The sequence below is a fragment of the Phascolarctos cinereus genome, unplaced genomic scaffold (assembly GCF_003287225.1).
Source record: "Phascolarctos cinereus isolate Bilbo 61053 unplaced genomic scaffold, phaCin_HiC Scaffold_2;HRSCAF=192, whole genome shotgun sequence".
NCBI classification, from domain to species: domain Eukaryota; kingdom Metazoa; phylum Chordata; class Mammalia; order Diprotodontia; family Phascolarctidae; genus Phascolarctos; species Phascolarctos cinereus.
The window spans coordinates 262,341,285-262,484,099 of NW_027555625.1; the positions used below are offsets into that span (position 1 = coordinate 262,341,285).

The window sequence follows — 142,815 nt, forward strand, 5'->3', positions numbered from 1 at the left end:
TACAAAGACCATACATATGTGTGTGTCTGGGATGGGGGGGGATGTAGAATAACCATCCATAACAATACTTCTCTCCCCCACTAGCCAAGTCCTGTGCTCTGTACTGGAGAGAGGAAGTGGGGTGGGGGTGGGGGGTGGGGTTGCTGCAGAGATGTATAAGGCCACTTTCTTGCTCTCTAGGGGCTCACTGTCTAGTTAGGGAGAAGGGCTGTACAACAAAAATAACGCCCCACAAGGCAGGCTGGGGTGTTCAGGGGTCAGGCCAGGCTGGTCCTGGCTGGGAATGGGAGGACAGGGATCATTGGGAGGAATCCAAATAAGCTTCCGCTTAACGAGGGCATCCACGACAGCCACCCTATCATATCCCACCTGACAGCATTCCTCTGGACTGAAAGTTTACATCAACCTGAGGGTTGCTTCTCCCAGATCCACCATTTAAGGAAGGTGCGTGGGGAGGCCATCTCTTCCATCTCCCACCTTCCTCTGGGCTTCATCATGATCCGGGGCTGGGACTGTTTTGCTTTTTTTTTTTTAATTTCCAGCACTTAGCCTAGTGCCAGATACATAGTAGATGCTTCATAAATGTTTATGAGGGAGGCAAGGGGGAGCTTAGAAAGGCTTAGTCTTTCTCCCTCGTTTTTCTCCTTCACCTTCTTGAAGTGGGGCTGGGGCTACAGTTTGTAGGGTTGGAAGGAGAAAGACTGGAGTCAGCAGGAGAACCTGATTGGCCACAGCACAATCTCAGAGAAGAGGGTCTGAGGGAAACCAGACCTTCAACTCTACACTGTCCTCTCTTGAATGAATCCCTAGTCCCCTCACTTATCTTATCACCGATTACACCAGCCAAGCCTCAGACTTGGATCACTCCCACCATTTGTTGACTTCCAGCTACTGAACAAAAGAGGAGAAAATCACCCAATGGTGGTGACTAGGTCCTCTACAAATTTGTGTTATCCAATCTCAATTGGGCCCTCACTACTTCTAGGCAATCCTGCTATCCCTCCCTCATCAACTCACTATCCCAGCCTCCACAGCAGCTCTTCCAAACCTTTCCACCCCTCCTCCAACCTTCCATGGCTCCCTCTCTCCTTACTCTCAGCTGAGAACCTTGCCTCATATTTTGCAGAAAAAAAATTGAGGTCATTTGTCATGACTTCTCTCTTTCCCCCACTCCCTCATATCACATCACTCTAGGGCATTCTGCCTCTATCTCCTCCTTCACAAGCTGTTTCACATGATGAAGAGGTTAATCCCTCTACCTGTTCAAATGATCACATTCCATTTCATTTCCTCCAACAGATTATCCTTCTATCATTTCCACTTTTTCACTGATTCTGTCTTCCCCCTCTAATTTCCTTCAAACAAGCCCATCTCCCCCATCCTCAAAAAATTCTCACTTGATCCTTCCAACCTTGCTAACTATCTATCCTATATCTCTTCTGCCCCCTTGCAGACATGTATGTGACATGATGTGACCTGTGTGTGACATGGCATGACATTATGGCACAGGATGAAACAGGCATGACCTCAACATCGTGACATTGGTGTGACACACATGATCTGTGTCATAGCAGGATATGGGATGAGGCATGGTATGCCGTGATATTGCATGACATTGCATGATACACGTGTGGCATTGGGCATGGCACATAGTTACATGACGTGTCACTGGTGTGTGCAACATGATGTGACATTGGTGTGGCATGACATGCATGGTATATGTAGCATGTGTGTGACGTGACATGATAAATAAGTGTAATACTGCTTATCCCATTACTTTTTTTTTCTTTTGGCTAGGCAATGGGGTTAAGTGACTTGCCCAGGGTCACACAGCTAGTAAGTGTTATGATGTGTCTGAGGCTGGATTTGAACTCAGGTCCTCCTGAATCCAGGGCCGGTGCTCTATCCACTGCGCCATCTAGCTGCCCCTGCTTATCCCATTACTTAACAGTATAATGTATAACACAGAGACAGAGAGATGCAGAGGGAGTATAATACCTCTTTGAAAAACCTCTCCTATAGATGCTGTAGAAACTGTTACAATCTCTTTAAGAGAGTGACTGGTACAACTGTCATTCTCTTCTGTCAGGGCCTCTATGTGAGTTTAACTTGGCTCTAAGGAGACAGTAGAATAACAAAGACAGAGAAAAGAAACTTCTTCCTTGTTAAACCCAACTTAACTGTTTCTCTGCTGTAATACCGTAAAGAATTTGTCATGAGAGACCTTCAGCCTGATTGATGCCTTGAAAAAAGCTCTTTTCCTATCACCTCTGGAGAAAGCCTGAGAGATACTGAAAAACAATGGAGATGTTTTCTTTATGAAATTATTGCAACCTTTATCTTACCAAGAGAATGAGGAAGATCCTTTCAAAGAAATTCTGTTCACCTGTGTGAATTCGATAGTGGGGTATGACGTTCTCAGAAGCAAGGTATTCTCCACTTAGAGGAAGGGTATAAAATAACTCTGGTTCTGATGGTTAGGCTAGCTAAAATAATAGCTATAATTAGCTATGGCTTTGTTTTATTATTTCTTTTATTGTTAATGAATTTTTCAGTATCTTTAATATTTATTCAATCCTAAGAAATTAAGGGAATTTATACATATGGAGCTAGGAATAACTGCTAATGAGAAAGGGAGTTTTTCTAATTTATTAAATAAATAATATTTAACAAAATGAGGAGGGAGTTCTGAGTTTACAGCAGGCGGTATCTCAGGTTTGAGATGGGAATGAAATGAGACACTCGGAGTCAGGGTTCACTGTAGCCAGTTCCAACTGACTTGAGAGAATGAGCTTTGATACCTTGGAAATCAGCAAATGCTACAGATCAGGGCTTGGTTTTGTTGATTTAGGAAAGTGCCAGAGAAACTGTAAATAATGCAGATTAAACTTAAAAGTGTGCTGTATGTATTCCTCCCCTCCCCCCACCTCAAGCTGGTTGTCAAACATTTCGGATAGACCCCTACTCTTAGAAGTAGCTGGTAGCACAGTGCTGGGTCTGGAGTCAGAGAGACCTGAGTTCAAATCCAGCCTTAGATACTTACTAGCTCTGTGACCCTGCCTTAAGTTATGTCAACTGGACTGAACTGGCCTCTAACCTGTGGAAGGCTGGAACCAAACAAAGCAGGCTAGAGATGGGAGTCAGTAATCAAACAGAATCAAACAGAAGTTTAATTTCAAAGTCAGGGAAATGGCTTGCAAGCAAGGAGGCTAACTAGACACTTGCTGGGGCCCCACCCCTAGTGGGGGGACAGGCTTTAGTGTGACCAAATCTCAGAGCAAGGAAAGGATATTCACTGAGATTAAAGCTTCAATTCATTTGAGTATTGCATGTTGTAGTTCAGTCACATCCAACTCTCCATGACCCGACTTGGGGTTTTCTTGACAAATACTGGAGTGGTTTGCCATTTCCTTCTCCAGCTCAATACTTACAGATGAAAAAAAAAAAGAGGCAAACAGGGTTAAGTGACTTACCCAAGGTCACAGCTTGTAAATATTTCTGAAGCCAGATTTGAATTCATAAACAGAAGTCTTCCTCATTCCAACTGGTCTGCCTACTGTGCCACACCAAGCTACCCTTGAGTATAGCTTCCCATTTTTTGTTTAGCCTTTGATGGTCTGGCATTTCAAGGCATAGGTGAAGAGCCTCTGACCTCATCTGATGGCTTTTCTCTACTCAGGTGACCAGGAAGCTTCATTCACGGCCCAAATTTTCAATCCCTTGGGACAATAAAGTCTCAAGAATATTTTCAATGCCTTCTAAGGAATAACTAACTCTACTTTCTCTCCTCTAACTCTCTTCTTAATTTAACCCCTTTCAATCTGGCTTCCAAACTTCTCATTCCACCAAAAATGCCTTATCCAAAGTTACTAATGATCTCTTAGTTGCCAAGTCCAATGCCCTTTTCTCAATCCTCCTTCTACATGACCTCTGCAGCCTTTGACACTGGCGATTATTCTCTTCTTGATATTTCTTCTCTCTAGGTTTTTGGTACACTCGTCTGTCCTGGTTTTCTTCCTCCCTATCTGATCTCTCCTCTGTCTCTTTAGCTAGATCCTCTTCCAGCTCTCGCCTTCTAATTTTTGGCTCTTTTATATCCCCAGTGCTTAGCACAGTGCCTGGCACACAGTACGTACTTAATAAGTGTTTATGGATTGATTGAGGGACCAAACCCTTCTCCTCTTTTCTAAGGAAGCCGCAGGAGACCAAGCTTCTAGATGTCAGCATGTTTTTACAAAAGTCTTGATTCAGGACAGGGAAAGAAGTGCTGCTGATATTTCAGTTTCAGTCACAGGAAGATCACAGGAGAGTAACTTAGTCCTGGTATATGGCAAGTCACCCAAAGGGCTAGAAACTTATTCCAATGAATAAGCAGAAGAGCAGATTCTTTCCTGACCACAACTTTTTCTTCCCACAAGAAAACCCCAGAGCATATGCCCTTCCCTTGACCCACATCTTAACTCCACTTCACCTACCTCAGGTAAAGTTGAGATCTGAGTCACACTAGCCTGGTTAAAATAGCTTGCTTTCTAGCCTAGGGCAAAGGAAATCCCCAGACCCAATTTAGTTCTGCTTTTTGGAGGAAATGTATTTTTACAAAATCAGTAACAAAAAAAAATTGTGAACACGAGATCCTCACACACATGCAGCTCATGAACCCCTCAATTAGGATGAAACTTCAGTGTTTTCAAATGGAGATTTTAATCTCTGACCTATTTAAATTCTACGTGTTCCCAGCTAGTCACTGGAATCTTCCATCCTACTCTTAGTGGCATTGAATTAACAAACATGCATGCATCACAAAGCAGTTAGGATCAATCATAAATATTTGAATATGAACAAAATTCAGGAAATAGAAACAGCTTAGAAAGATAGTTGGGGGTGGGGGATCATATGGAATGCCTGCTAGAAACAGGCACCTTGGAGGGGGAGGACATCCATCTGGAATCTTTGTCCCAGAAGGCTGTGAAAAGAGATCACATTATTTAGATAATCATAGATTTAGAGCCAGAAAAGACCTTAGCAATTATCTAATCCAACCTCCTCATTTAACAGGTTGAAAGGGTGCCCCTAACACTGTTCTGGAGCCTCAACTTCCCTTCCCCTTCAATCACAGAAGATTTTGTTGTGCTATTAATGGTACCTCCTTAACCAGACTTTAGCTTCCAGAGGTCAAGCTAAATTTTTGCTAAGATGAGGAATCCCTAACTGCCTCTCCTCAAAACACACACAGACACACACACACACACACACACACATTGTAGCCCTGTGTTCTCCCCTTGCCTTTCTAACATCACACTATGGTGGACTGATTCCCAGGTAGTTTGCACACCTGGGACTTGCACCCTTGGACTTGACCTTTTAAAGGGAGGCTGGAAGGCCTGGCCAAGAGTCAACAAATAACAAAATTTGAGAGTTGGAAGGAATTCCAGTGGCCAACTCATAGCCCTAAATAATTCCCATTGCACCATCACTTCCAAGTGGCCATTTAGCCTCAACTTGAAGGCCTGCAGGGAGGGGGAATCCAGCACCTCTTGAGATAGCCCATTCCACTGTTGGACAATGCTAATTGTCAGGAAGTTTTTTCATGATGTCAAGACTGAATGTAGCTCTTTGTAATTTCTACCAGATGCTTTCACTTCTGATTTCTGGGGCCAGACAGAACAAGTGGAATCCCTGTCCCACAGGGTAGCCTTTCAAATACTTAGAAACAATGATGATGACCCCTGGGAGCCTTCTCTTCCACAGGTTAAACATTCCCCTTTCCTTCATCTGACCCTCTCACAGCATGCACTTAAGGCCCTTCACCATCCTGGTTACCTTGCTCTGGACACATCAGCTGATCAATGTCCTCCATAAGCTGTGATGTCAGAGTTAAATATAACACCAGAGCTGTGGTCTGACCAGGGCTGAACACTGTGGTCCTGGCCCTGTCACTTCCCCATTCCTAGAAGCTGGGCTTGCCAAAAGCAGCTCAAATTTACACTGGCTTTTTGGGCTGCCATATCCCACTGCAGACTCACATTGAATCTGCAGTCCACTAAAACTTTCAGATCTTTTTCAGAAAAAAACTGTTGGCTAACTATTTGTCGTTGTTCAATCAAGTCCCACACTTCATTATCCTATTTCTGGTTTTCTTGGCAGAGATACTGGAGTGGTTTGCCATTTCCTTCTCCTGTTCATTTTACAGATGAGGAAATTGAGGCAAAGGGGGTTAAGTGACTTGCCCAGGGTCACACAGCTAGTAAGTGTCTAAGGCCAAATTTGAACTCAGGTCTTTCTGACTCCAGTCCCAGTACTTTATACATTGTGCCACCTAGATGTCTTACCATGGTTTCTGCTATATTGTATTTGTGAAATCTATTTTTGAACCTAAGTGTAAGACATTCTATTTATCCCTATTAAATTTCATGTTATTACATTTACTCCAATGCTCTAGCCTGCTAAGCCCTTTAGATCTTGACTATGCCATCATAGCTGTCCCTTCCATCTTTACATCATCTGTATATTTGATAAAACTATCCATTTATGCCTTTATCCAGGTCAATAATAGTGATAGGAAAAGAGACTGTACCTGTGATTTTCTTGGTATAAAACACTCCCGGATGAGCACATTCCCTCCACCAATGCTTCTCTAACAGTTATGGTCTCAGAGAGTTGCCAAGAGTACTAGAAGTTAATCAATTTGCCCAAAGTCACATATCCTATTAAATATAAGAGACAGGACTTGAACTCAGGTCTTCCTAGTGCCAAGCCAATTCTCTATCAGCACAGATCCCTGGGGCACTTCACTATAAACCCTCATTCCAAGTTGATATCACTTCTATCACTTCCCTATCACTTGACTTTCAGAGCCCTTCCTAACCTAGCCTCCTCTGACTTTTCCTATGCCTTACTCCCCACCTTGTACTCTGTGATCCATAACATTGACTTCCTTGCTGACACTCCATTTCCTAATTCCCTGCATTTTAGCTAGCTATGCCCCGTTCCCAGGGAACTCTCCTTCTTCATTTCTATTTCCTGGCTTCACTGGCTTCCTTCAAGTTCCAGCTAAAGCCTCACCTTCTGAAAGAAGATTTCCCCAATCCTCCTCAATGCTAGTAGCTCCCACTTAGCTCTCAGCCATCACCAGTCATCTTGACCTAGGTCGTGCCTGGACTCTGATGATTCTAGAGGAGATGACTTTGCTCAGCTCTGCCTCACTTAAATCCAATTCACTTGCAAGTCAAGATATCGCCCTCCCTATGTTGTTGGTCCTCTATGAGAACAAAGGATGAACAGCCTGCGTGTCTCTAATTTATCTTGTCTAGATCTTATTTGAACATAGTTATTTTCATGGTGGTTAGACATGGGTACAAATTCATTAGGAAAAGTGATTTTTCTTTAAGTCTGGGTAAGACCCTGACATGGAGGCAATGAAAGTACAGGGTATGTTAGAGGAGCAGTCTAACGTGTAGAGGTACAGGAGAATAAGGTGAGAGAAGAGTACTAAGGTACGGCATCCCCAGAATAAAAAGACCTTCAGACCTGGGTATACCTCATGCCAGGCAGGAAGCTTGAATTTTACTTGGGAGGTCATAGGAGTCATCAAAGCATTTTGAGCAGGAAAGTGGTATGATTTGTACAAAGTACAGCATGTAAGCAGTGAGGGATGATGGAAAGAAGCCTGAACCTGTCTCTTGTACCTTGATACCGTGCCTGCCACAAATTTACTAGATGACCCTGACTAAATCATTCCTCTCTTGGGGGTTAGTCTCACCATCTGTAAAGGAAGGTGGGGTAGGATGAAGTAGACTAATTTCCTTTCAGCTCATACAGAGGCTGAGTCCGTGTGAAATAAAAATAGAAAATGTGTGTGTGTGTGTGTGTGTGTGTGTGTGTGTGACATTATGCCAAATGGGAGGAGGTCTTAGATACATCCCTAAGCTGGGAAACTCCCCCAACCCCACCTAGCCAGCCCGCCCTGCCAAGGAACATCAGAACAGGTTCTGTCCCTCCTCATTGGTGCTGACTGAGCAGCACAGTGTTCCTAGGCAGCCAATCAGAGCCCAGGATTGGCCAGCCCAGAATGAAGAAGGAGAGAGGGGAGGGGCTGAGACAGATGGAGAAGCTCTTGTCCATCCCAGGAGCCCAGCCACCCTGAATCTAGCTAGGGGACCTAGTGTGCTGGGGGTGGGGGGTGGGGGGCTGGGTGTGGCCTGCAGATAGTGATTTCTTCCTCCTCCAACTCTTTCCTACAAAGGAACGGCTCCCTGCCCACTTCCTCATTTGGGGGCAGTTTAATGACAGAGTTCTCCCTTCCTCCAGTCTCCCAGGACACAGATTTACCCCTATCAGAACCTGCCTTCTAAGGGCCTCTGGGTCACTCAAAAGGCCGCAGTATCTCAGGGAGCCGTCACCAAGGATATTGCCAGGGTCTGGCAGTTGGATTCTGGACCCCATCACTATGGAGCAACCCCTTTTAGGAAGTGAGACACCAGACTATGAGACTTTCCCGGAGAGGCCAGACCAGCAACAAGAACAGAATTATATCAGGTAAGAGATGGGAGTTCGCGGGGGTTGGGAGAGCACAGAAATTGAGTTGCTACTGCTTTCTCTTTAGGAGAAGGCTAGATTCTTGATTCCTGTCCTCACATCAGGGAAATCTAAATCCCCCCTCTCTTCCCCCACACCCTCCCCACCCTCCTGCCCTCTAGGACAAGAGGCAAGGACCGGCCACTTAGTCTGGATGCCCCAGGCCCCCTGTATGATCTGATAGTGTCGATGCTGCTGGCTGGCTTGCAGGGCTTGGCAGCTCTGGGCCAAACCTAGGAAGGCCTGATGCTTCCTGTCTGGAGGTGGTTCAGGCGCTGTCTAGTGAGACAGGGCAAATAGAAAAAAAAAATCTGTTAACATTTGTATCCAGACATGATGCCTTTCATCCAAACGACGATCAAAAAGACATTTATTTGAATTTGCTTTTCTAATATTGAGAGTGGAGTGCATGGAGCTATTCACGTGCTCTCACATAAGGACAGGATGACAGAGTTAGGGCCAGTGAAGAGAAAGTGAAGCTTGCCGTCTCATGGGGGAGAACAGAGCCCATGATGTAACCTCACTGAAGCATAGACTCAGTGGCCGAGGGTTGGGGGAATTTGTTAAATTGTTAATTATGTTCGTTGTTAATTTATTACATTGTTCATTGTTAAAAAGAGGCAGCTAGGCTGTCAAGTGGATAGGCCTAGAGTCAGGAAGACCTGTGTTCAACTCCAGCCTCAGACATTTACTAGTTGTATGACCCTGGGAAAGTCACTTAACTCTATTTGCTTCAGTTTCCTCATCTGTAAAATGAGCTGGAGAAGGAAATGGCAAACCACTCCAGTATCTTTGCCAAAAAAACCCCATTTGGCATCACAAATAGTCAGACACAACTGAACGACAATTATTATTTGTACAATTGGGATTCGTTTGTGTTGGCTTATATTAAGACTGAAAACAACTGAACAACAAATTGTTAAGGAGTACTTCCTTACACTGAACATTGAAATCTGCCTCTCTGCCCCACAGTCAGGGTGTGCTGACATATAACCAGCTATTAAAAAAATTTTCTTAAAGTATATGCAACACACTTTTAAAGTTTAATCTACACCAACAACATTTTTCTCAGGGCAGCTAGGTGGTGCAGTGGATAGAGCTCCAGCCTTGGAGTCAGGAGGACCTGAGTTCAAATCCAGACTTAGACACTTGACACTTACTAGCTGTATGACCCTGGGCAAGTCCCTTAACCCCAATTGCCTCACCAAAAAGCAAAAATACTCCATCGCTTCTTTTTGGTGAGGCAATTGGGGTTAGGTGACTTGATGTCCAGTAGAATTTTTTTTTTTAGTGAGGCAACTTTATCACTTTCTTAAGCCTAGTCTAGGCAACAAATAAAATAATAACAGCATTTGCCAGTTTCCAAGGCGTAAATATTTGCTCATGCTGAAAATTTAACAATCAGCTCTCAGTAGGCAGTAAAAGCTGGTGCTAGCTCATCCTGACAACAGTCCCAGCTCTGTTTGTACTGAGATGGTCAGCTTCCTCTTCCATAGGACAACCCTTCCGATAGCTGCAGACAGTGTCTCTTGCCCTGAACACCAAGCCTTCTCTTCTCAAAACTAAACATCCCCGATTCCTTCCTGTGGTCTTTACACAAATCATTAGGCCAAGAAGCAGTAACTCTGATCACCTTTCTTCCTCTGGACTCATTCCAATTTATTAAGCACTCTGTTAAGCTGTGGTGGCTAGAACTGAAGCTGTGTGACTTTGTCCCAGTCATTGACTTCTCTGAACCTCCACTTCTCCATCTACAAAATGAGGGGATTGAACCAGAAGTTTTCCAAGATGCCTTCTGGCTCTACCCTTCTGTGCATATGTGAGCTTCTGAGATGTTCAGAACAGAGTGGGACAGGTAATGGGCATGAACCGGAAGAGCAGGAAGCAGTGAGCTGGGGGCTTTACAGGCAGCCCTGCCTTGTCCCCTTCCCCCCGCCACTTTCTTCTTAACCTAGAACCCTGAAGAATAAGAGGCTGTTCCTGGCTACCTTCGCGGCAGTGCTGGGAAACTTCAGCTTTGGCTATGCCCTGGTCTATACATCCCCAGTCATCCCAGCTCTTGAGAGATCCCCCAACCCAGCTTTACGAATGAGCAAGATGGAGTCATCCTGGTTCGGGGTAAGGATCCTGGATCCCTGGACTCAGGAATTCACAAGATAACCTTCTTTTACCCCCAGCCCCTGGTTAACTGGAATGCTGAGGCAGGCCCTACCTTTTACTCTTCAACACCTCTTTCTCCTGGAGAAGCCCCTGGGATACTTTTCTTTTGATTCCCCAACTTCTGTGGGTTTTCCAGGACCTCTTTGCATCCCACCCCTCCAGCCCCAACATATCTTTTGGGAAAATGCTGCAAAGAAATGAAAATAAAAAGTGAAAATGATCTGAGCTACTGGAAGGAACTGGTACCATGCAAGGTCATGATCTAAATTTACTCCATTCCCACCCCCTGGAGGCTGGAGCCTAGGACAGAGCAGACACCCCACCCTGGTTAAACAGGAGGCCTCTGGGGCACCCATAGAGGCCTTCCAAATTAGGACTTGCCTAGCTACTATTCAGGTATATATGCCTGGCACATTTTGGGGAAAGGAGCACTAGGTACCCCAGCACCTCTGTCCAGTGGCTGCATCCCCTAGCAGGGAAGAGCATCTCCAGGGTCCTACCCAAGGGAACCAGGTCTGGACGTGGTCACCCTAGCAGGTCCCCTTTCTCCACAGTCCGTGTTCACCTTGGGAGCGGCCGCTGGTGGCCTCAGTGCCATGGTGCTCAATGACCTCCTGGGCAGGAAGCTCAGCATCATGTTCTCTGCCGTGCCCTCGGCTATTGGCTACGCTTTCATGGCTGGAGCTCAGGGTCTGTGGATGCTCCTGCTGGGAAGGATTCTGACCGGCTTCGCGGGAGGTCTCACGGCTGCCTGTATCCCAGTAAGGACAATCCCCAGAGCTGCCCTTCCATCCCAGAAAGGACATCTCCCAGGGACAGTTGGGGAAGACTAATCAGCAGCTCAATGACTTGCGGTTCAATCTCCCCCTTGGTTGTCAAAGCCAATTCCTGGTGTGTTTTAAATGAGATGTTCCACTTCCTAGCCATTCGTATAAGTAAATAGCAGCTCTGCTTTTCCATTAACTTCTTGCCATGCCTTTGGATAAGCTTTTTCCTCTCTGGGCCTCAGTTTCTCCATTCATAAAATGAGTGACTTGAATTAGAGCACCAAAATTGGATTCAGAGGATGTAGATTCAAAACCTGTTGCTCTCACTTTTTATAGCTAATGACCTTAACTTACGCAAGCCACAGAATGGGTCTAGGCTTTTGTTCTCTGGTCTACAAAAATGAAAGGGTTAGAATAAGTGATCTCTAGAGTGCTTCCCAGCTCCAACATTCCATGACTCTACAGATTTCTCATGAGGATGTTTCATGTGCACAGAGAGTCGTGACTGACCCTGAGCCTAGGAGACCTGTTTCTGAATGAGACTTCTCTCCATCCTCTTTCCTAGCCTGGCCAGTTTTCAACCAAAAATTGCTTCCGACCTCAAGGGTATTGCTCAATCAAAGAAAGTCCGCATTAAGCAAGGGGAGGAAGCAGAGAAAGGCCCTTCCCTCTTCCCATACCCCAACCCTCCACTTACTCTAATCGCTTCCCATGACTGTAACTGTTCTGTTTGTTCATTCTGGGGATGCCTTACCTTATCTGTCACTCAGCACCTCCTGGCAGATGACAAAGGGACCCCGAAAGGGGCAAAGCAAAGGCCAAAGAGGAAAGCAGCGTCAGGAGAATGGGCACTCGATGTCCGGGCAGCCAAAAGGAGCTGCTAAGCAGGTGTCTTTCATAGTGTTTGCAGCCTTTCGCCATGTGGGTGGCCCCTGACAAGTCTGAGACAGGCCACAGTCACCCTCCGCGTAGGAAAAACTGAGGCTCAGAGGAGGTAGGCGAGTTGTCCATAGTGATGTAGAGTGAGGTCAAGTCAATTCAATTCAACAAACGTTTATTTGGAAGGTAGGATGGTATTATGGATTGATCCCTGGATTTGGAGTCAGGGAGAACCGGGTTCAAATCCTATATGAGACACCAGCTGTGTGAGCCTGGGTAAGTCCCCCAACCTCTCTGGGACTTGGTTTCCTCATCTGTAAAATGAAAGGATTATGTCCAATGACCTCAAAGGTCCTTTCTAGTTCTCTAAATCTACAATCCCATCTGGTTTGAGCCGTAGGATAAAGGGCCCAGTCTCTTGCCTCTCACAGACTAGAACCCCCACCCTAGCAGCCCTTTCTTGTTTCCTGAGTGGTACTCATGACAGCTGGGCCTCTCTCAAGCTGGGAATGAAGAGCTGCTCTCACTTGGGGCCTGGACCAGTTGTGAACTTAGAACAACAGCACTAGAGACTCTTACAGCTGGAAGGGATTTGAGAAACCATAGAACAACCTCCTCCCCCTTTACTGACAAGGAAAGAGAAGGCCCAGATGAAGGTAGTGCTTAGCCCGATGTCATAACAGCCAATTAGTGGCAGGTCCAAGATCCCAGGGGTCCTGACTCATCCTTCTTTCCCCTGCAGCATGATTTGTCTTACAGGTTTATGTGTCTGAGATCTCCCACCCAGGAGTTCGAGGGGCTCTGGGGGCCACCCCCCAGATCATGGCTGTCTTCGGGTCCCTCTTGCTCTATGCTCTGGGCAAGTATCTTTTCTCTGATGGGGGAGGGGAGGGACTACAAATCAGTCAAACAACAAACAAACATTTGTCTAAGTACATACTAGTTCAAAGCCCTGATCACCATCAGGCTATTCCCTGAGGAGGGATCTCTAGCTTAATAGAACAAAGTTGCTGCTCTCAGGGAGCTCACAGTTTAGTTGGGCAGATGGGAAACATGAAAAGATAATTCATAATGCGGACTTAGACCCAGAGTTCCCAATCTGGGGTTAAATTGTACCCCCAGGGGGCAGGAGAAAGATGAAGTCACTGAGGCTCGATCTTCCAAGTGTATTGATTTATTAAGCAATGCATGTAAGTTGCCCAATAAACCAGGACCAGACCTCCTCAGCTTAGGCACTGGACCCCACATACAGGAGGCAAGGAGACAGAGTTTTATGCATTAAAAAACAATTAATTAAATAAGGCCAATTAATTAAAAGGAAACAATACAACATTAGGTAATCTGACTTCTAATTAGATAAAAGATTAGGGACTTTCTAAATTGGAAGGGGAGAGTGAACAGGTACAATTCCCTGAAATCAGAAAAGGAGGCGTCCCACTCCCCAAAGTGTCTGTAAAGCAATCAAAGTAACATGGAAACAATAACTGATTGATCATGACAGGGTGGGTTCTCAGGTAAGACGTAAGGGTTGCTTGAGATGTACAAGCGGAAGAAAACTCTTTGCATCACCCTTTGGATCTGACTGGGTTTCTGGTCAGCATAATCAAGGTCCTTGGTAAAGGGTGTCTAAACATGAAGGAGAAGTTGTCTAGTTTCCCAGCCACACAGGCCTAGGTTCAAACAATCCAATAAGGTTTTCTGCCAATGCCCACAACTGAATAAACTTTTCTCACAAGACAGAATTTGGACTAGACCCGTAATTGAATAGAAATGGAACTGAGGTAGGGCGGTAGCCCCAGAATCAGTCACAAAATAGAGTCAGTGTGATTCACTCAGTTCCCACAATTAACCACTCACTGTCCTAATACCAATTCACTCAAGGAAGTCCTAAGTTCAAATTCTGTCTCAGATACTTACTAGCTGTGTGGGCCTGGGCAAGTCACCTAACCTCCCCTAGTCTCAGTTTTCTCATAATAATAGTACCTACCTCATAGAGTTGTGAGGATTAAAAGGAGATAATATATGTAAGGCGCTTTGCAAACTTTAAGATGCTGTAGAAATGTTAGCTATTATTATTATCAAGGGGTATAGGAATAGTTGGTCAATAGCTATATTACTCTGCTGAAATTTAGTAGCATTTTTTTACTTTCAGATTAAATGGGGGTAAAGAAAATTATACTGAAAACCAAGGGTACGGGGACCAAAAAAAAAATGGTTGAGAACCTCTGATATAAACAGTGTATAACTAGGGCCATCTGAGGTACAGAAGCTGCAAGTACCATAGGAGGAGAGGCCTCTGTGGGCCAAAGTGGTCAAAGAAGGCTTCCTGGAGAAGGTCCTGGCTGGGCCTTGAAGGATTGGGAGGATTCCATCTTGGATCCCCAGCCCGGTGATCCTGGGGACGCAGGGAGGTGTGTAGAGGGGTAATATCCTGTGACTGATGCCCCTTCCCCCTTCTCTGACTTTCTTCTGCTCTCTCTACCCCCCCTCCCGTCCCACTCCTCAGGCTTGAAAATGCCCTGGCGCTGGCTGGCGGTGGCTGGAGAGGTGCCTGTATTTGTCATGATGGTACTTCTGTGCTTTATGCCCAACTCCCCTCGCTTCCTCCTCTCCCAGGGCAAGGAGGAGGAAGCCCTGAAAGCCCTGGCCTGGCTCCGAGGGAATGACACAGACTTCCAAAGGGAATTCCAGCAGATCCAGAACAGTGTCCAGAAACAGGTAAGCAAGGCAGACATTACCAGATGAAACTGAGTTGCAATGGGAGTGTCACATGATAAAGACTCGGTCCAGAGTTCTTAACCTAGAGTCCATGTGCTTTTAAAAGTTTGATAACTATATTTCAATATAATTGGCTTCCCTTGTAGTCCTATGCATTTTATTCATTTAAAAACATTCGGAGAAGGGTTCTATAATTTCACCAGGCTGATGAAGGGGTCCAGGATACAACCAAGGTTAAGAATCCCTAGGATAGAAGAGCCAGGGCCTCCTGCCTCAGTGGAAGCCACTGGGTGACCCAGACAGGGCTCCTCTTCCTAGGCCTTCTTTCAATGGGTTCCCCTAAATTTGTACCTCAAGCAGTATTTCAGGTACCTCTTCTTCATCCTCCTTAGGGGAGGAAGACTAGAGCTGTAACTCACAATTGTTTTGGGTAGGGAGAGGAGGGGGAGGGGAGAAAAGGACAAAGACGTGAGACACAGAGAGTCTGGGACACCCCAAGCGTGTTGCTGTGGAGGATGCTATTGGGGGAGGAAGCCCCAAAAGGCTGTCCCGTGTGCCTCAGCCCCTGCCCCATGTCTCCAGAGCAGTCGACTGTCGTGGACTGAGTTACGGGACCCTTTCATCTACAAGCCCATCGCCATCGCTGTTCTGATGAGATTCCTGCAGCAGCTCACAGGTGTCACGCCCATCCTGGTCTACCTGCAATCTATCTTCCACAGCACCGCTGTCCTGCTGGTGAGAACGGTACCCAATCCTGCCCCATGCCACCTGCCCAGGGACCTGATCAGCATCTGTCTTCCCCATAAGGAGAGCATGACACTACCTGTCACTAGAGGATTGGGGGTGGGCCATGCTTGAAGAGGATACCATGTGCCTACTACTTGCACCAGTACCTGAAATCTCCCCCCATTAAAGTGGTTCCTTTGGGCTAAGACTTCTGTTTCCAGAAGGCCCCTGGGAGAATGTATGGCTATTTCTTGAAAGGCAGACACAATCATACCCCAAAACAAGCAGCATGGATTGAACTGTCTGATTACCTAGCAGAGAATTCTGGGGGAATTGGACATGGAATAGGTGCGTTTTGATGGGGAGGGGTCAGGAAAAGTCTAGCACAACTTCTTTCTTCATAATTTTTCTGGGGTTCCTCAAATGCCCAAGCTCCATCCCTGGGCCAGTCCATTGAAGCTGGACATGGCACTAAACCCTGAGACAGAGTGAGCTCTCCTCCCCAACCCCTGCATTCCTTCACCTCATCATGAGACACTGAAAGCCAAAGGCAGACTGATAGGACCCCCTAAATCCTGGGAAGCCCCAGCTGGTCCTGCCCTTCCAGGATAGGAGGGAGGCCAGGCTCATAAACACTGGTATCTCCCATGTATCTTAGCCCCCAGAAGAGGATGCAGCCATCGTGGGGGCCATGAGGCTCGTCTCTGTGCTAATCGCAGCTGTCACCATGGACAGAGCAGGTCGGAAGATTCTTCTCTTCGTCTCAGGTATGGCCACAACCCTGTTCCCTCCTCACTGCCCAGAGATGACAGCATTTCCTCTTCCCTCCCATGCTCATCCCTGGTTTTGAGACTTCCTTGTCCTCATTTCACAGCATCTATTATGTTTGTGGCAAACCTGGCCCTGGGACTCTACATCCACTTGGGTCCACAGCTTCCAGCCTCCAACACCACCATGGATCTGACCAACGTGGCCTTCGAGGGTTCAGGGTCAGGAAACTACCTTATGCTGGTGCCCCTCTTTGCCACCATGCTCTTCATCATGGGTAAGCGCTGCCTGAGTTTCCATCCCCCAGGGTGTGGGAAGGGATGAAGGGTTGAGAAGGTGGAAGAAGCTAATTTATCAGCACATCCCTGGGGGGGCCTGGGTCACTTCTGTAGCCAAAGCCTTGCCTGGAACCCAAAAGAGTAATTGGGATTCTGGGGGCAGCTAGGTGGTGCAGTGGATAGAGCACCGGCCCTGGAGTCAGGAGGACCTGAGTTCAAATCTGGCCTCAGACACATAACACTTACTAGCTGTGTGACCTTGGGCAAGTCACTTAACCCCATTGCCTAGCAACAAAAACAAAAGAATAAACCAAAAAAAAGAGTAATTGGGATTCTGGAATGAAACCCATATTTTATGGGTACCTATGTATTTGTGACTGGTGTGCGTCTGTAGTGTGTATGAGCTTGTGAGTGGGGAGATGGTCAGTGATTTATGTGGAGTGGTGGACTGGGTCTATGTGAATCTGAGGATATGTATGTGGTGGAGGCCTGGACTGTGGTGCATGTATAACTGTGTGTGGGGAGGGCGGCGAATCTGACTAAGACGCCCTCTGAGCTGGCATTATCAAAGGCATAGCAGCCAAGGGTAGCTAGTGTAGGGACGTAGAGTGGACAGATGCCCCAACACGGATAGTCTCAGGAAGCTATCTGATTAGAGGGTTCCCAAGACAGAACAGTAGATACTGCGCTGGGCCTAGAGTCAGAAAGATCTGGGTTCAAATTTGGCTTCAGACACTTACTAGCTATGTGACCCTGGGCAAGTCACTTAACCCTGTATCAGTTTCCTCATCTGTAAAGAGCTGGAGAAAGAAATGGCAAACCACTCCAGTATCTCTGCCAAGAAAATGGGGTCGTGAAGAATTGAAACGACCGAACAAGATAGAGCAGAACTTCCCTGCGATGGGGTTGGCAGGGGTAGGCTGTGGGGGGGTAGTCACTCCCTTTCTCTTTTCACAGAGCCATTCTCACCCTCTACCACCCACCTTGGGTCTTACTCTCTTTCCATCAGGCTATGCTATGGGCTGGGGCCCTATCACATGGCTTCTCATGTCTGAGATCCTCCCACTGAAGGCCCGAGGTGTGGCCTCAGGGCTTTGTGTGCTGGTCAGCTGGCTCACAGCCTTCGTGCTCACTAAGTCCTTCCTGCTGGTGGAGGTGAGTCCCATTGCATATCACAAGGCCCAGACATAGGGAACAGAGATGGGAGGGAAAGGGCTAAGAAGGTGGGTTTCTTTCAAAATGACCCCATCCAGTTCTAATGTCAGCGGCTCCAGCTACCTGCTGCTCCATCCCTGGACTTGGTCATTCATTCATTCATTCATTCCTTTATTAGTTCATTTGTTCAAATAGCATTTGTTTGACATACGTAATGCACCATGCTGGGTGTCAGAGGTACTGTCTGCTCTCCTAGACTTTATAGTGTCATAGCAGGGAGAAAAGATTTCAACGGATATAAGGCAAAATGTGATGTGGTGAAAGTACAAGTGTAAGGAGGGCAGCCATTTAGGGAATGCAGGACAAAGGTCACTCACTAGGCTCTCTCTGCTAGCTCCCCGGGCATGACATGAGCTGAAAGGAATTCACTCACCTCAACCCAAATGTTGAATAAGTCTAACTTGGCCCTCCTTACACCTGTCGTTTGTCAAGAAGGAAAGAGTCCCTGGTAGGCAGCACATGTCAGAGAGGCTGTCTTGGAGGAAGCAGCATTTAAGACCTAAGATTTCAAAGGTCAAGGCGAAGACATTACGTTCTACACAGACGAAGTGTCATGAGCAGTCAGAAGGGCTTGTGTAGATAGGTATTTAAAAGGGTTTATTCAATTTATGGAGTGAAAACATGCAGCCTATCTTGTGAACCGTATCACTGGTGCAGAGGCTCCAAGTAGAGGAGAGTAGTGCGAGATAAGGTTAGAAGGGTAGCCTGGGCCTTGAAGGGTCAGGCTGAGGAGCTTAGGTCTGGTCTTGGAGGCAAGGGGGAGCCAGGGAAGGTTTCTGAGTGAGGCAAGGATGTAACGAAAACAGCCGAGGTTGCTTGTCAACAACTGCTGAGTAGTTTCAAGACTCAGCTGCTTCCTGCGGCTTTTGAGCCAGGGGTCTGCCTCTCCACGCGATACATTGATACTAACTGGGCTGTTCTCATCCCTCCCCTTTTCTGTTCCCTATATTCTACAGAACGCCTTTGGCCTTCAAGTCCCATTTTACTTCTTTGCTGCCGTCTGCCTGGTGAATCTGGTCTTCACAGCCTGTTGCGTGCCAGAAACCAGGCGCCGGACCTTGGAACAAATTGAATCGTTCTTCAGAACAGGGAGAAGGTCCTTCCTGAGATAGTAAGGTGCCTCAGCCTCCCGGGCCAGGAGGAGAGATCAGACTTTGGGGGACTGGGGGGTCCTCAGAGGCAGGGTTCAGGAGGTGACATCAACACCAGATGGAATTGGGAAGAACTGACATTACCTTCTGATTGAGAAGTGGTGCCCAGGTCTGTCTCCAGAGATTCCTGGTCTCAGTCTCTGCTATACATAAGGCAGGTTTGAATATGGCCCTCCAACTCCACCTGCAAACCTCTAGAGTCACATTGCCCCCAGACTGCTAGATTCTGTGGGCCAAGCAAGCAGAGCCCAGGGAGAAGGCCAGAGACAAGGGGCTAGTTCTCATTAATCAACTGAGATCAAAGAATCAAGATCCAAGAGTGCTGGAGAAGGAGTGAGAAGAGCCAGCTCCAAATTCTGGCTCTGCCACCAACCTCTCTCTCACCCTGTTATCATCCCTGTTCAGTGGGCATCATAATTCCTACCCTGCCCGCTTTGCAGCAGAGTGATCATGAGGAACAAACAAAATAATGAATTTGACAGTATTTTGGTAACCAGGAAACCCTGCAATGACATGAGAAATCCTTGTTACTGGTTGTTATGTACCTCTAGTGGTACATGGTGGGATATGGCTTCTGTGGACTGGTGAGGCAAGGACCTACTCACCCATAACTGGATGTTGCCTGGGACATTTGTCAAAGACCCCAGAGACCTGAAGGGGAGGCAGAACATGTTCAGTACCCCATCCATAAACAGGTCATAGGAACTTAACAGTGGAACTGTTGAAATCAAGCCCCAGGTTGGGTGGAAAGCTTGTCACCTAGCTCTGAGGTTTTCCTCCCCTGACCTCACACTGCCTTTTCCCCTTAGGGGAGAAGAAAGGAGAGTACGGGAGCTGGCCAGTCCACAACCTCCTTAGAGAGGAGAAAGAGAATGAAAACACCCTCCTGCTGCTCACATTTCACACAAATACCCCAGTAAGTCCATGTCTAAAGCCCTTTGTAAATGAAGATAATACTTTATGCATTGTTTCCAGGGGGGGTGGGTTGTAGTGGGATTGAGTTGTCCCAAACCATCCACATTCACTTGCCCAGCTGCCTCATGACTAATAAATTTTCAAGATAATTGGCTGGGATCAGGGTCCAGTCTGTACTGACAGAACAGAGCAAATCTCCTTTGACTCCTAAGTAATCTTTTCCACACCTTGGGGTTTAATCGTCACCTCTGTAAAATGGAGTTGGACTAGATAATCCCTAAGGTCACTTCCAGTCCTGACATGCTGTGATTGTGGGAGAGCAAAGCTCTCCACAAAGGAGACTAAATCCAGAACTTGATCTCTCTTTGTACAGAATTCTATAACTAGCTGGGTTGCCCATTTTCCATGAAATAAAAAACCAAATAGAACTTTTCAGAGGGCACAGGACAAATCACTGGCGAAATCTGGGTTCCTCAAAAACATCCTCACCCCAGCTTGGTTCACAGCATTTGTCAGGCTTGGAAGTACAACAATTGGCTGTCTCCTTCCATCCAGCCATGGCCTAACCAACTTTGCCCTGATAACATAAGAGTGCTCTAATTTGGAAACCTTTCCTCATCTAGCCTTAATATCACTGTCAGAGATAGTCAGCTCCTCACCGTTGCCCCAGGTTTTGGCAAAACTGTGAAACTTCCTCAGTAGCCTAGAAAAGGTTTGAGGGGGTTGAGGAGGGGTGATGGAGGTACAGAATGCAACCACTGGTTTAAATATCTGAAGAGGGATTAGATTTGTTATAATTGGTTCCAGAGGTCACAGCTAGGTTGAATTACCAGGAGATAGGTTTCAGCTCAATATAAGAATGAACTTTTGCAGTCATCCAACATAGAGTGACCTCAAAATTTAGTGAGGTCCCTGTCAGTAGAAGTATTCAAAGCCAGATTAGTCACCTGTCAAATTCGCTATAGAAGTGATTCCTGCATGGGACAGGAAGTTGAACAGATAGCCACTAAGTTTCCACCCAACTTTGAAATTCTGTAACCTCTGAGCCCTAAGATTCTAAAGTTCTGTAGGTGCCCAAGGCCCTAGGATTGCTCCTAAGCACCTCCTACCACCAGGAAAGAAATGATTAACACATTAGTGTAGAAGCTAATATAGCTCACACTCAAGCACTCATGCTCTCTCTCTGTATACACACACACACACACACACACACACAGAGCTTTGACAGCTGCACACAGCAAGTGGACCCTTTATCTGAAAGTTCTGCCTCCCACACCTAACCTATTGACCTAATGGGGAAGAACTCCGTGCTCTAATACCTGCTTTATCCAAAAGCTTCTAGAGGCTTTATAGGGAATTTTACTCAAACTTTTTTATGCCTTATCCTTGTAGTCATCCCCAATGGCAACAATTTTGGTGGTCCCTATGATATGACTAATGTAGGTATTCCTGCCCCAAACTTCAGTCTGGTAACCAACCCACCTCACTTGTTTTCAAGTTCACACATTCAGAGAAAAGCTTTAAAAAAAAAAAAGTCACACTGACAAATGCCACATTTTATTGCCCAAAATGCAAATGACACTGTAAAGCTAAACAAGGAAAATCTAGATAAATAGAGAAAATTCGGGAAAAGGAAATAAATATTCAAGTCTACAGCAAACCCCCCCATGGCTCAGGATAGACAGATCTTCCTCAGACTCCCTTTGCCCTTTATTTTGGATATCATATAGCACAATGGGAAGAACGCTGGCCTGTGAAGCAGGAAACCTGGGTACTGGTCTTGGCTCATCATAAACTCTATATGACAGCTCTCCTCTCTGGGTCTCCATCTCATCTGTAAAAAGAGTTCTACTAGATGACCTTGAAAATTTCTTCCAATCTTATCACTCTTATTCAAAGCACCAAAGCACCAAAATCCTCACGTCTGAAAAACAAACACCCTCCCTTCTTGGTTTAGGTTGGACACACTCAGCAACCCCCGAGGATGATGTCTGCCCACCTTATGAAGCTGCTTCTCAGGGATTTCGTATCGACTAGCAAACCTAAACAGAGCACAGGAATAAGGCATCACTAACACTCAACCTAAATGTCACCTGAATTCCCTGAGTAACTGCCTGAGCTACAGTAGTAAATATATAGGTAGGCAGAAAGGCAAAAGGAGGCCTGCCAGGAGAATCATTCCGATCCACTACCAGACTCCTCTGTATACTGCAACCCCTCTGTGGTGGGATCTCTGCTGCTTAGTTTTTGCTTGATCTTTTAAAAAAAAGACAGAAATCTCCACACTCTATAAGGAGGTAAAATGGTCTTCACTGCATACACAAAAAGATGGGATCATCCTGCAAGCATAGGAGAGTACTTGCTGCCTTCTCCAACAATGCTTTCAATACAATGCTCTTCAGATCCTGTTTGGGCCACTTATGGCTGAGAGTCACTGTAGTGATCCATGAACTAAAAAATAATGTCTCCAAAGAGAAATGGGCTACCTCCTTGAAGACATATATGCCTTTCTCCAGAGAGCCAGATCCCATTTTATCCTTAAATAGCTTGCTGAGACTAAGCTTGGTCTGGCTCTGTGGACAGTATGGTTCCATACTAATACGCTTACCTGCTTCCACAAAGTCAACCATATTATAACTGTGACGATGGGGAGAGCTAACATTTTCTAGAAAAGGTTTAATGCCTCACTTATCTAGTTCTGCATTTCTAGTGACACTGTCCAGGATGCCCACAGCTCCTAATAAGAGTGTTTAACATCCAACCACTGCTCAGCCCTTCCTGGTCACATGGCTCCTGTAAGATTTTGGCTAGTGTTATATCTAAGACCTTATTATGACTCTTTCTTGCTTGAGATGTACCGGCTCTGTAGTGTTTTTACTTGTACAATAGTTGGGCCTCTGATAGCCGATATAAAATATTATATAGGGATCAACCAATCCCTTTGCACCCAGAAAGGAATAAGGCCTGGCCCACTATAAGGGCCTACATTAGTTCTTCTGAAAATTTTAACAGTGACAGGTCCTTACATCCCGTAGGGATTAATAAATGCTGATTGTTGCCATCAGTGGCCTGGATGTCAGTTAAGGATACTAATTAGTGATAGGAAGGAGCCAACTAGGCCACAGGATGCAAACAGGCAGAGGTCAGTTAGATCACTGCCTTAAAAAACACAAAACAGCAACATCAGCAGCAAACCCCCAAAGGTTTCACCTGGTCAAAAACTCACAGGTCAGAGTGAATTCAAGTGAGCAACGACCATGCCAGTGGGGAAGTCTGGGGTATAAATTCTCCTAGAGACACACACAATGGCTCAGTTTGGGAATCCAGCTCCCAAACAGTCTGTACTCTCACAAGCTAAGTTCAAAGCCCTTGAGGGATGGAAGGTGGCAGAGAGTCTGTTCTCCATACCTAACTCCCAGATCTACTAAGTAATTAAAATTGCAGCAAGAAGAAAGGAAGATGTGAAACACCTTCCCACAAGGTAAAATCTTCTGAAATATTAGCAGAGGACTCAATAAAGAGCCCACATCCCCAGCCTCTCCCCTCCCCCAAGCCAATCTGGGCTGTCCTCTACTACTCCCCATTCAGCAGCAACCCTGGAAGTCCTTCAGGGCCAGTGACCAAAGGAACTCCACAGAGGGTCAGTCTTGGCGCAGCATAAGATACAATCAAGTGAAACTTTTACACCAGCTCAGATCAGACCACTGCATAAAGACTGAATGACTACTGTGGTCATGTGTAAGTCTGAAGTCACAGGCACTGCAGGAGATAAAGTCTGAAAAGGAAAGGTGGCAAATGAGATTAGTGAGCAGTCCAGGAAGCAAACAGCTTGCGGTGGAAGAAGAAATGTTTCTAATGTGAGCTTCCTCTCCATGCCCAGATCCCAATCTTGGACGTTAATGCCACAACGTAGAGAAGCCTCAGGCCAAAACCACCATTCCTGCCTTTAATTTGGGGTAGTATGCCAACCACTGGGCTACCTCACCCTGGATTCATCACCAGACACCTGCATCTCTACTGTAGCTAATACAAGATGATTCACTGGGCTTGAGGGCTTGGAGGAAGAAAAGGTATAATGGGGGGAATATATCTCAATATGGGAAAGAATAGCAAGTACAGACATTTGAGAATGAAGGGTAGATGTAGGGACTTTGGGCTTTGAAATCAGCTGGTGTGATTTCTTCCCACATCCCCATGGATCCATCTTCACAGATAATGAACCCAAAACTACAGTCCAACAGGACATGGAGAAAGGTTCTATTTTGGTCAGTTCTAAAATGACTTGAGCTATTGCCCACACATGTGGGACCTGGGTCACTGAAGACGACCTGCATCAGAGCCCCTGCTCTGGGCTCACCTAGAGGAAGGCTCAGGAGCACTCCTCTGTACACCTTAGCACCAAGCACCTCCTGCTGATAGCAGGGCTTGGCTACCCCTTGGTCCTGGGAGGCCAATGGGGAATCACCAAACGACAGGTAGGATGGCATGTAGATTGATTTGCATGAACTCCCATGGAAATTCAGAGGGAAGTGCAGAGAATATCACTGGGACTGATCTTCCCCTATCACTTCCCATGGTTTCAGGTTATTCTCCCTCTTGTGGAAACCAGTCAAGAACCTTCCTGGGCCTGTAGCGTGGTGAGGGGAACACAATAGCCAGTTGTCCTAGCCCTGAGCTCCAGCTGACCTCAGCACTTTGACCCCAGGGTAGGGTCAAAGGAACTACTGGGAGGAGAGACATCTCACATGTTAATAAGCTCAAGTCTATCTTTTCACTCCAAAGCCTTTTGCATCCCAAGTGAGATATAAAGAAGAGGTGATCAGAGAAACTGGAAGATCCTTTACAGATAGCTTATAAGGATCCAGAGCTTTCAATGTCCATAACTTAATGTAGCAAGTGGGGAAACGGAGGGACAAAAGGCAAAGAGGAAGAAACAGGAGGCTCAGCTAGGCCCAAGATCAAGACGATGCCTCAAGCCCACAGACAGCTCTGGCCCTGACCTGCTGGACCTGACTCCTAGTGAAGGCAGATCGCATACCAGACTCTGGCCTCTTGAAATGCAGCCCCTGCCATCACTGAACCATATCTTGCCCCTGAGTGAGAAATGGCCTTGAATGTCAGTTTGATGTAACAGATGTAAATGGGGATGTTTTGCCCTGTCCTGTACAGCAAGGCCAGAATCCCAGGTATCTTCTACCTCTGAAGAACAGGGATGAAAGATTGTTTCAGTTAGTTTCAGGTAGTGGAAATGGGGAAGCAGTGTTTACTCCCACATCTCTATTGGGCCATCAGATAATTTTCAAAATATATTAAGTATGAAAGTCAATCTGGCAGCCAGTTACAAACCAGTCTATAGGGGCAGCAAATGTGAAAGAGGTTGCTTGCTCTGCTCGATTTCCAACTGAAGAACTCATGGCCCCAGGAAGCTGGGCAGCCGAACTTCCTCCAAAGGACTCTTGTCTTCCAGACCTGTCTTGTGACTCATGATTTCTGCTCCTATTTTCTGTTGTGCCTGCCACAGACCTTGTTAATTTCATCCCTGGCTGACCTGAAGTCAATAAGCAGATCCAGCCCAAAAGCAGCAAGTCTGGTGAAGGATGCAAGTGTGTCTTCAAGTGATAGGGTGAGAAAGATGGAGAGGCAGGATCACCTGAGTTAGTGTTTCCCAAGCACTCACTATATGCCAGGCACTGTCCAAGAGCTGCTAATTAAATGCTTTTCTCAAAGTTGCCATGTGCTGACAACACGGTCTTTGTCCTCTCCACTCCACTCTGACCAAATGTCTGTCCTCCCACAGAAAGGGAAGGTGTGAGGGCCAGCAAACTGGAACTAGAGAAGAAAGGCTCATCTTAAGGCCCCAGAGGAAGGCCCTGAGCCTGGGCCAGATGCTCACAGCTCCCCTTCAAGGGTCCCTGTCAGTTTCTCCTCATCTGCCTGCTGCTTCTGCAGCTTCTGCTGCTGGATCCTTGCATAGGAAATTGCGTCACCCCTACAAGGAAAAAAGGAGTCATGACACGGTCAGACAGAGCAATGAGTAAGAAGCAAAAAGTAAACCATAGTTTTCCTCCTATAGGTTGAGGCTCAATTTAGGGTGGATTAAGCTATACCAAAACTCTATAAACATTCGTTACAGGTTCCGAGGAACTTGGTGTCTTGTGTTAATTTTGTTAGGAGAAACGTAGGGAGATGCTAAGTTTTGTGAGCATAGAGGGTTTTACTTGGTGAGGTTTAAACCAGAAATAGTTTGACCGACCCTGTCCCCAACTTGTCATATGCACAGTCCTATTGTGGGATGGGCTATTCTGATGTCAATTGTTCTGCCTCGCAGCTGACTCAGATTACTGTCCTCTGGCACCAATTCTTCCCAAAGACTAACCACACTCCATTCTGATTTCCCACTTATAGGGAATCATAGAGCAGGAAGGGACTTTAGAGATGGTCTAGTCCAGGGGTGGGGAACATGCAGCCTCAAGGTCACATGTGGCCTTCTAGGTCCTTGGGTGCAGCCTTTTGACTAAGTCCAAGATTTACAGAATAAATCCTTTTATTAAGGGGATTTGTTCTGTGAAGTTTGAATTCAGTCAAAAGGCCACACTTGAGGACCAGAGGACCACATTTGGCCTCAAAGCTGCAGGTTCCCCAATCCTGACTAGTATAACTCCCTTGTTTTAAAGATGGGGAAACTGAGGCCCAGAAAAGGGAAGCAATTTGCTAAGGTCCCACAGGTGGTTAATGGTAAACTCAGGTCTCCTGACTCCAAGTTTGGTACTGTATCCGCTATGCTGGAGCTCTGGGTTCTCATCTCGCCTCCAGCTAAACTCCAGGAGTTGGTAAGAAATAACCTGCTAGGGAGTCAGAAAGTGTCACTGATGCCCCATCTCCTATTCATACCTACTCTTCGTTTCTACAATATAATATTCTTCAACTCCATGACTCTTTGCATTTGACCCCCAACTGATCTGGTGACTGTCTCTGCTCAGCCCTTTGGTTTTCCTGAAAGAGTAAACTGTAGACTGTTAGAGAAGCCCAGTGGAACTCTCCAGCCAGAGGATGCCATGCCAGGAGTGGTGGGCACGTTTATCCTGCCTTTCTCCGTAACGTGCTCCCTGGGGACCTTAAAGGGGGTATTAAGCCATCAGAAAAGCTGAACTGATGATCTTGCTCAGCCGCTGCGTTACTACATGATCTCAACTACAAAATGGAAAGAACCTCCAGATCAGCCTTAGTTACAGGTGTCAGGACAGTCAACAACAACAAATGACTTGGCCACATCAAAATTAGCTGAAGAAACAGACATACTTTTTGCCAAGTGCTGAAAGTCCATAAAGCACGCCTGTGGAGAAGGCAATAGCATTTCCCAGAAGGGTGGTCAGAGTCAGGCTGATGAAAATGGGGAAAATTGCCATCCTGTGGAGAAACAGACAAGAAAACCAGAGATTATGGGGGATCCTTAGAGGCAGACTCCTCGACACTACTTGTAAGTGCAGCTGCCCCCCTTTATTTCCATACCAACTCCACCTCACTCTGATCTTCCACTTGGAGATCATCTAGTCCAGAGATTCTCAAACTTATTTGGCCTACTGCCCCCTTTAAAAAAAAATTACCCAGCATCCCCCTGGAAATCTACTTTCTTTAACCCTTTAGCAGTTTTTTAAAAAAATTTTGCATCACCCAAGGCTACTACTGCCCCCCTGGATCATTCCAGAGCCCCCCAGGAGGAGTTATCATCCATTTAGGGAACCTATGATTCTAATCCAACTCTCTCCTCTTAAAGATGGGGAGCCCAAGGCCCAGAGAGAGACTATGACTTGTCTAAAGTCACACAGCAAAATAATGGCAAAGCTAGGCCTAGAACCTGGGTCTCAACTCCCTGGTCAGTCCTCTTTTTACAGTGGAGGATCTACTCCTGTTACATCTTATATCTGAGCTATAGGGAGAATTTCAGGGTTTCATACTTTTCTGTATCACCACAGCACTTAGCACACAGACAAGCAACCAAAATTCCCACATCTGATACGCAATGGAGCTATTGTCTCAGTACTGAGGCACTACTCTGATTCTGTGTTTGGCCACAGTGTGTCTCCACCATTCTGTTTCATGGATATATATGTCTTACATTTCTACCATGACTGTAAGCTTGCGTGTAAGGACAATGTCTTCTGTCTCTCTGACTCTCCATCTTCACAGAGTAGCTAATATAGGCTGACTTGAGTGCTCAGTAAATACTTAGAGAAGTAACTTCAGCAGAGCATCTAACAAGCAAGTGAGAAGCTAAGCTCTGCACAGAATTATGGTAAATACTGTTATGAAGCCACCCTTCAATCTTCTCCTCTATACTTGCTCAAGCTCAGTTCCTGTTCTCCTAGCAGGTGATGTTTAAGTGGGAAAACAATGGATTTGAAAAGGGAAAACCATTTGGGATAGTCGCACCTAGCAGTCCTTGCCACTGTGCTCCAGGCCAGGAAGCCAACAAACAGTTAATGCTATGAAGTTTCTCTGACAGCTGTTCAGGCCTCCTTACCCGCAGTAGAAGACAGCCTTCTGCCAAGGCCTCAGCCGGTCAGCCTTGTCAGCAATTGTGTTTGCAAACTCAATGAACTGGCAACAGAAAGGTGCCTCACACAAAAATAAAATGAAGGCATTTAACCTGCAGGAGGCAGAAGAGAAATGGTGAAAGTCAAATGGCTGGCCAATTGCACAGGGCAAACCAAACCCCACTCAATGACTGTCCCGAGCATGCTAATCTGTCGTTCATATTGTTAATGACAAGAACTCTAAGAAGGATATAACATGCTCGCCCAAGCTTCCCAGCCACGGATCTTAATCCTAACCATCCCGCAAGGGATATTTCAAGCTGTGCTTCCTCCTGGAAGCTGTCCTTGGCCCCAAGGCCACAGGCCTCGCCCTTCTTGGAATGCTACTGCACACAGCACCATCACAATGTAGCACTTCTTCCGTGTTTTCTAGATGTTCATTTTATTTTTCCAACTGCCATGTAAACTCCTTGAGGGGAGATTCTGGGTCTCATACTTCTCCTATGCTCTTCTTATTGCCTATCACAGAAGTAAGTGTTTTCATAAATTATCTGATTTTTAAGAATGTGCCCACTGGCCAAATTATAGCTGCGGGGGAAAAAAATCTCTGCTTAGGAGAAAAATAATTTAAAAACAAGCTGGATTCAGGACCCTTGGAGCTGGAGGGACCCCAAATGATCACATTACCCAGCCCAGTCTCAGCTGGACAGGGCGTTCTACTATTAACTCACCACGTAATCCTGGACAAGGCACTGCCTTTCTGGGCTTCAGCTGTCCTCCTCTTAAAAACATGGGTTTGAATTACAGTTTCTAACCTCTCCTACAGCTGTTATAATTCTGCCATTCTATGAATATATAAGCCAGTAGGAACAAATAGACAGCTATCTTTAAAATTCTCTGGACATAAACTACTACTCCCCATCCCTCTTCAGTTTTTAATTCTTTGGCTTTGTAACCTATGAAAGGCAAGTTTTTTCTGTTTAACCAAACTCCCTTTACATACAATTTTTAAAACTACCTGATACATTTAGTTAGCAACTCCCTGTTTTCTCTTGTTTGGTCCTCAGTGGAACTGCTCAGCTTATTCTTTGCAACTAACTTTTCAGTCTTATAAGGAATACTGACCTTTTCTTCTCTACCAACTCTTGAAAAATGGCCTATTTTCTATCTCTTTGGGAACTCCTCTCTGGACCTTCTTCCACGTCTGTATCTAGCTTTACCCAATACCTCTGCCTCCCCCTGCCAGCCAGATGCTATCACTGACCTGCTTCTCTCACCCATGACCTCAGACCATCTATGTGAAGGAACTAGTTTCCACTCCAGCAGGAAGCATGTAACAGTGGGAGACAGGAGAGTGGGAGGTAGGAAAAAAGCCCAATTCCTCAATACTCCCCTCAAAAATAGGCACAAAAACACCAAAAAGAAAAGTAACTATTAGAAACTCTCAAAAAATTGTTTTTAAGGGGGAAAAAACCCCTCAAAAACAAATAAAGAAGAGTTCCAATACAATAAAAGACTATGAATTAATAGAAACAGAGGCAGAAACACCAGAAAGAAATAACTAAAAATCATATGATTGAAGTAGACCTTGACTCATTATCAGGCTAATCTCAGTGTATTCTGATAGTTGGTACCTTGTACAGAATCCCCAGTCTTCTTACCCCAAGTTTATTAATGCCACTGGTACCCTTTACTACAGTCTGGTTCTCACAGTCCTGGCATCTACCTGATATTCCCAGTTCTGCTACTGCTCAGGGTCCCAACAAGATATTCAGTTTTTCCAAAATCTTTTTACAATGTGGAAACCCATGCATAATGCTCCAATAAGAGTCTGAGTATGAGACTCCCTATCTGATCTAGGTAAGAAAGGAGCGAGGGAGGGAGAGGGGGAGGAAGGAAGAAGGAGAGAAAGAGAGGGAGGGAGAGAGGAAGGAAGGAAGGAAGGAAGGAAGGAAGGAAGGAAGGAAGGAAGGAAGGAAGGAAGGAAGGAAGGAAGGAAGGAAGGAAGGAAAGGTTTATTAAGCACTTAGTAGGTGCCAGACACTATGCTAAGCACTTTACAAATATCTCATTTGATCCTCACAAGAACCTTGGGAGGTAAGTACTATTATTCTCCCCATTTTACAGCTGAAGAAACTGAGACAAAGAGGGGTTAAGTGATTTGCCCATGGTCAAATAGTATCTAAAGTCATATTTGAATCCAGGTCTTCCTGACTCCAGGCCCACTGCTTCCATTGGCCAGATGCTTCAAAAAGAGGGGTAGAACATATGTATGAAGGTTTAAAAAAAAAAAAAAGAGCCCTAACCTGGAAATCACATCCACCCAACAAAGACAAGATCAATGGTGTTACTTACATCATCCACACACCGGCTGCAATGTTGAGTGGGTTAATGGTGATACAATTGAAGAGGCCAGAAATTGCACAAGCTTGAAAATAAGAGATATTGACTAGAATTAGCAGCAAAAAAGGAACAATACCAAGCAGGAATCCTGGCTGGAAATCTGCATTATTAAATAACTAAAATCCCTTAGGTTTGTCTAACAACTTAAACTTTACAAAGTACTTTTATACACATTTACTTATTTGAGAAACAAGCTCAGAGACGCAAAGTCACACAGGAAATCAGAGGACAAGGTCAAGTTCAGTTCTCTTTACCCAACTCCATGCTGACACTACTACAGTCCAAGAAATCTAACTCTATGGCAGACAGGAACACAGTCTTCTCTAGTATTCTCCCTGGAGTCTAGAACAGGGCTCTGAAAGCAGTGAGCTCTCAACAAAGAGTTATACCAGACAATGAGGATGGGACAAGAGGAAATCAATCAATAAGCATTTATTAAATCTATTGCATGCTGGACCTTGGCCACTACGTCCTAGGGATTTTTACCCTCATTCTATTGAGGGATACAGGGAGAAGAAATCTGTCTACCAGCAAACATAAGGGACAAAAAAGAAACCATCCATTGTCCTAAGAAGCTTTCATGCTATAGGGAAAGATAATATATATCCAGATAAGTATATACAAACTAAGGTAAAGGCGAGGTTGGGGAGGAAGAAGGGAAGATTAGCAGCATGGGGATCAGGAAAGACTTCACACAGAAGATGATGCGTAGGCTTAGCCTGGAAAGAAACCAGAGATCTAAGAGCTGGAGGAGAGGAGAGTGGGCATTCCAGGTCTGGGGGACAAAGACATGGGGCCAGGTGATAGGGTGCTCTATGTGAGGAACAGCAAAGAAGACCAGTCTGGCTGGACCACTGTGTGTGTAAAGGGAAGTAATGCATCAAAAGGCTGGAAAGGTAGGTTGGAGCCAGGCTGGGTATTGCTTTAAACCCCCAAAAGAGGAGCCAGTACTTTACTCTAGCAGCAGAAGAAAGCCACTGGGATTTATTGAGCAAGTGATGTGACCAGAACCTGTGCTTTGGGAAGGATGTGGTTAAGGAGGATGAGTGAAACTGAGTCAAACTTGTTTAAGCACGAGGGAACTGGTGCCTGTTCCAGGCACAGAGAAGCTCACTAGGAAGAGAGGAAGGTAGATCCTAAGCTCAAATATGACATCTCAGCAAGGAAAAGAAGCCTGAGGCCTCACAGCAGGGTGGGGCAGTCATCAAACAGTTCATTAAACTTGCACCAGCTTTTCTGCACCTGATCTGGCTAACATGGACTGGATTTCTCCAGTGAAATTTTATCTGGGTTACAGGAGATAGGGGAAGGAAATGAACAAGCCAAACCCAAAGCCAGCCACCTACTCTCCCTCAAGAAGACGCCCGGGCTATTCTTCCTTCTGGTGCCGATAACGCTTGCTACCTAAGTTCTGGATTAATTCAATTCAAAGAACATTTATTATATTAGCACCTCTTACACACAAGGGATTGTGCTAGATGTAGAGACACAAAGATTAAAAAATAATAATAATAACAGGATTCTAGCCCTCACAGAAGCTGACATTCTATGCAGAGCATGAAACGTGGTAATTTGAGGAAGGGGAATAACTAACAACCGGGGAGGGGAGTGGTCACAGAATCATAAAACTCTAGATTTAGAAAGGCCCTCCGTGAATATTTAGTCCAGACTCCTCATTTTACAGATGGGGAGGCTAGGCAGTGACTTCACTCCAGGTTAACACAGGATGATGGCCCAAATGGTGACAAAAACTAAATTTCTGGGCCCCCCCCACTACCAACACTGTTCTTCACCAGCTGAGGATTTATTTGCTCACACAAGTCAGTCAGGGTGGGGAGTACAGACAGAATGGAAAGTTTAGGAGAAGGGGTTCTATTGGGAACTTGCAGGAAGAAAAATAGCTCTTTTCTCTAATGTTTTCTTTCCTTGTGAAAACATTAAAAATGCTTTGTTTGTTTTGTATTCTTTAACTGGGTTATATGGTAAAGAAAACAGAAGGCTGAAGGCTTTGGGCTTCACAGGATTCCTTTAACAGTTAGGTCCCCAACATAACAACAGCAATATTGTTTTAAGAACACTCTGAGCGACCAAGTCATTCTGACTATTATAAATCCCCATATTAACTACAAAGGTCCTGTGAAGGAAGATGCTATCTGCATCCAAAGAAAGAACTGAGAGATATATACTATTTGTGTCTAATGGTAGCCATCTCCAAGGTAAGGAGGAGTGGGAGGGAGGAGGAAAAAAAGAAAGTCACATGATAACTTTAGTTGTATATTTAAAATGAATAGCAAGTGGATTTGCAGTTTCTTTTTTTCTATTCCACTTACGTTATGAAAATGCTTGTTTTAATTAAGTTCAGAATTTTTAAAAACAAATTTTTTTAAAAGGACCCCAACATACCTATTTAATCTTTCAATTTCTAGATTACTTTGACAAGTCAGGGCTCTTTAATTAAAGGGAGACGAGAAGAAGCCTAATACTTTACAGACCTCATATGTCTCCATAATTTTACTACTCTTCCCTGTTTCCTCATCCATCTCTCCTATTGAAACCCTACTGACCCCTATTAAAATGGGAGCTCCTTAGGGCAGGGAGCCTGTTTTTGCCTTTTTTGTATCCCCAGTATTCAGCACAGAGCCTGGCACAAAGCAAGCATTTAATGAATGCTTGTTGACTGACTCAAGGACTAGCAACTTCTTTACCAAGAAGTCTTTGCTAAATCTTCCCGGTCAAAAATCAATTCCTTCCTCTTCCAAAGTCCCCTAGCACTCTTTTAAATGCCTCTGGCATTATATGTCTAGGTGTATGTTTGGTCTCCCCTATTAAACTGTGAGTTTTATGAGGATAGTAACTGTGTCTTAACGACCTTTGCGGCCTTAGAGTTTATTGACCTTAGCCTGAGCTCCTTGGCAGAGATCTAGAAGAGCATTGGTTCTGCAGTCAGAGAAAACAGCTTAATATTCTGCCTCTGAAACTTAACTATCCCAATGACTGTGGACAAGCTGATTAACCAACTTGAGCCTCATTTTCCTCAAATGTAAAATGAGAAGGTTGAACAAGGTCACCATTAAGGCCCTGAAGATCTATGATCCTGAGAGAAATGATTATTTTGCTCTCATATTAATAATAAATTACTGGATTAGGATCAGGATTTTTTCAGAAGCCTGTACCTCTTTCAGTCTTGGAAAGACACTGAGGATAATAAAACTGAATTAACTTTCCTAACAATCTTATTCAGAACCCATCTAAGTGGGGAAGCCCATGATGTTCTACCCAGGCCTGGGTGGAGGTAAATTCTTTGATTAAACTGCCCAAGACTGGGGCGACTTGGAAGTAAATGACATGATCAAGGTCATGGTCCCCTGACTCCTCATTAGACTAGGTCCACCTCTCATCATAATATTCATTCTCTCTCATCACTTGTTAACCAATCAGAGCTGATTCCGAGGGCATATAAGCGTTGACTGAGTACCATGAAAGGTCTTCGGCACTGGAGGGTATCACTGCCCATTTTAGTAATAGTATGCTAACATTATTAATAAAACGATCAATCATCCAGAAAATATATCTCTCAAACTTTTTAAATGTCACAATCCTATGACCACTGTTTAATAAAGTATTTAAAGAATTACATTGACTTCTAAGTCGCTTTGTTGTTTCAAGGCCAGGGATAAGCAGAAACATTGAAACTACAGCAGTACTACATTTAGCTGTCACTGAAGGAAAGAGCTATTGTCCACAAGTGAATATTCCAAATAACCAATGATTATTCCATAGTAATAATAATAACAATAATAATAATAACTAACATTTATGTAGCACTTACTATATGTCACTGTGCTAAGCACTTTACAGTGATTTCATTCAGTCTTCACAGCAACCCTGCAAGGTAGATGCTATTATATCCCTGTTTTACAGATAAGGAAATTGAGCCAAACAGAGGTTAAATGAGTCTCCCAGGGTCACACAACGAGTAAATGTATGAGATCACATTTGAATTTCAGCCTTCCTGTCTCCAGTCCCCGTGTACTTCTCCTCTAGTTTAACAGCCAGGCTCTAGTTCAGGACACCACCCTAATTCAGGCCTTCACCAATACCCCTGTCCCGCCTCACAGCAACAACCTCCTAATTGATCTCCCATATATTCAGTCTCTAATTCATCCTCCACTAGGTGCCAAAAGCACGTTCCCCTTCTCAAGAATATTTAGCGCTTCCCTTACGCCTCTAAGATAAAACACGAACTTCTCAACCTAGCATTTAAAGACCTTCAGTTTGGCTACAGCCTATCTTTCCAGGCTAATTTTGTATGACTCCCCTTTTCACGTACTCTACATTTCATCCAAACTGCCCTACATTCTGTTCCTTTAACTCAGCACTCTATCTCCTCTCTCAAGTTGTCCTGCATGCTTCAAATGTACCAGCCTCCCTCTTTTTTAAGCTTTAATAATTTGTTCTGTTATCTGAATTTTAGAAACACCGAGAAACAGGACCATTTTTATTGCAGTCAATCAACAAACATTTATTAAGTGTTCATTATATGCCAAACACTGTGTTAAGGGCTGAGATCCAAAGAAGGTAAAAACAAAAACTCTGAGCTTCTCAAGTAAGTCAAATTCTAATAGTAGAGAAGACATGCAAGAGACTATACACACACACACACACACACACACACACACATACACGTGATATATACACTGTATATGGAAAGTAATCTCAGAGGGAAGACACTAGTAGTGGGAAGGACCAGCAAGCCTACTGCAGAAGATGGATCGATCTTGAAGAAAGCCAGAGAAGTAAAGAAACAAAGATTATATGAGAAATCATAAATCTCTATTACATCACTTTTAAAAAATATATAATAGAGTATCAAAGCTGCCCTGCTTGTCTATGACTCCGCCTCTGAACTTCCTTCTGTTCTCTTTTGTGCATTTTTGTTTTTTTAAAAAATGCTTCAATGACCCTATTTTCTTTTTCTTTTTTTTTTGGGGGGGGCAGGAATCATTATTACTAGTCCCTTCTTACCAATTTTTTTTATAAAACCTTCCCTTGTAACAAATAAGCATTGTCAAACAATTGCACATACTGGCAATCATCAAAAATGTCTTGTTTCCTTCGTACTTCTAGTTCATCATTCATGAGGAATTGGGCACCATGCTTCAGCCTTGACTCTCTGGAGTCATGGCTAGTCAATGCATTGATCTGAGCTTAATGCATTCTCTCTTTATCTCCTCTCTTAGGATCTTTAGCTTTCTTGAAGATGTAACTTAGGTTCAGGCAGTTTTATAGAAAGAAATCCAAACTACCTAAGGCCAAATTACTAATAACTAGAGAAATGCAAAACAAATCAATGCAAGAGGTCCGTCTCACACCCATCAGATTGGCAAAGCGGACAAAAAAGGAAAAGGACAAACGTTGGAGGAGCTGAAGGAAAACAAGAACATCAAAGCATGGTTGGCAAAGCTGTAAACTGGTCCAACCGTTCTGGAAAGTAATTCAAATTATGTCCCCCAATTACTTAACTATGCATACCATTTGACCCATTAATAGCCAAAAAAAAATCAAAGAAAGAGTAAAAGGTCCTGTATGTACAAAAGTACTTATAGCAGTTCTTTTTGTAATGGCAAAGAACTGGAACCTAATGGGATGTCCATCTGGTGGGGAATAGTTGAACAAATTATGTATATGAATATAATGGAATACTACTATGCTATAAGAAAAATAAGCGATGTTTTCATAGAAATCTGAGACCTGTTGCAGAAGAAAGTGAATATAACCAGAAGAACAATGCATACCATAACATCCTCATTACAAAAACAAACAATTTTGAATTCTGACCAACATAATGTACAATCATGATTCTAAAGAAACAATGATGAAAAATGCTACCCATCTCCTTGACAGAGTTGAGAGACTAAAATGCAGAATGAGACATATTTTTAAACACTGCAAATATGGGAATTTGTATTATTTGACTATGCCTGTTATAAGGGGTTTTTTTTGGGGGGGGGACAATAAATGGTTGATAATTGGGAAAAAATAAGAAAAAGATAATTCAGATGCCACTTCCTACCAAGAGTTTTTCCTAATCTCCTTAGCCGAGTTCCCTGCTCAAATTATCTTGTTATTTATCTGTGTAAACGTCCTAACCCTTCAATAAAACAGGTAAGCTCCTTGAGAACAATGATTGTTTTTTCATTTTGGATGCCTAGCACAAGGTGCAAAACAAATGTTTGTTAAAATGAACTGAATGTATGACACGCTTTCCTTGACTTTTTAAAATGCAGACACAGGTAAAATTTTACTTAATGAAAGTTATCATTAAGAACATCCATTATTGGACTATAATGCCATCAGGGACTACTGAGGTATACAGGACTCTTCGCCTCTACCCTGATTCAACTGAGGTGGCTGGGCTTTTTCGTATGCTATATAACAACTATTTCAGATGCCCAGAGATCTCAGTCATTTTCCCAAATCCCCCCACCTCCACCCCATACCTTCCTCCTTTCTACCTCTCTAGCACACTCATGATGCTTAGTACTAGTGGGGAAAAAAGGGAGGCATGGCTAAGCAGATTATATACACATACATGTAAATATATATATATATAAAATATAACGTATGTATGTATATACACACATATGTGTAGGGGGGAAAACCTTTGGAATGCAATGGTTGCTCTTTCAAAAATTCATTTTCCTTCCTTTCTATACTTTCTCTCATATACCTCACTATTCACTGGTCTCCTTGGGGAAGTTAGAATACTACTTGCTCCTCATTTCTACTTCCAGACTTTCCCTCTAAACACCATCACTCAGCAACTTCTCTTCTTTTGAGGTTTACACTATTTAAATAACTAACATTTAAATCGCACTATCAACAAATCCAGGTCCTGGTGGCCTTTCTCTATCAACCTCTAGGCCATTCTCCTTTCCGCAATAAGTTCAATGCCTGGTTCACAGTCTTTCTGCCCCAAATCCTGCCTTCAAAATAGAAGGTTTCAGTACACAGACTGATACTTCAAATCCAGTTCCTCAATCTACTTCTGACCTATATTGGTAAAAGGGAATATCCTCATGTGGAGAGCTCCCTATACCAATAACATCACAGGTCCACATCCTATCCCTAACCCTAACCAAGCACACACGTGGATTGGTTAGCAGGAAGAGCCTCAACCTGAGACCAAGCATTTGTCAAAGCTGGGAGCTAAGCAAATCCTTTCCTTAATGTGCCAGTCTAAGCTGCCGAGGAGGAGAGACCCACTAGTCTCCTCTGCCCTATCTAACAATGAGTTTCACCTCCCTCCCACCTGACCAAGAATATGTTTATTATTTCTATAAATATCTGTTGTAACTGTATTCTGTGACATCAGATCACCAGCCATTTCCTTCCCATCCATATCTTAGGGCTCAGAACCCTTTCCATTAGTAGCTTAGCAACTGTCCCATTGCAAAGTTAAGCAAATGTTAGGAGCTCGACTGTCCCTACCCAAGGCTAATCCTCATTCTTTCATCTAGATCCTATCCAGTAATGCAGACCTATTGAGCCGACTGTCCCACATGCAGTGTGACCCTGGGCAAATCACTTCACCTCTGCCTCGGTTTCCTCATTTGTAAAATGGGGATAATAACAGTATCTACCTACCTCCCAGGCTTCTGGTAAGGATTAAATGAGATAACTGTAAAGCTCTTAGTTCAGTGCCTGGCACACAATACGCGACTATACAAGTGTTAGCTATTAGTTATTATTATTTCTAAGGTCTCTTCCAACTCTAAATCTATGCTCTCCAGTCTATGTGCTGACATCCCTGAGGGAAGGGTCAGTTCTTCAGTTCTTCGTTTGCACCAGACACAGAGCTTTGAACTTAGTAGGTATTTAACAACTACAATATCCCTCTAGGAAATTTTTCCTCGTCCTCTTCCTGTTGTGACATTCTGCTGTGTCAGGATAGATTTGCATGGGCTTTTTATTTATTTATTGGGGGAGTGGGGGGACAGAGAAGCCACGAGAAGGGGAACTGGTGATAAAGGATGAAGCCAAAGACTCGACTCTACAAAAAGACGTTTCCAACCAACTGCTGCCGTGAATAAGGATAACGCTGTTGGGAGATCGGCAGGAGGGCGATGTCGGGAAGGAAAAGATGGATGGGCTGCTTCATTCCCAGTCCTCCCCCTAAACAAAATGTGCTTTTCCACATAACACGTATGCAGAACCAGGATCCCAGACAGTCGGGAGGTGGGGAGGCAAAAGCCCGGGGGCTGGAGGTTCGGTCCAGCATTTCATCCGGGAGAGAGACTCCAGTAAGGGAGGGGGAGAGATAACCTACAGGAGGCGTGGAAAAGATGGGGATGGGGTAGCGTGGCAGGAGGACGGCTCCCGCAGGAGGCGCGCATGCGCGCGCGAACCTAGCCCAAGGGGCTGGGAAGAGGGGAGCGAGCCGACGGGTGGGGGCGGGGAATACTCACAGATGCCCCCCAGGACCCCGGCCAACCGGCACAGCCAACGGTACCACCACATCATGCCATCGTCCTGCGGGGGCGGAGAGGAGGCGTCGGACGACGAGGTCTCCCCACCCAGGGAGCTCATGGTGCCGTCCGGGCGGGAGGAATCCTCCCCCGGTGCCCCTAATCCCCTTCCTCGCCGGATCCCGTCACAATAGAGCAGCCCCTCCGCCAACCACCGGCAGCTCCACGTCGCCGAAGGCGCGCTGAATTGTGGGGGATGTGGCCCGGGGGTTGTGGGACTACACGTCTTATTAGCATATTGGGGTGTGGCTTGGGGGGGCAGCCTCCGCAGGTGCGAGCAGCTGCGGGATCCGCCCACCTAACAAACAAGGGGAGGAGCTTGTAGGAGGGGGCGGGGCCGGCACTGACTAGGTGCGGGAAGGGAGAGGCTGGTGCTTCCCTCTGAACTCAAAGGTGAGACTGAGGCTTTTGGAGATTCGAAGGGCACGTAGGCGTTACCGAAATTTAACAGATGGAAAAACCCACACTACGGTAAAGTGACTCCCCAAGATGACTCCGCAGGTTAGTGATGGAAAGAGCAAGGACATGTGGTTGGAACCCGCGCTCTGACTTTGAGCATAATCCAGCTCTAACGCTTTCTGCAAAGTGCCCCGCCCCAGGATAACCTGCAATCTTATCACCACGAAGAATGATTCAGGTTTTGATACTCAACACCTCGACTCACCCTCAATCATCCCTCCCCTCTAATTGGAGGGAAGAGCGTTCAACTCCTACAAAGCCTTCCATTATAGAAAGTTCACAACGTTCTGTTAACTCCATTTTCCACCGCAGCTCTGCTTGGTTTTTGTTGTTATTTGGTGTCGCATCTGACTCTTTGTGACCCCTTGGACCATAGCACACCATGTCCACTATCTCCTGATGTTTGTCCAAGCTCATGTTCAATGTTTCCATGACCATATCAATCCATCTCATCCTCTGCCTTCCCTTTCTCCTTTTGCCTTTAATGTTTCTCAACATCAGGGAATTCCAGTGAGTCCGGTCTTCTCATTATGTGGTAAAAGTATTTAAGCTTAAGTATTTGTCCTTCCAGTGAACAGTCTGAATTAATTTCTTTAAGTACTAATTGATTTGAGCTCCTTGATGTCCAATGAACTCTCCAAAAACTCTTCTCCATCACCTTAATTCCACTGATTCTTCAGTACTCAGCTTTCCTAATAATCCAGCTCTCAGAGCCATACGTTACTACTGGAAAAACCATAGCTTTAAATATACAAACCTTGGTTGGCAGCATGATGTCTCTGATTTTAAGTATGCTCTCCAGATTTGCCATAGTTTTCCTTCCAAGGAACAAGTCTCTTTTAATTTCATGGCTTCACTAACTGTCTGAAGTGATCATTCAGTCCAAATATAAAATCTGACACTGTTTCTGTTCCTTCTCCATCTATTTGCTAGGAGCCGATGGGACCTGATGCCATGATCTTGTTTTGCTGTTGTTGTTTTAAGTTAAGCGTCAAGCCAACTTTTATACTATATGCTTTCACCTCATCAATAGGCTTCTTAATTCTTCACTTTCTGCTTTCAGAGTAATATTGCCTGTGTGTCTGAGATTGCTGATATTTCTTCCAGCAACCTTAATTCCGACTTTTGATTCAACCTGTCTGGCATTTCTCATGATATGCTCTGCATAAAAGTTAAATAAGGTGAAAATATGCAGCCTTTTCATACTCCCTTCCAATCTTAAACTAATCACTTGTTCCATGTTCAGTTCTAACTATTGCTTCTTGACCCATATACAGATTACTTAGGAGACAAGTAAGATGATCTGGTACTCCCATCTCTTTGAGGATTTGCCATATTTTGTTGTGATCACATAGTCAAAGGCTAAATTTAGTATATAGTCAATGAAGCAGAAGTAGATGTTTTTCTGGAACTCCCTTGCTTTCTCTATAATCCAGTGAATATTGGCAGTCTGCTCTCTAGTTTCACTGCCTCTTCAAAAACCCCCTGCACTTCCCAGTTCAAATATTGCTGAAGCCTAGCTTGCAGAATCTTAAGCATAACCTTATTGGTGTGCAAAATAAGCTCAATTTTTTGGTAATTTGAACATTCTTTGGCATTGCCCTTCTTCAGGATTGAGACATAAACTGATCTTTTTCCAATCTAGGGGCCACTGTTTTCCAAATTTGCTGGCATATTGAGTGTAGCACTTTAACAGCATCATCTTTTAGGATTTTAAATAGCTCAGCTGGAATTCTGTCACCTCCACTAGATTTATTGTTAGCAATGCTTCCTAAGGCCCACTTGCCTTCATTCTCCAGGATGTATGGCTCTAGATCAGTAACCATACCATCATGGTTATCAGTCATGTTAAGATCTTTCTTGTATGGTTCTTCTGTATATTCTTGCCACCTATTCTTAATCTCTTCTACTTCTATTAAGTCTCTACCATTTTTTTCTTTTATCATGCCCATTTTTGCTTGAAATGTTCCATTGATATCTCTAATTTTCTTCTTGATTTCATGTTTTTCCCATTGCTTCCTTCTATTTCTTTGCATTTGAAAAGAAATACCTTTTAAATCAGTTACTATTGATTACTTTGATTTATTTTTAGTTTGATTGTGAGATTAAGCTTCCTTCTTTAGGAAAAGCTAGCCCTAACAGCTATGCCAAACATAGATATTCTATTAAGTCTAGATTACCTATTGATTTAGTGAATAGGTGGATTGATAAGACTTTTATCATTTAGCAGTAGATAATTTAGGGTAAGACATATATCTTTGTAGGAATAAAATGATCATAGGATTATAAGACTCTTTTTAAAGGTTTAAGTTAAGGGGGCTGACTAAAGGTTAATTTCATCTTTCCAGTCTTAGTAGATAAGCTCCTTTTTTTTTTTCCCCTTGAGCGAGAGGTTAGGTGTAAATTGAGGTTGGGTTTCCCTTCCTGGCAGCTGGAGGATGACTGCTAACTACAGACCACAAGTTCCTCTTTCCCAGTCTTAGTTCAAACTAGAGGCCCCTTTAAAGTAAGCTTTCTGATTATAAGAGGCATCAGCTGTAGGGCAAGAATTTTTGGCATGATCTCTCTTTGACAGCTGAATGTTGCCACAGTACAAATTTGGGTTAAAAAAGCCTATGAGAAGCAAATGAGTCAGATGACCTGTCTTGTCCAGTTGAATTATGTTCAAGACAAGTTTCCCCGTTGCTGTAATTTTTTTACTTCTCTTTTGTCTTATAAAAATAAGCTCTGTAAATCACTCCTTTGTCACTAATTACCAAGGAATTAGTTACCTGATTTAATAGTAACCTAGCGAACATTACTATTAAATCATTATTTACTCAGAAACTTTGTACCTCAAAATTATTTTATATTTCAGATAATTTTAATACATTGCTCATTTAAGAAAACTTTATCTCTCCTTGCTCTTCTCTGGAATTCTGCATTCAGTTGGGCATATCTTTCCCTTTCTCCTTTCCCTTCACTTTCCTTCTTTCTGTATGTATCCTTTCCCCTGATAAAGCCACATCAGAGAGCCATTTCCTTTCTTACTCGTTTTTCTTTGGGATGTTTTTTGTTGCTGCTTCCTGTACAATATTTCCAACCCCTGTTCTCATTTCTTCAGGAACTCTATCTACTTGATCTAATCCTTTAAATCTATTCATCACTTCCACTTCATATTAATAAGGAATGTTATTTAGGTCATGCCTTTATAATCTAATGGTTTTCTGTCTTCAAGTTAAGTCTAAATTATGCAATAAGAAGCTCATGACCTGATCCACAATCAGCTCCAGGTCTTGTTTTAACTGACTGTGTAGAGCTTTTCCTCTTTTGGTGGCAAAGTATATAATCAGTCTGATTTTGATATTCACCATCTGGTGATGTCCATGGATAGAGTCACCTTTTGGGTTGTTGAAAGAGTATCTGCTATGATCAGTGAATTATCTTTAAAAAACTCTATTTGTCTCTGGTCTGCTTCATTTTGTACTACAAGGCCAAACTTGTCTGTTATTCCCATTATCTTTTGATTTCCTACTTTAGCATTGAGCAACTCTGGCCTCTCTGGAATCAGTGGTTGGAGCATGGACTTGTATTACTGTGATATTGAATGGCTTGCCTTGAATTCGCAGAGATATCATTCTGTCATTTTTGAGATTATACCCCAGTACTGCTTTTCTCACCCTCTTATCAATTATGAGGGCTATTCTATTTCTTCTAAAGGATTCTTGCCCAAAGTAGTATATATAATGATCACCTGAATTAAATTTACCCATTCTCATCCATTTAAGTTCACTGACACCCAAGATATCAATGTTCAAACTTTCCATCTCCTGTGTGATCACCTCTAGCTTACCTTAATTCATAGATCTTAACATTCCAGGTTCTTATGCAATATTGATCTTTGCAGCAGTGGACTTTCCTTTTATCACCTGACATATCCACAGCTGAGCTTCCTTTTGGCTTTGGCCCAGTACTTCATTCTTTGTGGAGCTATAAGTAGTTGTCCTTAGCTCTTTCCCAGTGATGTAGACACCTTCTGACATGAGGGGCTTATTTTCCATATATTTTATCACTTTGATACTGTGCATGGGGTTTTCTTAGCAAAGATACTGGAGTGGTTTGCCATTTCCTTTTCCAGTGGATTGCCTTTTGTCTAAACTCTCCACTATGACTTGTTCATTGAGCTATGCAAGCCCTTCCACCTTGACAAAGCAGTGATCCAGGAGGGGGCTTGATTTTTACTCTTGGAATATCATGCCTCTCCCACCCCCCACCCTCCAGCCTTATGCTCCCTGGCCTCTTGGTACTCCCAGCCACTTTTCAGCTTCTTTTTGTATGCTGTCTTCCTTCGTTACATTGTAAGCTCCTGGAAGGCAGAAACTGTCTCTTCTTCTTGTTTGTATCCCCAGTACTAATTGTACTACTTATTTAACAGAACTTTTATGAGAAAAGCACTCAGTCAACTAAGTAATGCAACCATATGAGTTGTTATTAACAGTTCTTCGAGCTCCTTAGACTCTGCTTTTCTCCATAAAGAGAAAATACTTTAGTGTAGCCCTTTCTGAGAGTTAGTTTAGGTAGGACTAAATGAAGGACCCAAAACAGAAGCTGTTGCACATATTTATTGATATAGGTGGAGTTAGGTGGTGCCTTGTATCTGTGCAAAGTCCCTTTTTAATTACTCAGATATCTCCCTGACTCATACCCTTCTGGACACTATGAGAAAGTGCCCAAAGGACAACCCTAGAATGTCAGAGCTGAAATGGGACTTCAGAGTCCAATTCCCTCCTTTTACAGATTGGAAATCTGAGGCCCAGAGAGACCCAAGGTCACACAGTGAGTGGTAGAAGCAGGTCCTTTTGGTTTTCAATCTACTTCCCTCAGGAAAAGTGAGCCCCATCTACCCAAGGGCTCCAAGAATTAGAGAGCTTCCACCCCAAAACCACCAGTAAAAAGATCAGATTCTTAAAAGCAGTTTCTCCAGGCATTTCAGCCTTCCCCTCTAGGCATACAGTACAGGTGGGGAAGGAGATATGAGTGATACCACATAGTGGCAAAGATAGAAATAAATTTAAAAGTTGAGTAGCTTCTTCTGGCCCACAATCTCAAAAGCCCTCCTTATATTTAATTCCTTAATCCCTTTTAGGGGTTGGATTATTATCCCTGAAGGGCAGAGAGATGACTGAGCTAAGGCTCAGACATGGGATATGATTGGCAGAAAAGTCAATAGCAAAATTAAGAATAAGCTCTCAGAGACCTAAGGGGGTTGGCTTGTCCCACCCTAGGTCATTTCCAGATGAAGATTTTCCCTTCACTCTATTTAAGGATCCAGTATTGACCTCGAAAACTGATGTGGTCCTCTTGGAAGCTCTCACTGAACTCAATTTCAGCTTGGCTCCCCACTGACTCCCAGTAGAATAACTGCTGTCCATGGAATGTTACTATCTTCATGTTGTGCATGTCACGGATCTAGAAGGAAAAAGAATATGAGAGTGTCAGCCCACATGGAAATAGCTTTCAAGCAAGATCTTTTATTCTGTGTCCCAATTTTAAAAGACTGCTGTTACTGAGCTACTGTGGGGTTGACAGAAAACTCAAACCAGTTACTATAAAAATTAAAGGGTCTTTGCTTTGTTTTGTTTGCTTTTTCTCATTTAAATTGCTCATGTTTCTCATGTTTAGAAGGGAAATTATATTTGGTGTAGTGCAAGGGCAAGTGTTGTGTTATGGTTTGTCCTTCATTCTCAAAGAGGACTGTGACATCAGAAAGATGATGCCATGACAGGCAATTGAATTGGATTGAAGTGAAGGAGGGCTGTGCAAAGTTACCAGCCTCACTTTCTCCTCCAGAGCCAATCTGGGTCCAGTGGCCAGATATAAATCAGGACAACTGGAGATATGGTCCAGGATGCAGCGGGAGACCTTGACCTTTTTAAGCTAAGGTCTTTTCAGGTTCTCACTTTGAGTGAGGCAACGCCCATTCAGTGATTAGGCCTGTTTAAGAAGTGAGTCAAAGGAGGGCCCTAATCGGTACAGCAGATAGAGCAGAGTGTGCAGTTCAAATCTGGCCTCAGACACTTACTAGCTGTGTGACCCTGGGCAAGTCACTTAACCCTGTTTGCCTCAATTTCCTCATGTGTAAAATGAACTGGAGAAGAAAATGGCAAACTACTCCAGTGTCTTTGCCAAGAAAACCCCAAATGGGGTCACAAAGAGTCAGACATAACTGAAGAACTAAACAACAACACAGTGTAGTGCTTAAGAGCCAGCCTTAAAACTAGGAATACCTCAGTTAAGTCTTGCCTCAGACACACTGGCTACCAGACCCTAGAAAAGTTACTTAACTTTTTAGTACCCTAGGCCACCTCCAAGACTACAAGTTGCAAAGAAGCTGTCAGCCTGAGAGAGGATGTTTCCTCACCTGGAAAGTCCCTATAACAGTGAAATCACAGGTTCAATCCCTAGTCCTTTAAATGGTAACCTGAAAACATTAATATCCTAAAACATGAAGAGATGTCCCTCGTCCTAAGAGTAGCATCGCCAAGTGCTAACAAATTACTTCTTGATTAAGGACCGTGTGCATGGTTTATGATACACCGTGTTACAAAAAATTTCACAGTATTATGGGCATGGGTCAGATAATGTCCTTCCGAATATCCACATCTATCTCATAATAACAGAAAATCAAAAGTGTGTATGTTATACTCATCCACTAACAACAAAGTTAAACTAGGGTTCAAATGCATTTAAATTATGCTGTAAATTGATTCTGATAAAATGGGGGAAAGCCTTTTCTTTTAACTCCTATTTGAAATTCCTTTCTTTCACTGATGTCCCATTGACTAGAATCTGCCCAGCAGTATTGTGCACATAGTAGGCACTTTAATAAAATGTCTGTTGACTTACTAGCTGTGTGACCCTGGGCAAATCACTTAACTCCAATTGCCTCACGGAAAAAAAAAAAAGCAAAAAAAAATGTTTGTTGAATGAATGACATATATTCAGACAATTTTAATACTATAAGTAGCCTCAGAGATCATCTTCTCTAACCCTCTCATTCTGCAGTAAAAGAAAGTAAAATTACTATGGAGTGAGAGAACCAAAGGGAAATCTTACTGAGGGGGTGGGAGCTATTTCATTTTTTGTCTTTGTATCCTCAGTGCCTAGCACAGTGCCTGACACATAGGAGGCACTTAACAAACGCTTGTTGATTGACTGACTGCTCTAGTCCAGCTTCCTGTGTCTAAGACATAACAGTACCTAAAACATTGAGGAGGATCAGAATCTACCCAGTCCTACCCTTTTCCTGGTAGCCTCACCAAAATGTAGCTGTCAGAAGTCTGATTAGCTTCTGTCCCCAGATCAATGGTCAGGGCATGGATGGCTATCCGGGCTTCTGGAGCCACATTGATGAAGACTCGACATCCTCCTTGGTTTCTCACATTGTGCTTCCGTGGAGGACTCACTATTTCCCCTCTAGGACCGAAGAGTTGCACATCACATTCTGGGGAAGAAAAATGTGGGGGAAGGTAAACCAACTGTAGACAAATAAATGCTTTGAGAATATGAAAAACACAATAGAACACAACAATAGAGAGGGCTACAGTGGCCTGCAAAGCGGTGAAAGTTTTCTATATGACTTATTCTGGCCCAACCTAACGTCTAGAGCCAATCTTAAGAGGAAGGATCATCCATTTAGAGGACCAAAAAGTGTGAGAGAAAAGTCCATTAGTGGGCCTCCTATTTCCTTTCTGTGGGTAACAACCATTTCCCCCTTGGATCTCACATATCACTTTTTTTGTGTCTCTTTATGTGTATCATAAGAGGCTGTCTAGCATAGTAGATAAAAAGTTGGCATCGAAAAGAGGTTTGTTAAAGTCCCATCTCTGAAACATACTGGCTGTGTGACTTGGACAAGTCACAAATTCTTACTGCTCTGCATTGGTAAAGGAAGCTTCCTCACTGAGAAAACCCTACACAATGAAATCTCAAGTCTGGACCAAAATATATAGAAATGTCTCATCTCCCTTCTCTGCCTTGATGCCCTATTGTCTCCAGGTTTTCAGGACACTACTCTCTCCTAGTTTTCCTCCTACCTACCTGACTGCTTCTTCTCTGTCTGCTTTGCTGGATCCTTATCCAGGCTACAGCCCTCTAAATATAAATGTCCCTCAGTGTTGGGCTCTCTTCTCCCACTATACTACTACTCTTGGTGATCTCAGCAGCTCCCATGGATTTAATTACCATATCTGTGCTGATGATTCTCAAATCTGCCTTTCCTTCGCCATCCTCTCTGCTGACCTTCAAACTGGAATCTCCACGTACTTCCAGACATCTCAAGTTGGGTGTCCAGGAGACATTACTCAATATGTACAAAACAGAATTCATTATCTTTCCACCTAAACCTCCCCTGCTCCTAGCTTCCCTATTATTATAGATGGCACCACCATCCTCCCAGTCCCTCAGACTCACAACCTATGAGTCAGCCTGGATCCCTCACTCTCTCTCACACACACCCCACCTCATGCCCAATTTATTGCCAAGGCCTGCCAATTTCACCTTTGCAGCATCTCTCAAATACTCCCCCTTCTCTCTTCTGATACTGCCACCACTCTAGGCAAGCCCCTCATTTCCTCATGCCTCAATAGCCTCCTGGTGGGTCAGCCTGCCTCAACTCTGTCATCACTCCAATCCATCTTCCATTCAGTCACCAGAGTGATTTTCCTAAAGTGCATATCTGACCATGTCAAAACCCCTTCCCCCTACTCAATAAACTCCAGTGACTCCTTTATCTCTTCCAGCATCAAATGCAAAAACCTCTGTTTGCTATTCAAAGCCCTTTATAATCTAATCACCTCCTAACTTTTCATCCTTCTCACACCTTACACTTCGATCCCCTCACACTCTTTGATCCAGTGACACTGGCCTCCTGGTTGTTCCATGAATAAGGCGTTCCAGCTCTCAGTTCTAGGCATTTTCTCTGGATATCCACCATTCCTGGAACATTCTCCCTCAATACCACCTACTGACTTTCCTGGCTTCCTTTAAGTCCTAGCTAAAAATCTCATCTGTATTATTAATATTTTCTCCATCACTTACTTAAGTCTAGACCATCAACAAAACAATAAATCAGGCCCTAATTTGTAGTATTTGCCAATTTCTGACACATTGAAATTTTAACAACTGGCTCTCGAGACACTGAAGAGCTAGCTCCGATATGCCCCCGCTAATCTCCCCTCTTCCCCACCTCCCCTGATACCTTTGTGATAATTTTCTGTGGCTACTTGGCTCCAGTACTGTAGCACGACCCCATTTTCTGGGAATACCAGGCGCTGTCTCACCACCAGAGTGTTGGTTTTGGAGACGAATGTCACACCTGCCAAATTCTCACAGGTTTTCCTCCAGGTGAGCCGTCCCCAAAACAGCAGCATCTCCCCTAAAATAAGTCAGTGAAGCGTGGTTCAGACATTATTAAGCCCTCAGTTTAAGGCCTGATTGAGGGCTCATAAGTAAGAGATCACAGAGGTTCCAGCTCCAGCTTCTGGGCAACCTCTCAAGACCACAAGTACTTCAGTAATATTTAATTATATAGTAGTACAGCTCTGTTCCCCTTCTCGTCAGAGGATAGGGAAATAGCAGAGGCATTGGAAAGGGCTCCTCTGGCATCAAGATCAGGTCTGTCATTGCAGCATTCAGTGATGGGAAACAGAGCTGACAGAAAACAGTCTCCTTTTTGGGGGACCCTCAGCCAGCACAACCCAAGCACCCCAAGCTAGAACATGACTCCTTAAACAGTTAGACTTCAAGGACCCTAAATTCGTGTAGAGATGTCCATATGCACCCACAAGGAAAGACATGAAAGGAAGTTTCAGGGAGAGGGCATAAGACAAGCTAAATGCCACCCAAACAAACCAACACTACAGTTGAGGGAGCTCTCCAGGACTTGGAAGGCCACCACCTCCCCCAGAGGTCGACCGATGGACACTGCACACTTGGCCACCTGCATGCCAGTCATATTGATGGTCCCTATAGGCCCAAGGTATTGCTTTCCACAGGTACCTAAAGAGGGAGCAGAAACCCACAGTGATTATGTATGCAGCTGAGGGATGAGGAAGAAGGTGAGGAAACAGGGAAGCAAATGGTATTGGACTGTACTCAGAGCTCAAAGGAACAGTGTTGATGTATTCCCCAGTCCTGGAAGTTGTTTTTATTGTTTTTACAGGTATTGTGATAAAATGTTTTTTAATTGATATTCATTAATAACATTAATTTAAAATCTCCTTCTAGGCTTTATACTTTCCTGGTTTAGATATTAGAACTACATTTGTCTCATAAAATGAATCTACTCCTAAAATCATAAAAGAATGCTTTGCTTCTCCGTTTTTGAGAATAATTTGTGTATTTGTGCTAATTGTTCTTTAAAAGAATTCTTCTGTGAATCTATCAAGACCAGGAGTTTTTTCCTTTGGTAGTTTCTTTATAGCTGCTTCTAATTCCTTTCATGAGATCAGATTATTCAAGATATTATACTTTATATATTATATTTATATTTTGGAAGGTATTCCTCTATTTCTCTGGGTTCTCAATTTTGGTAGCATATATAACTGCATAGTGTATTCTGATAATCTTAAAAAATTCTTTCTGGTTTTGTTGTGATTGTTCAGTTGCTATTTTATTAATTTGATTTCTCTCCCCTCCTATTAATCAGCTTGGCCAAAGGTTTAACACTATTAATCTTTTCCAAGAACCAGCTTGTAATTTTATTTATCATTTCTATAATATTTTTGGTTTCCAGTTTTTCTCCCCTAATTTTTACTATCTCCTCTTTTGTACTTGTTTTAAATTTGCTTATTTGTTGGCTTTCTAATTTTTAAAATTGCATATTCAGTTCATTAATCTTCTCTTTTTCTATTTTGTTAATTCATGTTTTTAGGTGTATAATTTCTTAGCTGTATCCCCAAAATTTTGGTATATTATTTCATCATTATTATTATCTTTCACATAATTATTCATTGTTTCAATGACTTATTTTTTGACCCACTCATTATTTAGGATTTCATTAAGTCTCCATTTGGATTAGCATTATGAAGAAGGAAGAAAGGGAGGGAGGGAGCAAGGAAGACATTCATTGAACACCAGGCATTGTTAAAGGTCTTACAGGTATAACCTCACTGGATCATTACAACTCTGGAAACTAGTTGCTATTGTTATCTCCTTTTACAGTGAGGAAACTGAGCCAAAAGTTAAGTGACTTGCCCAGGGTCACACAGCCAGCAAGTATCTGAGGATGGATTTGAATTCAGGTCTTCCTGACTGCAGCCCAGGCTCTATGTATTGGCCCACCTAACTGATTCTTTAATGTCAATTAGAAGCACAACTTAAAGGTCTAGCCATAGACTAGGATCCACAGGATCATAGATCTAGAGCTGGGAAGGACCTTAGAAGTCATCTAGTCTGACGTCTTCATTGTAAACAAGAAGAAACAGAGGTCCAGCCAGATTCAGAGTGATTTGTCCAGGTTTACAACAGAACTGGAATTCCTTCTCAAGTCCTGCGAGCCCAGGTTCAACTCTCTCATGTACCATACTGTGGTATGACCACACTTCTCGATCCCCTGTCCAAGTATAATTAGGGGCATGGTTTGGGTTGGGAAGGTATTTGCTGCTGCCGCGTTGTCCTAATATTCCCCCTCTTCCCCTTTTCTCTCCTTTTCCCCTAGTTGACTCTTGGTTCTAAGAGAACCAGTTAAGAAAATAAGTGGCCTTCAGGCCTTCCCTTTAGCCACAGAGGAAGTAGTGACTGCCCCAAGTTTTTTCTGACTCCCTTATGAAGCCCATCATTCATCTGAATTGGTGGGCCAGACGAGATTCCATCTGATCAAAAAAGAAATCATGGCACAGTGGATGCAGCACCGGCCCTGAAGTCAGAAGGACCTGAGTTCAAATCCGGCCTCAGAGCAAACACTTGACACGTACTAGCTGTGTGTGACCCTGGGTAAGTCACTTAACCCCAATTGCCTAAAAAAAAAATAAAGAAATCAAACATAACTAGACTTACCAGTGTTCTCGTCCTGCTTCAGGGATTCCTTGGGTTGAATAGATGAAGAAAGTTGGTGGTTGGGGACAGCCAAGGCTCTGTACTGGGGACTCTCAAAGGTAAGAGCAGGAGCTGTTGTTGTTCGGCTTATAGCACTTGTGGCTTCCTCCTGTGCCTTCGGTTTGGGTATCACCTGCCTCTCACAGGGCCCAGCTGAGCAGCCCCTCACAGTTACAGGCTTGGGAATGTGCTGACAGAAGATCGCAGGTACCGGAGCATGGGTCTGGTGGGGTCTGACACAGAAGTCGTGGCGGCGCTGGATTCCATTCCCACATGAGGCAGAACACTGTAGAGGAAAGGGTGGCTAAGTTGTGATGTATGGCCAATAGATGTCTAAAGGGTAAAAGGAAAGGGCCAGGGTATCAGGATCTGCCTTTGCACATATCCCTATTTCCTCTAAGGCCTTTCCAAACACTCAGGTGGTTAAGTCCTGGGGCTGGCTTCTGCCCCAACAGGAAACATAGCAGAAAAGTTTCATGGCTAAATAGAAGATCGCTTCAGAATCTAGGACCCCTTGGTGCTGACCTCTAGAGTGCTTCTCGTGTCTGCTCCACCTACCCCTTCACTTCCTGTGGGGACCCAAATTCCCCACCAGCTGCCCTACCTTTTAACTGAGTTTGTGGCACCTCCTGATTCTCAGCTGCCTGCCTGGTGTCACAAACGCTTGCCCTGCCCTTGGATTCATACATGCTTTCAGAGCCCTGAATACTACTGCTGGCCCACCAACTAGCCTAGTTGACTTCTACAGACCCTCCCTTCTCTCAGTTCCAGCCTCTCAACCTAGTCTCAAGGTACCTGTGCTGCTGCCCCAAGTTCCGACACAGACACAGGGCTACAAATTAGGTTTAATTTTTCTTCAGACTTTTTCAGAAGAGAATCATAACAAATATTTAAAGGCCCCTGGATGGGAAAACACAAATACTCTTTCCTCTTCCCAGGGTGCACTCCAAAGCTGTCTAAAGTGAATACCTCCATCCAGTCACTGAAATGCCATTGGTAGGTGCAGTCTGTTATAATGCAAGGGATGCTAGCTGGGGGCCTCTCCAGGGTGGCACAGGCTTCCTCTTCCACCTCTGCCTCTTCTCCATGGTCCAGCTGCACACAGATCATGGAGCGCATGGCTATGCCCAGACCACAGCTAGCTGAGCATGAGCTGCTTGACACTACTTTCCACCTATATCAAAAAGAAAACATTACCGAGACAGAGCCAGAGGACTTAGCCATCCTGGTGTTCACAAGAATGTGCTCGGAATCTTAGATTCTGAGACCTAGAAGGAACCACAGCTATCACCTGTGTCTGAATAGAAATATAATTTTACCACATCCCTGACAGTACAGTCACGCACCCCCTGCTTGAAGCTCTCCAGTGACTGGGATCTCACTAGCTTCTGCCTTTGGGCAGTGATGTGAACCCAATTGCTGCTACAAAGCCCCACCCCACTTACCCCCCCTTTTAAAAAATACTAATGTATTTTTAAAAGATGCTACATGGCTGGGAATCCCGGAACCACTAACTAAGAAGATTCACAATTGCAGGTAACCCCAAGGACAACACAAAGATGTGCTGGGGGTATAAATTGCCTGTAACTTATTTCTAAAACTGACTCATGCATAAGAAATGGCATAAAAGACACTGACACTCCTGGAAAAGGAGGTGGGCTGGCCGCAGAGCAAGACTGACAAGTAGTAGATGGGCCAGCCAGGTCTATCTTTTACCATCCACTAAATAGTAAAAGGAAGTTGTCCAATGCATCATGGCAGTCCTGGACAGAGGATTTACAGAAAGACATAAACAAGTAATACACAGAGTGAGAGGGTAAGGATGGGTGGTGATCTACCCTAGTGGACAAAATACCCAGGCTAGTGACATCATGGATCCATTCAGGCAGACATATAATTATTAGAAACTTTTTCCTTATCCTAAGCCAAAATCTGCTTCCACCTCTTGTTCCCAGTTCTACCCTCCATGACCAAGCAGAATGAATTGAATCCTTCCCCCCTTCCATAATAAATACTTAAAGATAGCTATCATGTCCCCACCAAGTTTCCTCCTCTCTGGGCTATTCAACTTGAGTTCCTCTGATCTGTATTCATATGACATGATTTCCAGTCCCTTCACTATCCCAGTCACTCTCTTCAGGAAGCATTCCAGCTTGGCAGTGTCCTTCCTGAAAGGCGGCATCCTTCTCCATGCAGGGGCTGCTGACCTGGGTGGACAAGGGTCTAGGTTGCAGGGCTCCTGTTCCTCTGGGCGTGGGAGCTCCTGGCACTGGCTGTCAGGAACAATCTCCTCCTCATTCTCCCCAAAAGCCCTGGCACAGTAGAGGATCCTCTGGACAACCCCTCCTCCACAGCTTACACTGCAGGACGCCAGCTTGTGCCGCCACCTGGTGGAAGTGAGGTAGGCAAAAAAATAATCCGTCCAACAGTATCTTACAGAATTTCTTAACTCTCTGTATTGAAACAAAATCAAAGATTCCCCCTAAATGCCAAGAAATCCAATTCATTCCCCATAATGAAAAGGGCAAAAAGAGAGAGAGAGAGAATGTATATACAACTCTTTGCAAACCTTAAAGCTCTATATAAATGGGATCTAATTTTGTTATCAAGTAAGACTGACCTTTGATTGCTTCTTAGCCCAACTGCAGACTCATAAACTAAGGTCAACGAGCCCCTCCCATTTTACAAAGAGGAAACTGAACTGCTAACAAAGGATCATTTTATCTAAGGATAAAAGAGGAAATCTATCAGGACATCCATCACAAGAGGCCTTCCCACTCCAGTACAACTATACCCAGTAATTACTGTTCAGCCAGAGACAAAATCCTACATCAGATACCATCTCTTAAGTATACTGGGGGTCACCAGACTAGCCGACTGGAAATGATTTTCATACTGGGGAGGTTCCCTTAACTCCATCAGGAAGCCCTTTGATAACACTGGTATTAGGACATAAGATTAGTGCTGACTGATTAGTCTGAATAAATGTGTTATATCAGACTTTTTTGCCAGCATAGTTCACAGTTTGAGGGGCCCTGGTTTCCCCACTACTAGATCCAAATCTAGGTAATAATAAGCCACATTACAGTAGGTTATCCTGTACTTCCTGAACAGCCTTGGGGCATTTCCCCCCTAGAATGGAGTCATTCCCTCTCAATGGGATGGATTAAGCTTGAAGCCCAGGGGCACAAGAGTATAGAGACCTGGCAGGACAGGGCTCTGGACTGCAGTCCCGGTAGCTGCTAGGCCGGGGCATCCCCCCACACTTGAAATGAGGAAGACTGATGGTCAGGCCTTCGTTCTGCCTCACACAATGGACAGAGAGTGGCACTTTCCCTCCTCCACAGGTCACTGGACAAGGGGCCAGAGCTTTGATCTCCCACCTAAAGGGAAAAAAGAAGAGAACAACTCTGTTAGACAACAGCTGGCTCTCTTCTTAGAGAATATGCTTCTGGGGTAGCTAGGTGGTACAGTGGATAGAGCACCGGCCCTGAAGTCAGGAGGACCTGAGTTCAAATCCGGCCTCAGACCAAACACTTGACACTTACTAGCTGTGTGACCCTGGGCAAGTCACTTAACCCCAACTGCCTCACCAAAAAATAAAAAAATAAAACAAAACCTAAAAAAAAACTGAAAAGAGTGGCTGGTGGGAAATGAAGACGTAGCGGGAAAATTCTGAGCCCTCTACAGAAGGATATTTTAGAAAAAGTTCATTGCTCCACCCTCCAGCCCTCCAATCAGAGGGAAGAAACAATGGAGGGCTCTGAGGTGGTATCCTGAGTAGTACAACTGGATCAGTCTCTACGATGATAAGCTTTCAGAGGATGAGCTTATCCTGATTGGGGGGTAGAGAGGGAATGATGTATCCAAGATATATATAGACAACAGAAATATATATGATCAAATGCTAGTTCTCAATAATAGTCAAACATTATGAGTTCTCAAAAGAATTATAAATTATTAACAACCATGTGAAAAAAACTGTCCAAATTACCAATAGTAAGAGGAATTCACATCAATACAAGCCTAAAGTTTCACCTCTTACCCAAAAAGTTGGGAGAGATAACAAAAGATGGGAATAGTCAATGAGAGGTTGTGGAAAGACAGGCATACTAATGAATTACTGATGGAGCAGAAAATTGGTACTGCCATCCTGGAAAACAATTTGGAATGATGTAAATAAAGTGACTAAAATGTTAATACCCTTTGACCCAGACATTCCATTGCTGACATATATCCCAAGGAGGTCATTGACAAAAAAGACTGGCTAAAATGTTTAGCAGCATTTTTTTCTGGTAGCAAAGAACTGAAAGCAAAGTAGATATCCATCAGTTGGAGAATGACTAAACAAATTGTGGTATGTGAGTATAATGGAATATTACTCTGCTGTATCAAATGATGAATGTGATGAATATGAAAGGACTTATATGAACTGATGCAAAATGAAGTAAAGTGAGATCGAAAAATAATATATACAATGACTAAAACAACATTTTATCTAAGGAGAATAGGAGTATGTGATAGGAAAAATCACAAAACAATAAGAACTGAATGTAGTAAAATTATAAAGAATAAGTTTAGCCTCAAGAAAGTTATGAGAAGACAGCTTCCCCTTTGACTAAGGGTGTGGAACACTGTATATAATGTTGGGATTTTTTTTTTTTGATGTGTTGATCGGTTTTGCTGGATTTTTTTCTCTTCCTCCTCCTCCAAAAAAATTGTCATAAGGAATGGCTCTCTGGAAAGGGATTAGGGAGAAAATGGAGAAATCTAGATGATGTAAAGATAAAAGCTAACAACACAAATCTATTTTTAAGAAATTCTACATAAATATGACTTGTTGGTAGTGGTACTGTTGGTATTAGTGTTAGTGGTATTAGTGGTGGTGGCAGTGATAGTGGTGGTGGTATTGATAATGGTAGTGGTAACTGTGGTAGTGGTGGTGGTGGTAGTGAGGGTGAGGGTACCCTGGAAGAGGAACAATTTTAAAGGTGAGGAAAGGCAGCCAAAGTATTTCTTGCTTTACCTAGGTGGACAGGAAGCAGCATGACAGGCCATCATCTGATTTGCTGGCTGGCTCACTGGGCTACACTTCTCTTCCTGGACCTCTTTCCTGCTGGCAAAGTCCAAACAAACATAGCGTAGCTCCCTTATGCCTAGGAGGGAGAATCATAGGGTTCAGGGATCTGAAGCTGAAAGGATGTTAAGAGTCCATAGATCTAGAGCTAGAAAATTCATGAGAAGTCATCTAATCCCACCCTCTCATTTTTTCAGATATGTAAACTGAGGCCTAAATAGGTATGTTAAAATTATATCTTGTTTTGGTCCCCCTGCTCACCCTTCCACACACACTTCTAGCTAGTACAGTAAGTAAGCTTATGAGAGGCCAGTTTGCAAAAGGGAACCTAAAAGCCACATACAGACTGTCTCAAAAATCAAAGGAACATAATGTGCAAACTATCACATATTCACTAAAAATCGCATCCCAAGATTATGCACTAAATCAGGGGAAGCCATCAAGCACTTCCTGTGACGGCCTTTTGGTCCTATGATAAGCAAACGTGAGGAAATTAAAATTTTTCTGTATCATTTAATAACTGATTCTATCTCTAATTGACCCTATTTTGCCACGCCACACTTCTGTGTTCTTGAGTTAAGCTTAGGAATGCAATTTTCCCTTTGAGTTAGTTTAAAGATGTGGTTAAAAGGAAAAATTAACACTTGCTTGTTGTTTGTAGGCCCCAAATGCCTTAACCTGGTAGCATCCCCCAAAAGATAATGCCATCTTGTCCTTGCCTGTCCTTGTGCAATTAGGGAGATTTGATCTCCTCCAAGGGGACAAGGAAGGCAGGTGATACTGATTCCCTAACAAAGCTTATAAGAAACAGATAAGTCCCATAAAACAATTAACATTCCTTTATTGTCAGAGAAGGGTGTGATTAGCCACACTTAAATGCCAAGCCACTTCTCTTGAAGGATGGGGAGTATTTTATTTTGCTTTTTGGTGAGGCAATCGGGGTTAAGTGACTTGCCCAGGGTCACATAGCTAGTAAGTGTCAAGTGTCTGGTCTGAGGCCATATTTGAACTCAGGTCCTCCTGACTCCAGGGCTAGTGCTCTATCCACTGCACCACCTAGCTAACCCTGCCACTTCTCTTAATATAGCCCATAGTAATGTTCCCCAATTACCCAGACCCCCATCTTTCCTGCATGTCAATAAAGAGGGTTCCCCCCACTTCTCACTGAGGTCACTGGACTTAGCAAGGCCAATCTGACCCACTTGGTTAACAGTTCTGTATGCTTCACTGTTAATAAATCTGATTTTGCTTGGAGTTAGTCTCAAACCCATCAGACAAAATGACATAGTTACTAAGCATTCTCCCTTCCCTCTAACCAAAAAGAAACCTAGTTATAGCAAAGCTGTAGTTTATCCTCACTGGCTACCCTCATTATGCCATTCCCCTTTACTCCCCCCCCCCTTAATGCATTGTTGGTGGAGTTGTGAACTGATTCAACCATTCTACAGAGCAGTTTGGAACTATGCCCTAAAGGGCTATAAAACCATGTATACCCTTTGACCTAACAATACCACTACTAGGTCTGTATCCCAAAAGAGATAAAAAACAAAAAGGAAAAGGACCTACATGTACAAAAATATTTATAGCAGCTCATTTTTGGAGGTAAAGAATTAGAAGCTGAGGGGATGCCCATCAATTAGAGAATGGCTGAACAAGTTGTGATTATGTGATTATGATGGAATACTATTGTACTATAAGAAATGATAAGAAAAAATGCTCTGAGAAAAACCTGGAAATACTTGCATGAGCTGATGCAAAGTGAAATGTACAAAGTAACAGCAATACTGTAAGATAATCAGCTGTGAATGACCCAGCTATTCTCAGCAATACAATGATCCGTGACAAAACGCTGAAGGACTTATGATGAAAATGCTGTCCATCCCCAGATAAAGAATTGGTGGTGTCTGAATACAGATTGAAGCATACTTTTTTTTTAAACTTTTCAATTTTTGAGTTTTTTTTTTCTTGTCTATGTTTTCTTTCACAACATGACTATTATGGATATGTTTTGCATGACTATGCATGTATAACCTATATCGAATTGCTTGCCTTCTCAATGAGGGTAGGGGGTGGGGAGGGAGGAAGGGAGAGAATTTGGAACTCAAAATTTTAAAAACAAATGTTAAAAATTGTTTTTACATGTAACTGGGGAAAAATAAATACTAAATAAAAGCTTAAAAATGAAATAAAGATAAAAAAGGGGGGCCTCTCTGATCTCTGTTGGATCAAATCCAAACCCCTTAACCTGATATTCAAGATCCTCTGTGGTCCAAATCCACCTAGCTAACATCATTTATCCCCCACTGCTTCCCAAACCAGACATCCTCCTCAGATAGGTTCCTATCTCCCTCACTACTGTTTTCTCCAGGCCTTAACCATGTCCTCCATGCCCTCATTCATGTTGTTCCTCCAACCTGGATGTGCTCCTTTCCCACTTCTTCCTATCCAAAACCTATTCCACCTCCAAGGCTCAGATCCAGGTTTGCTGACTCCATGAAGCCTTCTCTGATCCTGTTCCACAACAAACTTTGAATTCTCTCGGCATGTGTGTATACAATAGATACCAACCTATCTCAAACTTCTTCATGCCCTACCTCTGCATCTCTGGTTACTTCATGTCTGTCTCCTTAACTAGACGGGAAATATCTCAACTCCAAGAATCTTGTCTTCTCTTTTTCAGTCCTCCTCTCCCAGTGTCCAGCACTAGCATTTCATAATATTCTATTTAGCAACCTGAATAAAACTGAACAACTTCCAGAGTAAGGCACCCTTTCTAGGGCGGTGAGGTCTTCCAGAGAGTAGAAAAACTCCATGCCAACCATGGTGGCGTCCATGTTGCTATGTCTGGAAGCAGATTATGTTTTTTAGAGCAAAAAGGGATCTCATTGAATCCAACTCCTTCATTTTATAGATGAAGAAACTAAGATCCATAGAAGTGACTTGCCCAATATACAAACAGTTAGTGGCAGAGCTGAGATTCGAGCTCAGGTTCTCCAACATCAAATCCAGTCAAATGGGAAGTTTTCAATTGATGGTCAACTTATTCTGATTGTAATGGGAACTCTGGTGATCAGAGAGAGGAAAGGCTCCCATACCTCAGCCTTTTGCTGCACAAGTTCCCAAAGATCCTCACCTGTACCACAGGAGACTGAGCATTCCCCAGCCACCGGACTCCACACATGCACTGTTAGATTCTCTTTCCAGGAAGCTCCCAGTTGGTCCATAGCTTCTTCCAGGAAAGATCCAGGTTCTTGCTGTGAGGAAATAAGTAACCCCCTAGCACCACCACAGATGACATGCCAATGGACATGGGAGAGGCCCATGAGATATCCAGTCCTGTTTGCCCAGTGTCTTAGAAAACAAGAGAGAGATAGAGAAAAGACAGAAAGGAGGAAGGGAAAGTGACAGAGAAAGAGAAAAAGTTGGCTTGGGAAATGAGAAGGACTGAAACTTTTAAATTTAGTATATCTCCCTCTTGGAATAGATTACTTTCCTCACCCCTAATCTCTCTTAGTGATTGAGTACTCCATAAAAATGCCCTCACAAAGCCTTCCAAGAAAGAGGCATTTTTCCATATAAGTTCGAGCAATTCAGCTCTTTGCTTTGCATTTCTCACAGAGGTGACTGGTAGAAATTTGATTAGAAATTTCCTTCAGAGTTTGAGTCTGACACCTGAAAGTCAAGATGTGGGGGTTTACAGTCCAACAGTACAGTCTAACATAATAGACATGGCATGGTAGGTTTGTAAAGTGCTTTACATATTTTATATCACTTGATCTTCCTAAGAACTCTATGAAGTAGGTACTATTATTATCTCTATTTTACAGATAAGTAGTCTGAGGTTAAGTGACTTGCCCAAGGTCATACCACTAGTAAGTGTCTGAGGCAGGATTCAAACCCGTTTTCCTGACTCCAAATTCCCCAAATCCTAGTTGAGACCACCACAGGCAACTTGCCACTATATGAAAGCCATCCAGCCTCCTAGTTCTTAGATATAGAAAAAGAAAACATTCCCCTGTGAAAGTCACCCTATCTTTATAAATTTCTAATAAATGAATCCCTCTGGGCTGACTTAAAAGGAGAAGGGTGACCCAGTCTACAAATAGGACATGGTGAGATGTCCTTGATTGAAAACAATCTTCCTTTTGGCCTTTAGCCACCAAAGCTCAAAGAAAAGACTGAAAAGAAAAAGACTTTGCTTGGGCAGAAAAGAAAACTTCAGGGATGATACTTTCCCAGAGAAGAGGGACAGGTATAGCCTCCTCACCTTCGGCCATCATCCTTCCAACCTAACCGGACATGGGGAGTATCACTTTTCCCACCTCTCTCCCAAACACATTCTGGATTATTCCTCTCACTATGAATTTGGTCCTTGGAACCGAGCAGGTAGAGGTGGCTGAGTCAGGACACTTACAGTATTCCAGCCCAGGGGGCAGACAGTCACCACACATGGCAAGAAGTGAGAAGGTTTTTCTTCCATAGAGCATAGCCTGTTGTCCACTGGGCCTTCCAGGCCATCCCCTTCTTGCATGCATGTCACATTCCTCTGGGCTAGACCCAGACCACAGACGGAAGAGCATGGACCAGGTTCTGACACCTTCCACCTAGAGACAGAATATAAGAATCAGGAGGTCCCATCTTTCTCTCTGAATGCCTCTGCTGTGAGGCTTAAGCAGTACCCCTAACCAAGATCATGAACCCCAAAGAAGAGAAGGTAGGAATAAAAAAAGAAGAAACCAAGACACCTCCCATCTTATTTCAGAAGAGCCACCATTCCTGAGAAGAAAGTTGATAACAATAACAATGATAGCCAGCAGTTTGAGGTTTGCAAAGCACCATACATGTTATCTCATTTGAACCTCACCACAACCCTATGAGATAGGTGTAACTATTATCCTTATTTTATAGATGAGGAAACCGAGGCTGACTTGCCCAGGGTCAGAAAGCTAGTAAGTGCCTGAGAAAAGATTCAAATTCAGGTCTTCCTGATTTGGGAATGTCCATTCCAACATGCTATCCCCTCTGTCACCTAGAGGTGGCATGGAAGGTAAAAAAGTCTCCATCCTACAAGTTATATCTAAGGGCAGGATGGAGAGAGAATCCCAAAGAACCATGGGGGTGTCAGGCAAGCTTGATTCTATAGAAAACTCCCTGAGGAGAAGGAGGACTATTTTGTTCTGATCTTTGTATCTCCTACCTACACCTAATAGTGCCTTTCAAATAACTGATACTTAACATCTGTGAATTAAGTTGAAATGGACTAGGTGGGGTGATTTGAGAGACAGTCCCACTCCTCCTCCATAGGAAATGCTACAAGGACATGCCTGTCCCCAATATCTCTTTCCCCATTGTCCTGTTATTGAATGACCTTCCTTTCCCACCCAGCCCACCATTAGTATCTCTCATAGAACAGGCAATAAAGGCTGGGGGCAATGATTCCACTTGACAAAATGAACATATGTTACCCAAGAATATCTTACTAGCCCTTTCTGACTAGTACATTTTGTTTGGGGAAGAAGGGAGGAAGTTGAACAGGTTAGCTGGGTGACAGATATCCTGAGGAAATGATACAGGATAAGGAAGTTTTAGTGGGCAAAGGAGGGTAAGGGGAGAGGAAAGAAAGATAGCAGAGAAGAGCCCTCAGTGATGATTGGGCACCTGGTTTGGGGCTAAGAAGCCTGGGCTAATAGAATACTTCTGGTGGGCTCCTGAGGGCAGAGAGGATGTCAAAGGTGGTAAAGGGAATGAGCAGTGAAAGAGGAAAAGGCTCCAAGTAACAGTCAGTCTGGGGCATCCCTTAAGAAAACTTTACCCATTTCACCTGGGCTGGTGAGTGCCCCCATTACCTGGCAAGGCAGAGCTGGGGGTTGCAGGTCTCCGTAGCAACGGGCTGGAGAGAAGCTTTGCAATAGGATTCTGGTAACATCAGGGTAAGGTTGCCCTCCACCTTCACACAGCTTATTGTCCTTTCTCTCACTCCTCCTCCACAGGTTGTGCTACAAGGACCAAAGTCTCCTGCTGCCCAGCTAAGAAGGGAGGATGAGAGCCAGTGAGGCTTGGCTTTGCCCCGGAAGGGTTCCTGAGGCTAGGCTGGCTGGGGCAGACTCCCAGAGAGTCCTACTGCCTCCAATCAATCAATAAACACTGAACCAGGTAAAGTAGACCCAGGCTAGGCTAAGCTCCTCTCAACTTAGGAAAAAAAATGGTTCTGAGTCTTTTGTCTAGCTGCAGGGCTACTGCCCTAAGGAGTGACAAAATCAGGACAATTGTCTCAGGATCTGTGCTTTGAAAATTCCAATGCAGCTGTGTCTAGGAGCTAGTTAGCAAAAAGAAGGAGACTGTGGCTAAAATAGACTTGAGTATCCTATACACATAATCAATGCATTAACTCTCTCCCAACCAAAGCTTCTCTCTTGTGACATCTTTTCCACTACAAGGCTGCCCCCAATCTCTCCAGTGTGACTATTTGGGGAAAGGGGGTAAGAAATACTCACTATAATCTATGCCCTTAGTCAACACCCCCATCAGCTGCCTATTTAGTTAAGTAGTAACATAAGTGATGGATGGGAATGCAACTGGAAGGTGAGAGCTAAGTAGCCAGATAGTCCCCAAATAACCATTCTCTGCCAAGAGAATTATGAAACCAAAACCATGTCAACAGCACTCACTGTGGTGGGCATGGCCCAGGGACACAGAGTTCCTCCCATGACAGGGGCTTCATGGTCCCTCCACAGTAGACATCATCAGTCCATTTGTCCTGGGCTTGGTCAAAGCAGCTATAACTCACTTGACGTAATCCTGAGAAGGAAAACAACACAAGGAAAGGGCTAGGTTGTCCTTCTGCCTGAGGTTTTAGGATAAGGTCCATCTAGACCCTTAGAGAAAGAAGTAGTAATCCCCTTCTGCTGGTGAAGGAAGTGAAATACCAGCCTCCCAAGCCTCACCTTCCCCACAGCTTACTGAACAGGCCCCATGTACCACCGCCCACACCCAGGCCTGCTGCTGCTTAGGCTTGAAGTAGCTGAAAGTGATCTCAGGGCTGGTGAGGTTTCCATATTCATTTCCATACTTCCTGTAAACCTGCATCAGCATAGGAAGAAAGAGTTTAAAATAAATTGAGAGTCCAGAGTAATGGAGAATGAATTATTCAGGCCCCACTTCCTCTTTTTAAATTAAATTTTTATTGATGTCATTTGTTTTTATGTTACCTTTATTTCTAAATATATATCCTTTCCCTTTCCTTCTACATAGGGAGCCATCCCTTGTATATGTTATATAATAAAAATACAGCAGAATTTTTTAAAAGAAGGAAAAAAATGCAATTTAGCAAAACTAAAACAAGAAAGTCTGAAAATATAGGTAAGAATCCACATCCATAGTCTCCCAACTCTGCAAAGAAGGAAGGGAGCAGATTTTCATACCTCTTCTCTAGGGTTAAATTGCCTATCATTTTCAGAAGAGGAGGGAGGGAGAAAAATTTGGATCTCAAAATCTTGTAAAAATGAATGCTAAAAATTTTCTTGACATGTAACTGGGGCAAAAATAAAATACTATTTACAAAAAAAACCCCACTACAACACAATACCCATTCCTGTTAAAAACACTAGAAATAAATAGAACTTTAAAATGATAAGTAGTATCTATCTAAAACCATCAGCAAGCATTATCTATAATGAGGATAAAATAAAAGTGTTCCCAGTAAGATCAAGGGAGAAGCAAAGATGTCCATTATCTCCACTATTATTCAGTATTGTACTAGATAAGCAATTAGACAAGAAAAAGAAATTGAAGGAATGAGAATAGGCAATGAGGAAACAGAACTATCATTCTTTACAGGTGAGATGATGATATACTTAGAGAACCCTAGAGAATCAACTAGTTGAAACAATTAACAACTTTAGCAAAATTGTAGGATGTAAAATAAATTCACATAAATCATTAGCATTTCTATATATTACCAATTAAGTCCAACAGGAAGAGATAGAAAGAGAAATTCCATTTAAAATACCTACAGATAATATAAAATACTTGGGAATATAACTTCCAAGACAAACCCAGGAATTATAGGAACACAATTACAAAACACTTATCATACAAATAAAGTCAGATCTAAACATCTGGAGAAATATTAGTTGCTCATGTGTAGGCCAAGCCAATATAATAAAAATGACAATACTACCTAAATTAATTTAATTTATTTAGTGCCATAGCAATCAAAGTACCAAAATTTCTTCTACAGATCTAGAAAAAATAATAACAAAATTCATCTGGCAGAACATAATGGTCAAGAATATCGAGGGAATCAATGAAAAAAAGTGTGAAAGAAGGCAGCCTAGCAGATTTTAAACTATATTACACAGTGGTAATCATCGAAACAACTTGGTACTGGCTAAGAAATAGAGTGCTGATCAGCGGGATAGATTAGGTACACAATACACAGCAAATTACCATGGTAATCTAGTATTTGATAAAGCCAAAGATCCAAGATTTGGGGGCAAGAACTCACCATTTGAGAAAAGTTGCTGGAAAAATTGGAAAACAGTTTGGCAGAAACTAGGCATAAACCAACATCTCACTGTGATATATACCAAGATAAGGTGAAAATAGGTACATGATTTAGACATAAACAGTGATATCATAAGCAAATTAAGGGAGCATGGAAAATCTTACCTGTCAGATCTAAAAGGGAAGAGTTTATGACCAAACAAGAAATAAAGAAGATCATGGGCAGTATAATGAATCACTTTGATTACTTGTGATTAAAAAGCTTTTTGCGCTAGCAAAACCAATACAGCCAAAATTAGAAGGAAAGCTGGAAACTTAGAAAACATTTTTACAGCAAGTTTCTCTGATGAAGGCCTCATTTCTCAAATATATAGGGAACTGAGTCAAATTCATAGAAATAAGAGCCATTCCTCAATTGATAAATGTCGAAAGATATGAAAAGGTAGTTTTCAGAAGAAGAGATCAAAGCTATCTATAGTCATATGAAAAAACGCTCTAAATCAGTATTGATTAGAGAAATGCAAAACAACTCTGAGGTACCACCTCACACCTATCAGGCTAACATGTCAGAAAAGGAAAAATGACAAATGCAGGAGGCATATGGAAAAATAAGGAATAATGCACTGTTAAGTGGAGCTGTGAACTGATCCAACCATTCTGGAGAACAATTTGGAGCCATGCCCAAAGGGCTATAAAACTGCATACCCTTTCATCCAGCAATACTACTGTATCCCAAAGACATAAAAAGCAAAAAAGAAAAGGACCTATATATACAAAAAATTTATAGCAGCTCTTTTAATGATGACAAAAAAGTGAAAATTTAGGGGATGCCCATCAATTGGGGAATGGCTGAACAAGTTGTGGTATATGATAATCCTATTGTTCTAATAAAAAATGAGCAGGATGGTTTCAGAAAAACCAAGAAGACTTACATGAATTGATGCAGAGTGAAGTGAGTAGAACCAGATTATTGTACACAATAACAGCAATATTATAACAATGATCAACAATGAAAGACTTAGCTACTCTGATCAATACAATGATCTAAGACAATTCTGACATGAGGAAACATGCTATCGATCTACAGAAAGAGAACTGATGAACTCTAAGTGTAAACTGAAATATAATTTTTCACTTTATTTTTCTTGCTTTTTTTGAGACATGGCCAATAAGGAAATTCACAATTTCACATGTACAACTGATATTATATTGCTTGCCTTCTCAATGGCTGAAGGGTGAAAGAGAATTTGGAACTCAAAATTTAAAAAAAAAAAAGAATGTTCAAAAGAAATTGATATTTTTTATTTTTTAAATGAAAAAACATTTATTGAATTTCTCTTCCTACTAAGTTCCAAGTGCTATAGTCTGCTCTGGGGATGAATGATAACTACAGTAAGACAGTCTACGGTCAAGTTCATACTTAGGGAGGAGGAGGGGGAAGAAGACAACATATTAGAGAGTTCAGTTGCTGGGTAAATGAAAAGACTTTTTTAAAAGTTCTAAGTCCTAAAAGTCATAAGAATGCATGAGAGGGCAGATTGCATGGCCCAGACAGGCATCTCATCTTTAGATTGTCAGAAGGTCAGATATTGGGATACTATACAGCATGCAAGCAGGGCAAATCGTAAAGCCAGTGTCAGAGCAGATGGCAAGGTTTGTTTCACAGTCCATTTTACCTGAAGGAAAAGTTGATGACTCCTATTACCCCAAGTCATATGAGCAGTCAAGCAGTCTACATTGGTTTCTAGGTGGTCTGGGGCAAGAGTTGAACAAGTCAGAGTTCAGTTGGATCTGACAGAGATGAGGATATCTGCTTCTCTTATTATTAGTACATGTGAACAATTTCTACAGTTGTTTATAGTATATAGTATATAATTTTTGTTTATATTATTGAAGAAAAATTAAAATAGCACATAGAAAAACCAAGAAAGGATATGAAGAAAATGACCAAAGATAGCCATGGAAGACAGCTCCAACACAAGGTGGGGGAAGGGTAAAGAGAAAATGATTTGGAGATTATATTGCAGGGTTAAAGAGAGTGACACTTTAAATTCCACCATCTGCAAGTAGTGATTGAGCCTGCTCATTTTCTAGTTGCTTCGCTGACTAATCTTTGAGCTTCAGCATTGCCTTCAACTTTTGAATGAGCGGGTACATACTTCCATTCAACATTCGTGTCCCAAGTCGTATTGTCCAGCTTAGTGAACTGATCTCTCTGGACAACATCTTTATATTTTACTTGTTTTCCAGCCATTTTCTTTCCATTTGTCAATTCAGTCATTTGTACCTTTAGTGATGAGTTGGTTACCTGTGCACACAATAAATCTGTCCTTATTTTGGGCCTTTGCTTGCTCAATCCCTTTGTCAACTGCTTCTAATGATGCTCTTTGGTTTGTCTGTCATCCAGAATGTGTACCATTTATGTTCAGATCATGGTGTAGTCCCCAACAGACACTAATACCTCCTTGCACCCCTTCTCTTCCATTATTTTTGCAGGTACCCTTGACATACAGTGTTAGGATCTGATCCCTGGTGTGCTTATCCATACCAACTTTCAAAGCCTCTGGTCTGCCAACCATAGTCATAGCTCCTTGGACTGTGTTTCTAACTCATTGCCAGTCCCTCCAAAGGCTTGGTAAAAAAAAAAAAACAAAATGAGTCTGACCTTCAGAGATTGTTGAAATTAATATTTTTAAAAGAAAAAAAGAATCATAGACTATCAAGTAGATTCAGGACATTGTGATGGGATATATATATATATATATGAAAGAGAAAATTGTCCCTGACTTCAAGTAGAATATAAGTTCTATGGTGGGAAGTGGGGTGCAGAGATACAATATGTGAAAAGACTTGTAGATACAAGGATAGGAGGATATAAATAGATACTTCAAATATAATTTGAAGGAGAGAACATGGCAGAACCAAGATGGTGAAGAAAAGGCAAGGACTCACCTGAGCTATTCCCAAACCCCTCCAAACATTTTTAAATAATGCCTCAAAACAAAGACAACTTTTCTAAGTTTCTAAGTCGGCAGGAACGGTCTGTTGCACCAGGGTGAGAGTCAAGCACAGTCCAGCACAGGCTAAGGCTCCACAAACCAGCAGGAGGCCTTGGGGGCGACTGAATCAGTGATGGCAGTGGTGGTTTCCAGACCTCTCAGCTGACAGATGGTAAGGGGATGGTCAGACAACTGGTCAGAAGGAGATTACAGGGAACCCTTTGCTGGCACAAGGGGCAGGACTCAGTTACATTGCCCATACATGGATCTGGGTCACAGTCCTGGATCTCTGTCCCAGGGTGAGAAGGAGCACTAGCACACCAGAGCTTGCAACCCCAGGGGAGCTGGGACCCTGGTCAAAGTTCTAGGGAAGAAAAGAGTGCTTGTAGTTGCTCACAGACCAGAGCACAGGCCAGGAGAGTAGAAAACACACCTCTCCCTAGATAATACTACTTTGGAAGAACCAAAAACTTGCTGGTCCCCAGAATTATCTATGCAAACAGCTACCAAAAATAAAAAACAAAAAACCTGAAGCTTGGGACAGTGCCCCCTCTGCTCAAGAAACAAAGCCCCACTTTAGCAGAGTGTTAAAAGTCAAGAAATAGGCTGGGAAAATTAACAAACAGCAGGAAAAGATCCTGCTGTAGAAAGATACTATGGTGATAGGGAAGATCAAAACACAAACTCAGAAGAAGACAACAAAGTCAAAACTGCTATATCAAAAGTCTCAAAGAAAAATATGAATTGGTCTCAGGTCATGGAAGATCTCAAAAAAGATTTTAAAAATCAAGTAAGAGAGATAGAGGAAAAATTGAGAAGAGAAATGTGAGTGAGATGCAAGAAAATCATGAAAAAAGAGTCAATAGCTTGGTAAAGGAAGCACAAAAAAAAAATACTGAAGAAAATAATACCTCAAAAAAAAAATAGGCCAAATGGTAAAAGAGGCACAAAAATCCATTGAAGAGAAGAGCTCCTTAAAAAGCAGAACTGGCCAAATGGAAAAAAAGAGGTACAAAAAGTCCAATGATATGAAAAGCAAAATGGATAATTTTGATTACATTAAATTGAAAAGTTTTTGCACAAACAAAGCCAATGCAACTAAGATTAGAAGGAAGGTAGAAAATTGGGAAAGAATTTTTACAACCAGTCTTTCTGATAAAGGCCTCATTTCTAAAATATATAGAGAATTAAGACAAATTTATAAGAACACAAGCCATTCCCCAATTGATAAATGGTCAAAGGATATGAACAGACAGTTCTCAGATGAAGAAATTAAAGCCATCTATAGTCATATGAAAAAATGCTCTAAATCATTATTGATTAGAGAAATGCAAATCAAAACAACTCTGAGGTACCACATCACACCTATCAGATTGGCCAACATGACAAAACAGGAAAATGATAAATGTTGGAGAGGATGTGGGAAAATTGGAACGCTAATACATTGTTGGTGGAGTTGTGAAATGATCCAACCATTTTGGAGAACAATTTGGAACTATGCCCAAAGGGCTACAAAAATGTGCATACCCTTTGATCCAGCAATAGCACTTCTAGGGCTCTATCCCAAAGAGATCAAACAAATGGGAAAAGGAGTCACATGTACAAAAATATACATAGCAGCTCTTTTTGTGGTGGCAAAGAATTGGAAATTGAGAGGATGCCCATCAATTGGGGAATGGCTGAGCAAGTTGTAGTATATGAATGTAATGGAATACTATTTGCTATAAGAAATGATGAACAGGCTGACTTCAGAAAAACCTGGAAAGACTTATATGGTCTGATGCTGAGTGAAGTGAGCAGAACCAAGAGGACTTTGTACACAATAGTAGCCACGTTATGCAATGACTAATATTGTTAAACTGAACCCTTCTCAGCATTACGAGGATCTAAGACATCTCCAGAGGCCTCGGGATGGAAAATGCTGTCCACATCCAAAGAAAGAACTATGGAAGTCGAATCGCTCTCACTTATTTTTACCTTCTGTTGAATTTTGTTTCATCTTTCTGATGGTTCCTCCTATTGGTTTTAATTTTTACTTACAACTTCACTAATGTGAAAATATGTTTAATGGGTATGTAAATGTAAAGCCTATGTCAGATTGTGCGCCATCTTGGGGAGGGTGGGGGGGAGGAAAAGGGAGAAAAATTTTCAACTCAAAAGCATATGGAAAAAATTTTTTTAAAAAAAAGCTCAATGAAGGAAATAATTCCTTAAAAATTAGAATTGGGCAAGTGGAAGCTAATGACTTTATGAGACATCAAGAAACAATCAAACAAAATCTAAAGAATGAAAAAATAGAAGAAAATGTGAAATACCTCATTGTAAAAACCACTGACTTGGAAAATAGATCCAGGAGAGATAATTTACAAATTATTGGACTACCTGAAAGCCATGATCAAAAAAAGGGCCTAGACATCATCTTTCAAGAAATTATCAAGGAAAACTGCCGTTATATTCTAGAACCAGAGGGTAAAATGGAAATTTAATCCCAAAATGAAAACTCCCAGCCAAACTCAAGAGCTCCCAGGTCAAGGAGGAAATATTGCAACAGCCAAAAAGAAACAACTTAAACATTGTGGAGCCACAGTCTGGATAACACAAGATTTAGCAGTTTCCACATTAAAGCACTGGAGGGCTTGGAATATGATATTCTAGAGGGCAAAAGAGCTAGGATTACAACCAAGAATCATCTACCCAGCAAAACTGATTATAATCCTTCAGGGGGGAAAATGGATATTCAATGAAAAAAGAAGACTTTTAAACATTCTTGATGAAAAGACCAGAGCTGAATAGAAAATTTGACTTTCAAATACAAGATTCAAGAGAAGCATAAAAAGAGAAATAGGAAAGAGAAATTATAAGAGATTCAATAAGGTTAAACTGTTTATATTCCTACATGGGAAAAAATTCTTTATTTTTCTTGGTTTTTTTGTCTGTGTTTTCTTTTATAATATGACTAACATGGAAATATGTTTTGCATAACTACACATGTATATTCTATATCAAATTGCTTGCCTTCCCAGTTAGAGGGGAGGGAGGGGGAGGAGAGAATGAGAGAATTTGGAACTCAAAAAATTTTTAATAATGTTAAAAAATTGTTTTTACATGTAATTTATATTATTAAAAGATTTTTTAAAAGGAGAGAACATGAATGGAGGGCAGGGGAACAGAGATGGGAATCTGGAAAAGTTTCAAGTAGGATCATAGATTTAGAACTGGAAGGATCATAGAGGCCATCAGTCCAATCCCCTCATTTTACAGATGAGAACACTGAGACCCAGAAACGTTGAAGGACTTGCCCATTTACAGGTAGTAAGTGGCAGAGCAGAGATCCAAACCTAAATCCTACTCTCTTTCCACTGCATCACATTGAGGCAGCACCTTACTAAGCTCTGAAGAGAGTTCAGGTTCTAAGAGGTAGAAATGAGACAGGCAGAGTAAGGAGATGAACTGCTAAATTTGGAGCACAGCTAATAAGCCAGTTTGGCTGGAATGTAGAATGTGTGAAGGTAAAAAATATTAAATAAGTCAGGACAGTAGATTGTTCAGGAGAGACATTTGGGTTAGATTTAGTAGTTACTATGTAGAGATGACCTTAATCAATAGAAATTAATTAAATCATCAAGAAAGATTGTAGGGAGAGAAGAGAAAGCTTCCGGTAGAGCCTTGGAGAACACCCTTGATTAGGAGGTAAGAGATGGATGAAGACCCATGGAAAGAAGGAAGAAAAGAAATAAAGGGAGGGAAGGAGAAAGAGAGAGAAAAAGAAAGAAGGGTAAAGAAGAAGGAAGAGAGAAAGGAATGAAGAGAAAGAGGAAAGAAAGGAAGAAGTGAAAGGGAGGAAGGGAAGAAGGAAGGAAGGAGGGAAGAAAAAATTTTCTCATTTAGCCATAACTGACAGCAAGGAGTGCCCTTTATCTTTGCTGTCCCATCAGTCATCTCCTCTCTCAACCACCTCTAGGTCCATGAAGTAGCTAAGAAGAACATGGCTTTTAACAACTTGGATGAGTTGGGAGCTGTAGGCCTTTGGATAAGATGGAAAACCACAAAGCCTTGCAAGTGATTGATAAATGCTTTTTTCCCATTCATTTATTTGTAATTATTTCTTACTGAAGGCATATTATCATTTTAACTTGTGGAATTCCAACCTATCTATAGCTTAGGAGCCTAACAAGTTGCCTTAGGTACACAGAGGTTAAGTGACTTGTCAGGAGTCAAATAGTAAAAGTGTCAGAGGGGAGATTGACTTGTGAAGATCACATAGCCAGTAAGAGTCCCAGGTGGGATTTGAACTCAGATCTCCTTGACTCAGTACTCAATCCACTATGCTGTGCAGCCTTCATGCTATGAGCTGAGGATTAAATGAGTACGGGAGTGTTACCCTCTTGGGTTCTACTTCTCTCCCTTCCACTGATCTGCTTCATTTGTCTTTGCTTCAAGTTCCCATCTTCAAGAAGCACTACCAACACTCTCTAGTCTACCTCAATACGTATTATATCCAACAGCTGTCTCTGGTGACTTCTATTAAAAATTACTTTCCTAAAAATACATTATTAATTTTATTCCTTTGAGACTTTTAAGTCCCCCTGTCTGGTTCAGAAGAGCAACCAGGAGGGAGAGTCACAGCCAAACTTTGACTAACTCACCACTGCCTTTAACTACCTCACCTGTATTTCAATGTCCTCTTGGGTGGGTCCTCTGATGTGTATCTCCTCTAGGTGGGGCATCTTTTCCTTGCTGAGGAACACCTTGTACTCAATCTGATTGTCTTCCAGGACTGAGGGGTAGGTGGTGTTTAACGAGATGCTCCTCTTGCCAGATACCACATACTGTCCTCTTATCTTCACAGCTACAGTCCAGAACAGTGTTAATATTAAAGGAAGCATGCTAGCCATCTGTTTCCACTTTCTGTCCATAGTCAGGGATTGATGCAGAAACCTCTGAACATCCAGGAAAGAATCTTAGCCAGAGAGGCTTAGGGAATGGGGTGGGAGATGTGAGCAGGACCAATGGAAGCAAAAAGGGAAAAGTTACAAAAGAAAAATGACAAGTGGGACACCCTCTCAAATGGCTGGCCACTGCAGCTAAGAGTTACATCAGCTGAGGGTTTTTCCTTCTGTGAATCACAGAGCCAGCATGATGGAAAAGATGATAGATTTGTGGTCAGACGGCCTTGAGTTAGAATTCTGGCACTACCACTTATTGCCTTTCTGACCTTGGGCAAATCACTTATTAACCACTCTGGACCTCTGTTCATCTCCAAAATGAAGAGCAGCTGTATTTATAATCCTTTGAAAGTGGAAATATTTACACTGCAGTGTGAAACGTGCCAGTGATTGGCACATAGTAAAAACTTAATAAATGATTTTTCATTCATTCAGTGCTCATAAATAGTGCTAACTTCAATGGGTTTTGTAGCTATTCTAAGGTCAGTTACAGGCAGGACCCAGAAGGGCTGACTAATTGTGGTGTTGCCTTTTCTTCCTGCCTACTTACCCAGGTGTGTGAAGAGTGGTTTCTGGTTGGTGATATGCACAGTGGTGAAATTAGGAGGAATTGTCAGGAATGTGACGTACTCTAGGAGGAAATTCAAACAGGAGATGGGTCATGCCCCTTTATCAGAGCCCTGTGGAATTAGTCTGGGTTGTCCTTGTTTTCTCATCAGACTGCTAGTGAAAAGGAAACTTCTCTTAAGGAAAAGTACCATCCCCAGGCTGGGAAGGGTTCTGCTGTACCTTGGGCCCTCCCTCCAGTGTAAGAGCCATTCACTCTGCTGCATGTGGTGTTGTCTCCCCCACAGACCTGACACACATCCTTCACATGTCCAGAATCCATCCTGCCATCACATCCAAATGCCTGATCAAAAGAGAAGGCAAAAGATTGGATTCTGGGGTACAAACAAGACTAGGACCTGACCTTCCCCACTTTCCTCTTCCCAGGGCCATTTCAGACCCATGTAGATTGTTGGTTGGGAAGAATCACCACCCCTGGGGGCACCCTTCCTCCTTGCGTTACCTTTTATTCTGGCTGCTTGACTGCTCATAAGACCTAGATGACAACTCTATTCCTTCCTATGAAATGGAGGACCACCAGGCTTGCCATCTGCCCTGACACTGAACCCTCTGGTCCTCCAGACTTTATCATTTGCCCTATCTCTACACCCTGCAGTGCCCCCTGCACTGTCATCAATCTACATATATAATCCAGGGGCCCATGGGTCTTGTCATCTACACCATCAGGCCTTTCCATTCAACCTGCAGCTGAACTCTCTTTAACGTACTGTCTCTCCCAATTAGAGTGTAAGCTCCTTGAGGACAAGGACTATCTCATTTTTCTATTAGAATCCCCAAAGCTTAACATGATGCTTGGCACATGGTAAGCACTTAATAAATGCTTTTTCATTCATTCATACATACATACGTACAGAAAGGCAGCCTGGACAAGTGTAGAAATGGTGTGATTTGAGGGATAGTAAAGGGGATGATGCCAAAGACAAATTTCACGTACTTCGACACCATACCTTGGGTTTGTGGAAAAGAGTCAATAAACATTTTATTAAATGCCTACTATGTGCCAGGCACTGTGCTAAGCACTTCGGATATAAAAAAGAGGCAAAAAACAGTCCCTGCCCTCAAGAAGCTCACAATCTAATGGGGGAACCAAGAAGCCCTTCAAGCTTCATTCTGATTTTCCTAGACAGACAGACAGACAGACACATACACACACACACACACACACACACACACACACACACACACACACACACGGAAAATGGCCTTACGTACCCTGCATTTGCCCATCACACAGACGCTTATGGTCCCCTCTGCCTGGTGATCTGCAGGCACACATCGCGTACCATCCAGGAAACTTGCCCCACGGCTCACGATGAAATTCTTTCCAGATGCCCAGCACATATGCTTACACAGATCATTCCCTGGGAAGGCAGAGATGTGAAGGAACTCTATGTTATACTACCTGATGCCTAAGAGAAAGAAGAAGGGGTGGAGGGAGCAGTGATAGCCTGCAAAAACAGGTTAGGGTCTTGCAGAGCTTTCATCACTGGTCTTACAAGTAGATCTAGCTTGAGGACTGCTACTGGTAGCTATTTTTTTAAGCTCTCATTCTTGTTTTGTGATAGAAGATACCCCAATATATAAAGTATAAGACAAAAGTCCTGAATGAACGTTCACTTGTTTATTACACCTCTAGAGCAGACTTTAAAGTTTAGAGACAGGTTTTAGAGAATTGAGTTGTTATGTCCCCCAGAAATAAACAAATGATATGAATATATATTTCTCAAAAGAAAAAATGCAGGGGCAGCTAGGTGGCGCAGTGGATAGAGCACCGGCCCTGAAGTCAGGAGGACCTGAGTTCAAATCTAGCCTCAGACCAAACACTTGTCACTTACTAGCTGTGTGACCCTGGGCAAGTCACTTAACCCCAGTTGCCTTAAAAAAAAAAAGAGAGAGAGACGTGATTTAAAAAAAAAAAACCTTAAACACATGAAAAAATGCAAACCATTAGCAACCATAGGATATCTCCAAATCACCAACGGCAATAGAAATTCCACTGAAAACAACTCTGAGGTTTTACCTCACTCCCAAGGAATTGGAAAAGATGACAAAACCATGGGAGCAATCAATGTTGGAGAGGCTGTGGAAAGACAGGCACACTAATGCATTGTTGGTGGAGCTATGAGCTTCCATTCTGAAAAACAATTTTGAATAATGCAAATAAAGCTGACTAAATGTCAATATCTTTTGATTCAGAGATCCCACTATTAGACATATACCCCTAAGGAGGTAACTGACAAAAAGAAAGTTTCTACCAAAATATTTATAATAGCATTTTTTGTAGTAGCAAATAATTGGAAACAAGATAGATGCCTATCAATTGAGGGATATCTAAACAAATTGTGACATATAAATGTAATTAAATATTACTGTGTGGTAAGAAATGATAAATATGTTGAATACAGAGAAGCATGGAAAGACTTACATGAACTGATACAAAATGAAGTAAGCAGAGCCAAGGAAACAATAAACATAATAATTACAACAATGAAAATGGAAAGAACAACCACCACAAAACACTGAAAAAATGAACGCTTTAAAAATACACAGACTAAGCTTGGTTCTTAAAGAAGAGTTAAAGGAAAACATTTGCCCACTCCTCTGAAGTAGCAGTGGATTCAGGAAGGTCCACAAGTGTGGAATATTACATATTACATCAGATTTTTTCAAATGTATTGATCAGTTTTGCTGAATTTTTCCTCTTTTTCTTTTCTCAATTTTTAAATTCTTCGTTATAAGAGATGACTAGGGGGAGGAATTCAGTTAAATAAAAACAAAATATAACAATATATTTTGAAAAAGAATTGTCATATATTTAGGCCATGGATTGCCCTAAAAGCATCTTTGGGGTTTTTTGATGTGAGGGTTTGGGTTTTTTCTATTTACTATCCTTTTATTCCTAAACCATGTATCCCCTTCCAAACTCCCTAGGTGTTATAGCTATAGAAGTGATGACCACTTGTGTTGGAAGAAAAGACACCTTAGCTCTGGGAATATATAGGTAAGGAGGTAGACCACCTAGCCCAAGGCCATGAGAACAGACCCCTATTTGTATGCAGCATACTGTAAACTTTCACAATAAGCAATAGGATAAGTCAACAGAAGAGAACAGCAGGCCTACAGGCAAACATATACACACACTTCCTTTCTTTTCTCCTTGTATGCCCTCTGAACAACTGTAATGCTCTAATATCCTAACAACTCAACTCAGCAATAGAATCAATAGGTAAACCTAGTGTCCCCAGCCATTAAAACCCTGGGAAGTTTAAAGCATGGTGGGGAAGTGAGGAAAGTTGTTAGGAACACCATAAATCATGGGAGAAGCTAAGATTTTGCTTGAGAATCAAGGAGTGCCAGGAACTTCCAAAACTGGAGTGCTATTTTTTTCCTGGGTGTGCTTCCCAACTTTAGGCCCTTAACACCACTAGGACTGGCAGTAGGGATGAAATCTGATGCCTGGCAAATGCAAATACCCAGGGCCCCAATCAGCAACTATTTTCCTACACTGAGACCAAGGGTCTTCCCACTACATCCTAAAATTTAACTTTAGAGAGTTCAACGCTCTCTCCTTCCTTCAGGTGGCTGCCTTTGGGCCTACAGTAGCGCAGCAGCCATGGCCATCCGATACCCCATGGCCGTAGGCCTCAACAAGGGCCACAAAGTTACCAAAAAAACGTTTCGAAGCTGCGACACTGCCGCTGCCGTGGGCGCTTGACCAAACACACCAAGTTTGTGAAAGATATGATCCGGGAGGTGTGTGGATTTGCCCCTGAGGTGGGCCATGGAACTGTTAAAGGTCTCCAAGGATAAGGGAGCCCTTAAGTTCATCAAAAAAAGGGTGGGAACTCACATCCGGGCCAAGAGGAAGAAAGGGGAGCTCAGCAACGTTCCAGCTGTCAGGAGGAAGGCTGCTCCCAAGAAAGACTAAGCTGGACCCTGTCAACCTTCCCCACTTACCCAATAAAGATCTGACAAATAAAAAAATAAAATAAAATAAAATAAAATTTAACTTTAATAAATTTGGCTTCTAATACATAGGTTTCATACATGTTCTTTCTTGTCTTTTCAGTTGTGGCCACTTATCCACCACAAAACCATCCACTTGAGAGAGCACTTGCTGCTAAATAATGGGGAAAATAAACAGAACTGGATCCCAGTACTTCCAATTCCCCAGTACAGTTGCTGATAAGGGTCTCTATCCCAAAACGTCTCCAGTATACTCTATCATTCTCTCCTTATTATTCCATTCCTTTGGGCGTTTAAGGCTGCTAGAGGAGTAACCACTGAGTAATTAGTTATAAGCAGGGACGTATCTCCAGTACTTAGGACAGTGCCTGGTGCAGAGTAGGCATGTCACCAATGCTTATTGATTGACTGACTGATCCAGTGAACTGGAAGGGACTTTAGAAACTACCTTATCTAACCCCCTCGTTTTACAGGAAGCCCAGAAAGGTTAAGTAATTTGCCCAAAGTCACACAGGTAATAGGTAACAGAGCTGGGATTTGAACCCTGACATTCTGACTTTAAGTCTAATACTCTTGCCACTGCACCACAAAGGAATGAGACACAGGATTTAGGGGACACAGATACGGATGACGGAAGGACACAAATGATAAATTCTAGCAGTGCAGTGACGATATTGTGAGAGTCACAGAGAGAGAGATGGCCTCACTTCTCTCTACCTTGGCTATACTGAGCAGCTGACTTCCAGCTATAGAAGGTGGGAACCCCCGGAGTGAGGTATAGTGGCTTCCCATCAGTCGCAGCACATTGCTCAGACATGAACTCTAGCTGGGTCTTCACACAGGCCTGCAGAAAAGAGGTACAGAGGATATCCAGAGGAGACAGAAAGTGAGCTCCGGCAGACAAGGCTATTGAGAGGAAAGCTTCAATTATTTAAATTTGGTCAGGAAAACTGTAGCTGGTCAGAAAAAAAAAATGAAGAGGGAATCCCCAAAAGAGATTTAGTGAATCTCAGCTTCTTTTATGCCAAAGTCCATGATAGCTAACATTAAGGCCTTTCTTGGGTGAGACAAAATGTGTCTAAAGTTGGTTTTTTTACATAATCTGCTCCCCTAATGTCCTGGGACACTGGATCTCAAGGTGCTTTGCCTGGGGAAGAGAGAATGGAGGCATAACAGCTTTCTTTAGATACCTGAAAGGCTATCACATAATTATTTTGTATAGCTCTGGAAAACAAAATTAAGATGCACAGATAGAGGTTAGGAGGCAGATTGCAACTCAAGAAAAAAATCTTTGTATTGCTTTAAGCTGTGTCTTTACAAAAGGTAGCAAAGTCCCTGTAACTGGCAGCACAGATGTCCCTGCTTCTCCCTACCTGTCTGGGAGTGTAGGATTTAGTCCTTTCTTATCTCTATCAGGTCAGAAAGCTGTGTAGAGGCAATTCTTGCCCTAGGGGAAAGACTGTAATGACTTTTAGGGTCTTATCACTCACTTCAGTGGCTTGGCTCCTCCAGATAATAGGACTCAGGGTTAAAAGAGGTCTCTACCCCACCAAGTGGTCTAAAAGGGGCATCCTTACCTGAGTGTTGCACAGCTCAGCCTTGAGGTCAGCTCCTGCACAGTCAAGACCACCAAAGGCAGGTCTGAAAAGCACCATTGGGCAGAGTCAGGAGGAAGAGCAGTGTAGACAGCTTCCTCGCCACAGTGTACCTACACTACAGTCTGCTCCTAGATGAAGAAAGGGCCTGTGTTCTCCCACTCCAACCCATACCCACTCAACCCCAGAAACTGAGGTCCCACGTACCTGGGGTTGTTGCACTGCCGTCTTCTGGTGATGACTCCTCCTCCACAGGTTCGGGAGCAAGTGCTAGGAGGGCCCCAACTAGACCACTGTCCATGTACTAAGGAGACTGGGGTCAACTCTTCTAGAGAACGGCAGTGGCCCTTAGAGCACCACTAGAATAGAAAAACACGTTGAAAATAAAGTAATTGAAATGTCCATATCCCTTTTGATCCAGGGATTCCACTGCTAAGCATATGCTTCAGGAAGGGAGGGAGAGAAGGAGAGAGAGACAGAGACAGAGACAGAGAGAGAAAGAGAGACAAAGAGAGAGACAGAGAGACAAGAGAGAGAGAGAGGAAAAAGAAGGAGGAGGAGGAGGAAGGAAGGAAAGAAAAGAGGAAAAGAAAGAAGGAACGAAAGAAGAAGGAAGAAAGAAATACACCAACATATTTATAACAGTACCTTTCAATTAGAAAAGGGCTAAATAAATTGTGGTACAAGAAAGTAATGGAATATAACTCTTTTTTTTAGAAATAGTGACTAAGATGAACACAGAGAAGAGGGGAAAGACTTAGACGAACTTGATGAGGTCTAGAGGTTTAGGATTCTTTCTGAGGCGAGGGGCAAAGGTCTTGGCTTGGGCTCATACCCCATCAAACTGATGAAAAATGAAGCAAAGCCAGAAAACCAACATACACAGACTACAACAATGTAAATGGAAAGAACAATACAACAAAATTAAGATTGAATGCTGCAAAATTATAATAACAAAGCTGGCCCCACAGAATGAAGAGGAGAAGGCAATTCTCCCTACTTCTTTGCAGAGGTGAGGGACTATGGCTATGGAACACTGCATTAAATATCAGACTTTTAAAATGTGTTAGTTTTGCTGAACTCTTTTTTCTTCTTTGTTATTCTTTCTTATAAGGGATGGCTCTTTGGGAGGGGGTAGGAGGAGGACTACATTAGGAAAGTTGGGTGTTTTGGGGTTTTTTTAAGCATACTAATTAGCCACAGGAAGATAGATATGATTTTTTCTTAAACCCCCATTTCTGCAGTGAGGTAGATAGTCAACACAAAAAACGGTATCAAACTCATTTGTTATCCACATACTCTGTTGAATGGCAAGGTCAGTGACAGTGGCCTCCTTGCTGCTCCTCCCATAAGACACTCAATCCTCTGACTCCAAGCACTTTCTCTGGCTCTCCCCCAGGCCTGGAATGCTCTTCCTCCCTATCTCTACCTCCTGGCTTGCCTGGGTTCTTTCAAGCCCCAGCTAAACTCCTACCTTGTATAAAAAGCCCTTACCAATCTTCCTCAATTATAATGAACTTGTTATCCTTTCCCCTCTTCCTTATTTGCCTATTCTTGTCAAGGGTATCACCATCCTCTCAGTTACCTTGACTCTCAGCCTAGGTGTCATGCTAGATTCTTCACTCTCTCTCACTCCTCCCCCATCTAATCAGTGGTCAAATCCTATTGTGTCCACCTCCCTAACTAACATTTCTCATATATGCCCCCCTTCTGTCCTATGACACTTCAGCCACCCTAGTGCAGACCCTCATCCACTCATGCCTGGACTGTTGCAATAGCCGGCTGGTTGGTCTCCCTGACTCGTTTTTCCCCACCCTAATCCATCCTCCACTCAGCTGTCAAAATGATTTTCCTAAAATGCAGATATGACCATAGAACTATCACCCCAATTCAATGAATTCTAGTGGTTCCCTATTACTTCCAGGACCAAACATAAAATCTTCAATTTGGCTTTCAAAGCCCTTTATAACCTGGCCCCTTCTTATATCACCAGTCTTCTTGACAATTTAACTCACCACTTCTTCTCTACAAATCCCCATTGATGGCCTCCCTCCTGGTCCTTTCATAGGTTCCAAGATTTTTCACTGGCTATCTCCCATCTATAGAATATTCTCTCCTTATCTCCACCTCCAGGCTTCCCTGGCTTCCTTCAGGTCCCAGGTAAAATCCCACCTTCTGCAAGAACCCTTTCCCAGTCCTCCTTAATCTTAGTGCCTTTCATATGAGACTGCCCACCATTTATGCTGCATGTCATCTTTCCCATCCAATTGTGAGCTCTTTGAGAGCAGGGATCCCTTTCCCCCTTCTATTGCCTTTCTTTTTCTCCCTATCAATTAACACAGTGCCTAGCACATAGTAGGCACTTAAAAAATACTTGTTCCTTGACTCACACCAAAATTCTTGGTGCTGCTTCTAATAAACTCGCTGAGAAAGGCAAAACTGCTAGTTTTGGCTAATAAGAAGGCCCTGTGGAAGTTACCAATGTAAAGAAGGGAGTTCAACACTTCTCCCTTAACCAATCAATAATCATTAGGTTTAAAAACTGTATAAATAAGATTTTCTGCTGTTAGGTACAAACTCCTACTTATCTTGCTCAAGGAGGGAACAGCTTGATTGACTAACCACACTCCTGGAGACTCTAAATAGTGGTGGAATTTTCCTTAATCATTCAGTTAGGTGATAGACCAGCTCATCAGTGAAGAACCCTAGGTTTAGGCATTTAAGAGAGATTCCATCTTGGGAGGGAAGGGGGTTTTGTTGATTGTTGACACATAAGAAAGTGATGGAGAAAATGTTAACAATTCAGATCAAACTTAAAAGTGAGTTGTGCCTTTTCAGAGAGCCAATTGTTAAACATTTTACTACCACACCACTGAGGGGAAGGGGGGCAAGAGGAGAAAGAGTCTCCTCTCTTCTCCTCCTTCTCCTTCTTCCTCTCTCTCTTCCCCTCCCCCAATTCCTTCCCTCCCTCTCTTTCACTCTCTCTCTCTCTCCCCTTCAATCCCCAGCTCTCCTCCTCCAATGACTATGTATGTCATCAAGGAAATTGGCATAATGGCAGACAGTGCATCCAAGGGACGCAGCAAGGACAAGCAAAGACAAACCAGAATAGAGGCAAACACAAAAAGATATTCACTCCTTGAGGGCGGAGACTGTGTTTTGTCTCTTTTCGTAAACCCAGCACTTAGCACATAGCCTGGTACATATGAGGTGATTAATAAATGTTTATTGATTGATTTATTCAAGGGACCTTTTACATCAGAGAAGAATGCCAGCTATGGACTCAGAAATGGATTTCCAGGAACCAAGAGCTGCAAGTCTACTCTTTGGGTCACATTATGAGCAAATTATTAGAAGCCTGAGTAGGAGCAGCAGTTGATCTCTAAGGACCTGATGAGACAAGGCAAAGGGAAGCTGGGGAGGTAGCTCCAAAGTGGATAGTGAACCAGCACTAGTCATGCTGACACATATACTTCCCATTTTAACTTAATAGAAAGGGTACTGACTTAGATTAAGTAAAGGAAATAAGAAGCTGTAGCAAACAGTAGTAAAAATAAGGAGATTAGAAAAAGCAAACTAGAAAAGAGGTGCTCAGCAAGGCTGCCAGTACTGTGCTGGAACCAGCTCTAAACACTGTTAAATTTTCATTTTGAGCATTTATACCTCAATAGGTAGCATAGTGGACAGGGTGCTGGGCCTGGAGTCAGGAACATGAGTATTCCTGAGTTCAAATCTGGCCTCAGACACTTACTAGCTGTATGGCCCTGGGCAAGTGACTTCACCCTGTTTGCCTCGGTGTCCTCATCTGTAAAATGAGCTGGAGAAGGAAATGGCAAACCACTCCACTATCTTTGCCAAGAAAACCCTAAATGGGGTTACGAAGAGTCAGACCCAACTGAAACAAATGAATAATAACAAATCTAGAAATCAGGGTTTAATTTACTGTTTTGTTGATTGTTGACCCTTAAGAAAGTGATGGAGAAAATATTAATATTTCAGATTAAACTTAAAAGTGAGTTGTGCCTTTTCAGAGAGCCCATTGTTGAACATTTTACTATCATACCACTGAATATACCCTTCTTCAATTTTCTTGGAGTACTGTGATTGACATTCAACAAATACATCTCATAAGACAGGAAAATTGCATTAATGAGGTATATGTTAAAACTAATATTTTTCTTCCTATTGATTGTTAGCTTTTGGTAACATATATATATGTTAGAGTTGACTAAGCTCAGAAAAAAACATTTAGCCATCTATTTAAGAGAGTGCCTCCTATGGTACAACTGAATCAAGGTTTTCTTTAAAAGCATTTATGTTCCATAGGGTACTATTCTAAGATGGATATGAGTTCAGCTTTGCCCTTAACACATTCTAGTTTGTTATTTCATGTAGATGCTGGTCACCACTCTGCAGAATGCAAGCCCCCTGAAGGCAGAGGCTGTGCCACTGTTTAATCTTTGTCACCTCAGTGCCTGGCACATAATCAGCACTTAATATCTGTTGAATTGTTGAGCTCTATGTAACTGTAAGTCAGCTAATGAAATTAGACTTGACTGTCTAATTGTGTAACTGGTTGGAATGCTTCTATACACAGAAATGGATGAGATGAGACAGTCAGCCACTAGTAATTCCTTTGAGGCACTAAATAGGGAGGTAAAAAACTATCAACTGAGCATCAGAGCAACTCCTATTTTTCCAGACCCATGCTAAGGGAGTAACTTCCCAGTCCATCACTAAGCCTCCTGAAAATAACCAGTCCTAGTTATCTTGCCTAGCATAGATATCCCATTGTAAATTATTGAGTTGACTTTCTGGCTTATCAAATTTGTTCCTTCCGCACTGAGTTAGTGTATCAGGTTCTGCTCATACTTGGGCAACCTGATAAAGATAAATTTCTGAACTGCAAAGCTCAGGATCTGATTCTGCTATTTACTAGCTGTCACTCCCCACAAAGATGCAGCATTCCCATGAACTCAGCCTAAAACAGTGATCTGCTTTCCTTATCCCCACATTACAACAGAGATCCCACTCAATGAGGGAGACATGGAACTGGGCAAAGAGAGCTCCATCACTAAAAGTATGGTGGTGTACCAGGAGTATCTTTTTCTCAAATGACCATTCCTCTTGTCCTCACCCTGCAAACTGAATTAACCCTGCCAGACTACAGGCATCCTCTTTAAACATCCAATGCAAACCTTGCTATTTACCTTATTGACTCCACATTCAGTCCCATCCAGGAGTGGGATAAGGATGCGACTACAGCGGGTGAGGTCCTGAGGGTCTGTATGGCAGGAGAGAACTTGGCACATATCCTGAGAAGGGATAAGAGAAGGCTGTATGTTTGAAACTATACTTGTAAGGTCCATATTTGTTGTTGGCTACAGGGTCAGGGTACAACACTAGCTCTTCCTTCTAGACTCTGTGGGATTGCTGATGCCAGACCACTTTGCAGCAGGGATCCTGATTACCCTGGAGAGACAGGTGGGGAACTGGATACTGCCAGAGAGGCAGTGTGATTCCACAGAGAGGGCATTAGGCTCGGAGTCAGAAAGACCTGGGTTTAAATCCAACCCCTAGACATTCACTAGCTCTATGACCCCGGGAAGTCACTTAAACTCTCTGTGTCTCAGTTTCCTCTTGTGTAAAATAAAGAGGTTGGACTCATTGACCTCGTAAGATCTCTTCCAGTTCTAAGTCTATGATCCTAGGACAAGAGGTTATCAGGGCAAGTGCAGTGGGGGACAGATGATGGAGAAGTTTGGGCAAATAGGAGAAGAAAGATCAGAGGCTGATACAGGGTAGGAGAGGGGAGAGATGAGAACAGATATAAGGTTCTACCTACAACATCATCCCTGGAGAAGGTACAGGCAATGGCGGCACTCCCAAAGGCAACTCGGCACTGCTCATCTGCTCCATAGTAGAGGCCAGGCTCTGCCTGGGGGATTGTTCCTTCCAGGTGAGGCAGATCATTCACACAGCTTGCCTTCCCTGTGCTGGCACAGATCCCAGCAGACTTTACGGTCCCACTTAACCCAAGGTTCCCTAAGCCAATAGGCCCCCACCCATCTCCAGGATGTAATCCCCAAGGCAGGGTTAAATTTGCTTTCAGGATCCTTAGGGATCATAACTCACAGAAGGTCCCTCCCTATCCCACCTGTCCGCCCCTCCCTCTTCATGCACATAACATACCAGGCAGTAATGGAATGGCCTCAGCTGTCATTACCTAACAAAGTGTAGAAACTGCTCGCGGCTGCACTCTGACCACGTGAGGCCAATGCTGTTTGGGGTGCCCCCAAGGGCCATGATGTGGTCATTGCTGCTGCAGCTGTTTTTGTCAGCCCCATCATGATCAATACCAAAGCTGCAATCAAGGTCAGAGTGATTAGGACCCATTTGGTCATTTTTCTAAGAGAAATTCTGTTGTACTTGCCTTCTTCAAAGATAAACCACATCCTCCTCCTTTCCCCTTCTCCATTCCATCTAGGACATGGTTTAAGACCAGCTGGAGATGCCAGCTTTTCTTTGACTTTACCTGCCTCCAGTGGACTGAGACCCATGTTCTCTATCACTGGAACTATGAAGTGACCAACTTCCTATTCCCCTTCTAAACATTCTCCTAAAACTTTCCTAATAAAATGCTTACCTTCCTCAGTCACTGGGGCTATGCAGTGTATCTCCCATTGAGGTACCTGGCAATTTTCCCCATGATCTTCTTCCAACCTCCTTGGCTCTAGATCACATTGTATTCCCCAGTCCCACATCTAGCCAGTGTCAACTCTTCTGCCATATTTTATTTCTGAAGTCATTCTGGCCCTCCAGTAGATTTTACTTCTTGCCACTTCCCCTACTTTGTATAGGGGCTGGAGGGAAGTCACATACCTGTGCCCAATCTCATGAGCAATGGTGACCCCCAGATCAAAGCCCGTGTCTTCTGTGATAAGGCAGCTCCAGGAGGAGGAGCAAGCACCCCCAAGCTGGGTCACTCCCCGTACCTGCTTGTTGCCATCTGACAGCTCCAGATCAAACCTCCAAAAGAAAGATAGCTCACAGGGGCAAGACTAAGGACAAGGCACTGGTAGAGCACACAAATAGGACAGATGCAGACAAAGTCTCCCCAGCTTTGAGGGCCCTCGGGAATTTTCCAAGCTACTTTTTCATTCCCCAAATCATTGCTACTGGAGCATATTGGAGGTGTGGTTAAAAGAATAGGAGTGGGACCTAGGAAAAACACTATCCCATGCCAGCTTTTTAAAAATTATTTTATTTATTTTTAGTTTTCAACATTCACTTCCACAAGATTTTGAGTTCCAATTTTTCTCCCCTCACCCCAGGACAGAATGCATTCTGAATACCCCTTTCCCCAATCTGCCCTCCCTTTTATCAGCCACCCTTCTCTTCTCCCCTTTCCCTTCTATTTTCCTGTAGGGCAGGATAGATTTCTAGACCCCATTGCCTGTATATCTTATGTCCCAATTGCATGTAAAAACAGTTTTTAACATTTGTTTTTAAAAAGCCATGCCAGCTTTTTGGCTCTCCAGGCCTTCCAGAGTGGGGAACTTAGTTACCTTGTGATGTAGAGGACCAAGTCAGCATGGAGTGGGTGGGTGTCATCTGGGGGATTGATCCTCTGGCTCCATTCACACACGCTGAGCAGTGAGGAGGTGAGATTGGTGGTAATACTCAGATCAGCCTGAGGGAAGGAGTAGAGAGGAAGGAGGCCCTCCAAAGAACAGCCTCTGAAGTCAGCACATCTATGCCACTGGCTAGGGGGTGGGCAGCAGGACGAAGAGGCTGCTTTCTGAATTTAATCTGCCTCCTACCTCTGGCTCAGTCAGAATGATCATCTTTATCAGGTGGACTCGGAACTGGGCTCCTACGGAAACATCTCTCAGCAGTTCTGCCCCCTATTAAGAAGTGAAGCAGAAAAAAAGATTAAAGGAGTTGGAAGTAAAGAGATATTGCCCTGACAATTAAATAATCAACAAGTATTTATTAAGGACCTACTGTGTGCCAGAGCAGTTAGGGGCTAGAGATACAAGTACAAAGAGTAAAATGATCCCTATTCAGAAGCAGCTTTCCATTTCTAATAGAGGAAACAATATATAAAAATATGTACTGTAAGAGCAGCTAGGTGGCGCAGCAGATAGAGCACCTGGCCCTGGAGTCAGAAGGACCTGAGTTCAAATTAGACCTCAGACCAGACACTTGATACTTACTAGCTGTGTGACCCTGGGCAGGTCACTTAACCCCATTGCCTAGTCCCCCCCCTCAAAAAAAAATTATATACTGTATAAATATAAAGTTAGCAAATAAATAAATATATATATACACACACAGTAGTTAAATACAAAGTACTATGGGAGGGAAGACACTAGTTGTTGAGGGCTCAGGAAATGCTTCATCCAAAAGATGATGTCTGAACTGCATCTTATAGGGACAGAGGATTAACATAACAATTATTAATATAATAATTAATTGGACAGCTACATAGTACAATGGATAGAGTGCTGGGCCTAAAGTCAGGAAGACTCATCTTCCTGAGTTCAAATATGGCCTCAGACACTTGCTAGCTGTGTGACCCTGGACAAGTCACTTAACCCTGTTTTCCTTAGTTTCCTCAACTATAAAATGAGCTGAAGAAGGAAATGGCAAACCAGTCCAGTATTTTTGCCAAGAAAACCCCAAATGGGGTCACGAATACTCATACACAATTGAAAAATGACTGAACAACAACAACAAAAATAACAATTAATAACAAAACAAAAAAGTGAAGTGTTTGTACCTCAGTGGACTAAGTGTCAGGAGACCTTAACTTAAGCCTAAGCCACATGGCCTTAAGCCTGCAGGTTCCCCACCACAACCTAGAACATGGCATGTTACATTTAGAAGAGACTTTGGAGATTATATAGTCCAACACTCTAATTTTACAAATGTGGAAACTGAGAGGCTACCTTCATATACTATTGGCTGAGCCTTTATAAAATGAGGTTAACAAAAATATTTATAGCAGCCCCTTTTGTGGTGGCTAAGAATTAAAAATCAAAGCGATGCCCATGAATTGGGGAGTGGCTAAATAAGCTGTGTTACATGATTGTAATAGAATACTATTGTGCTATAAGAAATGACAAGCAGGATGATTTCAGAAAAACCTGAAAAGACTTTACATGATGCAAAGTGAAATGAATAGAACCAGGAGAACATTGTACACAGTAACAGCGATATTACACAATAAAGAACTATGAATGACTTAGCTATTCTCAGCAATAAAATGATCCAAGACAATCCCAAAGGACTAATGATGAAGCATACTACCCGTCTCCAGAGAAAGAAATGAAAATGTTTGAATACAAACTGAAGCATGCTATTTTCACTTTCTTTTTTTCCTTTTATTTGAGTCTTCTTTCACATAATGACTAATATGGAAATGTTTTACATGATTGCACATGTATAACCTATATCTGATTGTTTCCTGTCTCAGGGAGGGGAAGGAGAGAGAGGAAGGGAGGGATAGAATTTGGAACTCAAGTCTTAAAAAATTGTTTTAACATGTAATTGGGGAAAAAATAAAATATATTTTAAAAATAATAAAGACACAAAAAGATAATAATTGTCTTCCTCATCTGACCAGATGTTAGCATAACGGGTACAACAGAGATACATAAAAGAATGTGAAAAGTGAAGAATATAAGTACAAATATAAAATATTATTGTGGGTCTTTCCTTTGCTTTTAGACAGGATCAGAGATTTCATTGGTAGAAAATTCCAGACCAGGACTTCCTCTGTCAATGCAGAGCAGAATCTGCTTGGCAACGGTCTACTTGCCCAGGGTCACATGGCCAACATATGCCACAGGTAGACTCAGTCCACTGCCTTGGTTATTGGCATTGATCTATAAAATCATTAATGTCGTGAAGAGGAAAAATCTCTGAAGATGGTAAATCCAACTCACCAAATTTCAGAATGTAGGAAATGGTTGGGAAAAAAAGAAGAAAGAAACGGATGGCTAATTAATAAGCCAGGTAAATGGTTAGAACACAGGTGGGGAACCTGTGGCCTCAGAGCCACATGTGGCCTTCTAGGTCCTTGGGTGCGGCCTTTTGACTGAATCCAAGGATTTGTTCTGTAAAACTTGGATTCAGTCAAAGGGCCGCACTTGAGGACCTAGAAGGCCACCTGTGGCCTTGAGGCTGCAGGTTCCCCACCCCTGAGGGACAGACAGGACAACCCTTTCCCATAGTTACAAAGACAACATTTAATTCCAAGGACTTGTTCAGTGCTTCCCTGAAGTGCTTCTCACCAAAAGCACTTTGTAAGGTAAATCCTAGAGCACTGTATTCAAGTAGGAGTTATTAGAATGTTTCAAAGAAAATGTGATCGAGGGCTCTGCTTTGGAAATCACTCACAATATTGAGGTTGGTGAGGACATATCGCTCCGTGTCTTCCTTGTGGTACTCATAGACATCATGGCCCACCACAACCAGTAGCTCCAGGTGTTTGACGCTTCCTAGGGCCCGTTTAGAGATTCGAGGAGAAAGTCGGTGAGCTGTGTGCAGAAAGCCAGCAGGGTTGTGGTCAGGGCAGAATAAAGTCCCTCATAAAGTCCCAGACTTAGGAAATAGGGTTTAAGTGGTTTTAGTTTCCCCACTTTCAAAGATGCTTCCCAAATCCAAGGCAATCTGTCCAAGGCAGGTGTCTTCCTTGCTTAGGGCCCTGTAGGTAACAGAATTTGGAGAGCACTCTATAGGGAAGGTCAGGGTAAACTGTTAGGTGTCCAAGTGGATAGAGTGCTGGGCCTGGAATCAGAAAGACCTGAGTTCAAATCCCTCCAGACACTTAATAGCTGTGTAACCCTGGGCAAGTCACTTAAGCCTGTTTGCCTCAGTTTCCTCATCTGTAAAATGAGCTGGAGAAGGAAATGGCAAACAACTCCAGTATCTTTGTCAAGAAACCCCAAATGGAGTCATGAAGAGTCAAACATAACTGAACAATAAAAAGGGTAAACAAAGGGTCTCTCTATGTTCCAGCTATAGTAGTGATTGCATCTGACCACAATCAGTGGAATTATCAGCCATACCTGCTTAGCCAGGTAGTATCATGGACCTGGACAAGTGGACTCTTCTCTCTGTAACTGCCCAGAGGACTCTGTGACTCTCTAGGCTGCATACTAAGAAAAGTCTGAATAAAAGGCTCATGGAAGTCTCCATCAGAAGTCAGTGATGATGCCCATCAACTGGGGAGTGGCTGAACAAGTTGTGGTACATAAATGTAATGGAATACTACTGTGCTATAAGAAATGATGAGTAAGTAGACTTCAGAAAAACCTGGAAAGACTTGTATGGACTGATACTCAGTGAAGTGAGCAGAACCAGGAGAATATTGTACACAGTAACAGCCATGCTGTGCGATGACTAACGTTGATAGACTTAGCTCTTCTCAGCAATGCAAAGATCTAAGACATCTCCAAAAGTCTCATGACAGAAAATGCTATCCACATCCAGAGAAAGAACTATGGAGTTTGAATGTAGATCTAACCATCTCTTGTTCTTTTTTTTCTTCTGTTTTATTTTGTTTCCTCTTTCTTGTGGTTCCTCCTATTATTGATTATAATTCTTTACAATATGGCTAATGTGAAAATCTGTTTAATAGGAATGTATATGTAGAAACTATATCAGATTGCATGCCATCTTGGAGAGGTAGGTGGGGAGGGAGGGGGAGAAAATATAAAACTCAAAAGTTTATGGAAGTGATTGTTGAAAACTAAAAATAAATTAATAAAAAAAAATAAAAAATAAAAAAAAGAAGTCAGTGATGAGGGGCATCTAGGTGGCCCAGTGGATAGAGCTATGGCCTTGAATCAGGAGGACCTGAGTTCAAATCCGGCCTCAGATACTTGACACTTACTAGCTGTGTGACCCTGAGCAAGTTACTCAACTCCGACTGCCCCATCAAAAAGAAAAAAAGAAAGAAAGAACAAGTCAGCGATGGTGGAAGGATCCCCCTGGGCAGCTATTGCGCAGTCTTTTATCAGGGCTTTCCCCAGCTGCTGTCACAGGCACCACCATCCTTCCAGTCTCCTTCCTCACTCTCTCTCACTCCCACAGCCAATCAGTTGCCAAGACCTGCAGATTCTTCCTTCGAAATATTTCTCATATACTTCCCCCCTTTTCTCTTCTGATGATAATGCATCCTAGTACAGGCCCTCCTCACCTCAGGACTGGACTTTAGTAATAGCCAGCAGGTTGGTCTCTCTGACTTAAACTCCTGTTCAGCGCCAAAGTGATTTGGCAGGTTCAGGTCTGACTGTGTTAATGTGCTAATGGGAGAAAAATAGAAAAGAGTATTTGGGTTTGGGGTTTTTTTTGGGGGGGTCTAACCAATAATTTCTTTTTCCTTTTTTTGGGGGGGGGGTGGGGAGGCATCAAGGTTAAGTGATTTGTCCAGGGTCACATAGCTCATAAGTGTCTGAAGGCAGATTTGAACTCAGGTCCTCCTGACTCCAGGGGGTATTCTATCCACTGCACCACCTAGCTGCCCCTCTGTAACTTAAAGTCTTAATGAGTTACCTGAGGCACTGAGAAGTTAATATGTGTCAGGGACAAGATTTGAACCCAGGTCTTTCTCACTCCAAAGTCAGTACTCTGTTGCCATGCTATGAAGGCACTTATATATGTATGCATGGTGAAGCCTTCTGAAGAAAACCCCCTTCTCCCTTTAGCCTTTGTTATCTAATCCATTAGTGACTTCGGTGATAGGAATTTCAGACCAGGGAGGAAAAAAGGACGGTGTCAAATTACACTGGTCTGTGAATGGGATGGAGGATTACTTTGGAACAGGCCAGTCTTACCGTGCCCTTCAAATTACCTTGCATAAACAGTCTTTACTTCTCCCAAAGTTGAACAGGCCTTGTTCACACTTATATTGAATTCTTCTAAACTCCAAAATTTGAAGGTCACTTTAAAATGGATGTTGCTTCCTCCTGAATTCAAAGCCACTTTAGCCTTGTAGAATCTCTGAAGGGAGGGTGTAAATCACTTCTTACTCTAGCTATCTTCAAAACTCTGCTCAAGGCAACCTTTTTTAGGAAGACTTTCCTGATTCCCACAGCTACTAGGCTCCTCTCCCCCCAAGAAAATTTACTTTGTATTTATTTTGCATATAGTTATTTACCTACACATTATCTCCCCTGACAGAGGTAAGTTCCTTGAGAACAGGGAAGATGTAATTTTTTTTGTCTTTGTATTCCTAGTGCCTAGAACAGTGCAGGGCACATAACAGTTGCTTAATAATGCTTATTGATTGATTGCTCTAGGCTAGCATAGGCCAATTAACTAGGGCTTCGGTGACATTAATATATGGCGGTGTTGCTTCCTGGTTTGAAGTGAATGGGACCGGTTATAGCGTCTTCTGAGACATCAGGACATGGAGTGGATAGTGTTGGGGAACTGGATGATGCAGTAGAGGTTGTACCAGCCGGGGAAGGATAGAGAAATACTCCCCTACTTCTCAGCACATTCCCGTGGAGGGCCTTACCCTGAAAGAAGAATGCCTCTGGAAGTCAGAGGCATCTCAAAGGATGCCAGGAAATCTCCAACAAATATGGGGAGCTGAATGAGCCCTGGGGACAGCCAGGTGGCACCACAGTGCACACAGCACTGGACTTGGAATCTGAAAGACTCATCTTCATGAGGACAGATGGGGCCTCAGACACTTACTAGCTGGGCAAGTCACTTAAGCCTGTTGGCCTCAGTTTCCTCATCTGTAAAATGAGCTGGAGAAGAAAATGGCAAACCACTCTAGTACCTTTACCAAGAAAATCTCAAATGGGGTCACAAAGAGTAGGCCACGACTAACCAACAACGTAAGGACAAGAAGTTGCTTTGCCACCTAACTTTCCTAGAAATTGTCCTGTCCGAGAAAGAAGGATGGTACCTTGTAGGGTCCCTGATGCCCTCTGAGTAATCTTGTGAATAAGATGGGGCTGGGCATGACTGCGGTCCAGCGCCAGGCTCCAGTGTTCCCTCTTCAGAGGTTGAATGTAAAGCTGCTCACCCCTCACTATGACTTCTCCTTGCTGATAAAAAGGAAAAAAAAGAGTATGGAAGCAAAGAAAGAATGACCCTTTATCTTCCCTCTCTCGAGGTAACTGACTTTATTTTAGAATTATTCTCCATGTTAGTGTAGATGGAGCAAATTCTGTACTTAGATTTCCCCCCTAACACTTCTGTTTGCAAAGCCTTTCATTATGTTTTCTTCCACACCAGAGTCCTTCTCATAGTGGTGAACTAGGTTGTAAGATATTGCAAATTCATATTTGCACATTGCATATTTTGCTATCTATGTATACCTTGTACTTAGCAAAAGTTTACATTTCAGAATGACTACCCTTGCTTCATTTTCCTCTCTATAAATTATGCGGCAGCTATAGTGAGGAAAGCGTACTTGGATGACAGGGTTTTTCACTGACTTGCATCCAAACTTTGAGTGGGTCTTTCTTCCCTGATCTCCCCTTACCAGGATTATCTCAGATAACTGCAACAGCACTACAATGCCACTAGTGACCCTGCTACCTATAGAAGAAGCGATTCTGTGAGCTAATATGTCTAGCAGTGAATATTCACCTGCCCTCTCTTTCTCTTTCCCCTTATGAATACAAATTCATATTTGCAAGTGGCTGGGGAGAACAATTTCTATTCCTAACGCACTAACTGGCCCATACAGGGACTGAACCCCATGGTGTTGACCTCAGTAAGATTGTGCTCTGTGCCAAAAAACAACTCTATTCCAAATATAGTTCCTCAAAACCTTGCCTGATCACCCTTTGAGGCCAACAGTATTTAGGAAGCTCCAAGGATAAAATTCTTTACTGGATCATTGCTGTATAAGAATAAGAAGAGGCTCTAGGTTTGTGGGTACATACCCCAAACCTGTCACAGAACTGTAGCAGAATCACAGAATCTTAAAGTTGGAAAAGTATGTCAAAAATTATATAATATCTAACCCCCTCATTTTTAGAGGAAAGAAAACTGATTCCAAGAGAGGGAAAGTAACTTGGCTAGCATCACAAAACCACACAAAGGCACATGATGTAGTGAAAAGAACACTGGATCTGAAGTCAGAGGGCCTGAGTTTGAATCCCAGCTCTGCTAATTACTACCAGTGCACCCCTGGGCAAGTGACTTAACCTCTGCTGGCCTCAATTTCCTTATCTATAGAATGAGGGAGTTTGGCAAGATGGAACTTAAGATCTCTTCTGGTTCTAAATCTATGAACTTAAGGGCGAAGCTCTTTTGACTACCACCTTCACCAACTTAGTATCTGGAGCATTGTAAGGTATATTCAATAACAGAGTTGAGAAAAAGTAATTATACACATTCTCACAGAATTCCTCCCCTCCTTCCACTTTGTGCTCTAGCAGCTGTCATACTAGGCTCACCCTCAACATCCCCCATCCCCCCATATATTTCACCTGGCTATAGGCAAGTGCTAATAAGATGAAATCATTAATAATCATAGCATTCACTCACCAACTGCCCTGCACAGTAAGTAATCTTAGCAGCAGCCCCAGGGGGCAACAGGACCCTGCCTCCTGTAAAGCAGCTGTCTGGATATTGTTTCAGTAGCCAGAGAGAGGAGTTAATCACCCATTGGCTAGTAAAGGAAGGGATCAGGAGGCTGAGCTCTTCAGGGAACTGGAAGGTATAGAGTTCTCCCAGGGCCTGGAAGGAGCAGTGCAGTGTCTTACAATACAGCCTGGAGATCTGGTGGTCTTCACAAGCGCAGCTGAGCTGAAGCACATCGAACTCTAGGGCTAGAAGAAACAAGATGGGCAGTGTGATTTAGGAAATCCTAGCTCAGCATTTCTGCAGTTCTTTCCAATCAAGAAAATGGGCAAAACTGAATTCCCTTGCTGAATTTATTTGGCAGTAAGAGGCCTTTGACTTTAAAGATACATCTTTAAAATTATCATCCTCTCCCCACTAGGCCATGAATAAACTGACTTTGGTGTAGTCCCAATTTAGTGCTTTCTTTCTCCTCAAACTACCTTACATTATATTTCTCTGTGTATATGTTGTATTCTCCCCCACCTCCACCCCTGGATAGAATGTAAGCTCCCTAAGGGCAGAGACTGTGATTGTTTGTCTCTGTATCCCCAGTACCTAACAGCGCCCGGGAAAGCCACTAATACTCCGAAAATCTGTGCTTCAGTTAAAATGCAGACTCCTGGTGTGGCTTCACCGAGTCAGGACAAGACCACCTAAAATTTAGTGGGTATGCAAGCCCTGAGGTACACAGACACTAAGTAATATATTTTGCCCAGGATCACACAGCCAATAGCCTCAGAAGCTAGATTTGAACATGGTCTTGCCGACTCCAAACCCAGGGCTTTGTTCGCTATGCCACAATACCTCTTGGACCTTGAATGCTGTAGGTGCTGAATAAATGTCTGAAGGCTTTAATTGAATATACCTAGTGTGGGACAAGACTGCAGGTAACAAGTGAGTCCATTTCAGTAGTAGAAAGTCCCTTAATTCCCTGTTCCTGGCTAAGGACTCCATACAATGAGAAAATTTATCATACTCCTAAATCCTCAATTAACAGGCAGAGAGAGAAGTATTGATATGTGAGGGTGAAAAGACTGTACTAATTATAACCAAATCTCTTTAGCTAAAAAAAATAGAAATTGAGGGCATGCCATTCATTTCCATTTCCACAAAAACAAGGAATAAACTCTTAAGTTTCCGTAAATAAAAATAATCCTTCCTAAATCACAAAAATGTTAAAGTTGAAGGGGTTTTAGAGAGTATTCTATTTGCCTCCTTTTATAGATGAGACACAGAAACTAGAAAAAGGAAGGTATTTGCCCAAACTAGTCAGCAGCAATTTGCTTTGAGATATTTACAAAGATTCTTTTGTAGAAAGTTCTGGAGTCTCAAGCTCTGTCCTGGAAACTACTCCGATCATGTTTCTTTATATTTGTCAGTAAGATAACAGCAAGTATTTAATTAGCAGGAACTTGGTACATGGAAGAGAAGTAGCTTACACACACACACACACACACACACACACACACACACACACAAAGTGGGGGATGTGAAAAAGAAAATCAAAGCCATATTGACTCAATTAATTACCAAGGAAAATAAAAAGAGTAATGTTTCCATTGCTAAAAAGACACCACAGAATAGTACCTTCTAGGGTGGAAATAGCACCAAAATAAAAGAAAATATTCTCTGGCTCCAAAGCCATCAGAAATCTCTGAAAGAGAAAGAGAGAAGAAAAAGTAGGTAGATTTTAGTAATTGTATTTTTCACCTTTGATGAAAAGCAATTATCTTAATAATGACAATATGCCTTCTGCAATGAACTGGCTTTAGTCCCCCGGATTTCTGAGTTCTGACTTTAATTTATGCCAAATAACTTGATTTCAAAGAAGAATGATAGCTCACTTTTGTGTCCTGTTAAAGTTTATAAAGCATTGTACCAACATTATCTCATTTGAGCCTTATAACAGCCCTGAAGCAGGCACAACAGTTATCCCCATATTACAGATTAAGACACTGAGGCTTAGAGAGTTTAAGAGAATTGCTGGTAGTCACGTATCTAATAATCATTAGAGTCCAGATTAGGATCTACACCTTCCTGACTCCAAGCCATTCGCCCAAATTTCCTTTATTTAACAAGATGAAGGACAGTTTCAACCCATATCATCAGATTTTCAAGGACCATAATTCCCTGAACATTAGTATTTCCAGGGACTAAACTCACCTCCTGGAAATCTGGAAGCTGGAAAGATCCCAGAAAGAAGAAAGCAGAAGCAAAGATTACCCATGTGCTGACCATGGCCAGAGAAAAGGTAGCTCACACTTCGATGAAGTCTTCCCTCTGCATTACACAAAAACCAGTCTCAGGCAAAAGACAAATTCAGAATTTAAAACAGCTATGCAAATTGTTATGCTGGGGAATGGAGATCCTAAGAAGGAAATCTGGTCAATGTCAAATGTGACAGCAACAGCTGGGAGGGAGCTATTAGGCAATGTTTACTCATTAGGAGACTTGCAAGGTTAAGAGTTCTGCGATCGTTCATATTATACAATAACCAACATAGAGAGAAACAGAGAAGCGGCTGTTTCTAACAGCAAAAAGATTCTGCTCCACAGCGGAGATCCTTATATCGTAGAACAGAATGGAGGAAAGTTTGACTGGCCTCTCAATTCAGTTTGTAAATTTGTCTCTTGGGGCATGTGACTTTCCCATGTGATACACTTCTCGCTACTGTCATTGGATTTGATTCCATGGTTTTGGCATTTTCTCAAAGTTTCACGCAATCATGGTTGCTTGCCTTGACAGAGTGAAGCATGGGACAATGTGCTGGGTAACTGCAGTTAATGCATGGAACCCAATCCTTCTCCCTTGGTATTTCAAAAAACCAGAGAGGAATCTTCACCCTCAATCTGTTTAGTGCTTGACTAAATCAGAGGTTTGCTCTGTTTCAGTGGTCTCCAAAGTAGAGTACATGTATCCTAGGGCTATGCAAGACAATACCTAGGGGTGCAGGAAGAAACTACTGAAATTTCTACTTATATTTTTATTTAAATAAATAAAAATGAAATTCATTTTTACTAATATTTAACATGACATGGGTTAGCATTGGTGCTTTGACTCGGTCCATATGTCAGATGGTCATGTAATATGACCTTTAAGTCCCAACTAAACTCCCACTTTCTACAGGTAACCTTCCCCAACCCCTCTTAATTCTAGTGCTTTCCCTCTTTTAATTATTTCCTATTTGTCCTGTATATAGCTTGCTTTGCATATATTTGTTTCCATGTCATTGCCCCATTCAATTGTAAGCTCCTTGAAGGCAGGAACTTTGCCTCTTTTTGTATCCTCAGCACTCAACACAGTGCCTGGCATTTAATAAATGTTTATTTTTTGATTGATGTAACATTATGGTATACAAGGTATCCTAAGGGAAATGTGGGCGTTCTGCTACATAGAGGCATGGCCCGTTCTACTTTCATCTGTTTCACACACTTTGAACATATTACATGTCAGTATACACATGCCCAGGTAAGTGACTTAAGAAGATTCCTACAAAGAAACCAAAGATCATACTAATAATAAGGGCACAAGCAAACGATAAAAGGCAAAACTGGCCCTTCTTCTGCTCCTAGGACAAGCTCTTTGTTAGCCACATTATGAGATTTTAAAAGATGATCCAATCAAATCTGAAAAGATAGCACCCTGAAATCAAAATTATCAAGAACATTTGACACAATTTATTTTCACTATTGGTTTGGGGTTTGGGTTTTTTTTTTTTTGGTGAGGCACTTGGGGTTAAGTGACTTGCCCAGAGTTACACAACTAGTGAGTGTTATATATCTGAGGCCAGATTTGAACTTAGATCCTCCTGACTCTAGGGCCTAGCTGCCCCCTAGTTTCACTATTGTTAATAATGAAATTTACATGTATATTGTGCCTTGCAATATTAGCTAATGATAGTATAAAGCCATCATAATTAATAGCATTTAAAAACTAAACATTTAGAGCCCCAAATTAGATGTGTGCCACCCATGAAATTTCTCATATTTCCTAAAATTTGGAAACTGAATTTTCTTGTTTAAAAATCTTCAAAATGAAGAGTTCCACCAGGTTTTTTAATCCACCTGTTTAAAATTAAAAAATACAATATCTTCTAATTAGTTTACAACTAACATCAAAGAAGATAGAAACACATCAGCTGATTTCAACAAAAACCTTTACATAACCAGTGGAGTACGATTAAGATGGCTGCTTGAACAGAAGCAGACCAAATAGCTCCCACAGACTTACTTCAGCAAAAATCCTAAAATTTGCACCAGAACAAATAATGATTTTTTTAAAATCCAATGAGAAACTACAGTAAGCAATTTCTTCCATTAAAAAACTGCACAAAAATTTAGCCAGAAGCCCATACGCAATAAGGAAAGGGGCTATCAGCAAAGCCATCACCAGCCAGAGCAGGCAAAGGAAAAGGTGGTCTCCTAGGGCAGAGTCCTGTATAGGCTCTGGGGCTCTGTGTCTAGAGAGAGCAAGAATGGAAGGCCCCATCAGGAAGTCTCAGAGAAGTGAGAAATCCCCATTGTGGTCATAAGGTCTCAGGTTAAGGGCCCTGGGAAGCCCTGGGGAATAGGTGTGACCAGTGTGGCACAGCAATGCTCAGTATGAGACACAACAGGTACCCAGAGTCTCCAAAATTTCTAACACATTGTCCTAAAATGACATAGAGAGACCTAAGTTTCTAGCACTCTGAACTTCAAAGATCTAGGGGAGGCTAATCCTGGTTGGTGGAAATTGGCACAGGAACACGGGTAACTCAGGGAGAGACCAACCAGTGCTAACCATTCCACCCTGAATTGAAAAATGGGGATGGAATCTGGTCCTGGCACAAAGCCCCCAAATCCAAAGAAGATACCGCTAGTATAAAAAAATTATTGTACTGTTGAGATCCCCCCAAAGAAGGAGTGAATAACTTTCTAAAACGCTTCAAGCAGAGATTCAAGGGGGTAGGGGAATGATTTTCCACAAGAATTAAATGAATATTTAGAAGAAACGAAAAAGCTCTGGAGGAAAGAATTGGAAGGAGAATAAGTAACTTAGAAGAGAAAGTGATCAATCTTATCCAAATAGGAGAGTCCCTGAAAACTAAAATAGACTGAACAGAACAATGACACTACAAGAAAACAAGAAACATTAGAACAAAATCAAACACTTAAAACATAGAGAAAATGCAATATATCTCATCTTGAAAAATAACTGACCTGGGGCAGCTAGGTAGCACATTGCACAGAGAACTAGCCCTGGAGTCAGGGGCACCTGAGTTCAAATGCAGTCTCAGACACATAACACTCACTAGCTGTGTGACTCTGGGCAAGTCACTTAACCCCAATTGCCTCATCAAAAAGAAAAATAACTAACCTAATAAACAGATCAGGGAAAGATCATTTAAGAATTATTGGACTTCTTGGGGAAAAAAAAGATTTTGATTAAAAAAGAAAGAACCCATAAAGGAATACTGGCCAGATCTATTAGAACTAGAGGAAAAGTAAAGAGAGAAAGAATCCACCAATCACCTCCTGGAATAAAAATGTCCCAGGAATGTTACAGCCAAAATCCAGAGCTCCTATGTCAAAGAAAAATTAACTGCAGGCATCAAGAAAGTAGTTCAAGTAGTAAGGCATATAACATATATAACAGACATTTATTAAGCTGCTACTATGTGCCAAGTACTGTGCTAAGCCAAGGAACCAGTCAGAATCACACAAGACCTGGCTACTTCTACAATAAATGAAAGATCTTGGAATACAATATTCCAAAGGGCAAGACATACAGGATTACAACTAAGAATAACTTACCATACAAAGCTGTGTAATCCTATGTAGGGAAAAAAATCTTTCATGAATCTTTAGAGGATTTTCCAAGCATTTATGATAAAATAATTTGTTACAATAAAGTTGTTTAAGGCTAAGGAAAATATAATGGCCCACAAGGTCCACTTGTTTCTTTCCTCTGTGACATAAGTGACTTTATTTTATATGAAAAGTTCTCAGGTCAGTCACAATGACTCTGTCTCCAATTAGGAAAATTCTTAACACCTAAGCAGAAGTTTAATTCTCTGCCTAGCATTACATTTCTCTCTCTGTCTCTGTCTAGTTAACCTGTGACCTCATTGTGGTGGAGGCAAAATTCAGTTTACTGGAAACATTTGGATGATTATACAATAGATTATATTATAATGTCTGTGAACAGATAGTCATCAGGAGGGGAAGTTGCAGAAAGAACTGACCTTTTATTGGGACTTCCTCTCAGCCTGGGCACTATTCTCCAAAATGCCTATAGAGCAGGCCTGCTATAGAACAACAAAAACACAAACATACTTCCTGATCTTAAAGGAGGGAATGGAAAAGAAAAGAACTAGATAGGGAATGGCTGAACAAATTTTGGTACACAAATGTCCTGAAATATTATCGCATAATAAAAATTATAAAATAAGTTTATTTCGGAAAATCCTGAATAACATGAACTGAACCTGAGTAAACTGAGTAGAATCAGAAAAATAATTTATATGACAACGGCATTGTAAACAAAAATAACATTGAAAGCTTAAAAATCTTAGGTCAAGTCAATAATCAACCAACCATGTCCCCAAGATGGACCTATGATGAAGCACTTTACACACATCCTGACAGAGAGGTAATACTTTTTTTTTGGCTTTTTGTTTTTTTTTTTTGGTTGGGCAATGGGGGTTAAGTGACTTGCACAGGGTCACACAGCTAGTAAGTGTTATGTGTCTGAGATCACATTTGAACTCAGGTCCTCCTGAATCCAGGGCTGGTGCTCTACCCACTGCATCACCTAGCTACCCCGAGGTAATACATTTAAGAGGCATATTTTTTTAATGGTCTTTGTGTGAGTTCATCTCGTCTTATTTGTTTCATCTGTGCTTATTTCTTACAAGGTGTTTTTTTTTTTTGGTCTCCATTTTTATTGGAGGAAGGGGAGAAAAGGATGGGGTTAGTAAGAGGGATGGCAAGAAAAAGAAGGGCCACTGAAACGTGTTTTGTTTTTTTAAATTCACCAAAGGGAATAGAGGGAAGTTCAGATGAAGCAAAAACAAACAGAATAGTTTTTTTTTTAATTAATGTATTTATTTTTAGTTTTCAACAATCACTTCCATAAGCTTTTGAGTTTTAAATTTTCTCCCCCTCCTTCCCCACTTCCCTCCCTAAGACAGCATGCAATCTGGTATAGGCTCTAAATATACATTCCTATTAAATATATTTTCACATTAGGCATGTTGTAAAGAAGACTTAGAACCAATAGGAGGAACCACAAGAAAAAAGAAACAAAACAAAACAGAAGAGGAAAAAAAAATGCAAACAGTATGCTTCGATCTGCATTCAAACTCCATAGCTCTTTCTCTGGATGAGGATAGCATTTTCCACCACGAGGCTTTTGGAGATGTCTTGGATCACTGTACTGCTGAGAAGATCTATCAAAGTTAGTCACTGCACAACATGGCTGTTACTGTGTACAACGTTCTCCTGTTTCAAGCAGAATAGTTTTGAAAGTAGTCTATGGAATTTATTATATATGTTTAAAAAATTAACAATATAAATTACAGGTTAACAGTTTAATATGCAGTTGTTTTACTGTTTATGTGGAAATGTCCTTTTTATTGTTTAAAATTTTTTAAATGAAATATAAATAAAATTAGTAACAATTTAGTAAATACAGCCAGTTAAGCAGTTCTTCCATTTAGGTCAACGGATCTTTGTGAGGCATCTTTTAAGCTGTGACAGCTATTAGCATCAGCTATCAAAATAAAATGTATTTACTTAGAACCAGATCTTTGAATTTCTGCATCATAGTGTCAAATCAAGATTTTTAAAAAAATAATGAAGCATCACATTGCTTTTACTAAAAATATTAATAATTTAAATGAGGGCAAAAAGGGGTTTTGTACCACTGATAAAATTTTAAATTATTTAAATATTATCTCATCTTTTTACAATATCTATTTTTATGTTTTATAATGCTTATGTTAGTTCAGTGTATATTGTTTATATAAGTATATAATTTATAAATATAAATACGCATGCATACATGTATATTAGAAGTGTACAATCAAATTTTTTACTGATAGGGATTCAAAAAAAGTTTGGAAGTCACTGCTCCAGAAAGCACTAGTGTGCAGGGCAGCTAGGTAGCACAGTGGATAGAGCACCCACCCTGAAGTCAGGAGGACATGAGCTCAAATCTGACCTCAGACCAAACACTTGACACTTACTATGTGACCCTGGGCAAGTCACTTAACCCCAATTGCCTAAAAAAACAAAAACAACCCCCCACACACACACACAAAATCAAAAAACAGAAAGCACTAGTGTGCCTATTGGATCATTCATTGTGGTAATGAACACATCTATTCTGGTTTGACCTGGATGACCGTGATATCTAGAGATAGCAACAATGGTGTAGTGGATACAGTACTAGAACTGGAGGCAAAAAGTTGTGAATTCAAATCTAGCCTCAGCCACTTACTGTGTCACCCTGGCCAAATCACTTAACCTCAGTCAGCCAGTTTCCTCATCTGCAAAATGGGGATACTAGCACCTACTTCCCAAGGTTTTTGTGAGCATAAAATGAAATGTTTATAAAGCTCTTTGCAAACCTCAAAGTGCTGTATCAATGCTAGTTATGATATATAATAGGTAAACACATATGCACTTAAATATCTACCTGCATATTGTTGGTAGTGATGGTCCTTGTTTTTTGAAGAGGACCAATGACATTACAGGCAGATGTCTTGCCTCATGGGTGAACTGGATGTGAGGTAAAGCTGCACTAAGTCAGAGCCTCACTCTCTCTTCCATAGAGTCCAGCGGCAGGACAAAAGTCAAGACCACTGGCAATGGCCTTTCAGCCACCTTCATGGCCCTTGGAATAAGTTGTTCTCCTCCGTCCATTTTGGTAGTCTTCATAGGCTTGGGGTGTACAGCACTGCCCCTTCCCCAACTCACTGACAGGGCTAAGACCTGTTGGTTACTCTCAACCTGGTTTAGCCCATCCAGACCTTTACCTTGGTGAGGTCTCTGCACATGCTATAGCTTCTTGGAGCCAGAAGCGAGAGTTCAGTGCCAGGTGTGGGGTGTTCAAGAAGGACTGGCACCTCTGGTGTGAGGGCTTGCAGTACCTTTTTCAGAGCTGCTCATCCACCTTTGGTGTGCGTGTATATGTGTGTATATGTATGTACACACATATGTATGTATATACACGTACCTGTACACGTGTAAATATGTGTGCATACATATATATGTTGTATATCTATGATACACATATAAGCACTGGGTCCGGAATGAATGAATGAAAAGGCACTTATTTAGCACCGTGTGCCAAGCGTCAGAAATATAAACAGAAAAACGGAGACAGTCCAAGTTCTCAAAGAGAGGGCGAATGTGCGAGAATGCAGGGGGAGAGAAGGAGGGCGAAGAACAAAGTGAGGGGGAAAGATGTGAGAGAAGACGGCAAGAGGGCAGCAAAGGAGAGGGACCAAAGCTACATCTTGGTGTTACCCCTACTGCAGTCCCCCCAATTCCTCACGTCCTATGTGGCTTCCTCTTTTTCCCCCCAGCCCGCTTTCTTCTCTTCCTGAGAGTTCAGGCTGTGATTGCAAAATCCAGCCACCCAACCTCTGCTGGCTGGCCCCCGATTTGTGTCCCCTTCCACCTCGAGTACCGACGGGGACCCATACACATCCTCTCGGAACTCTGCTAAGAGGAGCATCTGTCCCAGCCGGCCGGGAGAGCCTGGGCTTCCGGGAGAACAGCGGGCGTACGTGTGTGCGTCAACGCGCGCATGCGTGCGTGCGGCACGGGAACCTGCCAATGACCAGGCTACGGAAGCTGAGGCGCTTCCTACAGGCGCGTTGGGAGCTAGCGGCAGAAGAGGGAACTCCAACCCTGTGGGACAGGACAGGGCTTGAGGTGAGTGAAAAGACGGGAAAAGGGGGCATGTACCTCGAAGCCCAGTGTCCCCAGAGCAGCCTCGGGAAGTGCGGGGCCCGGGCGGGAGGGGACCCCGAGCTCGCGGGCGGGTCTGATGCCGACTCACGCACGGGGTCGTTTCGTCTCCAGCTGCCTCGGGGCCCTCGGATGGCGCTGAGATGAAAGCGAAGGCCGGGTTCGCCAAACCTTCCAAGGGCCGTGCTGTGGCCCAGCCGGAGCTTGTCAAGAAGCCCGGTCGGAAAAAACAGCAGCAGAAGAGGGAATTCTGGAAAAGATACCCCAAGGCGGCCGCAGAAGCTTCCAAGAAACAAGGAAGTAAGGATGCGGGGGCGGCGCTGCCCCCCAGGGGGCCGCAAGAATTTTCCCACAACTGGAGGGCCTTGCAGGAGGTAAGATGTAAGCGTGGTTCCCAGCACGGGCCCGTAGAAAGTCACCGCATCTGGGCTTATCCCGGGCGCCTTTGGGCAAGGCATTTAGCTGCTCCAGGCCTTAGTTTCCTCATCTGTAAAATGAGGCAGTTGAAGTAGCTGATCTCCAGTGCTCCTCCCAGCTCCAGATCCACGAACCATTTTCTTTAAATTTTTTTTTTCTGGACGTCACATGGCACCGACCACGTGTTTTTAAAATAAAGGGGAGGGAATGACTTTTCTGTTTAACACTAACCGGACTGGAATTTAGGAATACTTGAAAGCTCCAGAAATAATCATAAAAAGATTTGTATAGAGCTTAAGAACGTTTATATAGCTAACATTTATATAGCACTTACTATGTGCCAGGCACTTTATAATTATTATTAGCCCATTTGATCCTTACAACAACCCTGGGAGGTGGGTGCTGTTATCATCCCCATTTTACAGTTGAGTAGACTGAGGCAAATGGGTTACACGAAGTGCTCAGGGTCACACAGCTACTACGTGTCTGAGGCCAGATTTGACCTTAAACCTTCCTGACTCTAGGCCTGGTGCTCTGTTCACTGTGCCACCTACCTGCTCTCAGTTTATGCAGCATTTTTTTTCCCCAAGGGAAAAGAAATCCATAAGGCAAAATAAATTCGGGCAAGATTTTTTATTTCAAAGTAAATTTTTGGGACATTTTTTACAGTAACAGTATACTACAGCTGCATAAAATAAGTTAAAGATGCTGTGAGAGATGGAAAGTGGGTGGGGTCCTAGACTCAGGAAATCAGGGAGAGCTTCAAAACAAAAAGAGCTGTGGCTAATCCAGAGATATTTATTGTGTTAAGTGTTTGAAATTCTGCAGAAATAAGGAATAGGTATTAGATTGGAAGCTACAACTGGAAAAAGTTAGTTTAGACTGAAATAATATATGGATATAAATGAAAGGGTTTTGTTGGGTTTTTTGGTTTACATTTAAGTAGAAGTTTAATTTCAAAGAAAAACTAGAGTTGAAAATAATCGTTATTGTATAAGTGTAGAACTCTTTGAGAGTAGAGACAACATCAGTTTTATTGATGTATCTGGCACATAAGTAGTTACTTAATGTTTGTTGAGTTTAGATGATGCTGCCTAAGTGCTCATGGTAGGAAAGGATGGTTTTAGAAATAGAACCAAAAATTTTGAATGTTTAATTGCCAGGTTAAAATGTGGATTTCTTTGGTTCTTATCAGATATTGAAACAAAAAACACCAAATCCAGAAAAGTCTGTTCCTGCCTCTCCAGGGAATTCCAGAAAACAACCCAAAAGCTACCACCAGAATGGCAGAAGTGTTTCAAAGAAGGAAGAGCATGGTGATGCAGAACTACCAAAGGTGTCAGGCAAAATAGGCCAGTCCTCCTTCAAAGCTTCTATTTCTTTAGGATGTTTGAATGATCCAAAGGTTGTCCCTCATAAAAAATGCAACGAAGCAAAGGGCATAGGCAATGGAACTGAAACCAAGAAAAGAAAAAATGGCAGCCTTCACCAGAAAAGAGGGGACATCAAGAATGAGAAGAGGAAAGCAGAGGAATTAGTTCCTCCTCCACCAACAGAGTGAGTATTGGATTTCTGGATTCCTTTGGAATTGGAATTTATCTAATTGGATGGAGCAAATAATGTTGTTTAAGGAGGAAGAAACCATCCTAATTCCCACAGGTAGCCTCCATGGTCTTTGTGCTACAAGTGGGCACTGGGTTTTAAAAACAGGAAGGCTGAGTGGAGCATTGAATTAATGTTGCTGACTCCTTGTTGTGGAGATTTAAGTTTTGACTTGTTTTATTATAGAAATGAGCTTTAGGACATGGATCCATTAATTCCTTTGGTGTGTGCTTGACTCATGTCACCATGAGTGATAAGTTTAGAACAAAGCCAGGATTAAAAGCCATTTAAAGCAGAGGTTCTGAACCTGAAGTCCATGACCGTTTTTTTTTTAACCATTTCAATTGGGTTTTTGTTTACTGTTTTATTTTATTTAGGTTATGTTATTTTATGCATTTTAAAACATTCTGCATTCAGGTCCATAGGCTTTACCATATTGCCAAAAGGGTCCATGACACAAAAAAGCTTATCTAAAGAATCCCTTCTATACCCTTTGCCTACATTGACTTTGGGAGCCAGCTGTAGTCCTCCTGATGTCAGATAAAAAGGAAATAGAGAGGTGGAGTTTCCCCTTTTTGGTGCTAAGTGTCTTTTCTTTGCTTTTTAGATCAGATATCTGGTTTGATGATGTAGATCCTAAGGATATCGAAGCTGCCATTGGTCCAGAAGCAGCAAAAATAGCTCGAAAAAAACTGGGTCTGAAGGAAAGAAATCTGTCTTTGGTGAAAGAAGGGGCATTTGAAGGGTATGTTGAAGGTTCTCCATAGTAAAAAACTTATGGAGAAGAGATGTGTGTATTACATAGAACAGGTAGAACACAGGAGTCTTCAAGGGCATAATGGGTTGCCTCCCTTTTCTTTGATAGGCAATGTGAATAATCTTCCATGAGGGACCTCTTTAGTTAAATGCCAATAACCCAGGGCATGTGGTCACTTTAGTAACAGGCCAGGTCAGGGTAGTTAATCACTTGTGCCCCTGCTATAAATTACAAATGTGCAGAGATTCACCTTTAATCCAAGTATTTTAACCTAGACCTTTGGTTCTTTCTCAGCATGACCAAAGCTGTAGCTATGGATTGTGAGATGGTGGGAGCAGGGCCAGATGGGGAAGAAAACATCCTTGCCCGAGTGTCCATCGTGAATCAGTTTGGGAAGTGTGTTTATGACAAGTATGTCAAGCCAACAGAGAAAGTGACTGATTACCGGACAGATGTCAGTGGGATTCGACCAGAGGACATCAGACATGGTAGGCAGAGTGCCTACCATAAACACCAGAACTAACCTGAAAGAATTATTGCCAAAAACATCTATATTTATCTCTCCCCCTTTTCCATGTAAGAAACATTATTAGTAGTACAGAGAGTCCTATCAGAAGCTTACTGCCCCTAGGGACTTAAAAAGGGAGAAAAAGCATGAATGGCATATGACAAAGGACTTAACAATGGAACTCTATTTCACTTATATCTCAAGTGTCAGTAATTCTCTTAGAGGAAAACTTATGAATTCACCCCTTCAGGAAGAATCTTTCATTTGGGACTTTGCTGTCTTAACTGCTCTGAAGCCAAGGACAGTGTTCTTCTTTGTATTCATTCATTCATTCTTTGTATTCATTCTCATGCCAGGCTTGTTAAATAAAATCCATTGTGTTATGGTAGGAAATCAAGTAAGGTCAGGTGGCTGAGGCCTTTTTATTTATAGGGAAAATCCACATTCTGGAATTTAGGTCCTTGTGCCCCCTTTCCCTCTGCTATGCAACTATGGACAAAGTATTTTACATCTTTGAGCCTCCTGAAAAATGAAGATTGAACTGCATGATCTCTCTTAAGATCCCTTCCAGGCCTAATGTTATGTGATTCTGTAATTCTAGTTTTAAGGTAATTATCTTGAACAAGGCTTATTTTTTTGCCACTTATATTTAAGAATAGCGTCCCCTAAGACCCTCTTCTGATGCTTCACTGTGGTGTGGACATGACCCCCTGTAATCATGAAGGCTTCAGGTGTGAGCCCAGTGATAGAGAAGCTTATCGCCAGATGTTGCAGTATGTTGAATTTTTTAGCTACACCTCTCAATGATAGTATCCCAAGATGTAGAAAGGTTACAGTCTTATTAGTGGAAGTGGGTTGGGTTGGGGGCAGTGATGACATAAAAGGTCTTTGGGAGAGTTTAAATGACAAAATTGAGTTTCTCTTGACCTTAGTTCCCCCATTACATCCTGCCTTTTGTAGAATGCAGTGATTATTTGATTATTTTCTGTATCTGCCTGAATTGAAAGAAAGGAATGCTTCTCATTCTCTTCAACATTCCTCCCTGCCTGTTCCTAAATGGGTTATTATTTTAAAGGTTATACAGCTAATATGTTTTTCTCGGGTGTCTATGATGATTGTTGGGGATTTGCAAACATGTACACAGTTCAGGAACCGAGGGTCTTTGTGGGTGCTTTAATAGTAACGTTTCCATCAGGAGTTGGGAATGTCACTGTCTTGCTGATTATGTAGTAAGCTGCTTCTCCACCATTCATTTGTTTCCATTCTACTAAAATAAGGGGTTTTTGTTTTGTTTTGTTTTGTTTTTTGCGGGGGGGTTTCCAGGAGAAGAGTACCAGGTTGTCCAAAAGGAGGTGGCAGAACTGCTTAAGGGCAGAATTCTAGTTGGACATGCCCTGCATAATGACTTAAAGGTACATGATTCCAGGTAGCCTAACTAGACCATCTTTATTTTTATTGTAATTGTTTATGCCTATACTGTGCCAGTCAGCTTACGTCTTTGGATGTATACCAATGACCTAAACTCTGAGTAAATGTTATTTGTGTTACAGAACTCTGTGAAGGGGTCCCTTCACAGAGAATCATTCCATTATTTTCTTTTTGAGTAAAAAGTCTTCAGGGTGGCAGTCAATTTGGGGTTTCTCCCAGGTGATAACAGGGGATTGAACCTTGCCCTCGGAAGCTCTGCCTCCATGTCTCCATGGATGTACTTTTTTTCTCTAAGAGTATTCTGAGAAACCCAGGCATGATTTACAGTCTGCTCTGATAACATGTTTTGTATTACTTTCTGTCATTTATCACATTTTGCCATTATGTTGTTATACTGTTATGTAACTATAAATATTATATATTATATCTAATCCCATACTAGATGATGAGTTCATGAGAGTAGGGTTTCTGTCTTAGTCACTTTCATCTCCCCTACAGTTTTGGAGTGGACACTCAGTAAATATTGAATCAGCTTGAAACTTAAAGAAAAAATGTAACTCTGTAGGTTGTGAGTTGATGGTTTATGTCAGCCTGTTCCAGGCTTGTATAGATTGGGTGGCTGTGATGTCACTTGGCAAGATAACATCAATTTATGTTTGTCTCAGCTTTTTCGCAGGGCAGGATGGGAGTCTGGTAATTCAGGTTGGTGATTCTGAATTGTATTTGTATTATTTGTTCCAGATTCTACTTCTTGATCATCCCAAAAAGAAGATACGGGACACACAGAAATATAAACCTTTCAGGACACAAGTAAAGGTAGGCAACATTTTTGGAGAAAGAAAATCTGATTGTTCAGTGTGTCAGTTTAATCTCAGTTCATAACAGTTGTTAGAAGTTCTGCCTTGTAGTGGGCTCATAGGTTTGATTTGTTTTTAGTCCTAGAAAAGAGAGAATAGTTTTAAATAAAGGAGATTGATGTTGGCTGCCTTCCTTTAAAATGTGTTAATGTCTGGTTTATTTTTATGCTGTGATGTCTGTAATAGGATTTTTGCATATGTATGTTATGTTATTACAAGTGGCTTTCACAAGAGAATTAATATTTCTTTTCAAGAAAAGGACAGTTTGAGAAATTGAAGCAAAGAAAGCTTAACATTGAATAATTATGCTTTATCCATATCATTTCATTTATATTCATTGCTAAATATAGTTTGATAAGATGGATACCCATTGAATTTTTGCTAGTGACAGTGAACAGAGATAGTGTGGGCTAGTAGAGGGTCCAGCATTGCAGACAGGAAGGCTTAACACTCCTGACATCCCAGCTGTGTGACCATAAACCAGTCATGCAACTTTTTACTTCCCCAGGCAACTCTGTGAGACCATAAGTTACAGATAATTTGCTGTTTGACATTGGCAGAAAGGTGAGAAGGGAAGGAATCAGTGACCAAGTAGTGCCATGGTGGTGCCTTAGGAAATATCTTCATTACTTGGCAGGAGCAACTGTCCTGAATACTAGAGAGACTTAGATTTGTTTGGTGACAGGTAAACTAGAAGACAAGTCACGTAGCTGTGATGTGATATCCCATTTTTTCCTTACTAGATCCATGATTGCCATTAAAACCAAAATTGCCTTCTTCTTTACCTTTTAGTCTGTTCTTTCATCCCTGCCTTGACAAAGAGTTTAAATTATTCCCAAACAGAAAATGTTTATTTAGTCCAAACCATCTCTGTAACCTTCATCATTTCCTTTGCAGAGTGGAAGACCATCTCTGAAACTACTCAGTGAGAAAATTCTTGGTATCAAAATACAGCAGTCAGAACACAGTTCGGTAGGTGACCTTTGTGGATAATAGTGTCAGGCAGAGTTCACTGTCATCACTGACCATGGCTTTCTGTTCCTATCCTTGCATCCAGATTGTCTTGTAAACTATCACCAAGCAAGTGGGAGGCATAAGAATGGATGTGTAGTTAAAGGCACCTGAATTACATGATACCCTGCCCCTTTACTTTGACCTCCTTTTCTAATTTGGTTTGGTTCTCTTAACTTCCAGATTCAAGATGCCCAGGCAGCAATGAGGCTCTATGTAATGGTGAAAAAACATTGGGAAGGAACCATCAAAGACAAATATAAACTGCAAAAGGGAGAAAAGGACAAAGCCTAACTGAGCCCTCCTTGTCACTGTTTCTGCTGCCTACCCTGCCTGCTGGCTTGTTCCTCAACAGTGTGGTCTTGTCCCCTGAAGAAACAGAACAGGGCATTCCTGAGCCAAGGGAGGGGCGGGTATTCTGTCAGCTTTCCATCTCTCTTATCTGTTGGTAGTGTGGCCTTTGGAGTTCGCACAGATGAAATATTCCCAAAGATGGTCACTTTTTGGTGAAACTTTCAAACTTGTGGCTACAGGGGATGTGTGCTACTAAAGGGGAATTTGACCCTCTTCAGATACAGTAGCTCTTGTCCAGGAGCTTACAGTTTCTTGTTTACGTTCCTTTCCTGTGTTCCAGAAATCACTGTTAATATCAGAGGCATAATAATTAGAGTGTAGATGAGGGGGTCTTTGTGGAGGGGTGGCCTTTTCTCTGGGTGCAGAAAGTGAAGATCAGAGACTGGTTCTGGGCTTCAGTGAAGCTGTGCAGCTCACAGTAATCCATTTTCAAAATTAAATAATTTCATCAGCACATGCAGTGATGTGATCACTTTGGACCATTAGGTCTATGCACTTGTACAACAAGAGGCATATAGTGTGTAACTGGCCTGTTAATTAGGATCACTGCTGTCTTACTCTCCCTTCCTGCTCTCTTGAGCTTTGTATGCAAAATGGTGTCATGGACCATGCTGGGGGTAAATGGAGGGGTGTAATATCTAGGGGTCCAGTGGACCCAGAGCAGCCAGACAACTCTGGTTCTGTAATTTACCTTGCTAAAAGTTGACTGGAGAAGCTAATAGAACTGAGTATTTCCCGCCCTAATCAGTTGTTGCTGCCACAAGGAAAAAATCTCATCTGTATCTGGCAGACCACAGATGGAGGCATATACACCTAATACTTTCCTAGGAGACTTATCTGAAAGGTATCACATTGTTTCTGCCCAAGTTTAAACTTTCCTTTTTCTGATTTGGTGGTGTCTACAAAGGGTACTTACTTGTTTAAAACTGGAGCCCCTGAACTAGACCTCTACTGTGGGAGAATTTTGACCTCCCAGAATCCCTAAATTACATTTAAATTACAATATTTAGATAATGTAAATTAGAAATTTAGGTTGATTCCATCTAATCAAAATGTCTGTTAGTTGTTCCAGTCATAACCTTACTATTAACACAAACATCCTGAAATATAATGAGCACCTCTAAGAATTGCATTCTTAGGGGTTATTTAGGGTTTTTTTGTTTTGTTTTTTTTTTAATAAATAGTTTATCGACCTTAAACGGTATTTGAGCCTAAGAAGTCTCTAAGAACTAAACTAAGTCTGTAAACTAAAAAACTAACAGGTTTGATCACACTTTGAGACTAAAGGATCAGCTTTATAGATGTGGTTCAGGATGACTACCTCTAGACCTGCCTAAGAGTTTATTTTCCTAATATCAGGAGTTACAAAGAGACATACTGTGCTAATTAAAGTGTACAAAGGTAGAAGACTGTTAGTTGTCCTGTATTTTCTGGGTGACAAAGAAAATAGGATTATTTTATTATGTATAATTGTACTGGGTGTATATTATCTGAAGTAAATGCTACTTTGTACTTTTAAAATGAACTTTCTTGTTGATTCTGTTGTCCTCATTTTCTTCCTTGCTTAGGACGTTAATAGCTGATGAAACTTTTTCATCAAGTGCCATTAACTCCAAAGAACTCTTGTCATGGGAGTTGATCAAAGGCTTATGAAACACTTAGGTTCTACAGGATTAGCCAACCCTCTGGTGAGAGCACTGACCAGAATTTCCTTTGAACCCTGAATCCAGTCCAGACTCAAAAGTTTTATCAATTTATATGCACTAAAGATAGGTGAAATTAATTATTCCCCTTTATTATATATTTTTGAATTCTTGTTAGAGACAGATTGCTAAGTTCTTCCAAAAATCTTTACAATTAAGGAAAGGTAGCACTTTCACTGGCTGAGTATGTGGTGATAAAAGAACAGGGTCTTATTTTTTTCCCAGTTAAAGACAAGATGGCACAAGTATGACGTCTCATGAGAGGACAGATATTTTCATTGGTGGACTCTTGTATTTCTTTGTTTCTGAGACTTTTCTGACTTCATTTGGGGAAGTGACTCGTTCATTTTCTTAATTGCCTTGGTCGCAAGTTTTATGAGCTCCTAGAAGTAGAAAACAATATTTGATATTGATTTGATTTTCCATACGATGACACAAAGCTTGGGGAGATTTGTAGGAAAGCAATGACACAGTTTGGTTATAATAGATGTTATGAGAGGCAGCATGGCATTGTGCAAAGGGGACTGGCCTCAGCCTGAAAGGCAGACCACACTGGGGAGTTCTCTGTGTTGAAGAGATCAAAGGTGTGGACGACAAATAAATAGATTTTTGTGCTGCATGAACATAGTATCGAATGGGAACCTTTTTTTTTAATTGAAATTCACATGCAACTGTTTAAATTAATTAAATTTAGCCAGTAACTATACAGACCTGGTGTTGGGGAACCAAGGAAAATAGCCAGAAGATGATTACAGACAGGAGCCTAAAATCTATATGATAGGCTACTAGATTCAACCTCCAAACTTCATAACCAGAAAATATTAGAGGCTCAAAGACTGGCGTATCCAAATGGTTTGTATAAGGATATACCCCAACCTACTCACCTCACTTGATGTAAACCTTGCTTGGATTTCCAGCAGCATTTCATCTATATTATTAGAGAACAACTCTGGCACAATCTCATCTGTTGAGCAAAGGAGAGAAAGATAGCCTTCACTGGTCAATACAAAGGTTTCCAGGGAAAATTCAGTCCCCGAATTCCTGGGTTTATCTTCATTGTATACTTTTTATTTTGTTAAAGTGTGAGGCATCTCAGAGATTATTTTTTTCAGCCTTTCATTTTAGGGAGAGCACCCACTACTGGAAAGATCAGGAAAGATTTCCTATATAGGTAGCACCTAACCTCAGTCTCAAAGGATGGGAGTAGAGCATGTTCCAGGTATGGGGGGCTGCCTTTGCCAAGGTGTGGCAGTATGTTGAGTTGGGAGATAGCTAGTATGCCACTTTTCAACTTTAAAATGTACTGAGCCCCTGCTGTGTTCTGGGTCCTTTGTCAAATGCCTCCAGTCTAGCTGTTGGTTCTTCATTTTTGAAGAAGACCAATAACGTCACCGAGTGATGTTTTGACTTGTGCACGAATTGGATTTTAGTGAGGCAGATGCACAAAGTTGTCAGCCTCATTTTTCCAATCACTCAAGTTCAGTGGCAGGACAAAAGTTAAAACAACTGTGATGACCCGGGATGCAGTGAATTGGCATCTTCAATGTCTGACCAAACTCAGTGCCTGCTTCAGCCCCCTTCGTGACCATTGGTACAAATTGTTCTTGATGGGGTGCTTGTACTTGGACCCCAATTTCTCCCTAGCCTCAGAAACACTGTCCCTGACAGTTTCTCCCCAGCCCAAGGACCCTGTGCTTAGCAATTACTCATGAGTGGGCCCCAGAAAGACCCTTATCTCTCTCCCTGGTGCAGTTCCAAACAGCACCTGAAGGATTTATTAGTTTCAACTGGCTTTGCACTGGGTCATAAAGACATTCTTACCCACTGCTATCCTATCCTACCGCCCTACCTTATTATCTACATTGTGGGCTCCTCGTTAACTGTATTCTAGATTTAAGACATATGTATACTCCCTACCTCTATCTTGTCAAACAAGACATTGACTGGTGGCAGACTGGACAACTCTCAGTTACCCTGAACTCTAGTTGACTTAGTGATGTAGCAGGCCTAAAACCACACCTCCATGTGGCCCCCCCTTGTGGGCTTTTCCTAGTGAACTCTGGGTAAAATGCCTGTGCAGTAGGTACAAGAAGTGCATGTTCTTTTAAGAACTGACCACTCTTTAACCACTCCTAATCCCACCCTGAATCCCCTAGTTAGCGTATTTGGCGCATGTTTTATTGTATTTTATCCTATATAAACTTTAGCTGTACCTTTTCAAGGTTGCAGGATCCTTTAAGAATCCTTGCTCTCTGAAAAGCATAACAATAAACTTTGCCACCTTGGCTTAAAGAATGCTTGAGTCTGTGAATTCATTCCGGATGACCCATCCTGTAATGCAGTCTTTGAGGAGTCACAACCTCTCAACCTCTCAGCCTGCAACATTCTCATCTGCCTGTTCCACTGAAGTGAGGGTAGGGGTGGGAGGAATAGATCTCCACATGCTTGAGGTAAGAGTTCAGGGGTGGGGTACCTGCAGCCCCAAGGCCCCACGTGGCCCTCTAGATCCTCAAATGTGACCCTTTGACCGAACCCAAACTTCACAGAACAAATCCTTTTATTAAAGAATTCAATCGAAGGGCTGCAGTTGAAGACCTAGAGGGCCACATGTGGCCTCAAGGCCGCTGGTTCCCCACCCCTGAGATAGACATTGCCCAACTTGCTGACAGGTTTGAGGCCTATTAGTTATCCTCAAACCGGTTTTGCACCATCTGCTGAGATGGTTTTACCAGAATGTGGCCACTTTCAATGCTACAGCTTCTTGGAGCCACAGTTGAGAGTTGGGTAAAGGTGAACACCAAAGGTGGATAAGCAGACCTGAAAAGGGCTTGGCAAGGACTCACACCAGAGGTGTGAGTCCTTGAATACAGTATGAAAGTGCATAGAAGCTATGGGTTTGGAAGAGAAAGGTCTGCAAAGTTCAGAGAAACTATATGTAGACTAAAAGGTAGAATTTCAATGGATGGTGATAGGGGGGATCAGATGTATAGGGAACAGCCTTAGTAAGAGTATGGAAGCAAGGAAATGGGAAACATTTTAGGATTGGCTGAATAGTCCAGTTTTGATATGTAGAATGGTATGAGCTGACGATAGCAAAATAAATTGAAACCATGTGGTGGCCTTGAACAATAAGGAGTTTAGCCTTATCCTATAGGCAGTGGGGAGCTATTGAGAGTTTTTGAGCAAGAGCTATACATCCCGAAGAAGAGCTTAGTAGCCTATTCAAGAAAAAATGAAGAGAGGAGAAACTGGAGACTTGCTATGGTCCGAGGTGTGGTGCTCCCCTGCTTAGGTGAGACATGGAGTGGAACACTGCCATCTGCTGGCTATCTGGTCTGATGCTACAGGAATGGGTTCATTCAATGCTCCATCTGGTCATGAGGAAAATGGGGGCATTTCTCTTCTGATTCTTTGCTGTTGGGGAGAAAGGCAGCAAGAAGGCCAAGAACTTACCATATAAAACAAGCTCCAACAGCAGCATGCACATGTTCTCCACCACCTCTGGGTCATCCTTGTGTGCCTGGTAAGTTACCTTGATCAACGATATGCCAGGACTGTCCTCATCGATTACTATAATCCGAAAGGCTGCCAGCTCTGAAGAAAGGGATGAGAATGTCCTAAAGACATACATGGCTCATTTCATGAGGGTATGGCCACATGGTCATCTCATGGCAAAGTAAGTGTTACCATCAGTAATAGCCTCCCTCCCTGGGCTATTTCCTCACCCTGAGGACACTTCTCTTTTGACATCCAGGATTTTAAAGAACCTCAGGGCTGAATAGGAATCTTGGAGATAAAATCCAGCTCCCTTATTTGACAGGTGAAGAAACTAGGCCTGGAGAGTAGAAGAGACTGTCCAAAGAAAATGTGACTCAAGTGGAAAAGCTAGAATTAAAACCTAGGCGTACTGACTCTCACCCCAGTCATCTTGCCATTCAGTGCCCTACCTCTCAGGCTTCTGATCTCTGCCCAGGTCTACCTTACCTGATTTCAGGAAAGGAGGTCCAGTTACTTCCCATATTAATGATAGCAGTCACTCATTACTGAGTGTGAATGTAAACCACTATTATCTAGAATGAGGACATTAGAGATAGAAGAGACCTTAGAGAGCATCTAATCCAATTCCTTTGTCTTAGAAATAGGGAAACTGAGGCCTGGAGAGGAAGTAATTTTTACAAGTTCACATAGCCAGTCAGTAATAGTCATTGGATTTGCATTTGAAGCTCTGTCCTAGCTCAGCAGGCCCCTAGTAACCAGATTACACTCTGCCTTCACCTACCCACCCACCCAGGCTCTCACCTGAAGTCCTTGCCAGGCTGGCCAGCCCCAGATAGGCATTATTCACCAAGACAGGTCTTTGCATATGCAACTGGATACATTTCAGCAACAGAAGCGTCACGTGCTCAAATTCACCACCCTCTATGCAGCCTGTCACAGAACCCACATATGCAAAGTGGTCATGGGCCGAGCGTGGACCCAACCCAGCTTCCCCTAGCTTATGGCATAGTAGCTGCCTGCATGAACCCTCACCTTTCAAGGACAGCACCCAGAGGGCGGAGCAAGCAGATTCTGCTCTGTCTCCATCACTGAGGTAGATATCCAAGATCTTCAGGGTGAGCTGCACAGCCTCCTTTAGGGGTGTCTTGTTTACCAGGGCAGCTAACCAGATGGGAGGTTAAGGTAAGTGCGTAGTTTCAAGACCTGGGAACAGTCACTAAGGCAGAAGACTTGTAGAAATGTGGGGAGCCTGTGATTCTCCTTCCCTATCCTCCAGGCTGTAGAGTTCAGTCATGTTTCATTTGTACTGCCTCCCCAGCCCCAGCCGTGTTTCAGATGTATGAGAGTTGTCTGCAGAAAGGCAGGCCTCTCTTCTGGTGGGCTGATTAGCCCTGTCCAAATATAGAAAGCTATTTAAGGACATTAAAAGAGCACATAGCATTTATATAGCTTTTTGAGGTTGCAGAGCACCTCATTTGCATTCACACATTTGGTCTTCACAACAGTTCTGTAAGGTTGGTCATGTGGGTATTTATTATCCCCATGTTCACAACTAACAACAAATCCCCATTTTACAGATCAAGGTACTGAGGATGTGAGCTGTGGGGAGGCTTACCTACAGTCACATGACTGGTATTAGGGGCAGGTTTCAGAACCAGGTACTGAGCAGACTTCTCCTAACTCTAAGCTCAACATTCTTTCCTCTACACTGTTGTCGCTGCTGTTATTATTTTTGCTGTGTCATGTCCACCTCTTTGTGCCTCAGTTTGGGGTTTTCTTGGCAAGGATACTGGAGTGCTTTGCCATTTCCTTCTCCAGCTTATTTTACAGAAAAGGAACTAAGGCAAACAGGGTTAAGTGACTTGCCCAGGGTCACCCAGCTATAAGTGTCTAAGGTCAGATTTGAACTCACAAATATTAGTTTTCCTGACTCCAGGTTCCACACTCTACTCACTATGCCACCTCACTGCCCCCCACTACACCATACCACCTCTGAAAACCAACATAAGGCTTTGTTTATGGTAATTACTTAATGAATACTTGATTTACCAGTTCAAACTGAGATGTCATATGTATAAAGAAGGCTGCTTACAATATAAATGTGAGGTTACTTCCCTTACTAATGACACCAGTTTGTTCAAACATGTTCGATTCTGAAGGTGGCTTCCACGTATGGTGCTGTATCTTATTTGGTCTTCATGTGAAGCAGGCAGGGATCATCTGCCCCCTAGTATTCCCATTGTCCCCATTTGTGTGTAGGGGAGGTTCCTGTACCTTGGCTGTGCTATACATGAACACACAGACTCCCATTTTCTTCCTCTTCCACTGTGACTCCTATTCTCTTTTTTTTTTCAAGGCAATTGTGATTAAGTGACTTGCCCAACGTCACACAGCTAGTAAGCATCAAGTGCTTGGTCTGAGGTCAGATTTGAACTTAGGTCCTCCTGACTTCAGGGCCGGTGCTCTATCCACTGCGCCACCTAGCTGCCCCAACTCCTATTCTCCATGTCCCAGGTCAAAAGCTAGCCAAAGAGAAATCTTTGGATACACAACAAAGACCCAAGCACCTGGGTCAGCCCACACATGGCACGGATGTGATTAGAGTCATGAGTTTGATCTTCATGGGGACTGATCAGTTTCATTCTGTTTCCTGAGCCACAGACTGCCCCCTGAAGTCTGCCGCCAGGCACTTTAAGAAATTTAATCCATTGATTATTATGGGCCATAAGTAGAAAACAATAGGGATAAATACAATTGGGAATAACTCATATTTCCATAGCATTTGAAGGCTTAGTACAACCATTCCTCATTACTAGATAACATGTTTCACATCCCATAGCTTTGTGGGAATGATGGAATGCTATTAGTAATCTGGTCCAAATGGTTGAAGACAAGTTACAGAGCTTGGTTTACCTTGATGTGTCCAGGGACCAGAAAATGAAAGACTCTTGAAGCTTCTCAATTAGCCCTGGCTCTCAAGGGAGGAGATTACTCGGGGGGGGGGGGGAGTTTAGGAGGAGGAGCCTAGTAGATCAAGTCCAGAGTTTGAGGGGCCTACTCACCATTCACTGTGAGGCTCCAGAGGAGGCCCAAACAAGATAAGCAGATCTGCTTATTATGCGGGAAATTATTCAGACACTCATTGATGTCAGCAAACATACAAAGGTTCTGGAGGTGCTCCATTGAAGCTTCTAACAAGGACAGATATGAAAGGTGTTTTTCAGTTACAGCCAAAACTGCTTGAGGTTAGAGACAAAGCCCAGTGTTTTGTCTGCTCCTCCACACTAACTAGGACAAGATCATCACATCACAGGAGCCCAATCAGTCCTTGGCCTCCTAGGAATCGAGCTAGAATATGCCTTAGAGATCACCTAGTCTACCTTCTTTAATTTAAAGAGAAGAAGCTGAGTGTTTCAGTTAAGTGAGCTGGGAAACACAGGGATGAGATTCACAGCTGAGATTCAAACTCAAGGCCTCTGACTCCAAATCCAATGTTCTTTCCACTCCACCACACTATTTGTTGTACCATGCCTCCCCTGCCAAAGGCCTCGGGGACCTCAGCCTCAGGATGCTACATGAAACACTCTGACCGAAACAAAAGCAAAAAACTGTTGCACATTTTCCCGGAGTTTGGTTACATGGGAAGAGACAGAAGGAAGTCGAGACAGGGATGGAGGAAAGTCCTACCATTGGATGAAATAATCAAAAGCATTTGGCAGACCATGGAGAGCAACTCTTCATTGGTGGGGTAGTTTCGCCAGGTGGAAAGCAGGGCGTCGACAACATGTTTTTCATTCGGTACATTATCTGGATGATCTAAAAGGGCTGCCCGGAGCAAATGGAAAGAACATTTTAATTGCTTAATACAATAATGATACCTTCATTCATAGAGTAATTTTATCTTTACATTAAGATCTCCTACCACATCATGTCCTCCCAACATTCCTCTGAGGTAGGCCTGGGCAGAGATCATTAGCTCCATTTTGCATATGAGAAAACTGAGGCCTAGGGCAGGGAAATTACTTGCCCAATGTTATTCAGCGATTGAGTCAGGAGCAGAACCTAGGTCTCCTGAACTAGAGCCCCAGGCTTTTTCTATCAGATCATGCCTGCCTCTCCACCTGCCCTGATGCATCTCCCTGGATGAAGTCCAGTTCATTCAACTCTATTTCCTGCCTTTAGCAGGTACATACATTAGATCCTCTTGACACTGTCATTCTGGGCCATAGGTGGGAAGCAATCTTGGTATAATGTGAACAGTCCAGACTGGGAAGCCAAAGTAGAGGCCAGAGGAATGTATAGGTACGAGGATCCAGAGATTGACTTTGGGTCAGTAATAGAGGGCTCAGCCCACATAAGCATGCAAGAGCACAATGAAGACAAGTAAGGTCAAGTGGCAAAGCCACTAGGGTATGCAAAGTAGGCATCCCCCCACACCACATCCATAGAGAGGTACACTTTTGGTTTTCATTTTTTATAAATGCTTTTATTCATAATATAATACAATATAATATAAATCTCTACTCTTCAGGGACGCAGGTATTCTTCAATGGAATGTAATCTTGAGAGCAGAAATGGTTTTTTTTTTTTACTTTGTATCCCCAACAACCAACACCGTCCCTGGTACATAGTAGATGCTTAATAAATATTGATTGATTGATTGATTTTGTGATAAGTTACTATATAGGGAGGCTCAAAACTTCTAAGGGGCAGTTCCACACAGGGGCATGAGCTTTGGCTAGAACCCATAAATACCTTGTTCCAGAATTGAGTGGACAGATAGGAAGTTAGTGGACAAGTCCCATGGGTATAGAGAAGGGAGCGAGGGTTTTATTAAGTGCCAACTATGTGGTAGGCATTGTGCTTCACAGATATTATCTCATTTGATCCTCACAACAACCCTGGGAGGTAGGTGTTATTTGCCCCAGTTTATAGTTGGAGAAACTGGGGTTAAGTGACTTGCCCAGAATCAGAGAACTAGTAAGTGTCTGAAGCTGGATTTGAACCCAGGCCCTGCACTCTAGCCAGTGTGCTGCTGGCCAGAAAACACGAAGTAGATAAGTTTAGAGGAGCCAGTGGACCTGAACAGCTGAGTCACTTTGCTGCCCCAGCTCTGGCTGCCTTTACACCCCTCCTGTGCCATTCATCCAGGGTCAATTTCTTAGTGAAACCAGTCAGAGGACAGCCAGCATCAACGCACCAGGGTAAAGAGCTGAAGGAAACTCTTGATGGACATACCTTTGCTCAGAACTTTGGACAGCAACTTGCAGGCACACATCTGGATCTGGAGGTTGTTCTGGTGGCTCAGAATGATGGTTGCCACTGATTCCACCACATCAAAAATCCATGGCAGACCTGGGCAAGGAGGAAGGGGAGAAGGGTGAAGGCCAAGACTGAGCCTTTGGAAGGGCTGGAGACTGGGGAAGGACCACAGGGAGAAGTGCACACTGGACCAGGGATGCATTCCAGAACTAGAAGAATGCCTGTGAGCAGTGACCAAAGCTATTAAGAGTTTAAACAAAGGCTTCACTCCTCTGGTGGCAGGGCCATCACTAAGCCATTCAGAAGCTAGTACAGTTAAAGAAGGTTTGGGGTCAACTTTTTAAAATGCTGATTTTGAAAACCAATACTCTGACTCCCTCAGCTACCCACTGGGAGAAGGGGTTCCCCTCCTCTGGGCTCTGCTCAAACCACAGCTCTGAAAATAGTCTAGGGGATGCTGGATGAGAAGGGTGCCTAAGAACCTGATAATGAGTGGTCACCTGGCTCCTACCTAAAAACCTTATGATCTATGGAAAATCACCTCCATACTTAAAGAGCTGCATGACTCCAGGCAGTTCCTACATAGGAAACTTGCATTGTGGTTATATTTCTGGGGTTATATTACCCATGCAACAGGGGTCCAAATGTTGTCTAGATGGATAGATATGTTCAATGCATTGATGGTTTTGGGAAAAGGGAATAGGACCATTCTCTCCTATTCTCACCACTCTTCTCCAATCCTTCATACCACTCCCATTGAAACATGAAAGAGATAATATTACAAACAGGTAAAACTTCATTCTGTTTTACACGTTAGGAATTAACTTAGAGGACTTTTGTGCTCCAAAGGATAGGAAAGGTTAAAAAAAATAGCAGGTTTTGGAAAAGTTTAAGCATATCCCCAGAGGACAGATCCATAGTGGGTAATTAAGGCCAGGAGGAAAGGTGATGTTTGGCAATGTCCCTAATGACTGTGCTGGCCTACACTAACCCATTTTTCCCCATCAAATCCATGATCCAGAGCTGCAGGGAACAAGATGTTGAGTCAATGGTGTGCTGATAAAAATGTTTAACAACTAACTCCCCACCAAAAAAATTATACCCAGGATACATTTCTATAGATGTTATTTATTTATTTTTTTAGGCAATTGGGGTTAAGTGACTTGCCCAGGGTCACACAGCTAGTAAGTATCAAGTGTTTGGTCTGAGGCCAGACTTGAATTCAGGTCCTCCTGACTTCAGAGCTGGTGCTCTATCTACTGCGCCACTTAGCTGTCCCCCCTTTTTTTATTTTGGAGGCAATTGGGGTTAAGTGACTTGCCCAGGGTCACACAGCTGGTAAGTGTCTGAGGCTGCACTTGAACTCACATCCTCCTGACTCCAGGGTGGTGCTCTATCTACTCTGCCACCTAGCTGCCCCAGGGACACACTTTAAATTTAATCTGCATCATTAAAATTTTCTTCATCACTTTCTCAAGTCTAAATAATCATCAGAATAATAAATTAAGCTCTGATTTGTTGGTTTGCCAATTTCTGAAGTGTGAATACTCACACTGAAAATTTAACAATAGGCTCTCCTGGGCCAGTAGAAGAGCTGGCTGCAACATACCCCTGGTGGGGCCTAGCATATTACACAATATTCATTCTGTTCAGTAGTCCTCCTTTATTCACACCATCTGATCTTTGCTGAGCAGAGTTGGGGGAAGGATGAAGGGTTATGGAAAAAGGAAGGGCCCTTACCTTCATCTTGGTCAACTAAAACCAGAAGTTGTTCTAATGCCTTGATCTGCACCTCAGGTCTGTCCAAGAAGCAATTCATGACCTCTGCACAAAACAAAACAGTACAAACTCTTGTTCAGGATTCCCCAGCAAGATGAGCTTTAGTGAAAGTAAAGGCTCTTTGAAATCTCCATGTTGAAAAAAAAAATCCCTCTTTGGCAAAGATCTCCTGTGACAGGCCAAAGATCTCTTCCAGGCTTTTTTGTTTTTTGTTGTTTTCCTCTCTAATGAAGCAGTGGCACACAGGAGAAAACGATTTGACCTAGGAATCAGGTGACTTTAACTCTAGTCCCAAGTGTGATCCTAACTGCCTGTTGCAAATTTAGGCAAGTAATTTTCCCTCTCTGGGCCTCAGTTTTCCCATCTGTAAAATAAGTATATTGACCTGTAAAATGAGAGGAGTGGACTAAATAGTCTTTATATCCTTTCTAATTCTGATATGCTATGTTCTAAGGTCCCTCTTATCTCTGACATTCTATGTTCTAAGGCCTCTTCCAACTCCAACATTCTATAATTTTATGAGCAAAATTCAGTGACCTGTATTATTCTTTCTTTCTACCTATGATCGCTTATAGTTCACAGTTTCTATTTCAAGAAATTCCAAGGGAACAATTATGGTAGATGGGAGCTTCCTTTGAGAGGGGGTACCATAGGTATTAGTTAGTATTGCTAGGAAAAAACAGAGTCAGTCAATCAGCAAGTATTTATCATGTGGCAAGAATGGTGACAAAATTAAAATAGTTCCTGTCCTCAAAGAAAGGAGAAAATATATAATCCAGCCATTCCTAACCTGGGGTCTGTAAACTTGTTTTAAAAATATTCTGCTAAAGCTTTATGGAGAACAGAAGAATTCATGACCAAATAGGAGATAGAGAATATTACAAAAAGCAAAATGGATAACTTTGATTACATTAAATTGAAAAGTTTTTGCACAAACAAAGCCAATGCAAGCAAGATTAGAAGGAAGATAGAAAATTGGGAAAGAATTTTTACAACTAGTATCTCTGATAAGGGCCTCATTTCTAAAATATATAGAGAATTAAGTCAAATTTATAAGAATACAAGTCATTCCCCAACTGATAAATGGTCAAAGGATATGAACAGATGAATAAATTAAAGACATCTATAGTCATATGAAAAAATGCTCTAAATTGCTACTGATTAGAGAAATGCAAATCAAAACAACTCTGAGATACCACATCACACCTATCAGAGTGGCCAACATGACAAAACAGGAAAATGAAAAATATTGGAGAAGATGTGGGAAAATTGGAACACTAATGCATTGTTGGTGGAGTTGTGAATTGATCCAGCCATTCTGGAGAACAATTTGGAACTATGCCTAAAGGGCTATAAAAATGTGCCATACCCTTTGACCCAGCAATAGCACTTCTAGGGCTATATCCCAAAGAGATCATACAAATGGGAAAAGGACCCACATGTACAAAAATATTTCTAGCAGCTCTTTTTGTGGTGGCAAAGAATTGGAAATTGAGGGGATGCCCATCAATTGGGGAATGGCTGAACAAGTTGTGGTATGTGAACGTAATGGAATACTATTGTGCTATACGAAATGATGAGCAGGTGGACTACAGAAAAACCTGGAAAGACTTGTATGGTCTGATGTTGAGTGAGATGAGCAGAACCAAGAGAACGGTGTACACAATAACAGCCACATTGTGTGATGACTAATATTGCTAGACTTAACCCTTCTCAGCAATACAAGGATGTAAGACATCTCCAAAGGCCTCATGATGGAAAATGCTATCCACATCCAAAGAAAGAACTATGGAGTTTGAATACAGATTGAAGCATACTATTTGCCATTTTTTTTCTTCTGCTGTGTTTTGTTTCCTCTTTCTGGTGGTTCCTCCTATTGGGGGCTAACTAATTCTTACCTATAATATCACTAATGTGAAAATGTTTAATAGGAATATATATGTATAGCCTATATCAGATTGTGTGCCATCTTGGGGAAGGAGGTGAGGAGGAAGTGGGAGAAAAATTTAAAACTCAAAAACTTATGGAGGTGATTGTTGATAATTCAAAATAAATTAATTAAAAATTTTAAAAAAGAACAAAAAACAACCAGTAAAAAAAAAATTCTGATACCTGTATTTCAATATGATTGGTTTCCTTCGTATGCATTTAAAAATACTATTCTGTGACAATTCTACCTAAATTAGTTTATTTATTCAGTACCATACCAATCAAACTACCAAAAAATTATTATATAGAGCTAGAAAAAAATAATAACAAGATCCATCTGGAAGAACACAAGGTCCAGAATATCAAGGGACCTAATGAAAACAAATGCTAGGGAAGGTGGTCTAGCCATACCAGATCTTAAATTGAAGTGTAAAGCAGCAATCATCAAAACTACTTGGTTACTGGCTAAGAAATAGAGTGGTGGATCAATAGAATAGATTAGGTACACAAGACACAGTAGTCAATGATTATAGTAATCTGTTTGATAAACCCAAAGACCTCAGCTTCTGGGATAAAAACTCACTATTTTACAAAAACTGCTGGGAAAACTGAAAAAGAGTGTATAGCAGAAACTAGGCATAGACCAAACTTTTATACCATATACCAAAATAAATTCAAAACGGGTACACAATTTAGATATAAAGGCTGATACTATAAGCAAACTGAGAGAGCACGGAATAGTTTACCTGTCAGATTTATGGAGAACAGAAGAACTTATGACCAAACAAGAGACAGAGAACATTATGAAATGCAAAATGGATAATTTTGACTACATTAAATTGAAAAGGTTTTGCACAAACAAAGCCAATGCAACCAAGATTAGGAAGGAAACAGAAAACTGGGAAAGAATTTTTACAACCAGTAAGGGTTTTTGATAAAGTTTTATCAAAATTATATATTCTCTAAAATATAGAGAGAAATGAGTCAAATTTATAAGAATACAAGTCATTCCCCAACTGATAAATGGTCAAAGGACATGAACAGATAGTTCTCAGATGAAGAAATTAAAGCCATCTATCGTCATATGAAAAAATGCTTTAAATCACTACCGATTAGAGAAATGCAAATCAAAACAACTCTGAGATACCACATCACACCTATCAGAGTGGCCAACATGACAAAACAAGGAAATGATAAATATTGGAGAACATGTGGGAAAATTGGAACGCTAATGCATTGTTGGTGGAGTTGTGAATTGATCCAGCCATTCTGGAGAGCAATTTGGAACTATGCCTAAAGGGCTATAAAAATGTGCATACCCTTTGACCCAGCAATAGCACTTCTAGGGCTACATCCCAAAGAGATCATACAAATGGGAAAAGGACCCACATGTACAAAAATATTTCTAGCAGCTCTTTTTGTGGTGGCAAAGAATTGGAAATTGAGGGGATGCCCATCAACTGGGGAATGGCTGAACAAGTTGTGGTATATGAATGTAATGGAATACTATTGTGCTTTAAGAAATGAAGAACAGATAGACTTCAGAAAAATGTGGAAAAACTGGTATGGACTGATGCTGAGTGAAGTGAGCAGAGCCAAGAGAAGGTTGTACAAAGTAACAGCCACGTTGTGCAATGACTAATATTGATAGACAGCTCTTCTCAGCAATGCAAGGATCTAAGACACCTCCAAAAGTCTCATGATGAAAAATGCTACCCACATCCAGAGAAAGAACTATGGTGTTTGAATGCAGATTGAAGCATACTGTTTGCTTTTTTTTCTTCTGTTTTGTTTTGTTTATTTTTTCTTGTGGTTCCTCCTATTGGTTCTAAGTCTTCTTTACAACATGACTAATGTGAAAATGTTTAATAGGAATGTATATGTAGAGCCCATATCAGATTGCACGCCGTCTTGGGGAGGGAGGGAGGGGGGAAGGAAGAGGGAGAAAATGTAAAACTCAAAAGCTGAGGGAAGTGAATGTTGAAAACTAAAAATAAATTAATTTTTAAAAAATAAATAAATAACAAGAAATAAAAATATTATTCTGAGAAAGGGTCCATGGGTTTCATCAGACTGCCAGAGGGTCCATGACACAAAAAAGGTTAAAAATCTTTAATGAACATATAAAAATATATTAAAATATGCACTAACTAGATATAAGGTAATTTTTTTTTTAAGTGGGAAGGCACTAACAGCTGGAGTTGAGGTAAGGAATGTTGATCAAAGGGCAACTAGGTGGTGCAGTGGATACAGCACCAGCCCTAGAGTCAAGAAGACCTGAGTTCAAATCCAGCCTCAGACACATGATACTCACTAGCTATGTGACCCTGGGTAAGTTATTTAACCCCATTGCCTCACCAAAACACAAACAAACAAACAAACAAAAAGAATGTTGATCAAGAAAGATAGTGCTTGAGTTAAGCTCTGAAGGGAATTAAGAATTCTACAGGCAGAGGTAAGGAGATAGTAGGTTCCTAGCTTGGGGTACAGACCATGCAAAGGTACAGGGAGAAGAGACTGAGTGTCCCAGGTGAGGAATAGCAGAAGAGCAAAACACACTCAAGAAAACTTGTCATGGTCCTCCAATATTCAACACCTGCTCCTCTGGCCTCCTCGTGGAAGTCCAAAGAGGAGGTAATGAAGATAATGGGAAGATTATGTTTCTTTAAACAGAACAAATTTCTGTAAGTAACCCACTCCCAATGCTAATCTCCTAAGAATTCATTCAGAATAGAACATATGACTATCAGCCCAGGTGCAAAAAGTTGCAGCCCTGCCTGCAGAGGGAAGGATAGTTCAGATCAACAGTTCTCAAAGTGTGGTTCTCTGGCCCTTGGACATCTTCAAGATCCTGTCAGAGAATCTTTGAGATCAAAACTATTTTTGTAATAATAATAATACTAAGATTGTGTGACCCTGGGCAAGTCACTTAACCCTATTGCCTTGCAAAAAAAAATAATACTAAGATGATTTGCCTATTAAGATTCTCTTCCCTTGTCCAACCACACATCTACTTGAGGTTGGATTTCTTCATATACTTCAACCAGAACAACATATCACAATAGATCGAATGCAGAAACTGATATGAGAATCCAGTTATCTCCTATTAAACCAGACATTAAAAAAAATTGCAAATACATATAAAACAATGCCACTTTTCTCACTCTGTCTTTTGGCTTTGTAAAGTATAGCTGTTTTTCATTAAAACGCTATTTCTGTTAATGCATGACAAGTTAATTATTGTTATTTTTAAATGGATTAATAACTTTTTTAAATTATTGGTCTTAATTCCTAATTTGGTAAATATTGATAGACCTAACCTAAACAAAAGCTATTTGAGGTCTTCAATAATTTTCAAGAGTGTAAAGGGGTCCTAAGACCAAAACATTTGAGAACCACTAGATGATTAGAGAATGGAACTTCTAGTCCAGGCCATTTCCAAAAAAGGTCACAAACATATGCAAGTATTCCTTACTAAATTAAACTGGGGGCCAGGACTTCAGATATGAGTATGGCTGCTCTCAGAATTAACTTGAATCAAATCTAGGCTGGTCAGCTTGCTTAACATCAGCGAAATTTCATGCTGTATGATTTAGGAAAAAGAGCATCTGGTGAGAGAACTGTAGCCTCTTACCTGAGTCATACATGTTGGTAAACACAGAACAATGACTCACCAGCTCAGCCCCCCCCCCCCCACAGGAGATATAGGGTTTAGGTGGATCTCGAAGGATTTCAGCAAGAGGAGATAATGTAGGGGAGAGTATGGTAGGAGCAAGGATGCAGAGATAAGACAGTTCAAGCTGTGCTGAAGAGACAGACAATGAGAAGTTCAGTCTGGCTAAATTATAGGAGATGTGTAATGGGGCATTGGGAGAGAAGGCTGGAAAGGTGGGTTGGGGTCAGTGCATGGAAGGTTTTTAATGATGGGCACTGGAGTGCCCATCTGTGCACCACTGATGGCTTTTGAATAAGCAGAATCAGAATTGTGCTATAGGAAGATTAATTAAGCCTCCTTCACCCTCATGCTGCTTGACTTTTTGGCAGCATTTGAAATTCTTAACCACCCTTCCTTCCTGGACACTCTTTTTTTCCCTTGACCTCCATGACACTGCGCTCTCTTGGTTTTCCTCCTGCCTGTCTGCCCCCTCTTTCTTAGTCTCCTTCCCTGATTTATCCTTCTCTCATTTTGTGAGTGTCTGACATCACTCTGTCCCTATTTCCTCTTCATAACTTCACTCTCGGGAATAGTATCCACTCCCATGACTTCAACCAATGCTTCTATGCAAATCACTCCCAGATTCAATCTTTCCACTAAACTCCAGTCTGGCATCACCAATGAATGCTTAACATCTCCACTTGGATGTTCAGCAGGTATCTCAAACTCAATATATTCAAAACAGAACCTATCATTTTCCCCTCTAAATCTACCCCTCCTCCCAACTTCTTCTTTTTTTTTTTTTTGATGATACCACCATCCTCCTGGTCATCCATGCTTAAAGCTTTGATTTTTCCTTTTCATTCACACCCTCTATGGGGCAGGAAAGGACACGAACCTCAGCTTGGGGATAGGGCGACGGAAGCTTTATAGTGCTTCTTACACTCCTCCATTCTAATCCGTTCTCAACACCTATTGCTTTTGACCACTACAATGTGCCTTATGTCTATCCCCTCTTCTCCAATCACGCTGTCATTACTCTAGTGCAAGCCGCTATTGCTTCTCTATTGCATTATTGAAATGATCTCCTAAGTAGTCCCATGTCTCCATCTCTACTCCTTTCCAAACTAGCTTCCGTAACTGCCAAAATAATCTTTTGAAGGCAGAGGTATGAGCCTATGGCTCCCATGCTTAAATATTTCCAGGGCTCCCTACTGTCTCTAAGATAAAATACAAGGTCCTGGCACTTAAGGACCTCCACAACCTTTCCAGCTTTATTTCATGGGATTGCCTTTCATGCACTCTAAACTCTAGCCAAACTGGACCAGTAGTCTTCCCCATTGCATCCTGCCCTCTTCTACTTCTTGGCATCCTAAGTCATCCTCTATTCCTTGAACACATTGCCTCCACATTTCCACTTGTTGAAATCTTTCTCTTCTTGCAAGGCCCAGCTCAGGCATCTGTCTGCTCCTGCATGAAGCCTTCTTTGATCCACACTAGCTGAATAATCTCTCCCTACTCAGATTGTCCTAGACCACCTTGAACCTTTCCTTTGTTCCAATCACAGCCTGCCTTTCTTTATACTTATTTCTCTACAGGTTGTGTTCTCTCCCAGTGCCCTCCTCTTCCAAGGCAATTGTAAGAGCCCTGAGGGCAGGACGAGGCCAATATTCACATTCGGGTAGCTAGGTCTTTCCTCCCCTGCCCCAAATTCAGTCAGCATTCATGGTGATCCCACGGAAGCCTGGAGTGAGCCTACTTTCTGCTCAGCAGCCAATTTGGGAACTTTCTGTCATCACGAGGTACAAGTCTCCTAGTCTTGCTTGCATAGTGGGATTCAAGTTCTTCCCACATTGCCAAACAGCAGACCAGAACAAAGGAGAGATTATTTGCACATGGTCCAGTGAATGCCTCTCCAGGCCAGTTCATCGGCATTACATTGGCATGCTTTAAGACAAACACAGCATTTGGCACACATTGGGTGCTTAATGTTTGTTGAGTTGAATTGGCCCTAGGGTGCTAGATGGATTGAGGCCCACGGATTCAAGTGGGCCCAAGGCTCCCATTTTATCACTAAATCTGAGATTACAGTTCCATGGCAGTTGTTTCCATTGGGCTCCTTTTAGACCATAGGTCTCACATGTGAGGAGGTAGGGATGGAAGAGAGATGGACAAAACCTGGAACCAGCTCTCTGTGTCTAAAGAGTGCAGAGCAGGAAAGGACATGGATGGACTACAGCCTGGGGATAGGGCAGAGAGGCCTTGTGGTGCTTCTTGCACTTCTCCAAGTCATCTGATGGAGCCCACCTGATGGTCCCTGACCATTCCCTAACACCACCTATCCCCTTTGCTCCCTGCTCGTCCAGTAACCTATTACATTTGGGAGTCCTCCTTGCAACAGGGTTTCGGTGATAGATGCAGGCCACGGATGCTTTCTTTTAGACAGAGGTATGCCAGAAGCCAACAAACAATCACTTGCAAAGGGCAAATTCATTAGATTCCTGAGAAAGCAAAAGAGAACGAGGAATGAAGCCAGGAATCTACTATGAGCAAATAGTAATTAGAATAACTAACAATCAATACATGCTGTAGGTGATGGATTACAGTTTACCAAACATTTTTACACACAGTCTCCAACTGAAGCCTCACCAAGCCTTGGAAAGCAAGGTAAGTATTATTATCTCCATTTTAAAGATGAGAAAACTGAGGCCCAGAGAGCTCAAGTAACTTGCATAAGACCACCTAGCTAGCTCATGATGGAGTCAGGAATGGAACTCAGGGTTCCTGTCCCCTGAACCAGGACTTGGAACTCTATATTAAAATCATAGAATCACAGAATTTAGATGGAGAAGGGAATTCAGAAGGTATCTAATTAAATCCAGTTCTGAGCAGAAAGCTATCCTCCAATATCTCCAACAAGTGACCTTCTAGCTCATGCATGTAGACCTCCTATCAGAGGAATCCATCATCTCCCAAGGCAGCTCTTTTTTTCTATTTTCTTTTTTCCCCTACTTTCTACAATCTCTAATTTCTACAATTTATAATTTTTTATATTTTTTATATTTCTATTTTTAACAGCTACAATTGTTAACAGATGTTTCCTTTCACCCAATCTAAACCTGGCTTTTTTTTTTACCTTGCACTGTTTCTGCTCTGTGAGACCAAGTAGAACAAGTTTGAGCCTTAATCCACTTGTTAGCCCTTCAGACACTCAAAGGCAGCTATCCTGTTCTACCTAAATCTTCTCCTTGCCAGGCTAGACAACCCCAGTTCCTGTCACAGATTCTTGTCTAGCATCATCTCCAGTCCTCTTAGCATCCCCATCCCCCTTCTCTGGATTGGTTCTAGTATGACAATGCCTTTCCTAAAATGGAATATCTAGAACTGGACACAATAGCAAGGAGAAGGATGGCAAAACCAACATTTCCCTCTATCTGGACATTATGCCTCTACAAATGTCCCCTAAGATCACATTAGCTTCGTTGGCAGCTGCATTACACACAATGATGGTACCCCGCACCTATATAGAGCACTTCTGCTTATTGATTTTTTTTTTCAAAGTGCTTTCACATCAAGAAAAATAAGAGTGAAATTTTAAAACAAAAGCTCAGATCTCACTTTGCTGATATTCTGTCTTCTGGATTAATATGAAGCATTGCTATCAAAACATCAATAATGGGATCAGCTTTGGCTATATCATGCTTCCGAATTTTCTCCAATGCTTTTAGTAACTTTTTAGGATGTTCTCGAATTGCCACTCGTGTAGCCAAGGCATCAGCTTTCTGAGGAGAGAAAAAGGATATTCATTCATCCATAGACTCATGGAACATGAAAGACCCTTAGAACATCAAATCTTAGAATACAGAGCCAAGAGCAGAATGGACTTTAGAACATGGAATCAGAACAGAGAACCAGGAATGGTAGAGATGGAAGGGATCTATTCGTGCCCTTAACTTGTTAATGACCTCTATGCTCAGGGAATGGTGGTAGACAAATAAGACATGGTCCCAGCTCTCAAGGAGCTCAGTAGCAGTGATAATCCCACCATACTCTGTGTCCTGGTCAGATCCCATCTGCACTACTGTGTTCACTTCTGTCACCATATTTTACAAAGGATATTGATAGATGGGAGTACATCCAGAGGAGGACAAGTGGGATGGTGATGACATGATGAGATGGCTTTTTTCCTTGTCAATATCAAATCCTCTGCTTGTGCCCTTGATCCCATCCCTTTCTTTTTCTTCTTGGAAGCTGTTCCCCTCAACCCCTCCCCTCTCTTTCCCTAGTTTTCAATCTCCACATCCAGTGACTTCATTTCTGTTGCTCAGATCTCCTCCATCCTTAAAATAAACAAATGAAAAATCCTTTCTTAAACCTGGAAAGACTTACCCAAACTGATGCAAAGTGAAGTGAGCAGAATTAGAAGAACACTGTACATAGCAACAGCAATAGTGTGATGATCAGCTCTGAATGATTTAGCTATTCTCAGCAATACAATAATCCAAGACAATCCCAAAGGACTCATGATGAAAAATGCTATCCATATCCAGGAAAAGAACTGATGGAGTCTGAATGCAGATCAAAGCATGCTATTTTTCCCTTTCTTTATTTTTCACAGTTTTTTTCCCCTTTTGGTCTGTTTCTTCTTTCACAGCATGACTAATATGGAAATATGTTTTACATTATTGCACATACATAACCTATATCAAATTACTTAACATCTCAGGGAGGGGGGAGTTGAAGGAGGAAGTGAGTGGCAAAGAAGTCCAGAGCAGGGAAACGAGTACTTTCTTCTGAGGGATTCTAGGAAAGCTTTTAGGAAGAGGCAGCATTTGGAATGGTCCTTGAATGATAGATGAGATCTTGCTAGGCAAAAATAGGGAGGGAGAAAATTTGAACTCAAAATTTTTTTTAAAATGAATGTTTAAAATTGTCTTTACATGTAATTGGTTAAAAAAATATTTATTGGGGGGAGGGTAGTCAGAAGCAAAACACTTCTGAGGAGGGACAAGGTGAAAGGAGAGAGAGAATAGAATAAACGGGGGAAGGGGGATAGAATGGAGGGAAATACAGTTAGCAATAGTAACTGTGGAAAAATTTTTGAAGCAAGTTTCTCTGATAAAGGCCTTATTTCTCAAACATATAGAGAACTGAATCAAACATAAAAATAAGAACCATTCTCCAATTGATAAATGATCAAAAGATATGACCAGTTTTCAGACAAAGTAATCAAAGCTATCTATAGCCATATGAAAAAAATATTCCAACTCACTATTGATCAGAGAAATGCAAATTAAAACAATTCTGAGGTACTACTTTATACCTATTAGATTGGATAACAGGACAGAAAAGGTAAATGACAATTATTGGAGGGGATGTGGGAAAAATGAGACATTAATGCATTGTTGGTGGAGTTGTGAAACAATTCAACAATTCTGTAGAGCGATTTGGAACTATGCTCAAAGACCTATAAAACCATGCATGCCCTTCGACCTAGCAATACTACTACTAGGTCTGTATCACCAAAGAGATAAGAAACAAAAAGGAAAAGGACCTATGTGTACAAAAAATATTTATAGCAGCTCTTTTCTGGGGGCAAAGATTTAGAAATTGAGGAGATTCCCATCAATTGGGGAATGGCTGGACAAATTGTGGTATGTGATTAAGATGAAATACTGTTGTACTATAAGAAATGATGAGTATGATGCTCTCAGAAAAACCTGAAAAGACTTACATGTGCTGATGCAAAGTTAAATGTACTTTGTGTACAAAGTAACAGCAATACTGTAAGACGATCAGCTGTGAATGACTTAGCCATTCTCAGCAATACAATGAGCCAAGATAACTCTAAAGGACTTATGAAAATGCTATCCATCCCCAAAGAAAGAACTGATAGTGTCTGAACACAGATTGAAGCATACTTTTTTCTACTTTATTTTTCTTGAGGTTTTTTTTGTCTGTTTTCTTTCACAACATGACTATTATCATGTATAGCCTACATTAAGTTGTTTGCCTTCTCAATAGGGAGGCGGGGAGGGAGGAAGGGAAGAGAGAGAATTTGGAACTCAAAGTTTTAAAAACGAGTGTTAAAAATTGTTTTTAGTACAAGAAGTGAAGTTATTTGCCCAAAGTCCCACAGCACTTATTGGCAGAGCCAGAGAGAGCAATAATCCCCATGACACAGGGTTAAGTTCAGCTCTGCCTCTTAAGAGTCTTGAGCTTTCTTCAACACTTAACTTAGTGACTGAAAACACTTTTTTTAAACGGTCACTCCCTTTAAGTCCTCATCAGGATCCTCTCGCCATTCATTCTCATTCACTTTTCCTCATATGGTTATAGTTAGTGTGTACTCCATTCTTCTGCTTCTGCTTTTTCATGCTTCCTATTGATTCATTCATATCTTTCCAGCTTTATCTATTCTTCATATTTCTTGGTCTTAACTGCATGACAGTATTCAATTAGATGAATGTGCCATAAATTATTTTAATAGGATTTTATTTTTTCCCGGTTGCGTGTCAAGACAATTTTTGGCATTCATTTTTACAGGATTTTGAGTTCTGGTTTTTTCTCCTTCCCTCCCTCCCTCACCTCCCCTCTTCCTAAAATGGTGAGCAATTTGATATAGGTTGTACATGTGCTGTCGTGTAAAATGCATTTCCTTATTAGCCACATTGTGAAAAAAGAAACAGATCAAAAGGAGAAAAAAAACACAAAAAAATGAATAAAGTAAGTGGGAAAACATATGGTTTGGTCTGAAAAATTTGTTTTTACATGTAACTAGGGGAAAATAAAATACTAAATTAAAATGAATAAAATATTAAAAAAAACCTTTCATTAACCCTGTCATTAAAGCCAAACACCTAAAAAAAATTGTCTCCACTCATACCCTTTCGCACCTCTTCCTCCCTTCTTAACCCCTTGCAGACTGTTTTCTGAATTTTCATCACAGACTGCTGCCGTCTCTGGCATGTTTTTCTTACTCACCTCCATTTCTTGGTATCCTTAGCTCCTTTCTAGGCTTAGAGCAGGTATTGCTTCCCTCAAAAGGCCTCCTATGATTCTACTAGTCATTATTGAGTCATTTTAGTCCTGTCTGACTCTTCATGACCTCATTTGGGGTTTTCTTGGCAAAGACGCTGGAGTAGTTTGCCATTTCCTTCTCCAGATCATTTTGCAGATGAGGAAACTGAGGCAAATACAATTCAGTGACTTGCCCAGGATTACACAGCTAGGAAGTGTCTAAGGCCAGATTTGAACTCAGAGGGATGTCTTCTAGACACCAGGCCCGGGCTCTAACCACTGAACTATCCAATCTACTAATCTTAGTACTCTTTAGTACTCTATAATCAGCATTCAGCTAACTCTCCAATCACTTGTATTTATTTTGGCTGCATTCTGTATTTCCTTATCTGTGAACAGAAGCGCACATAGGGCAAGGACTAACTCAGTTTTGTCTTTTTGTTTCCGGTGTCTAGGTAATAAGTGCTTGGTCTGTTGACTAAAGGCAACAAAGATGTAAGAGGCTGTAGACTTTGCCTTATGTGGATTAGATGAAACAATTAGGAACATTTAAGCTTGAGAAAAGAAGACTTGGGGGAGAAGAGATATCATATAAAAGGAGAGAGTGGGGCAGCTAGGTGGTGCAGTGGATAGAGCACTGGCCCTGGAGTCAGGAGGACTTGAGTTCAAATGTGACCCTGGGCAAGTGACTTAACCTCAATTGCCTCCAAAAAAAGGGGGGAGGGGGACTAAATTTGTTTTGCATGTCTGTCTGTAGAGGGACAGACAGACTCTGTAGAGGGTAGACTTAGGAGCACTGCATGGGAGTTGGTTGCCAAGAGGCAGCGTTAGACTGTAAGGAAGAATGTCCTAAGAACTGGAGACATCCCAGTTGACATTGGCAGTTAGAAGTAGCAGGTTTCCCTTCACTGGAGATATGCAAGCACAAGCTAGATGACTCCTCATCCAGGGAGGAGTGGCCAGGGAAATTCTTGTTCCGGTATGACCCCCAGGCGTGCACCCAACTCTAAGATTCTGTGCGATGATGTGTACATGCATGACATAGGATGTCCCAAAAGTCTTAGGGGCATTTTAAGTTTCATATCTTTAAATTCTTTATTATTATGAGCCTTAATAGCTTAAAGCTTCACTAAGGCTTTTGGGTCACCCTGTATACTACAAGGCAGTATATGATGAATACCATGAAAGAAGTACTAATACAGTGGCAAAAGAGACCAGAGCAGGGAGAAGAACACTTCCTGCTGAGGGGTCCTAGGAAAATCTTTTGGTAGAGGAAGCATTTGGGATGGTTCTTGAATGAGGGATGGGATCTTGCCAGGCAAAAATAGGCAGAAGGTGAAAGGGTTACAGGCAACATAAACATGGAGAACGAAGGTGTGGAGTGAGGAGGCACCCAGGGAGCCTAGGGAGGACCCTGTCAGTATGACAAATGGGACAAGAGGAAACTTTGGGGGGGGGAAAGGGAGAGGTGAATGGCTCAGTTCTTAAAGTGCACAGGACAAGGGTTTGCCCAGAGCCTACCCCTTCACTTAAAGCATGAGAAGGGATGAGACAAGTGGTGTTTGGTGAAGCCCAAGGCAGCTGCTCTGCTCACCAGCTGCTTTCATCCATCTAGTGGAAGACCTAAGAAGGTAAGTAGGGGAAAGAGCTTGCTGGGGGACTCACATTCGTATAAGAACAACTGGCCATGTCCAGGATGATGCAGCCAAGAGACCAGATGTCTGATTTAGGGCTGAATATGAACTCAAGAGCTTCCGGAGCCATCCAGGACTTGAAAGTTGGGTCTGTTGGGAACAAGTTGGGGAAAACAGGGTGAGTTCTGGTGGCCCATCTTGGTGTAGAGAACTAAGCTCCTAAAACAGCCTTGGAAGTGACCTAGTCTACTGGCAATCTCCCACATCAGACACACCCAAAGAGAAGACCCCCAGCCCATATCACACTTGCTGCTACGGAGAAGGCTGGGGTGGGGCTGGATGGACGGACATCAACACTACCACACTGGGCCAGATATAGTCTAACTAGCCTAGGATGCTCCTTGTGACGGGGGCACCAGAGGTCCTCGAATCACAGAAAGTCAGAGCTAGAAGGTATCTTAGAAACGATCTAGTCTCATCTGATCATTAAAATATTGGTGAATTGGGATATATATTGTAAAAGGGCATAACCATCCTCCTTGCTATTACTTTCAGTGTCACAGATTAGAGACATCTCCCAGACATCCCATTTCCTTTACTAACCAGTTACAGACATCATGAAAAGAGGATAGTGTTCTGCCACTTACTAGCCCTATAACCCTGGGCTAGTCATTTTACAACTCTAGACTACTTTCCGCATCTGTAAAAGAGATAATAATCCCAGCCCTTCATATTTCATTTGTTATTACTAAGTTCTAGATCATATAATGGAGGTGAAAGTGCTTTGAGCACGTGAAGGTGCTATGTCAATATGAACGATTATTCTTGTTGTTGTTACAAATGCAGGGCCTAATACAGTATCTCACACATTAGCAAGTGTTCCACAAAAATTTGTTCATTGACTGAATGAATGAAATGTATCACACTAGCTGTGTGATCTTGGGCAAGTCACTTAACCTTGTTTGCCTCAGTTTCTTCATCTGTAAAATGAGCTGGAGAAGGAAATGGCAAATCCCAATATTTTTGCCAAGAAAACTCCTAAAAAGGGTCAGGAAGGATCAGACGTGACTAAAAAAAATGACTAAATAACAACTTCTCCAAAAGGTTAAGAATTTGTTGGCCACTGTCTGAGGTGGCTGTGCCCTGGGTGGTCAACAGAGGTTGCTTGAATAATCTCATTTGAAAGGAAATGGTGAATTCTTTCTCTTAGAGAATCATTAGATCTAGAATTGGAAGGGACCTCAGAGGCCCTCAGCCCAACTTCCCTATTTTACAGATCAATCAATAAACATTTATCAAGTGCCTACTATATTCTAGGTACTATGCCAAGCTTTGGGGATACAAAAAGGGGCAAAAGATAGTCCACACCCTCAAAGAGTTTACAATCTAACAGGGAAGACAACATGCAAACAAATATATACAAAGCAAGCTTTATACAGGATAAATAGAAAATAATTAAAAGCAGTGGAATTAGTTAACGCTTTCTATAGAAGGAGGGATTTTAGCTGAGACTTAAAGGAGACAAGAGAGGGAAGTAGACAGAGTGGAGGAGAATGTTCCAAACACGAGAGGCAGCCCAAGAGACAGAGTGTGTTGTCCGCAGAGTGTCCAGGAGCCTGTGTCACCGGATCGAACAGTACACATTGGACAGTGAAGTGTCAAACAACTAGAAAGGCAGGAGGGGGTTAGGTTATGGAGGGCTTTGAAACCAAACCCCAGAAAGGGGAAATGATTTACCAAAATCTCATAGGTAATTAGTAGCAGAAGTAGGACTGGAGCCCTGGTCTTTTAACTCCAAATCCAGGATGACTTCTTCTACATCATGCTGCCTCTAAAGTTTTGTCATTTGATTGCTGATGTTGTAACTTACACATGTGCAATATTTGATCAGCCATCGTATCTTTGTGTTCTTTTTTGGTGTGGTTAACATTGAGCTCTTGAACTGGATATATGGATAGCACTCAGCCTACCATCCTAGAAGCTTCATTTGTTGACTCAACAACTAGGCATCCACCACGTGTCCAAAAACCTGCCCCATAATGAGCTGGGCACACTTTGGCATTTGGAGAAGGCGATGGAACTTAGGGTTACTTTAGTTTGCCAAAACCCAGTCTGATTCCATTTTGAGCAATAGCAGTGATGTCTCCAGCAGCTCTTGAAAATGCTGGATATTGCTTCACAAAACCACTGGGGGCCAGGCAAAAACTACCTTCTAGGGCTCGGATCTTCCACTTTGCCTCATCTAGCATCAGAGTTTCCACACTCAAGTCCTCCAGCATGCAGTAGCTTTCACCTATCAATATGATGTTGGATGGTTTGATGTTCCTGAAATAAAAACGAGGGCACTATCTCTTCAAATTGCTTCTGGGTGCAGATAACAAAGCAACAGCAGCAGCAGCAACAGCTCACCCATCTCCACCCTTGTCCCTTGACCCACAAACCCAATACTCACATCCCCTTCTCTTTAAAATCCCATTAGGCTTATGGTATTTATTGAAGACAGAAGCCCTCTCTGCCATATAACTCACATATTTTTCTATTCTCACAAAATTTAGGCTCCCAAGAGGAGGCTGGTAGCACAGTAGATAGATAGAACACTAAGCATGGAGTAAGGAAGTCCCGAGTTCAGGTCCAGCCTCAGATGCTTACTAGCTATGTGACCCTAAGCAAATCACTTAATTCCTGTTTGCCTTAGTTTCTTCAGCTGTAAAATAGGGATAATAATAGCACCTATTTCCCATATTTATAAAAACACTCAGTACAGTGTCTAGGGCAGCTAGGTGGCTGGATAGACAGAACACTGGGCCAAGAGTTAAGAAGATTCGTCTTCCTCAGTTCAAATCCAGCTTCAGATACTTACTAGCTGTGTGACCCTGGGCAAGTCACTGGACCATGTTTGCCTCAATTTCCTCATCTGTAAAATGAGTTGGAGAAGGAAATGGCAAACCACTCCAGTGCCTTTGCCAAGAAAATCCCAAATTAGGACATGAAGAGTCAGACCCAAGTGAAATGACTGAACAACAACAGTGTCTGTCCCATAGTAGGTGCTATATACATGGTTATTCCATTCCCTTCCCCTTCCAAGGCTTTTGAGCTGAAAGGGACCTCAGCAGTCACCTAGACTTACCTCTTCATTTTACAGAAAGAGTTAATTGAGGCCCAGAGGAATAAAGTGCCTTGCCCAAGGAAGAAAAGCATTACAGTTAGGAATATTAAAGCTCATCTCTAAATACTGGCAGCTCTCAACCTCAAACTACATACTGCCTCACCAAACAGAGAGCAAAGATTACCAACAGGGCTTAATCTTGTTTGCTTGGATTCTTGTTATCTGGCATCTTGTACTTTAGAATAGTCCACGCCTGTCTGTTCACTTTGATGCAGGAGTAAGAAAAGAGCCCGGTTGCAAAGGTTACACTGATGACATTTTGCCTCTCTGCCTATTTCCCAGAGCTTCTTTGTTGTTTAGTCACTTTTCCACTGAAACATATGAGTTACCAACAATAGCGTTCTTCTCCTCTGTGTGGAGCCCAGAGAATCATGGACTTGAACCAACCTCCCTGCCTCCTTCAGACTCTGGCTGTTCTCCCAATCTCTCTTACCCATATGTTAGTCAACTACTTCAGAAGTGAGAGGCAGTTCATGCCATTGGAAAGAACTGATCTAGGGAGTCTAAAGAGCTGTGCTCAAGATACTAACTGTGCAACCCACGGCAATCCCTTGACCTCTCTGGAGATAATAATAGTTTAATTCCCTGCCTTATAGGATCTTCATGAGGAAAGTAAACTTTACAGGGCTCTACAAATGGAAATGATTATTTAGTAAGAAAGGAGCCACCTACAAAAAAGTCTAGAATTCCCAGTCACCTGTGAATCACATTCATCTGATGCAGGTATGCCACGGCATCCAATACCTGTCCCAGGAATTTTTCCATTATCTGAGAAAGAATCCACAGAATCACAGAGCTAGAAGAA

The 142,815-nt window shown here is 42.3% G+C and overlaps 5 protein-coding genes and 1 pseudogene across 10 annotated transcripts in view; 2 read left to right on the forward strand and 4 right to left on the reverse strand.

The window, feature by feature from the left end:
* The first annotated feature begins 8,177 nt into the window (after window positions 1-8,177).
* SLC2A6 (solute carrier family 2 member 6) lies at window positions 8,178-20,300 on the forward strand. Of its 3 annotated transcripts, XM_020981975.2 has the most exons (11): window positions 8,178-8,535; window positions 10,530-10,692; window positions 11,289-11,495; window positions 13,140-13,239; window positions 14,887-15,098; window positions 15,681-15,833; window positions 16,483-16,591; window positions 16,699-16,869; window positions 17,880-18,025; window positions 19,042-19,201; window positions 20,046-20,300. In XM_020981975.2, the coding sequence occupies exons 1-10, from the start codon at window positions 8,447-8,449 to the stop codon at window positions 19,195-19,197; spliced, it is 1,506 nt and encodes a 501-aa protein (XP_020837634.1). In that variant the 5' UTR covers window positions 8,178-8,446; the 3' UTR covers window positions 19,198-19,201; window positions 20,046-20,300. The 3 variants fall into 3 exon arrangements, with proteins under 3 accessions (XP_020837634.1, XP_020837633.1, XP_020837635.1); XM_020981974.2 differs by having other exon boundaries at window positions 19,042-20,300; XM_020981976.2 differs by lacking the exon at window positions 11,289-11,495 and having other exon boundaries at window positions 19,042-20,300.
* A 1,392-nt stretch (window positions 20,301-21,692) lies between these two features.
* On the reverse strand, window positions 21,693-39,813 carry CACFD1 (calcium channel flower domain containing 1). Its single transcript, XM_020981989.2, has 5 exons — window positions 39,557-39,813; window positions 31,041-31,113; window positions 28,673-28,798; window positions 27,451-27,558; window positions 21,693-26,140 (listed from the first exon to the last, which is right to left on the reverse strand). The coding sequence occupies exons 1-5, from the start codon at window positions 39,675-39,677 to the stop codon at window positions 26,041-26,043; spliced, it is 528 nt and encodes a 175-aa protein (XP_020837648.1). The 5' UTR covers window positions 39,678-39,813; the 3' UTR covers window positions 21,693-26,040.
* A 4,845-nt stretch (window positions 39,814-44,658) lies between these two features.
* ADAMTS13 (ADAM metallopeptidase with thrombospondin type 1 motif 13) lies at window positions 44,659-98,063 on the reverse strand. 3 transcript variants are annotated; one of them, XM_020981966.2, is made up of 32 exons: window positions 97,635-98,062; window positions 97,059-97,125; window positions 95,394-95,677; window positions 93,799-93,940; window positions 90,273-90,412; window positions 87,689-87,772; window positions 87,434-87,558; window positions 86,748-86,894; window positions 86,092-86,229; window positions 85,711-85,861; window positions 85,076-85,180; window positions 80,073-80,224; window positions 79,848-79,911; window positions 78,988-79,114; window positions 75,517-75,665; window positions 74,467-74,587; window positions 74,228-74,308; window positions 73,399-73,580; window positions 64,172-64,307; window positions 63,896-64,025; window positions 63,074-63,253; window positions 61,642-61,831; window positions 60,361-60,481; window positions 57,177-57,306; window positions 55,354-55,533; window positions 54,358-54,537; window positions 53,120-53,324; window positions 52,112-52,436; window positions 49,976-50,113; window positions 49,314-49,490; window positions 47,374-47,558; window positions 44,659-45,523 (listed from the first exon to the last, which is right to left on the reverse strand). In XM_020981966.2, the coding sequence occupies exons 1-32, from the start codon at window positions 97,707-97,709 to the stop codon at window positions 45,371-45,373; spliced, it is 4,764 nt and encodes a 1,587-aa protein (XP_020837625.1). In that variant the 5' UTR covers window positions 97,710-98,062; the 3' UTR covers window positions 44,659-45,370. The 3 variants fall into 3 exon arrangements, 2 of the variants coding, with proteins under 2 accessions (XP_020837625.1, XP_020837622.1); XM_020981963.2 differs by having other exon boundaries at window positions 49,967-50,113; XR_013484718.1 differs by lacking the exon at window positions 44,659-45,523 and adding an exon at window positions 48,299-48,416 and having other exon boundaries at window positions 47,470-47,558; window positions 49,967-50,113; window positions 97,635-98,063.
* LOC144455623 (ribonuclease H1 pseudogene) lies at window positions 67,816-68,345 on the reverse strand (annotated as a pseudogene).
* Window positions 98,064-105,277: 7,214 nt separating the features above from the next.
* Window positions 105,278-113,889, forward strand: REXO4 (RNA exonuclease 4). Of its 2 annotated transcripts, none has more exons than XR_002323568.2 (9): window positions 105,278-105,394; window positions 105,545-105,804; window positions 107,043-107,404; window positions 108,057-108,194; window positions 108,501-108,694; window positions 110,038-110,140; window positions 110,884-110,958; window positions 111,897-111,971; window positions 112,194-112,206. XR_002323568.2 is itself a non-coding variant. In XM_020981977.2 (9 exons), the coding sequence occupies exons 2-9, from the start codon at window positions 105,574-105,576 to the stop codon at window positions 112,302-112,304; spliced, it is 1,275 nt and encodes a 424-aa protein (XP_020837636.1). In that variant the 5' UTR covers window positions 105,282-105,394; window positions 105,545-105,573; the 3' UTR covers window positions 112,305-113,889. The 2 variants fall into 2 exon arrangements, 1 of the variants encoding a protein (XP_020837636.1); XM_020981977.2 differs by having other exon boundaries at window positions 105,282-105,394; window positions 110,038-110,126; window positions 112,194-113,889.
* A 249-nt stretch (window positions 113,890-114,138) lies between these two features.
* STKLD1 (serine/threonine kinase like domain containing 1) overlaps window positions 114,139-142,815 on the reverse strand; it is a 53,585-nt gene continuing 24,908 nt past the window's right edge. Inside the window, exons 6-19 of the mRNA XM_078149972.1 lie at window positions 142,708-142,778; window positions 141,054-141,169; window positions 138,876-138,994; window positions 133,809-133,972; window positions 132,561-132,691; window positions 124,568-124,651; window positions 122,804-122,920; window positions 121,253-121,390; window positions 120,628-120,756; window positions 118,598-118,726; window positions 118,367-118,495; window positions 117,521-117,661; window positions 114,952-115,031; window positions 114,139-114,450 (exon numbers count right to left, since the gene is read on the reverse strand). Coding sequence (XP_078006098.1) covers window positions 114,343-114,450; window positions 114,952-115,031; window positions 117,521-117,661; window positions 118,367-118,495; window positions 118,598-118,726; window positions 120,628-120,756; window positions 121,253-121,390; window positions 122,804-122,920; window positions 124,568-124,651; window positions 132,561-132,691; window positions 133,809-133,972; window positions 138,876-138,994; window positions 141,054-141,169; window positions 142,708-142,778 — 1,656 coding nt within the window. The 3' untranslated portion in view covers window positions 114,139-114,342. The remainder of the gene's footprint in view (window positions 114,451-114,951; window positions 115,032-117,520; window positions 117,662-118,366; window positions 118,496-118,597; window positions 118,727-120,627; window positions 120,757-121,252; window positions 121,391-122,803; window positions 122,921-124,567; window positions 124,652-132,560; window positions 132,692-133,808; window positions 133,973-138,875; window positions 138,995-141,053; window positions 141,170-142,707; window positions 142,779-142,815) is intronic.

Coding starts and splice junctions, on each gene's coding strand:
- REXO4 (XM_020981977.2), top strand. CDS start 105,574: ATGAAAGCGAAGGCCGGGTTCGCCAAACCTTCCAAGGGCCGTGCTGTG. Junction 105,805..107,042: donor ACTGGAGGGCCTTGCAGGAG/GTAAGATGTAAG, acceptor GGTTCTTATCAG/ATATTGAAACAAAAAACACC. Junction 108,695..110,037: donor ACCAGAGGACATCAGACATG/GTAGGCAGAGTG, acceptor GGGGGTTTCCAG/GAGAAGAGTACCAGGTTGTC.
- SLC2A6 (XM_020981974.2), top strand. CDS start 8,447: ATGGAGCAACCCCTTTTAGGAAGTGAGACACCAGACTATGAGACTTTC. Junction 15,099..15,680: donor AGAACAGTGTCCAGAAACAG/GTAAGCAAGGCA, acceptor CCATGTCTCCAG/AGCAGTCGACTGTCGTGGAC. Junction 18,026..19,041: donor AGTCCTTCCTGCTGGTGGAG/GTGAGTCCCATT, acceptor TATATTCTACAG/AACGCCTTTGGCCTTCAAGT.
- CACFD1 (XM_020981989.2), bottom strand. CDS start 39,677: ATGAGCTCCCTGGGTGGGGAGACCTCGTCGTCCGACGCCTCCTCTCCG. Junction 31,114..39,556: donor CGGGGTCCTGGGGGGCATCT/GTGAGTATTCCC, acceptor CTTATTTTCAAG/CTTGTGCAATTTCTGGCCTC. Junction 27,559..28,672: donor AAGGCTGTCTTCTACTGCGG/GTAAGGAGGCCT, acceptor GTTTCTCCACAG/GATGGCAATTTTCCCCATTT.
- ADAMTS13 (XM_020981963.2), bottom strand. CDS start 97,709: ATGGTCAGCACATGGGTAATCTTTGCTTCTGCTTTCTTCTTTCTGGGA. Junction 74,309..74,466: donor CACTGGAGGGAGGGCCCAAG/GTACAGCAGAAC, acceptor ATTTCCTCCTAG/AGTACGTCACATTCCTGACA. Junction 64,308..73,398: donor AAGAGGACATTGAAATACAG/GTGAGGTAGTTA, acceptor ATGCTGATGCAG/GTTTACAGGAAGTATGGAAA.